The following is a 144,179-nucleotide window of genomic DNA, read 5'->3' on the forward strand; positions in this document are numbered from 1 at the left end:
CCCGCCGCAATGTCCTCTACCACCACCCCCCCCACCACTCTGGCCGCAGGATGGTCAGTGGCATGACCAACTAGGCTTGGGAGGCAGTGGCAACAGTGATCAGTGCCAACTCCCTTCAAAAAATCATCTCCGTTCCATCAGGATAAATCACTCTTCTCATCACTATCAACTCACACACTCGCAAACCCATCACACATCCAGAGGGCCCTCACTCGCTGCCAGTTCAAGGGACACCACTATTCACTCTCTGAGGAGATGCCTTCATTGTCCTCATCCCATCCATGGGACCACTCAGGCCCCACACATGCCAGGCATACTTATCATCTGGCCTGGCAGGCATCCTGTTTACACCCTCTCTATCTCTGTTCATGCAGGACAGGCTGGCACACAACAAGAGGGAGAGGGCGCAGACTGGTGGAGGAATGCCTGAAATCAAGGTACTCATCGACTTTGAAAATTGAGCCATCCAGCTGGCCGGCGACAATCTGGACCATTCCTGTGCTGACGGTGAGGTCAGCGGTGCTCTACCAAATAAGGATCCAGCAGTGCAACATCCATCAGGCACCATTCTGTGAGTGATGTGTCCTGTTTCACAGGACTAATTATCTCCCCTTACTTCCACAGGCACAACTAGGAAACAGCCAATGGAGTCCATGACCCAGGGCCTCCAATCAATCCCTGAGGAAACCTCAGAAGAGGAATTTGGAGGCACCTTCCATCACAGCGCTCACCCACACCCTCCACCAGCGCAGAGACTCACACCTCGGTGGGACCTAACTTTAGAGTAGCGCTGGAATCACAATCCAGTGAGCACATCACACTATCTGATCTAGACGGGCAGCAGCAGGGACTTCCCAGGTGTCCGGCACTCAGACTAGAAATCTGTTGAGTCCGAGTCAGATGGTGAACCCCTGGGGCAGAATTTTCTACCTGTCGCGAGGGCGGGCCCGACCCAATCGCCGGCGGGCACGGAGCCAATCGCTGCCAGCGAAGAGGGCCGTACCACCATTTTATGTGGGTGGGCCTTAATTGGCCCACCCAGTGTGACATCCAGAGGGAAGCGCTATGCACTCCCTGTGCGGATAGGGGGGGGAAATCGCTGAAATCAAGAGTGTGCTCTTTCGCGTATGCGCACAAAAGAGCACTCATCTCCCTGAGGCTAAGTGCAGCCTCAGGGAGATTGCCTCGACTTTTAAAAATATTAGAAATAGAGGAAAGAAATATCCCTTACATGTCCTCTCATGTGACAATGTCACATGAGTTGGGACGTGTTCATAATTTCAATAACAATTTTATTACAATTTTTAAAACCCTACATGAAACCTCATCCCGCCGCTAGATGAGGTTTCATGTTTTTTTCTATTTGCCGCCGGGGCTCCTGGCCGACCCGCCAACCTGAAGGTTGGACAGGCAGGCCCTTTAATTGGTTAATTGATCCTGTCAATGGCCTCAATTGGCTTTTGACAGGTCGGCGCCCCCGCCTTCCTGAAAATTTAAATGGGACGGGGTGATGTCGGGGATTCCGCCCGAAGTCATCCCGTGTCATTTTATGCGTCGGCAAGCGGGCCCTGCCCCCAGCTCACCGACGGCAAAATTCTGCCCCTGGGCTCGGTCATGTCACAGCTCCTGGAGCTGCAAAGGCAAGCTAGGGAACACCAGGAAGGGATGTCCACTGCACTCCTCAGATTGCAAGGCACAATGGAGGAGTCCATCTGCCTTCAGGCTGAGGTGATAGCGCCAGCATGTCAACGCTGGAAGTCAACACTGGAAGGATGGCAGCCGCCATGGAGTCCTTGGTCCAGGATGTCACTCCTGCACGGCTGAACAGTCTGAAACCCACTGCTTATGACATAGTTGGTCTCCAACACTGAAAGGGGTCTTGGGCAGCTTGATCTCACTCCAGCTACCCGTTCTCCTCATGGAGTCAGCCTGGGGCCCTTGGACACCCAGAGGGAGGAGGATCAGCAGCTGTAGTCCCCAGGGCCATCCATCCTGGTGACTCCTGGAGTGTCCGGCCCATCCGACTCCCCTCTTCCTCTGACCTTAGCACCTCCAGCTCCACAATCTGAGGTGGGTGCCACTGTCACACATCAGGACCCTGAAAGTAGGCCAGGGCCCTCCTGGTCTCGGCCCTCCAGAGGGCGCCTGCCAAATTCATCATGGACAGGGTGTCGCAGTCAGCAGGCTGCCTCCACCTCTGCTGTGGATGTCCGGGGAGCACCAAGACGCAGCAGCAGGGTTAGGAAAGTTAAGAAGAATTAGTTGCACATCCTGGGCACAGGTGTTAATCACTTGTACATACTGTTCACCGTTGTCAATAAACTCCCAAGAATTTCTCCCTGCCTATGGCTCCTTTTTCTGATGAACAGTGCTCTTGTCACTCAGATGTGAAACCTCCTGCACAAGATAAAGGCAGGTGTCTCAGTCCAGGGCCTCTTCCCTATGCTTTGTGCAGCCTTCAGACCAAAATGATGGTCCGGCCTCACCCTCCCTGGACACATTACTGATGCCTGCACCTTGACCTCTGCTGACAGAATGTAGTTGGCAGGCGTCATAGCGTACCATCATTCTCTCTGTGTGCACTCAACACCTTTAAGGTGGGGCTGGCCCCCATCTCTTCAGCATCTGTGACCAGTGATGCTGTGCTCCTGAAGGGCTCAGGCACTCAAGAAGGACAAAGGATCTGATGTTTTTAAAGTTTCGTGGCTGCGTTTCAATGATATGACCCTGATCACAGAGCGCTGGCGGGCTGCCCTCGGCCAGACAGGAGTCAGGCCTGTGAAGATTTAATGAGTGCCCTCATTGCATGTCATCATCATCCTTCTGAAATCGAGGGCCTATTAGGGCCTCCACTGCATCTCCATGACAGGAACATTCTCACAGAAGGTATTAACACTGCCATAAGCCAGACTGGAGACAAACGTTCCCAGATGGAACGTCAGGATCTATGGGGTCACCTCACTACATGTTGTCCTCATCCTCCACTAATCTAGCAGCTATGAGGGCCTCCCGATTGCACCTGCCCTGTCTGGTCAGTGCGCGTGCCTCATGCCAGTCATCATCACCTTTGAGGACCTCCTCACCCTCATCCCCATTGTTGTCCTCCTCATCGTAGGAGGCCTTCAGCTCCTCCATCTCCTCCTCAGCCAGCTCGTCTCCCCATTGCAGCACCAGGTTGTAAAGGGCACAGCAGGCGACAGCGATGAGTGACACCCTCTGTGGACTATATTGCAGAGCTCCACCAGACTGGTCCAGGCACCGGAACTTCATTTTCAACGTCCCGATGGACTGCTCCACCAAGTTGCAAGAGATGTTTGGGTTAGTATGGGTGCACTAAGAGCCTGTCTTGGTTAAGGGTGAAGGCCCCTTAATGCATCCCAGGGAGTGCTGGCCACCACTTGGATGGCCAGGGTTTGGTGCGCTGCATGGCTGCCCGAAACCCCACCTTCCTCGGCCCCGCTCCACTCGGCTGATTGGCAGCGGCTTTGCCCATTGCACTGCATGCCGTGCTCTCAGCTCAGGCACAGGCATTCTCCTAACCCATGCTGCAAGGCTGCCCTGTTAGCTTGAACCATGGGGGAGACTGGTCCAAACTGGGATGCTGACATTGCAAGGGGCTGTGACTGCCTCCAGCAGAGACTGCTCCATGGCTAGCTTTAGCAAGGAGATTGTGCAACGTGTGCAGTCGTCCAGCTGTTCTGCAGTTCACTAAAACGCTCATAACTTTGTAGTCTGTGCCGGGGAGGTGAAAGGCTTTGGAGCACTTGGTGGCACTTTGATGCCTCTGCACTGCTTGAGTTGGCAGATAATCGAGATCTGCTAAGTAAGTATTACAATGCCCAGATTACTCAGCCACTTCATTAAGCACCAGTCTGTAAAAGCAAAGCGGTAAATACATGTCATTGGTGAAACACGGTCATGCCCTGGCAGCAATATGGGTAATTTCCCCAGTCAACAGCAGCAACTTAATTTCCCTCCCTCCTTTAACCTAATAAGATGTCACTAGGCGCTTCACCAAGGTCTGCCTGAGCGAAAGGGGCAGACACTAGAACAACTTGGTGAGTCCGCAAACAGGCAGCAATAGGTGTTACTCACCCAGTTCCCCTGAGCTGTCACACGGAGCCTGCAGTCATTCACTATTCATTACTTTTATTCCTGAGCTCTTTCCGATCTCGGTGCTTAATGAGGAATCAGGCATATACACCGGAGTTTGCCCCGTGTGTGGAAAGCGGCAACGCTGGTCAGATCCGCCTTTAAACTTGAGTGTAGAAGTGACGGGTCCCTCAGGCTGGTACAGTGGTGGGTTCTCAGCAGGCAGGGGTACCAGCATCTCCGCTGCCGGGCAGAGTTTGAGAACTGGTCCTGTATGCGGAACTGCTCCTCTTGTGAACCTCGGGGACAGCTCAAGAACGGCTGCTCCTGTCACAGTCACTCGGGAGATTCCTCTCCAAACCCCGCCCATAAACACATATTTATATGTGGTTAAAATCTCGCAGCAGAGGGACTGGCTAAACCTTATCTGTGCAAAGTACAAAGCCACCCCCTGGAGCAGAAAGCGAGCGTCAATCCACGGGAACAAGTGGAGTTCCTCAGTCAACAAAATGTTACACATGACTTTCGTGAAGTCTGAGATCGATTTCACAATGCAACCCAGTCCCGGATTGGATAACAACATATCTGTTCTCCGAGGGGTGTGAGAGAGAATACCAAAGACCGTTAAAGAAATCAAAATACATGGATTGGGGGAATAAATAACAATGTGAGTCAACAGTTAGTTCTCTCAATTAAACACCGTTTCAGATGTACTGGAAAAAACAAGTATATTGATCTTCATACTAAAGTGAACATTTACATGTCACGGTTAACCACATACACCGTCATTTCCTAGAATGCACACACACTGGCAGAAACACATACAAAGAACAAAGAAAAGTACAGCACAGGAACAGGCCCTTCGGCCCTCCAAGCCTGCGCCGATCATATTGCCTATCAAGCTAAAACATTTTGCACTTCCGGGGTCCGTATTCCGCTATTCCCATCCTATTCACGTATTTGTCAAGCTGCTTCTAAAAAAACACTATCGTTCCTGCTTCCACCGCCTCCTCTGGCAGCGAATTCCAGACACTCACTACCCTCTGCGTAAAAAAACTTGCTCCGCACATCTCCTCTAAAGTTTTCTCCTCTCACCTTAAATCTATGTCCCCTAGTAATTAGCTCTTCCGCCCTGGTATACATATAAGCAACATATAAACCGCAGCATATATACGAATACAAACACAAGCACACTCACAAATATACATAATCACACAAGGTGGTCAAAGTACGGGTAAAGTCCTGTGTAGAATGCAGAAAAAGAGTTGATTAAAGAGCTGAGGTTATAATAACATGAAATGATAAATAAAAGCGCTATAGAAAAACGAAAGGGATTTTGGAGAGGTGAGAGGGTTGCAACGCTGGTCTGAAATGGACAGGAATGTTGGTAACGCCGATCACAATCCTGAACACGGGAAATAGCAAGTTCAGTTGTGAGTGAAGGGTTTCCTTTTATTAGTTGACGGTAGGCGGGTGTCGCTGACGAGGCCAGAATTGATCGCCCATCTCTAATAACCCTTGCACAGCTGGCGGTCAGCCGCTTTCTTGGTTCCTTCTCCGAATCCAAGATGTGTTGTGGCAGTCACCGTGTCCTCAAATTCCATATCGATTCCTAACCATAAAACTCTGCCCCTGAAGCCAGTCCAGGGGGAGAATCTTGTTTGGACCACCTTGATCAACCCCCTTCCGAATGTGGTCACTTTTCCAATCTGAAGTCACAATCTCCTACAGTTGACCAGACGCAGATCCCGGTAGCCACCATCCCGCTGTCCTCCCCCCATCCGCACAGAAAGGTCAGAATATCCTTTGCACATCAATTAGTTGATTTTCGCTTTTAAAAAAAAATCTACAATTGGCGCCTAAGTTTTTTTCTTCTCTAACCCACAGATAAATAATTCGGTGATGTGACACATTTATTCAATGATTTTTAAAGTGAGTGAAGCGTGTTCCCCTGACTGTGATGAAGCGCCTGTCAATCACACACATTTACATCCAGAAACGATAAATGTAATATCATTAAGGCCGGCCGGTTGCCGCAGTTCGAACCGGCGACATGGAGCTAAATAACGGGCCAGTCTTTGACAGAGCTTCGGGCTCCCAGGTCTTGTTAATGTTTGAAAGCAAAGTTACTCACCCCAGTAGGAAGAAACTCGCAACCGACCAGAACACTGTGTGCAACCTAAATAGACAGTAAATCTTGACACTACATATACATGGTTTATGACTCATCGCTCCTCCCAAATCAAGTTTCAAGTTACAGCCGATTGGATATTTTTTTCGAGATGTTTTTATCTAAGGTTCCTAAACCCTGCGAACGGAAGCGTTACTACTCTGTACTTGGTGTGGATGAGTCATTGCCGGAGGGCACTGGACACTTGCTTTTGTCAATTCACACCAGCCCTTCCACACTTTATAAAACATATTTTTCTCTAGTGATTCCCATTCCAAATCTTTGATCGAGGATTTGACTGTCGTGTGGTTCTCCTGGTGAACCTTACAGAACAGTACTCATCCGATCGCTTCAACCTTGTTAATTAATATCGCTCTCTATAGCAGGATCCCACACACAATTTGCATGCTCCAGGACTGGATAAAAATGGGTAAGCTGCAACTCTTGATTTTTATTCTCAGGATCTTAACGGCACTGAAGGATCAGTGGACCATTCGGCCCATCATGTGTACACTGGCTCCGCAAATAAGCATGATGACCTAGTGCCATTGCCCTGCCTTTTCCCTGTAACTTTTGTACATTGTTTCTATTCAAAGAATCATCCATTGCCCTCTTGAGTGCCTCAATTGAACCTGCCTCCACCACACTCCCAGGCAGTCCATTCACGCAAATACACGCATCCTGTTTTTTTTAAACTCACTGGGAAGGTAGTTTATGTATGTCAGTAAGAGTCCCAAAATAGTTCACTGTGGCACTTCTGGGAGGGAGTCTCTATGAGAGGGCGATTGGTACCAGATCGACGGCCTCTGCTCTCCACTATCCCCGCCCGCCGCCTTATCACAATTAAAGGTTTCATATGTCTCAGTGCACTGCCTCCACCCGGGCAGCCTGTAGCCCTGCTGTCAGTCCGTTTTTTCATACTTATGCTCCTCAATATCTAATACACGGTCTGTATTGCAAACATGTAAAAACGAGGTAGATGTTTGCAATACAATTTAAAAAGGCAAGAATTGAGTCATAGATTGGAAAAGGAGGGAGTCGAGGCACAGGTTGAAAAAGAAGGGAACTGAGGTATGGATTGAAGGAGGAGGGAACTGAGGCACATATTGAAAAAGGCGGGAACTGAGTCATAGATTGAAAAAAGGCGGGAAATGAGGCACAGATAGAAAAAGGTGGGAACTGAGGCACAGATTTAAGAAGGCGGGAACTGAGTCACGGTTTGAAGAAGGCGGGAGCTGAGAAAAATTATGTCATAGATTTTCGTATATGCCAATATAGAATTTGGGGATGTTTGCTGATGATTGCACAATGTTTACCATCGTTTACAACGCCTCAGATACTGAAGCTTTCCATGGGTTGAATTTTGCCATCGGCGAGCAGGGATCGGCTCCCCACCCGTCGGAGATTGGGTTGGGCTCACCCGCCCGGTAGGCAGAAAATTCTGCCCCATGTCTGTATGCAACATGCCCAGCATTCAGGCTGGAGTTGTTATGCCACAGAAGTGCCAAGCAATGACCTCCACCAACAAGAGAAATTTTAATCATCTTCCTTTGATGTTCAATAGTTTTACCATCGCTGAATACATAGACTACCAACATCTTCCCTTGATGTTCAGTAGTATTACCATCAACATCTTGTGGTTTACTATTGAACAAAACTGTAAATATTTTTTTTAATGCCACAACAACTGGTCAGAGGCCAGGATTTCTGTGGTGAGTAACAAATCCTCAAAGCCTGTTCATCATCTACAAGGCACAAGTCAGAAGTGTGATGGAATACTCTCCACTCGCCTAGGTGATTGCAGTTCCAAGAACACCCAAAGTGCCCAGCACCACTCAGGACAAAACAACACACTTGATCATCGCCCCATCCACTAGCTCAAGTATTGACTCCCCCCATCGACAACAGACAGTTGCTACACTGCAGCATCTCACCAAGGCTCCTTTGACAGCACATTCTAAACCCGTGGCCTCGACCACCTGGAATGACAAGGACAGCGTATATGGAAATAGTGCAAACTACAACTTCCTCTCTGAGTCACACATCATCCTAAACTGGAACTACATCACTGTTCCTTCACTGTTTTTGGGTCAAAAACCTGGAACTCCATTCCTAACAGCGCTGACAGTTTATCTTCACCACGTGGACTACAACCATTTAATAAAGAAGTTCACTACCACCTTCTCACAGGCAATTAAAAGTTGGCAACAAATATTCACCTTGGCAGCAATGCTCACACCCCATGAAAGAATTAAAAAAAACAATGAATAAGTCGCATTCATTTGTGGTGCAAAATCTCCTGGGCTTGTCAACCTACATCTTACGGTTTTAAAAGAGGGAGCATTAGAGATAGTGGATGCATTAGCATTAATCTTCCACAGTTTCATAGATTCTAGAACTGTTCCAATGAGTAGCTAGGATATATAACCCTGCTATTTAAGAAAGGAAGAGGAGAGAAAAGGAGAACTACAGACCAGTTAGCCTAACATCAGCTGTAGGCTAAATGCTACATACAACCTTTTATTAGTGATGTGGTGACAGGACACCTAGAAAGTTACAATTTGTGTGAGAAGGGTTGAAACAAATTTATGAAAGGGAAATCACGTTTGCCAAATCTGTTGGAGTTCTTCGGGGATGTAATTAGCAGGATGGATAAGGGAGAAACAGTGGATGCCGTGTATTTGGATTTCAAAAAGTATTCAGTAAGCTGTCACAAGAGGTTCTTACACAAAATTAATAATTGTGGGATTTGGGGGACTATTTTAGTATGGATTGAGGATTGGTGAATGAATAAAAAACAGTAGTAATAATCAGGGTGTTTTTAAATTAACAGGCTGTAACTGGGGGTACTGCAAAGATCAGTATTTGGGCCTTACAATCAATATTAATAGTTTAGATGAGGGGATGGAGTGTTACATACCCACATTTGCTAACAATACAAATTTAGTTGGGAAAGTAAACTCAGGAGATTGCAATGAGGCTGCAAAAGCATATAGACATGTTGGGTGATTGGGCAAGAACATGGTAAAAGCAAAATTATGTGGATAAACATTAAGCTATCAAACTCCTTCTGTATATTTCCAGCGTTTTCTGCTTTTATTACAGGTTTCCAGCATCCACAGTATTTTGCTTTTGTATCAGTACCTGGTTGGATCTGACTGTAACTCCTGGAAGTTTGTGGGTTAACTTTAATAATTTTATTTGACCGCACCTTTCATAACCTTAGGAACCACTAAAGTCATTTACAGCCTACAAATATTTTTTGAAATGTATCTCTGTTGTAATGTAGAATACATAGCAGCCAATTTGCGAACGTCAAGATCCCATGTCAATGTGACCCTGAACCGACATATCGGCTGCAGCACTTCCTACAAGTGACTACACTGTAAACATAGTCATTGGTTGTAAAGGGCGTTGGGACATTCTGCAGTTCTGAAAGGCATGACTACATGCAAGCTCTTCTGCTTTCCTTTCATTCCCAGGTCCTCATCTTAATAAATTCTGTTCTGTGCTTGAAGCTCAGCTCTTCTTTCACCACCTTCTTCTTCAACCAAGCACTTTCCTATATTGTAATAGACAATGCCCAAATATATCATCCTTATTATCTGGATCTGGGCATGTACACTTTCCCTCCACCCTCTCTCCACCCCAGTGATTGATTTCCCCATGTCAGAGCACTATACTCACGAATGCAGCCTGAATCTTGTAATAGGTTGCTTACTGGACAAGAAAACGATCATCAGTCAGAGTGTGGAAATTCTCTGCACCAATTCGGAGCTTCTTCCTGTATAAAGTGTAAATTGCAAGGCAAATATTCCTGCCCCGCTTGGAATCAACAGTTCCTGTTGATTAACTGGGATACTTCACCATCCGGTTTCTTCCTGAGATCAGCAGCAAATTTGAGCTTTTTCTGTATTTGTGTGTGAGAGAGAGAGAGATGAACTTGGATCAAGGGAGGGCAGAGTAAAACACAACTGAAAAGACCTCGATTTCTTGGCCATCTCTTGAACCTCATCACCTCCTTTTGAAACCCTACTCCAGCTTTCTCAGTCATTAACCAGAAGGTTTCTATCTCCTCTTCTTGTTTCATTCCAAAACACTTTTAACCCACTTCATCTGTATCTATCCCACACACCAGCGCTTTCCCCGGAACTGCCCAAACATTGGCCCTCCATTCACTATATCTCAATGTCTCAATAGTTGTTGGTTGGCTCACCCCTACTCTCACATTCTGCTTCAAAATATACGCCCCCATATGAACTTGCACTATCCCCTGTTCCTGTTGTCTTCCAAGTGTGACCCACATGTTTACTACCTGAGGTTCAAAAGGTTGCAAGCTCCCACATACTGGATGCATGATTAGCTTAGCCATTCACTGCCAGATTACTGGAATGTGTCACCTGAAAGGGCGGTGGAAGCAGATTCAATAGTAACTTTCCGAAGGGAATTGGATAAATACTCGAAAAAGGAAACATTTTGCAATTCTGGGGCCAAAGATCAAGGGAGTGAGGCTAATTGCGTAGTTCTATGCAAGAGCCAGCACAGGCATAATGGGCTGAATGGCCCCCTTCACTGCGATGTATGATTCTATCTGGCTGGACCGCGTCAAGCTCTAATGAGCTTCGGTCTTCTCGACTGACACTGTCCATTACTTGCAGATACTCCCTGTGGGTAGCCCAGATTTCACTTTTCTACCAACAACCTGCTTAAGTAAAAGCAAAATACTACAGATGCTGGAAATCTGAAATATAAGCAGAAAATGCTGGAAAAGCTGCTTAAGTGCTTTTGTCCCTCAGCCCCACCCCACACCTTCATTTCTCACACAAAGTGGACGCATTTCTTTGCTCCCAAGTTTGAATCCATCCATTCAGCTATTTCTTTTTTACCCCCCCTCTAACCCAACCTCCCCAATCTTCCTAAGCTGATGTTTTCCCATTTTCCCCCCATGCCCTGACCAAATTCCTCTTAGCCAGGAGACCTTGCTTCCAGGCCTACACATGAGTCTCATCCCACATTAATGGAAGCTAAAGGCTAATTGTCTTAGCCCAGGGCAGGAAGTTAGGACTTCCTGAGGACAGTGTCCTAAGTTCAAGTACATTCATAGGTGTCTAACCTCCATTGTAAAGTCAGAATTAGGTGTTTGCTGATTGCAGTGTTCAGCTCCAAACATAATGCTCACATCCAACAAGACTGAGAGAACATCCAGTCTTGGGCATGTTATTGTGAGATTCTCAATAAGGCTCCTGAACAATGAAATCATATGTTTACTAAGCATGCAGTACAGGCAGTAATACTTAAACATACAGTTAAAAGGTCTTTGACTGCATCTGATGACTTTGTTGGGGATTCAAATGTGTTACAGTCATGAGCTCAGGACGTTACGTCTTTGTGAATCCAAATATACCTTAAAACTGCCTCTATACGTTTCTCTGATGCTCTAATTTACAAGCCTGCCTTCCTTTCTTTTTCGTCTTTCCACATGTTAGAGTTCCTAAAATGCTGGTTGATCACTCTTCAAATACTGTGACTACAATAGCAGGTCAGAGGCTGGGAATCCTGCAGCGAGTAACTCACCTCCTGACTCCCCAAAGGCTGTCCACCATCTACAAGGTACAAGTCAGGAGTGTGATGGAATAATCTCCACTTGCGTGGTTGAGTGCAGCTCCAATTACACTCAAGAAGCTCAACACAATCCAGGACCAAGCAACCTGCTTGATTGGCACCCCATCCACCACCTTCACAGAGTGGCAGCAGTGTGTACCATCTACAATATGCGCTGCAGCAACTCACCAGTGATCCTTCAACAGCACTTTCCAAACCTGTGTCCTCTAACATCTAGAAGGAAAAGGGCAGCAGACACATGGGAACACCACCACCTGGAAGTTGCCCTCCAAGGCACACGCCACCCTGACTTGGAACTATATCACCATTCCTTCACTGTCACTGGGTAAAAACCCTCAAACTCTCTTCCTAACAGCACTGTGGGTGTACCTACACCACGTGGACTGCAGAAGTTCAAGGAGGAGGTTCACCATCGCCTTCTCAAGGGCAATTATGGATGGACGATAAATGTTGGCCTAGCCGGTGATGGCCACATCCCATGATAAAGTAAAACATTGGACAACTGGTTTTACAACCAGATGACCTCCCTGTCACAAGCACTCCCCTTTGATCAAGGCTGGGGACCAGCACCAATGGCTTGCCCGCACCAGTGGCTGGGTTCTTTTTTTGGGGTAAAATATACTTTATTCATAAAATATCTGAAAGAACATTACAAAACATTTCAAAATGTCCATCACAAAAAGTACAATCATATTCAACGTTTACACATGGAGCATGAGGTGCTTCAATACAATCAATGAATATTACAGGCATTTCAACATGGTCATTACAGAAAGTGTAATGGTATTTAAGTTATTGACATACATCATGTTGCACTGAGGTGCTTCAATACAATTATGATACATACAGTGGAAATTTATTGTGACATGTACAGCCCGAGGGTGGCTATACCTTTCCCAGCCCCTTGGTGCACTATGGCAGAAAGGTCTTAGACAGCGTCCTTTCCCCATTGCGCCTTTGCGGCAGCTGCCCCAAGCTTTAGTGCGTCCCTCAGGACCTAGTCCTGGACCTTGAAATGTGCCAGTCTGCAAAACTAGGTCGGGGACAAATCTTTGCACTGGAAGACCAAGAGGTTTTGGGCCGACCAAAGAACGTCTTTCACCGAGCTGATGATCCTCCAGCTGCAGTTGATGTTTGTCTCGGTGTGTGTCCCTGGGAACAGCCCGTAGAGCACCGAGTCCTGTGTCACAACACTGCTCGGGATGAACCTCGATAAAAACCAGTGCATCTCTCGCCAGACCTTCTTTGCAAAGGCACAATCCACAAGGAGGTGAACAACGGTCTCTTCCCCCCCACTCCCCCCACCCCACACCAACAGCCACCTCGAGGGCAACGTGCAGAGGGGGTGAGACTTCTGGCATGTAGAAAGGATCTGACGGGGAGGGCCTTTCTCACCACCAGCCACGCTACATCTTGGTGCCTGTTGGAAAGTTCTGGCGATGAGGCATTCTGCCAAATGACTTTGACAGTTTGGTCGGGGAACCATCTGACAGGATCCACTATCTCCTTTTCCCGCAGGGCCTCTAAGACGTTATGTACCGACCATTGCCTGATGACTTGTGGTCAAAGGTGTTTCTCTGCATAAACTTTTCCACGAGGGACAGGTGGTACGGCACCGTCCAACTACTTGGAGCGTTCCACAGCAGCGTGGCCAGACCCATCCTTTGCAACACCGGGGACAGGTAGAACATCAGCATGTAGTGACACTTGGTGTTTGCGTACTGACGATCTACGCTCAGCTTGATGCAGCCACACATAAAAGGTGGCCATCAGGATGAGGGTGATGTTGAGCACATTTTTTCCCCCTTTATCTAGAGACTTGTACATTGCATCCCTGTGGACATGTTCCATTTTCGACCTTCAGATAAAGCGAAAGATGGCTCGGGTGATCGCGATCGCTCAGGAGTCTGGAATGGGCCAGACCTGCGCCACGTACAGCAACAGTAAGAGTGCCTCACACCTGATGACCAGTTTCTTACCCACCATGGAGAGGGAGCGTCACTCCCACATCCCAGTTTTCTTTCCAACATAGCCACTCGCTCCTTCCAGTTTCTAATGCATGCCCCGGTCCATCCAAACCATATCTCCAGCACCCTCATGTGAAGGGGACAAAGGAACAGGCAGCCCAGTTCCCAAAGAACATGGCCTCGCTCTTGCCATAATTTATCTTGGCTCCCGAGGCCAGTTCGAACAGGTCGCAGATGTGGATCAGTCTGTGCACCGACAGCGGATCCGAGCAGAAGACGGCGACATCGTCCATGTACAGGGATGCTTTACCCTCAGTGCCTCCACTGCCTGGAAACGTCACTCCTCTTATGTCGATACTTCCTGATGGACTCAGCAAAGGGTTCTATGCAACACACAGACAGGACAGGGGAGAGAGGGCTGGGATATTTTGTGGCCAATAAGTCCTGAAGTGGGACTTGAACCTGGAGCCTTCTGGCTCAGAGGCAGGGAGCTACCTATTAAGCTCCACCTTTTTGTGACAATGCACATATACAAATTACACGAAAGTTAAAATATAACCCCATAGTAGAACTTAATTAACTTCTCTCTCACAAATAAATTTAGTCTCCCTTGCTTAATCATTGCCTTGCCTTGTGCGAAAACGCGATTGGTTAAACTTCTCCACATTAGCTTATCAACACTGTCCCTTCTGTTACACATAACTGCCGTTCTCCCAAAGGGAACTTTTAGTGATAAGTCTATGATTGCTTCTGTATCAGAGAATCACACAGTGCAGAAGAGGCCCATCGAGTCTGCGCCGACACGTGAGAAACACAAACAAATGTCATCCAAACAAATTCTAAATGACGTACGCCAAGATTTTATCCTTTGCAGGTCTAACTGATTTCCTGCACTTCAAATAATTACTATTTTCACATCGTTATGGAAGGCTACAGCAGTTCAATAGCTCTCAAGTGTACCTTGGGATAATCACTAAATCCTGGATTTGCCAGCAAATCCCACAGCTCGAGAAGGAACAATAATAAAAATAAATGGCTGAATCTTTATGACCCAGCAACGGAGCATAAATACTGCCTTGTTAACATTTCAGAAGGAAACATTTAAATAAATTTCAAAAAATGAAAAAACTGTTTCACTTAAATAATACTTCTTCATACTAAATAAAGAAAAGAGGGTCTTCATTAAGCAGACCAAACTTGCTACGAATCAACTCTTTTGGCAGAATTTTCTGAGATTTAGAGCTATCGCCAGTGGGTGGTTTGTTGAAAAATTGGCATCTTGTGTTTACCTCATAGCTTTAATGCACTTCAAGGTACAAAAAGAATAGACATTGAGCCAAAAGAGGATAGTGCTGGAGGGATCACCAAAAGCCGGTTCAGGTGTAGGTTATAAGGCAAGTCAGAATGGAGTTGTTAAAGGTGAAGCTGAGGGATTTTGGAAATTTTAGTGATTTGCCAGCTGAAGGCATTTCCATCAATGGTGAAATGGACGGGGGTGGAGGCCTGCAGGGAGGGGAGTAATGCTTGAGACCAAAATCAGAGAGAGAGAGGGCTGGGAAGAGTGACAAAAGCCTATATTGATGAAGGTTAGAGATGAAGGGAGAACCCCCATGGTCCCATGGATTTCGTAGGTTGAAATTTGCTTGGATGTGGTGTATAACAGGGGGTAGCGGTTCAGCTGCCCAGTACACACAGCTCTTGATATTTAATCCTATTGATTAATATTCTGTTCCACTGCAGATGCTGTGAAGAACATACTGTGGATCCAATACCTCCTGTTTTACACCACCATCCAAGGCAAATTTCTATGCCAAGGAAGTTAACATTGAAGATCATGGAAAAGGGGATTTGAAGGTGATCTTTTATTCTGGGGTGGGGGAGGGGTGGGGGGAGGAATGGGGAGCGGGGTGCAGTGATATTTGTTTTTTGGAAAAAAGACAAGAGTCAGAGCAGAGAGAATCATTTGCAAAGTCACTTGGGGTCAGGAAAGGAACCTGAATGGTCAAAAGCTTAGTTGAAATGAGTGAGACGAGACAAACTCCTGTGGAGAAGAGGCTCTTTGAGATGGCCTAGGGGAGGGGAAAATGGGAAAATAACAGGTTAGGAAGTTGTGGGGAATTGCTGGCTCAAAGGGGGATACAAAAGAAGCAGCTGAATGGATGGATTCAAACAATAGCAAAGAAATGCAGGAGCTGTTTCCACTTGCTGTGAGAAATGACGGTGCAGGGATGGGGCGGGTTGCCGCGGACGGGGGGAGTGGTAAAGCGCTTATGCAGGCTGTTCGTAGAAAACTGAAACCTGGAGTAAGCTTTACCAATCAGGATGATCCTCAAATAATGGATAGTGTGAGTAAAGAAGAGCGAAGCTCAGTAGAGCGTGAAGTGATCCAGCCAGATAGAATCATACATCATGGAGAATGAGGCCATTCAGCCCACTGTGCCTGTTCTGGCTCACGCTTAGAACTACCCAGTTAGCCCCACTCCTTTGCTCTTTGGCCACAGAATTGCCAAGTTTCCTTTTCAACTATTTATCCAACTCCCTTCAGAAAGTTACTATTGAATCTGCTTCCACCACCCTTTCAGGTGACACAATCCAGTACTCTGGCTGTGAATGGCTATGCGGAATGGCCATTTGGAAGCTTGCAATCTCTTGGACTTCAGGTGGTAAAAATGTAGTTTACACTGGGAGGACAACTGGAACAGGGGATAGTGGAAGTTTATATAGGGACATATGTTTAGAAGGGAGAGGTAAGAGCAGGGGTGAGTCAATCAACAATGATTGAGATATCATAGCGAATGGAGGGCCAAAAGTTGGACAGCTGTGAATTCACTGGGGGAAGCGCTTGTCTATGGGGTAGGTGCAGGAGGAATTGGTTTGAAAGAGGTTAGGAAAGGAATCAGAAATCTTCCAGTCAATGACTGGGAAGACGCGAGTAGGGATTCAACAGGAGGTGATGAGGTCGAGGGGATGGCCATGAAAATAGGGGGACAACATTTTTATTTGGAGAGTGAGGTTTAGGACAGGAGGGCAATGACATGAGAGGAGATAAAGAAAAAGAAATAAGATGAAAGTTCAAATCAAGAGGACGAGGATTTTCTCAGTGCAAAGTTTGAGGGAGTGTATGAACAGAAAGACTTGGAGTGGCACCGAAATGGTAAAAAAAATGAAAATGTTGGAAAGTGAGCTACTTGGAGATGAAATTGGTGTGATCTGGTGATGAGTATGCTCTTAAAATCTGGTCAGCTGGTCAAACATACAGCCAAGTGCAGTAAAGGAAAAGTTGTTGTCAACTGCTGTTAACTGGCTTTTGATATAAGAACACAAGAAATTGGATCAAGAGAAGACCATTCTTTCCTGTTGAGCTTCCTCCGCCATTCAATATGATCATAGCTGATCTCTGGCTTCAACTCCACTTTTCCATATCTTCCTACTCCGCTTATCCCTCGATTCCCTGAAAGACCAAAAATCTATCCCAGCCTTAAATATATTCAACAATGGAGCATCCTCTGAAATAGAGATATTTCCAAGATTCACAAACCTTTGAGTGAAGAAATTTCTCCTCATCTCAGTGCTGAGACTGCACCCCCTTGTTCTAGATTCTAGTTACGGATTCTCCAGTCAGGGCAAACAGCCTCTCAGTGTTTACCCTGTCAAGCCTTCCAAAATCTTAAATGTTTCAATGAGATCACCTCTCAATTTTCTAAATGTCAAAGAATATAAGCCTACCTCAGCCTTTCATCATAGGACAGCCCTCACATCCAGGACCAATCTGGTGAGGCTGTACTCCCGCCAGTGCAAGTATATCTTTCCTTAAATGTGGAGACCAAAACTACACACAATATCCCAGTTGTGGTCTCACCAAAGTCCTGGGAAACTAGCAACACTTCTTTAAACTTGCATTCCCCTTGATATAAAGGCCAAAATACCATTTGCTCTCCTAATTGCTTGCTGTACTTATATGCTAACCAGGTATCAATACAAATAATTGGCAATAAACTTTTGGATGGCAAAAGACCTGGTTTGTCAGTAAACCGACATTCTGAGGGAAACGCAGAAAGGATTGGTGATAGTTGATCCTTCATTAAAGTCCAGGCGTTTGGGGATGTTATGAACACCAGCACTGGAGAGGGCTGGCAGGAAAACTGAGCAGCTAAGCAGCCAAAGAAGGATAGGCCAGTTGGGGTTATAATTTGACAACAACACAGTGATAAGTGCCAGAATAGACCCAGACCTGGTATAATAGTAGGGAAAGACAGAGAAATAGTGGTATATTGAGTCGAGAGAGAGAGAGAGAAGCTGGAAGGGAAGACTAACCAGGATGGAAGAGGTTATTTAAAAGTAATGCTAATGGATACAAAAATTGTAGGGAAGGAACCTGCTAATTTCTGATGAGCCATCCTCTGTGAATCCCACAGCTTGCACAAAGTCTCAGAACATTCTGCCTTGCAGAGTTAAAGTGCTGTTTCTCATGTGTTCAAACTCTGAATTTAATACTGCCTTTAAATAGTAGCAGTGGCGTAATGTTTAAGGCAATTTTCCTGGGGAGCGGTGCTGCTGCAAATAAGGCAGTTCTTCAATGGTGACAGTGCCCCTCGGTTCAGGCTTTTCTTCGCTGCGAAGATTACTCACAGCATGAACACGCCCTTAAATAGATCTTGGAGATAATTGAAGGTAAAGAAAATAAAGACAAAATAGTGAATTAAAATGTCTGAAAACAGTTGATTTTTTCCCTCAAATTAATAAATGCAAAACAAATTAGTAAAACTTGGTAATATATATTTGATTTGTCTCTTTAAAATAGACTTTCAATAAAGTGTTTTCCTTTTAGACATAGGGATGAGCTTTACAGGGAGGCATATTGCTCGCCACACCCCCCCAAAAACCTTGCAAAAGTTGGTTTCAAAGCGAGCAACATAAGAATAAGGTTCCTCTGCAGCAATCCTGTGCTCCGGGCAGCCTCAGCTACCTGAGCTGCGACTTGCGCCCCTCGGTGGGAGGAAGTCCCGCCCTCAAGAACTACTGGCCAATCTGATTGGCTGGCGGCTCTAGCAGTCCCAGCAGCACAAGGAGAGCAATGAATCTCTGACTGAAATAAGACCTGGACTTTGGGACAGAAAGGAATCGGGCACCCTAGGGAGGAGGACGAGGACGGAGAGACGGGTTTTGGAGGCGAGGTCGGAAGGCAGAAAGGGACAAAAGGGGGATATCATCTTTTATGGGGGGGGGGGGGGAGGGAGGGAGGGAGGGGTGGGCAGGAGGGGGTGGTGGGAGGTGTTGTGCCACCTGATGCCCACTTATAAATAAAGTTATTTGAAAAACAGCATCTGAATCTTGCCCGCCTGCCCACACAGCCGTATTATGGGCTTGGGCAACGGAATATTTGGGTCGAAGCAAAATACTGCAGATGCTGGAAATCCGAAACAAGAACAGGGAATGCCTGGGAAAACTCAGCAGGACAAACAGCGTCAGTGGAGAGAAAGACAAGAGTTAACGATTCGAGTCTGTGTGACTCTTCTTCAGAGCTCTGAAGCTTCTTCAGCTCTGATGAAGAGTCATATGGACTTGAATCGTTGACTCTGTCTTTCTCTCCACGGATGCTGTTAGACCTGAGTTTTTCCAGCATTTTCTGTATTTGTTTAATATTTGGGTCAATTGGCTTGTTCACTACCTCAATTGTCCGTTATATTTTTTTAGGAATGGTGGGCGGGCTGCTCATTTTGGCGCCTGCCAGGTTATCACATTATGGGGACTGGGTCAGGGGGTGGGCGGATGGCTGCGGACTAGCTATATTTTATGTGCCCCTCTGCTGAAAACATGCCCAGCGGAGCGCAATAAAGTCCAGCTCAAAGTCATTTAAAGCACAAGAGGTGGCCATTCTATCCATCGAGTACATGTCAGCTCCCTGTGGAGCAATCCAGTCAGTCGCACGCCCCTGCTCAATCCCTGTAGTCCTGTGAGTTTATTTCCTTCAAGTTCCCATCCAGTTTCCCTTTGAAATCATTGATTGCTTCCATTCCCATCACTCTCATGGGCAGTGTGTTCCAGGTCATTACCACTCACTGTGTAAATAAGTTCTTCCTCACATCATCCCTGCATCTCTTGCCCAGAATCTTAAAAGCTGTGTCTCCCAGTCATGTACCATTAGCTGATGGGAAGAGTTTTTCCTTGTCTACATATCCAAGTCCGTCATAATCTTGTACACATCTATCAACTTTCCCCTGAATCTCCTCTGCTCCAAGGAGAACAACCTCAGCCTTGCCAATATACCTAGAAACTGAAACCCTTTTCTCCTTGGAACCATTCTGGTAAATCTCCTCTGCACCCTCTCAAGTAGCTTCACATCTTTCTTAAAGTGTGATGACCAGAACTGGATGCAATACTCGAGCTGGGAGCTAACCAGACCTTTATAAAGGTTCAGCATAGCTCCTCTGGTTTTGTATTCAATGGTTCTATTTAGGAAGCCCAAGATTCCATAAGATTTGAAGGTAGCAGGACATATTGGGAGAGTGGTTAGCAAAGATCGATAGACATGCACCCAGGTCTCCCTATTCTTGCACACCCTCTTTAGAATTGTGCCATTAAGTTTATATTCCTTCTCCCTACCCCTTCTGCAAAATGCATCACCTCAGACCTCTCTGTAATAAACTCTACCTGCCACTTGCCTGCCTATTCTGCCAGCCTATCTATGTCACTTTGCAGGCAATTTGTATCATCTTCACTTCTTGAACTCTCAAATTTGGTATCATCAGAACAACTTGAATTTCCACTCAATTTTGCAGGATCCAAGTCATTTATAAGTAGCAAATAAAGCAGCGTTCCTAGCATTGATCCTTCGAGAGCTCTACTGTCTGCCATCATCCAGCCCGAAAAACAAGCATCTACCATGAATCTTTGCTTTCTCACCTAAAGCTACTTTTTTTTTATCCAATTGGGCACTAATCCTTCTATTCCACAAGCCTCAACTTTGTTAACCAATCTTTTATGTGGTACTTTGTCAAAGGCTTTCTTAAAATCCATATAGACAACATCCACCTCATTACTTTCATCAACATTTGATAAGTTTTGTCAAATTTATTTTGTAAACCATAACATTTTGGTTTAACCATAAATATTATTATGGATAATGTAATAATACCAAAGCAGTCCAAGTGCAAATGCAGCAAGACCGGGACAATATCCAGGCTTGCCCCGACTAGTGGTAAGTTATATTTGTGCCACACAAGTGCCAGGCAATGACCATCTCCAACAAAAGAGAATCTACCCATCACCTCTTGACATTCAATGGCATTACCATCACTGAATCCCCCGCTATCAACATCTTGGGGTTACCATTGACCAGAAACTGAAGTGGGCTAGCCATATAAATACTGTGGCTACAGGAGCAGATCAGAGTCTAGCAATCCTGCGGCTAGGAATCCTTCCAAACCCATGACCAACTATATCTAGAGGGAGAACGACAGCAGACACATGTGAAGTTCCCCTCCAAGCCACTCACCATCCTGACTTGGAAGTATATAACCATTCCTTCACTGTCGCTGGGTCAAAATCCCAAATTTCACAGGGACTGCAACGGTTCAAATAGGCATCTCATCACAACCTTCTCAACGACAATTAGGGATGGGTAATAAATGCTAGCCTAGCCAGCGATGCCCACATCCCATGAACAAATAAAGAAACATGGTGTTTAATACAGTTAAATCCTCTCTATACATGCAAACCTACAGTATTTCTCCTATTTTCTAAAGCTGAGGCTCTTATCAAGAGGGCATTTATTGCAAATTCTGGCATTGATATCTTGAATATAATTCAGTCTTGTACATTTTGCCTAAAAGGAGGGATTTGATTTTGTTTCATTCCCCTCTCAGATATTGAATGAAGCTTAGCTTTGGATAAAAAATCTCCTTTATCTACACGTTACAAGGATCAAACACCTTTGCCTGCAGTCAGCACTGTTGCATGCATCCATTTTGCTCAACAGATATTAGGACATTTGCTCATTCTCCATAAAAATACTCTTTAACAGGAAAATGAAACGGTATCTCCCATTTCTGACTATAATACTATGAAAACTACAGGAGGGCTCATTAACAGAAGGGTTCAGAGAAACAGCTGTATTCTTAACTTACAATTGTACTTGATCCCAATATTTACTCCACATCCACTGTGACATGTAGGCTGGGTTTCTGATGTCCCTTTTTCTTCCTTTTATTACCTATTGATGTGAACATACAATGAGTTGTATTGATGAAAAAATTTACTGAGCAAAGCTTTTCAATAAATTGATGATCAAAATATCAGGCTGTCAATTCTTTTCCAAGCGCTTTATATTTTACCATATAATGTACCAAGGTTTAACAGCTCATATGAAGCATTCCTGCCAATTACATTGTTTATCTGCTTATTTTAATGCCTCTGCTGAAGTGACAAATAAAGCAATTTCACAGAAATGCATGTATCTCAAGTGTCAATTCAAAACCCGAGACATTATCCTGTTTCCTTCTTCTTAGGAAATCTCTCAGGATCAAGGATGACTTGCTTCCACTCCAATTCAGTAGCTTCTGGGATGGCTGATAAGTTCTTCCCTCTAACCAAATGGATTCTCTCCTTGCTCCCTCAAAGCAATCCTCTCTTTTCAACAGTATTACGTCTTCCCTGATCTCTACTGCCATGTACTGGAGTCGTACGAGTCATAGAGGAAAAGTGTTAAAAATACCCTACAGCAAATTCAAGTCCTATAATACGCAACGACGGTAGGTTCTGGGAGCAGCTGAGAAAAACAAAGGCCGCAATTGGCTAAAATGATTTCACTATTTCGCTTTATTCAGAAGAACACTAATTGAGTAGCTGCTAACAGGGAGATTGTGAATGCTTTTAGTTACCATGTTATGAGGAGCATTCGAAAATAGGTGAGAATGCTCTAGTCTACACCTTTTCCAAAATAAACCAATGCATTGGTTAGTAATTGGCTATAGTGCACAGGAGTGCTCTTCACTTGGCTTTTCAGAAGACTGGAGACAGGTGTGGTTGTCTGTGCAAAATTAAGCATCCATTTCACACAACAATTTCATTGTTACGACTCCCAAGTCAACTATCATATAACTGGATATTGTGCAGTCCGTAGCATAAAGGTCTGGCATGTAGAGGATTAATGCGGGACTGAGTACAGTACCCCCCCATACAGTGATGAAAGAAGGTACATGACCCAGACCCAGGGTCAGTGTGGTGTTGAGCAGAGCCATGTATAGGCCAAAGCATGGAGACAGTTCCTAGCTTGTACCCTTTACTGTACATGTGTAAATAGTTCTTGTAGTTAATAAAGACTTGCAGTTAACCCACAGAACACTATGGAGACTTCTTTACAACATAGCGATCCGAAACCAACATCTGCCCAACACGTTACAGGTCAACTCCCGATCATAAACTCACAGGAGCCTGGTGGCACTGGGTCAAAGGGCCTAATCTAGTACAAACCATAAAATAACATTCTCCAGCCAACCCACACCCAAGCAGACTATTATAAAGTATCTCAGAGCGCCAAGCTTTCAAACGGTCAGGGTAGTAAATGGAGTTCTTTCACACATATAACAAAATCCCAATAACAAATGATGGAATGAAGAACCTGGAGCAGGATTGCCCACTTCAGCACTCTTAACACAAACCAGGCATTAATATCAGTAAATTCCCAGACCGTAATGTTTTTTTACTTGGTAAAAATAAGAGGTTGGATAGCCATGGCTGGCGGTACAGAATTTGTTAATATGCTCACCCAGTGATCACCGGGAGTCATTAAAGTGGAAAATCACAGCCAGTCTCAGTCCCTGCCATAGCACTTTGTGTTCATTACAACAGTTTTGATACAACCCGTAACTGCATCCACAATACTTACGTATGCCGCAAAGTGTTAACACGATCAAAGGGAAAGTGAGTAGCATCGCCACGACGAGAATTAAAATTATTTGTGGATGGGTTGCTGGCTCACATCCTTTACCTGCAATAGATATCATCATATAAATACGCACATTGTATTTCTAATCATATTATTTCAAAGACTCAGTATAATAATGTAACATATTTTTTGACATGTATATCGGACATAGCTCATTAGCTGTACCCTCATTAAAGGCCTCTCAGTTATAACATTCCATTAGAAATCCTTGGCTTCCAACACTTGCAGTTTGTATTATTCTCACCAGTGCATTTGTTTGGATGTGCCTCAATCTCGTTTATTGTAATAAAGTGACTGGCCAGGGCAATCCGGACACAATTGGGCGCATGCATCACAAAATGATGCATTTCTCTTTCCGATTTCCAATCATCGATCTTAACTACCTGAAAACATGAGCCGTTGGGCAGAATTTTCATATGCTCCCTTTCAGGGTGGGGAGGAGCGCTGAAAACTTCAGTTAGCAGTAAACGTTCCTTGTTCGTCACATTTCAAATGTTTCTACTGGGCTTTTTTTAAAAAAGCATTAGAAAAAATAGCTGTTGGCATTTGGGGTGTATGGGAAAACTCTCCAGGGAATGAAAATGCCAGGGTCAGATCGTGTGCAGTTTCTTCATTGGCTCCTCATTCGAATGCACCAAGCATTTATTTGACAGCAATTAAGATGTTGGGGCCCCGTGAGCCGAGGGATGAGTTTTCCTGCCCTGACACGGGTAAACCCGTGTTGGGCGGGTGGCTATGGATTCCGGTCCCACCTGTGGAAGTCCAGCCCCCATTCCCATCACTAACCATTTTGATTAGCGTGGAAATGGGACGGATCACGAGTCCACAAGTAGCAATAGCGACATTGCCGGCTCCATTGCGGGAGTAGGAATTTTAGACCTCCTGCAATTTTGATAGATTCTGGCAGGATTCTGAAAGCAACATGATTTGTGCCAGCTCAGAGGCGTCATGAATCATGGGGGAAACACTAGTCTGGAGTCGGAAACCTTCCAACAGGTAGGTTCAAAAGGTGTTGACAATTTCACATGTCATAACGTAACGCTGTATATATAAGTTAAATACATTTTTAATACATGCTTTGTTCTTAAGAGGTAAGTGACCTTTAAATTAACCAATGTTTTCTTTAAAGTTGTTCATGGGATGTGGACTTCGCTGACTAGGCCAGCATTTATTGCCCATCCCTGACTGCCCTCATTCAGAGGGCATTTAAGAGTCAACCACGTTGCTGTGGGTCTGGAATCACATGTAGGCCAGACCAGGTAAGGACAGCAGATTTCCTTCCCGATGGTTTTTTACTGCAATAATTTTCTGGTCATCATCAGACTTTAATTCCAGATAATAATTGAATTCAAATTTGGGATTTGAACCCAGGTCCCCAGAGCGTTACCCTGGTTCTCTAGAATACTAGTCCAGTGGAAATACCACTATGCCACCACCTCTCCCCTTGCAGCTGCTGAAGTTGAAAAGTGTTCAGATGCATTAGAGCACATTATTGAATGGATAAAATGCTTTACTGCATTAAAAAGTACTGATAATCAGATTTGACATGTCAATTCTACCCTGTGATTAAATCTTTTCATTGATTTACAGCTCAGACATCCATTCTCTTGCTTTTAGGTCAGATGGCTGAGCTCTTTCAATGGCTTCAAAGGTTTTAATGTGTACAGCACTGGAGGCTTTGTTTATACAACTGTACAATGCAATCCCATTATGATTATATTGTTATGGTTATTGCTCGGCTGAAGTCCAAACCCCACTACTGAATTCAGTTCAGCAGGTGTTGTTGAAACAGCAGTCAAGGGAATGTGAGTTTGTTTACCTTGACAGTTTTGAGTATCTCTAAGACTTCCCAATGTTTGTTCATTGTGGATACTGGGTGAGTGAGTTTGGGGGTGTGAAGGTATATGGCGTGTAGGCGAGTGGGTGAGGAGGCATGGGTGAACATGGAGTGGGATACAAGAGTGCGTAGAAAAATATGAAGGGAAATGGGGGACATACTTGTAGACAGTGCAACAACTGACGTACTGTGAGCAATGCCACAGGAGATCTACTTTAATAAATATAACTTTGATACTTGGTGCCTGGGATATAATTAATCTTAAATCAGAATTATAGACAGGCACGAGAGTTCCATTCACTTGGAACAGCTATTATAAATCTGAGGACAGGCTATCACCAATTTCTGTCCATGAGTTTTATAGTTGATAGAAAGCCGTGGGCAGCACATGTTCGAATTTGCCCTTGGTGCTTTTGAATTAAGCTCTGTATGCTAAAGAGGAAAGCCTGACATTTGTACAGCATTCTCATATCTGCTATTTAATGGGGGAGTGGGTCAATCTGTTTAAAGCTTGCTTTAAAAAAAACATTGCTTTATTTAATCAGGTGATGGTGTCATGAACAACACAGTTAGCTTCTCACACACATTCCCTTGAACACTTACAAACTAGATACTACTGATCAGGACAGACAAGCGAAGGCACTCAATCTACATTATTGTAAGAATTGACAGTGTTATGCTACATATAATTGCTTGATAAAGTAAAAGTAATAGAAATGTAGATAATCATTACATTACATATGAACAAAGTACTTTGTCAAAAATTCACAGCACCAAAACATGCACCACTAATGTGGTGCAAAAATAAAGAGTAGTTTAATTCTGATTTGGAATTAATTTGCTTCAACTAAAGATTATATCCTAGCCTAGGAAACAAACAAATATTTATAAGGCCCAAGTGTTTTAGAATCATAGAACTGTTGCAGCACAAAAGGAGGCCAATTGGCCCATCATGTACGGCTGGCCTGGTTGGTCAAAAGGTAAAAAGTAGAATGAGTGTTAACTCGCCAGAAATATAAAAACAGGTTTTCCAAGAGCTTTTGTAAGTATATAAAGAGGAAGAGAGTAGCTCAAGTAAACATTGGCCTCTTGGAAGCAGAGACAGGAGAAATTACCATGGGGAATAAGGAAAGGGCAGCTACATAGACAAAAAATATATTTGTTCAGTCTTCATAGTAGAAGACACAAGTTTCATACCTGAAATAAAATAAACAGTAACCCAGGGACTAAAAAAGAGTGAAGAAATGAAGGAAATTAATATCAGCAAAGAAAAGTTATTGGCAAAACTTAAGGCACTAAAATCGGACAAATCCCCAGGGCCTGAAGGCCTACACCTTAGGGTTCCAAAAGAGATAGCTGCAGAGATAGTGGATGTGCTGGCTATGACTTTCCAAAATTCCTTTGATTCAGGAACAGTCGCATTAGATTGGAAGTTGGCAAATGTTACCCCACTCTTCAAGAAAGGAGGGAGAGAGAAAACATGAACCACAGGCCAATTAGCCTGGCATCAGGTTGTTGGGAAAATGCTAAAATCTATTATGAAGGCAATATTAACAATGCATTTAGAAAAGCATAGTATGATGTGAACAAGTCAACATGGTTTTACTAATGGGGAATCCTGTCTAACAAATTTATTAGAGATTTTTGAGAGTGTAGCTAGATAAAGGAGAACCAATAGATGCAGTATACCTGCATTTACAAAAGGCATGTAATAAAGTGCTACACAAAAGATTAATAGGCAACATAATGGCTCATGGATTGGGAGTAATATTTTAGCATGGATAGAGGATTGGTTAACAGACAGAAAGAAAAGTGGGCATAAACGGGGCTTTTTCAAGTTCCCAGGCAGTGAATAGTGAGTGCCACAAGGATCAGTGCTGGGGCCTCAGCTATTTACAATCCATAATGATTTAGGTGAAGAGATAGAGAGTAATGTATCTAAGTTTTCTGGTGATACCAAGCTAAATGGGAAGGTAAGTTGTGGGGTGGACAGAGAGAAGCTGCAAAGAGATATAGACAGGTCAAGTGTATGGGTAAAAAGGTGGCAGATGGAGTATAATACAGGAAAGTGTGAAGTTATTCACTTTGGTCATAAGACTAGAAAAGCAAAATATTTTTTTAAAGATGTGAAACCTACAAGTGTTGATATCCAAAGATACTTGGGGCTGTTTGTACAAGGGACACAAAGTGTCAGCATGCAGTTGCAGCAAACAATTGGGAAGGCAAATGACATGTTGGCCTTTATTGCAATGGGATTGGAGTACAAGAATAAAGAAGAGTTGCTGCGATTGTACAGAGTTTTGGTGAGACCGCAGCTTGAATACTGTGTGCAGTTTGGGTCTCCACATTTAAGGAAGGATACACCTACATGGGAAGCGGTACAGCAAGGGCTCATTAAATTGTCCTCTGGAATGAGGGGGTTGTCCTACAATAAGACACTGAGTAAATTGGGCCTATATTCTCTGGAGTTTAGAAGAATTAGTGACCATCTTATTGAAACTGTGGTAAAGTGGAGTACCATGTACCTTCAAGAGAATGCAAGTGGGCTAACCATGTGACAGTACTGAACAATCACTGTACAGTGTGGGCTACTGGTTAACTGTAAGTCTGGAGCTGGAGGTGGTTGTGGGACCATGCAAGGATTTGGTGCTCTGCCTTCTGTTGCAATAAACAATCAAAGTTTGATCTTATGTCAGTCTCTCTCCATTATAGATAGTGAGCATCAACTAACAAGTGTATATGAAAGCGTGCAATTCATGTTTACTTGGCTAGCGAACTGATAGACCCAAGACATAAAACTGGCAACGAAGATTAAAATAGCAAAACTGTAAGGCCCCTGAGTGAGAATCCACAAGATGTATGAGCAAATCATTAGAAAGAGAATCAGTACTTAAGTTATAAAATAGATGGTCAGAGCAGAAAGCAGTGCTGCAGTTTTAAAATTAAACAGAAAATAAAGAAAGGCCCCATTGGACCATGAGGCTGCTGGGTCTCCCGAAGTGAGGGACGTCCAACACCAGGAGAGTCTGCGGAGTAAAAAGGGAAAAACACTGCAGAATCGCCCAGAAAAGGGAGAAGGAATCGCTGTGATTCTTTTCCACAAACAGGAATAAAGTTTCACAAAGTTAAAAGAGAAGACGACTCACGATCATGGGGATCCCACCAAAACTCAAAGCACAGGAAACACAAATTCAGCACAGAAACGCCGACAGGTGCGGAGACAGCCCGAGTTTAAAATAAAGTTGACTGCCTTTAAAGCCGCAATCATTTAACGTGGTGCATGCAAGTCAAATGCTATGGACAGAAAATGATAAAAGACGCCAGAGGAAGGGTAACTCTGTGGAAGGCAAAACACCAATCAATTGATGTGCTGTCAAGAAAGCTGCGGTAAGCCAAACACCTGAATTCACCATTAACTGGGAAGCCCATCGGAAGCGCAGTCCCCTTGCAGTTGATCACAATGCTGCAGTTCGGGCGTGTCGATCCATTTGACCCCATTTCAGATGACTGGTCTCAGTAGGGGGAGGAAAAGGAGAGGGCGATTCTTTTGTTCTCATGCAGGAGCAAAACGTACGGGCTGATCCACAGACTCACGTCACCTAACCCCCGACGAGTTAATAAAAATTGTACAAATCCACCTGAGATCAAACCCTCAGTCACTATGCTGCACTTCAAGTTCAAATCAAGGAATAGGCTTCCAAGGGAGACAATAGCTGACTATGTTGCTGTTTTAAAGGCATTAACTGAACATTGCAAATTCAGAACATCTATTAGTGATGTTGAGAGACCGACTGATATGCGGGATTGGAGATGAGACTATTCAAAGGCGTTTGCTAGCCAAAGCTAATCTAGAATTCAATAAGGCATTACAATTAGCCACAGCAATGAAGAGTGCCTTTAGAAATTTGGAAATTATAAAAGATACACAACATGGTGCCGTCAATCTGGTAGGGCGGGGTAGATCAGCAACAGAAGGCGCAAAAACATGGGAGCCTACAGAAAGGCGGGAAACACCCCCTATGTACAGGTCATTAAAAAACAGCAGTACTACAGTGAAAACCCACAAAATGAATGGGAGAAAGGGATCCAGGCATCCAGTGGGCGATCGACAATTCAAACAAGTCAAATGCTTTATCTGCCACCGCTATGGTCACATAATGCGGCACTGCAGAGATCGGCTGAGACAGCATTTTAAAGACACAGGGAGAAATCGTGAAATATACCTCATGGAAGAACCAGAAGAAATAGAATCAGACATCTATTCCTTACATAGCCTGAAAGTAGAACTGAGCCAATCCATGTAGTCATTATAGTTAATGGACAGCCCATTAAGATGGAAGCTGATATTGGAACATTGATGTCTGTCATTGGAGAACATACATTCAGATACATGAATTAAGGAAGCCATCCTTTAAGATTGGAAGTTTCGGACACTAAACTGAGAACATACACGGTTGAAGAAATAAGACTGAAAGGGTTATGTCAAGTCTTGGTGATGTATGGAGATCAATCTGAAAGGCTGCCCATGATAATGGTAGCTGGAGAGGGCCCCAGCTTAATAGGCCACAACTGGCTTGAAAAGATTAAATTGATATGTGCCGAAATCTTTCACATTACAATGTGAGACTTACAGGAATTGTTGCAAAAGTATGCTTCAGTTTTCAATGTCGAGTTAGGAAGGATTCGAGGGCTACAGGTCCAAATCCATGTAGACCCAAACACAACCCCCAGATTAATAAGAGCCAGACCAGTCCCTTGTGCTCTATGGGACAAGGTTGAAACCGAACCGAATACACTGGAAAAAATGGGCACCCTACAACCAGTGTAATTTTCTCAGTGCGCTGCACCCACCGTACTGAAGCCGGGCCAAAGCGTGCGTTTATGTGGTGACTATAAGCTAACTGTCAATGAAGCGGACAAAGTTGAGAGACACCCAATACCCAAGATTGAGGAATTGTATTTGAAGTTGGCAGGGGGCACCACATATTCAAAATTAGACATGAACAATGCCTACCAGCCGGTAGAATTAGAAAAGGACACTAGGGAGTTTGTCACCGTTAATACATACCGAGGATTGAATCAATACACACGTCTGCCCTTTGGGGTCTCCTCGGCATGTGCTATTTTCCAAAGAAAGATGAAAATTCGCTTCAAGGATTGCTCCATGTTATCGTTTACTTTGGTGGCGTATTGGTCACAGGACTGACTGACAATGAACACTTAGCAAATCTAAACTATTGAAGTGCCTGTTCTAAGCTAAGGAGGCAGTTTACTTGGGCCACAAGGTTAATGCACAGGGCATGCATCCTGTGGAAGAAAAGGTCCAGGCCATTCGCGAGGCACCTGGCCCGAGGAATACCACCGACCTTAAGGCTTTCTTAGGCCTGGTAAACTACTATGGCCGATTCCTCCCAAATCTCTCGATCGTGCGGCCCCATTGTACGGCCTGCTTAAGAAGAACCAGAAATGGAGTTGGCAAGCCCCGCACCAGGATGCCTTCCTGAAAGTGAAGCGATTGTTAAGATCGTCAACCTTGTTGGTCCACTTTGACCCTGAGAAGGAATTAATTTTAACGTGTGATGCGTCCCCTTATGGAATAGGGGCTGCCCTTTCACATCGGATAGTGGGTGGCTCAGAGCGATCCATTGGTTATACATCTCGCACACTCAGTGTCACAGAGAGATGATATTCCCAAATTGAAAGAGGGTTTATCTATTGTGTTCGGCGTCCGGAAGTTTAATCAATATCTTCACAGTCGCCATTCCCATATTATATCCGACCACAAGTCTCTACGGGGATTATTTGAAGATAAAGCAATACCCCCTATCGCATCAGCTCACATCCAGAGATGGGCACTAATATTACCCAGCTACAAATACACTTTTGTTCACTGTTCAGGTAGTCAAATCGCACATGCCAACGCACTAAGCAGCCTTCCCCTGCCAGCTAATAATGGGGAAGCTCTGATTCCCCAGGGACTGGTCTTAGTGCTAAATTTTCTGGATTCCTCCCCCGTTCAGGTCAGACAAATCCATGGGCAGACAAGCCAGGACCCACTATTATCTAATATTCAGGAGCAGGTCTTGAATGGTTGGTCAGGTGGATCTAAATCCAAGGAGATGAAGCCCTAATCTGATCTCAAATATGAACTCTCCTGCCAGGATGGCATTTACTCTGTGGAGCAAGGGTTAGCGTGTCCCCGAGGGGGCAAAGGCCGTTATTAGCCAAGCTACATAGCACCCGGGCATTAGCAGAATGAAGGTGCTCATACGCAGCTATTTATGGCGACCAGGCATGGGCTTGCATACCAAAACCCTGGTCAAAAGCTGTCCTCAATGCCAGCAGGTGCAAAAGCTCCCCCCCGCCCCCCCGCCAATCTTAGCTCAATTGCACCCACGGGAATGGCCGGGGAGGCCATGGGTGCACCTCCACGTCGATTACGTGGGACCCTTCTTGGGCACAATGTTCCTTTTACTGATTGACTCCCACTCCTAATGGATGGACGTCTATGAAGACCACTTTCCCACGGCGGCTGTCACCATCGACTGTTTGCAGCAGAGTTTTGCAGTGCGTGGGTTGCCGGAGGTCCTCGTGTTTGATAATGGGACCGCTTTTACCAGCGGGGAGTTCCACAGGTTCACGACTCTTATCGGCATTACCCATACAAAACCTCACCCTACCAGCCAGCATCAAATGGCATGGCTGAGCGGGCAGTCCAAACCTTTCAATCTGGGATGAAAAAGATGGCAGGAAGGGGATTCCATCAGCACGAGATTGTCCCGGTTCATGTTCACATGCCGGACCACACCACACACAACGACTGGCATTGCCCCTGCAAAACTACTAATGAAGAGATGCTTCCACACTTGCCTGACCCTTATCCGGCCGAATTAAGAGAAATTTGGAGAAAAGCCAAGATCAGGCATGATGGTCATGGTCGCAAAAGAACTTTCACGGTGGGAAATGGGGTCCTTGCGAAAAACTTTGGAGATGGGCCCAATTGGCTGTTAGGCGAGGTGAGCGCAGTAACTGGATCACTCTCCTATAATGTATTGGTAAACGGCCAAAAAAATTAGATGACACGTGGATCATCTCGGCAAAAGAACGCCAGCCCCACAAGAAGAAATGCAGTCTTCAACTACGCTTGAGCCTGTTCCGCAGGTAGAGGACAATTCACATGATTTGGAAGTACTGGTGGAGCCTGTGGGACTCGAGGGTGTTGGGGAGACAAACCTGCCAATTTCCACCGAGGAACCTAGTGGACAACCAACCCCTGAAAAGGAAGTCTCGGAAATACCAGCCGAGGTTGTTGAACTGCGGCGCTCAATGCGTCCGAGAAAGCCTCCTAGGAGGCGCGATTTGTAGATAGTTATTATGTAAATAGTTCATGTTATTAAGTTTGTCAACTGTATTTTTTCATTACGGAGGAGGGATGTGGAGTATCGTGTACCTTTAAGAGAATGCAAGTGGACTAACCATGTGACAGCACTGACCAATCACTGTACAGTGCGGGCTACTGGTTAACTGTAAGTCTGAAGCTCGCGGTGGTTGCGGGAGCATGCAAGGATTTGGTGCTCTGCCTTCTGTTGCAATAAACAATCAGTTTGTTCTTAGGTCGGTGTCTCTCCATTATTGATAGCGAGCATCAACAAACACGTGTATATGAATGCATGCGGTTCGAGTTTACTTGACGAGTGAACTCAGACTCAAGACATAAAAGTACAGGTTTGTCTCCCCAACCCCCTTGGGTCCCATAGGCTCCACCAGTACTTCCAAAATTCTGAGTGAGTTTGACAAGGTAGATGCTGAGAGATTGCTTCCGCTGGTTGGGGAATCTATAACACAAGGGCACAGTCTGAGGATGAGGGGCTGATCATTTAGGACTGAGATGAGAACAAATTACTTCACTCAAAGAGTGGAATTCTCTGCCTCAGAGGGTTGTGGATGCTCCATCATTGAATACAGTTAAGGCTGGGATAGACAAATTTTTGATCTCTCTGCGAATTAAAGGATACGGGGAGTGGGCGTGAAAATAGAGTTGAACCGTAAGAGCAGCCATGATTGTATTGAATGGTGTTGGGGGCTCGACAGGCCTTCTGGTCTAATCCTGCTCCTATTTCTTGTGTTCTTATGGCCGTCACTGGAGCAGTTCACTTAGAGCTGCTCTCCTGCCTTTTCCCTGTAGCCCTGCACGTTTTTCCTTTTCGGATAGTGATCCAATTCTCCAATGGAACACGTTCTTTCTTATGTTGGTTGAAGGAGCGAGCTGCATTCAAACATATTCTCCTGCTTACTGTCCTCTCCCCCACACATGAGGCACGAACCAAATGGGCGAAACATCAATTTGATCGCAGCTGTCCACCAACTGAACTGAACACCAAGTGGCTCAGAGTCAACAGAACCTCATACCTTCCCTCTACCCTGTGCTAGACACCAGCTCCAGGGAGGCCTGCATACTCTATATTGTCTATATTGCTGCTCACAATTCTCCTGTATTCGCTGAACCCAGTCGTCTAAAATACAGCAAGATTAACCTTGAGCCCTTCTCAATTTCAATTGGGAAGTCAGTAGGTTGGTCTCTTTTCTCTTGAAGAGAAAATGCTGCTGTGTGGCCTGTTAGAGGCCTATGAAATTAGGACACATTTTAATTGAGTAAACACAGAGAGTGGCCGGGATTTTCCGGCCCAGTTGTGCCGGGACCCACAACGGAGGATGCGGCAAGCCAGCCAAAAGTCCATCGGCATTTGGCAGGACTGGAAGATCCTGGCAGTGGACGGGGTGGAAAACCCCGGGCATTGTTTCCACATGGGGAAGAATAAACCTCAAGGTCATTAATAATAAGACAAGGAAGCAAGTAGGGAATGTCGTAGAAAATTCTTTACACAAGGAATGGAGAAAATGTAGAACTCATGAAGCAAATATTATGGATGCCTTTTAAGAGGAAGGTGGTCAAGCTTGAGAGATAGATGCAATTAAAGGGTTAGGCCAAAAAGAGTTAGACAAGGAAGGATGGGGACGAGGTTTGTGAGATACATTAATGTTGGCAGAGACTGGTTGTGCCAAATGGCTTATTTCTACACTCTATTTCCTATAGAATTCCAGGTCATTGCTTTAAACCTGTCGCTCAACTGAAAATGCAGCTTAGAAGAAATTTCTTTTACACAGCAGTTTGTGAAGCATAGAATGCTTGACCACAGGGTTGAGATAGGAACTACTACCTCATTCAAGCAAAAAGTGGATAAATATTTGAAACAGAGGGAGATGCAAAGCTATGAGGAGAGAGTGGGGTTAGATTTGGACTGCTCTAGCAAAGAGCTGGCGCAGCCACAGCGGGCCAAATGGCCTCCTTTTGCACTGTAGGCTTCAATAAATTGACAGTTTCCAGTGAAAATTGTGGTAAAAATGACTGTGTAATTATCTCTCCTAATCACATTATTCCTGACAGGGTATTGCTTTCAGAATTGATTTGTTAGTTACAATTTCATCATTTGAAACTCACCAGCTCCTTTCAATGTTTCTGCAATCAGCATCACTGACATACATATGACAGTGGCTTCACGCACTAGAGTTGCTGCATCCAGAATTAGACAGCAAACTGGAACCAAAGAAAGCAGAATCACAGAGTGCACACGTGTCTCTCTCTCACACACAAAAACGCACGCATGCACACAGACAGACAAATACTAATCCCTGCCTCCTCTTCTGCCTCTGGAGAAATCAAATTGTCAGGGACAGTGCAGGGAAGGTTTTCCTGCTCCTGTGCTTGGATTATTGGATCACCTGGGCACAGCAAATACAGGAAAATCGGGAAGGGAACTGTATTTGCCAGGTGATTCAACAGTCTCAGGAGTAGGAACGTTTGCCCCACTACCTTCCTCTACCGAGGTTGTGGTCCCTATGCGAGCATGTAGGTGTTGGCCATGGCTCAGTTAATGCCACTCTCACCTCATAGTCAGCAGATTGTGGGATTGACTCCACTCCCGGAATTTCAGCCCACAATCTAGATGAGCACTTCATTGCAATACTGAGAAAACGTGGCACTGCCAGAGGTGCCATGTTTTGGTAGAGATGTTAAACTGAGGTCCCTCATTCCTTTTCAGGTAGGTGTAAAGGATCTCATTATTTTAAAAGAAGAAGCGGGGAATGTTCCTGGTGTCCTGTACAACATTCATGCTTCAAACATCACATAATACTACTTGGTCATTTATCTCATTAATGTTTCAGGGACCTTGCTGCTCAATTTAACCATGCTGTTTCCTATTTTATAACAGGGACAAGAGCTCAAAAAGTAATTTATTGGCTGGGAAGTGCTTGAGGTTGTGAACGGAGGTATAAAAATACAAGTTTGTCCATACAATTTGCAGTGCACTGCATTCTCAGCCTGTCTTCTATCCCTGTAGAATTAATCGCTGATACACCCCATGTCATTCACAAACCATACTCTAGAGCATTATAAAAAGTATGCTCAAATTACAAAAATAGGAAATGGCTTTACAAATCTCACGTTATTAACGTCAGTCCTTCTCCCAGTTTGCTCCTGGTCGCTTAGATAGTGAAATTAAGTGATAATTAACCTAGTTTGGGCCTTTCTCTTAATTACACATCAAACTTTCTTAACTATAAACATGTTTTACTCTCCATCAGTCCAGTCAGTATTTGTTTCACAACATTTACAGCATAGATGGAGGCCTTTTGGCCCATCATATTTCTGCTGGTTCTGGCTTCACCATTTAGAGCTGTCAACAGCAACATCTTTTAGACCCCAATGTTGGGCTGTGGAGGGGTCATTATTATACTGAGGACAGGCAGTAGAGATGTCCACCCAGCAATAAAATTTGAGAGCGGCAGCCTAATCCTCCAGACAGAGAACCACAGGCTGACCTAATGACTCAAAGCAGAAGTATCAAATCCATTTTTTTTGGTGAGCCTGATCTGACGGTCTAGCACATGGCATGGGCCACATTCAGCACAAGTTATTGGGAAACAGTGTGTTGGAAATAGGTAGAATGGCAGCATCTCTCACCTGGCTCCACAGTACAACTGCTGGACACTGCCAGTCCACATTCGGGACCATCCTGCATTTTTCTCTACCCACATCCCAAGATTTTACCAGAAATGCAGCAGGTTTGGATTTGAAATGCGACATTGAACAAGTTAACTCGCCACCCTCTCAACTCCCTCTTCTCTTCCCCTCACTGCCTCCATCTCCCACAATTGACCTTGAGCACTTCAATAGTGTGATATAAATATAAATATTCTGTAGATTCTGGAACAGTCCCGGCAGATTGGAGGGTGGCAAATGTAACCCCATGATTTTTTAAAAAGCAGGGAGTGAAAAAAACAGGGAATTACAGACCGGTAGGGAAAACGCTAATGTCCATTATCAAGTATGTGATAACAGGACAACAAAATATCAATGGGATTAGACAAAGTCAACATGGGTTTATGAAAGGGAAATCATATTTGAAAAACCTACTGGAGTTTTTTGAGGACATAACTAGCAGAAGAGATAAGGGAGAACCAGTGGATGTGTTGTATTTGGATTTTCAGAAAGCTTTTGATAAAGTCCCATATCAGAGGATTGTGCAAAATTAAAGCACATGGGATTGGGGTAATATATTGGCATGGACTGAGTGTTGGTTAGCAGACAGGAAATAGAGAGTAGGAATAAATGGGCCTTTTTCGGAATGGCAGGCGGTGACTAGTAGGGTACTGTAGATCAGTGCTTGGGCCCCAGTTATTGACAATATATATCAATGATTTGGATGAGGGAACCAAATGTAATATTTCCAAGTTTGCTGATGACACAAAACTAGGTGGGAATGTAAGTGGTGAGGAGGATGTTAAGGGGCTTCAAGGTGATTTAGATAAGTTGAGTGGGTGGGCAAAAACATAGCAGATGCAGTATAACATGGATAAGTGTGAAGTTATCCACTTTGGTAGGAAAAACAGAATGGCAGAGTATTATTTAAATGGTGATAGATTGGGAAATGGTGATGCACAAAGGGGCCTGGATGTCCTTGTACACCAATTATTGAAAGCAAGCATACAGTTTCAACAAGCAGTTAAGGTAGCAAATAGTATGCTTGCCTTCATTGCAAGAGGACTTGAGTGCAGGAACAAGGATGTCTTACTGCAGCTATACAGGGCCTTGGTGAGACCACACCTGGAGTATTGCGTACCATTTTGGTCTCCTTACCTAAGAAAGGATATACTTGCCATAGAGGGACTGCAGCAAAAGTTCACCAGACTGACTCCTGGGATGGCAGGATTGTCATATGATGAAAGATTGGGCCGACTAGGCCTGTATTCAGTGAAGTTTGGAAGAATGAGAGGGGATCTCATTGAAACGTCTAAAATTCTGACAAGGTTGGACAGACTGAATGCAGGGATGATATTTCCTCTGGCTGGGGATCTAGAACAGGAGGTCACAATCTCAGGTTACGAGGTAGACCATTTAGGACTGAGATGAGGAGAAACTTTTTTCACTAAGAGGATGGTGAACCTGTGGAATTTTCTACCACAGAAGGCTGTGGAGGTCAGGTCACTAAATATATTTAGGAAGGAAATAGATAGATTTCTGGACTGTTAAAGGCATCAAGGGGTATGGGTAGAGGGCAGGAGTATGGCATTAAGATACAGGATTAGCCATGATCATATTGAATGGTGGAGCAGGATCTAAGGGCCAAATGACCTACTCCTGCATCTATTTTCGATGTTTCTATGTCTGAACTTACTTTCGGTCTCCAAGATCTTATTTAACCATTTTATGGCACAGGCCTTCGTAAACATCAATAATGCGGGTAGTATTAGCAAGAGACTCAAAAGCACCAACAGGAACACTGTGAGTTCATCAGCTCCTATTAAAAGAACAAAAAACGAATACAATTACACATATTCATTAATTAGAGAAGAAAAAGTGTTGCCATTTAATTCACCCCCATGCCTCAATAATATGTAGCATGCAAACGACCGTACATGAGGCATTTATGACTCCATGAAGGAGGACTCAATGGCAATGTTGTGTCCTTTATTGATCAGGTGTACAGACGATATAGGGAAATGATCAGTAACTGCACGCCATGCCAGCATTCCCGATTTCAGACCACAGAGAGCTAACAGCCCCCAAGAGGTGGTAATGTACAGTAGAGGTGCCACAACTCTGCTAATGCTCACACACTGATGGCCGGATAAAGTACATCAAGTCTGTTGACTGGAGCAGACGGCCTGGACTCTTAGTAATCTTCTCTATGTTGGAGGACACTGCAGTGTTACTGAAATGTGCTAACTTTTCCAATTGCCACAAGTCAGTAACAACACACTCCTGCTTTGGCAGAATATCCAGGGCAGGCCTGAAATTTATTCCATGGCGGGCAGAACATTGACCTGCCATCTTGTGCACTCCAGGAGAGCTTCAACAGCTGATAGTATTATAGAGGCATGAGGCCAATACTTAGCAGCATTGCCTTCTGCTCCCTAGTCATTAATAAAGCATGAAATAAAAACAGGAAATGCTAGAAATACTCTGCTGGCCTGGCAGCATCTGCGGAGAGAAAAACAGAGTTAATGTTTCAAGTCAAATATGATTCTCCTTCAGAACTCAGTTGCTTTATCCATGGCAATGCCTTAACCAATCAGAGTTGGCTTATCAACCTATCAGCACCATTTTCTCCTGTAGTATAAATTGTGATTGTTTGAAATTTGGTATTCTTGTGTTTGTCCCGATGGGTGCAAGATGAAAAGCTTTAGCAACATGTCTCTCTTTTCAGCAATATGTCAAAGGAACGGTATTGAAGAAATACAATTGTCAAGTAGGAACAAAGAAATGGGAGCCATTTGCTGTACCTTGAACCCGCATCCAACACACAAATGAACCGATTAGAAGCACAAACGAAAGCACTGGGAGAAACCGCAAGACTTTGAGTACACCTTCAAATAACCGAGGACCTGGACAATAAACAAATTCATAAACATTATTTGAGCAAATAATACTCTCACATTCAAATTAATTGCTCCATACAAAAGGAGCAGAATTCAAAATGTCACATTTAATTGTTTCACAGGCTCTCTTTTATTAAATTGAAACGTTTTTAAACTAACAACAAAAATTGTGTTATTATCATGTTTCTCACTTTCTATTTGTTCTTGCATGAGTGAATGAATTCTACCGGCAAAGGCAGCAGAAGCGAGAGTCGTCAGTGCAGCAATAGAGAGTCCTATTGTGTAATAATGCAGCTCTGGAAGACCTGAAATAGAAAATGTATTTGAAGATGATGTTATTTTCAAACCAGATTACAGACAGGTTCCTCTTTCACCTAGAAATGTGATGATCAAAGGGCTGAATTTTCCTGTCGGTGAGAAGGGGGCGGGGCCCGCTCGGCGATGCGAAAGTGACGCAAGATGACGTTGGGGGGAACTCCCGACGTCATCCCGCCCCACTTAAATCTTCAGGAAGGCGGGGGCACAGCTGGATCAGCTGTCCGCCCGCAGACCTGTCAATGGCCAATTGAGGCCATTGACAGGATAATTAAAACCATTAATGGACCTGCCCATCCAACCTTCTGGCTGGCGAGCAGGCCAGGAGCCCCGGCTGGAACAAGAAAAAACATCAAGCCTCATTCACCGGTGAGATGAGGTTTCATGTCGGTTTTTAAAAAGTTTAATAAAGTTTTTGTGCACTTTATTAACATGTCCCATCTCGTGTGACATTGTCATATGGGGGGCCCATGTTAATGATATTTTTATTTTTCTATTTTTAAACTTTGAAAACCTTTCAGCGATCTCCCTGAGGCACCACTTAGCCAAAGGGCGATGTGCGCTCTTTCGCGCGCTTTCGGGAACGAGCACACTCTCGGATTTGGGGAATTCCCCCCCGGGCCCCCACCCACCTACACAGGGAGTGCATAGCGCTTCCCGTCGTGCGTCAAGCTGGGCGGACCTTAACTGGCCCGCCCAGTTAAAATGGCAGCGGGGCCCATTTTGGCGGCGGCAATCGGCTGCCCACCTGCCGCCGAGTCGGTTGGGCCCGTCCGCCCATCAAGGGCAAAATTCGGCTCAAAGTCTTATTTGTTGGCAAAAGGACACTTCCCACCAGGCACAGCTATTACGTTCAAGCACCCCTACATGCCATTCCTTCCAAGCAAGATATCACACACTGAGAGCAGAAGAATGGAAGTGAGGTGTGGGAAGGCTGCGCCCACTTCTCTGAATCTTCCATGGAGGTCCTGCCGAAGGCTGCAAGGGACCACAATCAAGTTTTGATCCACATAGATGGGGGGGAAAAGAGGCCAGCCTCCCAGGACGGGCAGCCAAGGCTAGAGGTGGTGGAAGCAGTGAGCAGGAATATGGGACAATCAAACCTGGACTCAATGCCACAAAAGGTTCATGACCTCCTAAGTGCAGTAAAGGTGAATGGCATCCCATTTTGAGATATCAATCCTCACACTCAGACTTTCTCAGGATTCTCCTGCACATAGTGAGGTGCACATCACAAGCATTGTAACTAATAACAGACAGGCTTGACTCACCGTAAATAGCCAGCGAATATGAATTGTTCTTCTTGCTAACAGTGTCCTCCACGGTGCAAATGTAGATCCCACAGTCTGATTTCATGGCTTTGGAAATAATCAACTTGCTGTTGTTTTGCACTAACTGATAACGTTGGCCATTCATTATCACTTTGTTATCTTTCCACCACTGAATGGACCTCACTCTCCTTGCAGACACTTGACAGATCAGTTCAATGGTGGTATCTATGTAGGTAGAATTACTGAAGATCAAAGGCTTTGACAGTGGTGCTGTGGGAGATAATGAATGATCAGGTAAACAGTTCTGAGCATGAGGTCATCACTCCTTCACATTATGCTGGTGCAGTTAACTAACAAGAGCTCTGACCATTGCAGGGTAAATCATAATATTTCAACAGGGAGCTGAACTTCAGATGTCAAAATCTTATCACAAAGACTTTCTACCTCCAACATCACTTGGTTTCATCCCTACTTCAACCCAGCTGCGGCTGAAATTATCATCCAATACCATTCCAGCCCCAGACCCCATGGCCAGGATTTTACAACCCAGCTACGACGTGTCTCCTCCCAGCGGATGCAGCCAGCCATTTAACTCTCCATTCAGTTCGGCAGGGCTGTAATATCCCGCCGGCCAGGAGGGGCCATCAAGTCCTGGCCCATGTTACAATTGTGAGGCTTATAAGATTAACATGTTTTAAGACTATATCTTTTGGTTTATAAGATTAATATAGTTTGGGTAAATGAAGGGGGTCATGCAACATATGTGCTGGAGACTGCCCAACTTAAAGTTGGGTGGTTTAATTGTCAAAGATCAAATGGAAAACTCACATTATTTATTGAGGGGAAGGTGCCAGGTATTTATACTTAAGGACAAATGACCGATGTTTCTAAATCGGCAATGAGATTTAATTCTCCTAAGACCAAGAAAGGTTAATGATATCGGGCTGTAAACAGTTTTGCTGGACCATGTCCCTTTGTTTCTAAGATGAAAGGCAGTTGTGATCAGAGATAAATGATTAAAAGCTCTACTTGGATACAAAACAAATGTGTTTCCATTGTCATGCGGAAGACAGTTATGGAAGGCATTTTTAGATCAGGTTACAGGCTTCCCTACAAACCCAGAAATATTGGACAAGGGCAGTTGCAGTTTTGTCTGGTGTGGTCTACAGCCAACTGAGAGGACCAATGCTGAAGGACTATACAGTTATCCAGGCCTGCACCTTAAGCTGAGAAAATGCTGACCCTATTGTTCACCACACGGAATGTAGGTGAGATTTCGCACTTAGTTTGAAGACTGAGTTCATGAGTAGTTAAAACAAAGCTGGAGGGTTTGCCTTGCTAGAGCTAGACTCAGAATTCCCTGGAAAACTCTCACTATGGGAGATAGCATTGGGAAAAGAACAGAATTTTGAGCTACGCAACACTTTGGATTGCTTCCAGGAGAATTGGATGTCTACTTAAGAGACGGAATAAAATAACAAAACTGGTGATTTTGGTTGTCAGTAAAAACAGAAAGGGGCAAATTCTGTTCAGTTGTTTAAAGTATACATTGCCTACGGAAAGAAAATAGTATTTAGTCAATAGTGTTTTTTCTTTTGCCATTTGATACAATAGAAGTTCTTTTAAAATGTGAAATCTTGGCATGTCAACCTTTTGGCTGGTAACTGGAAGTTCAAATTTTTCATTAAAATTTAACGGTCTCTAAGGAAATAGTAAGAGTCCACTTTTCCAATGCTGTCCTGGCTGGCTTCCCATCCTCTATATTTCAGCTCATCTAAAACTCTGCTGACCGTACCCTCTCTTGTACCATGTCCCAGTCACCCACCATCCCGGCCCTCGCTGACCTGAATTAATCTTAAGATTTAAATTTTCATCATCATGTTTAAATCCCATCACCTTTACCCTTCTCTATCTCAAACCACTTCCACCCCCACCCCCCAAAAATCTCCAATTCTCTCGCTCTGGTTTCTGATGCATGCTACCCTCAGCTACCATTGGCGGCTCTATGCTTTAAGCTACCTATTCCCAAACTCTGGAATTCTCTCCTTTAACCATGGTGTACTATTGAAGATTATAGGAGGACAGAGAGATTTAATTTAAGGTGGAAAAAAAGGCAAGATTGTCTATTTGAAGAGAGAGTATACGTTTAATGCAAAGCCATAAAATGTGTCAGTGAATAGAGACAATGAGATGCTAATACATTTCCTGGAAATGCAAGTGCAGGAATATAAAGTGATTACTAAAGAAGACCAAACATATTCTGGGTAACAGATATAAAGACACACAATAAAAGAGCGAGTAAAGCAACGAGGTCCTGAGAAGTCTGTACAAGACAATAAATATACTCTAGATTAATTGATCTTAGGCTTTGCATTACAGAAAATACATTAAAATCATAGAGTGGCTGCCTGGATACATGAGCATAATACCAGTAATAATTGGTCACACTCGTGTCATGGTTACATTACTAGAGGAGAAGCCCAGAGGCCACGAGCTCCAATCCCACCATGACACATCTTCACTAATTCGCTTCAGGGAAGGTAACAATCTGTCCTTACCCAGTCTAATTTACACATGACTCCAGTCCCACACCATTGCAGTTAACTAAATTGTCCTCTGAAGTGGCTAAGCAAGCCACTCACTCAACCAGGTCAACTCAGGATGGAGAATAAATGCTGGCCTTGCCATCAATGCCCACGTCCCAAACATGAATGGAGCAATGAGAATATATAATGCAAGAACAGGATAAGGAGCAATCCAGAGTCAAGGTAATTAATTGGGGGAACAGCCAAATTTTAGTGAAGTGAGAATGTATCTGGCCTTGGTGAATTAGAACCACATTTTGTCAGGCAAAACTCTAATGGAATGATGGGCTGCCTTTAAAGAAGAGATAAACTGGGTATAGTTAAGCTACATTCCCATGAGTAGAAAGGTAGGGCAAACAAATCCAGAACTCCCTGGATGATGAAAGCGGGAGGGAGTGGGGCATATGATAGCTGTCAGACAAATAATACAAGTAAGAATAAAGAGGGTTTAGAGGAGAGCATGAATAAAAAGAGAGAGAATCAGAGAGAAAGTATGAGAATAGATTGGCAGCAAATATAAAAGGGAATCCAAAAGTCTTCTTTTGGCATATAAATAGTAAAAAAGAGGTGATAAGAAGGGGAGTGGAGTGGGGCCTATTGGGACCAAAATAAAAGAAATTTATACATGGAAGCAGGGGGCATGCATGAAGTATTAAATTAATGCTTTGCAATGGTCTTTACAAAGGAAGAAGATGCTGATCAAGTCATAGTTAAAGAGGAGGTAGTCAAGACACCGGGTGGGCATATTAGGAATAAATAAAATTAAAGTTGAAAAGTCAGTAGTGACTGATGGAGGTGCTTCCAAGGATACTAAAGGAAGTAAGGCTGGAAATTGCAGGGGCACTGGCCATAATTGTCCAAAATTCCTTTGATACAGGGGTGATGCCAGAGGACTGGAGAATTGTAAATGTTATATTCTTGTTCAGAAAAAGGTATGAGGGTAAACTTAGCAACTAGAGGCCAATGAGTTTAACCTCAGTGGTGGGGAAGCTTTTAGAAATGATAATCCAGGGTAAAATTAACAGTCACCTGGATAAGGGTGGGTTAATTAAGGAAATACAGCACCGATTTGTTAAGGCAAAACCATGTTCCATTAACTTGGTTGAGAGTTCTAATGAGGGTTGACGTGGTTGGTACTTGGACTTCCAAAAAAGCCACAAACAGACTTATCAGCAACGTTAAAGCTTATACAATAAAAGGGTCAGTGACTGCTTGAATACAAAGTTTCCCCGAGTAACAGGAAACAGGGAGGAGTGGTGAATGGTTGCTTTTCAGAAGAGATGAAGTTATGCCGTGGGGTTTCCAGGGGTCACTACTAGGACCACTACGTTTGTTGAAATATATCAAAGACCCAGGTTTGGAATATGCAGGGCACAATTTGAAAAACTTGAAGATGACACAAAACTTGGAGGTATCGTGAGCTCTGAGGAGGAGAATGATAGACTACAAGCTGCTCTAGTTGCATTTATCCCATTTTATACAGTTCACCTTTAATTCCTACAATTGAAAATTATATAATAAAACACATAAACCACGAACTAGATATTCACAATGAAGGGCGTGATTTTCCAGCCCCGCCCTCCGTCGGGATCGTCCTGTCCCGTCAAGACTTTTGGCTGGGCCTCCAAATTTCCCACAACGGGTCCTGCCACAACAGGGTTGGGAAATTCCGGCCAAAGCCTATTACACTTAAGGTTGGGGCCATGTTGCTTTACGAGATTAACAGCTAGAAAGGCAAGATCATTTAAAAACAGCAGTTGGCCTACTTAGCTGCAGAGCTGGAGACGTGATGCCTACAATGCTTAAAAATACAGACCAGGGACATGTTTGGTTTTGTAAGTTCGAGCTAAATCAGTTTTAAAAACATCCACTGAACCCCGAAAGGCAGTAAAAGCCATTTCCTTCATCAGACCAAATAAGGAATTGTAAATGAGGGATAATTCACCTAACGGTCAGGCTGAGGATAGCCCAGAGCAGGTTATGTCATCATGAAGATGGATGGAGCTCAAGTAGGTCCTCTTGTTTCAATTTATCTGTGATTACTTGGGGGGTACTCTACAACAGGGCAGCAGGCTAGACCAAAAAGGGGATGCTGTTAGCAGGCTCTAGGCAATTAGGGCTCAAGGAAGCCCTGTTCGTTGTGCTTAGCACCTTGTGTGGTTTGCAGCTCACAGAGAAACCCTCAGAGCCATACAATGCAGTTAGGGCTCAGGAGAAGTCCTGGGGAGCTGAGATGGTGGTGCAAGGTCGCTGGTTCCATGCTGGAGACAGTTAGGGCTCAGAGAATCCCTGGGAGCCATTTATAGCTGGGTGTAGCGAGGAGGCTGGAGTTTGGAGAAACCCAGGGGCAGTGCCAGTTTAATGAAGCTAGTGTTCCGTGAGAGAGCAGGAATTGTGCTGGGAATTAGAGGTGGCGGAGCAGCTTTGTGAATCCTAGGGAACACAGTGTCAGGAGAAGAGATTGAACCATTCTTTTCTACTCGAACAGTGATCCAGTTTAATCTTGAATGAAGACAAAAACCATTAATTTGTCTAGCTGGAGAACCCAGAACAAGGGGACATAACTTTAAAAATTAGAGCAAGGCCATTAGACACGGAAATAAGTGAAACATTTTATCCCCACACAAGGAATAGTGGAATTCTACTGCAAGAACCTGTGACTGTCGTGCCAATTGAAATTTGCAATACTGAGATCATTACTCGTTTTGTTGTGTAATGGACATAAGAGATAAGGAATAAAGACAGGTAAATGAAGGTGAGATACAGATCAACCATGATTTAATAGAATGACAGAACAGGCTTGAGGGGCTGAATGGTTTATTTGCACTCTTATTCTGTGATAGATCATAAGTAGGAAATGGTTCATCAGCTGAAATGTTCACCACTTTCAATGTGGTGAAGTATTGAAAGCACTTACCGATGAGTTTCAAATCTGTACTCCATTTCCAATTTTCATCTGCAATGATGGTATAAAGCCCTTGGTCACTGGATTTTAAATTGTTTACCATCAGAGACCCATTGAATGTATTAAATTGCAAGCGTGATTTGAAGTGTTCATTTGGTTCCTCTTTCTGGTAATCTCGGTGACCTGGTGCATAATCCAGAATATTTACAGGGTTTCCATTGCTGCCATTGAATGTCCATATAACATTACTATTGCTGAGATTATCGCTGCATTCAGGATCCAGTAAAACTGATGAACCAATGACACCAAACACTTCATTCCTTCCAGCTGATTAAGATAAAAGAGCAAATGTAATCGGTTAGACTGTAGCACTACAACACTAACATGTAATTTCAAAATTTATGAAGGAAAGCAGCAACAAATGTGATAGAGAAACAACTCTCCCACCCCTCACTGCACTGAACAGGGCAAAGCAATGGCACATCTCTCTCTCTCTCACACACACTCCCTCCCTCCCTCTCACCCCCACAGTAAGGAGGCAGGGTAGCAGAGGGAAGGGTAAGGAAAGAGGCTGCATAGAGACAGCGGTCCCTAATGCCTCACCTGTGAACACATATGCTGTCCCTTCCAGAGGAGATCCAAGCCCAGGCAAAGAGGGTAAACCTATTGCTTTGGATAGGGAATGGTTTGGGAGGTAGGTAACAGAGTAAGAATAATGGGCATGTCCTTAAATTGGAAGGATATAACAGTGGTATCATCCACCAGGGATCTGTATAACTTGACAACCATTATTCCAAGTTCACTGATGGCAATAAGTTGGATGGCACAGCAAATAGTGTAGAGCAAAGCGGGAAGTTGTAACAGGATTTTGTTATTAAAGATTAAATAAGTGGCCAAAACTGTGGCAGGTGGAGTTCAGTGTGGGGAAGTGAGAGGTCATCTTCACTGGACCTCAGGAAGATTGGAGTACAGAGTATTTTCAAAATGGTGAGAAGCTACGAAGTATGGATGAGCTGAGAGACTTAGGCATCCAAGTACAGAAATCACTAAAAACCAGTGGACAGGTGCAAGAAGAATTAAAAAGGATTGTTAGTGCTTAGCTTAAGAGAACTGAAATACAAAGGCTGGAAGTTACATTACAGATGTTTACAGCTCCAGTTTGACCCTATCCACAGAACTGCAATCTATTCTGAGTCCTGCACCTAAGGAAGGATAAAACAGCCTTGGATGCAGCACAGATTCCGCAGAGTGATACCAGGTCTAAATTATGAGGGTAACTGATGGGTTGCATAGACTCGACCTGTATTTACCTGAACATAGAAGACTAAGGAATGATCTAATAGTTGTGTTTACAATGATTAAAAGAATTGATAGTTTCTCCCTATCTATCCTATTTCCTCTGGTAGGACAGTTCATAACCAGAGGGCAAACCATTGAATTGGATCCAGGCCGCTAAGGGGTGATGTCAGGAAACACCTCTTCACAAGAAGGCTAGTGGAAATCTAGTACTTTCCCCTCCCAAAAAAGGCTGTTAAAACTCAAGATCAATTGAAAACTTCAAAACTGCGATTGACAGATTTCATTAGGCAAGAGTATTAATGGTGAGGGAACCAAGGCAGGTAGATGGAGTTAAGGTTCGGATCAGTCATGGTCTAACTGAATAGTGGGAACAAGTGTTCTCATTTGGGAATGGTCTCCCCCTGTTACCTTGTGCTTCCTTGCGATCAAATACTTCCATGGCACCACCCTCCTCATCTCTAACCTCCTCTAACTCTAACTTCCTCCAAGTCTATCGCTTTGAAAACACCAACTTTCCTCTAATTCTAGCCTCTTGCATATGCTGAATTCTTCACTGTCAACATCCTAGGGGTTACCATTGACCGGAAACTGAACTGGAACAGTCATACAAATACCGTGGCTACAAGACAGGTTGAAAGCTGCGAATTCTGCAGCGAGTAACTCACCTCCTAACTCGGAAAAGACTGTCCACCATCTGCAAGGCACAAGGCAGGAGTGTGATGGAATAATCTGCCCTTGCCTAGATGAGTGCAGCTCCCACAACACTCAAGAAGCTCGACACCACCCAGGACAAAGCAGTCTGCTTAACTGACACCCATCCACCACATTAAACATTCACTCACTGCGTTACCGACACACAGTGGCAGCAGTGTGTACCATCTACAAGATACACTCCCGCAACTCCCCAGATAGCACCTTCCAAACTCGTGACCTCTACCACCTGGAAGGGCAAGAGCAGCAGATGCATGGGAACACCACCACCTGCAAGTTCCCTTCCAAGCCACACACCATCCTGACTTGGAATTATATCGCCATTCTTACACTGTTGCTGGGTCAAAATCCTGGAACTTCCTCCCTGACAGCATTGTTGGTGCTCCTACACCACATGGACTGCAGCGGTTCAAGAAGGTGGCTTACCACCACCTTCTCAAGGGCAATACGGGATGGGCAATAAATGCTGGCCTAGCTAGTGACACTCAAATCCCATAAATGAAAACAATTTTAAAAATCCTTCCCCTACCATTAGCAGCTGTAATTTCCTGGGTTCCAAGCTCTGAAATTCTCCATAAACCTCTCTACCTCCTGTACGAGAACACTTGAACACTACCTATTTCACCAAGTCTGTTTTAATATCTCCTTTTGTGGCTCAGTGTTAAATTCTGTTTGATAAGGATCACATGAAGCACCATGTGAGGTTTTAACATGATAAGGTGCTGTACGGATGCAAGTAGTTGTTGAGGGGAAGGTAGAAGTGAAATGTTCTAGCTCTGCAAACCTTTACATCCTGGAGGAGCCTGTCCGCATGCCCTCCCTATTTTCATGTCGGGGGGGCGGAAGTGGACTGGAGGTGGGCCTGCCACCTTCACAGACATGTTCAAGGTGGCTACAGAGGCAGGCGCATGGCAAGGTCAGCAGGTTAGAAGTCCCGCCTCTATTTACTGGGGCATTGGCCCAGTTTAATTTGTGGTTGTCAGGCCTTTAAACCCTTAAGCCAGCCCCCATGCCATGCCATATCTCCCATTCCCTCTCTGTGCCCCCTCATATTCCCATGCCCTTTCCATGCCCACTCACCCAGTATGCACTAAGTACACAACCAATGAGCTATATAACAACATTGGCAAGTCTTTGAGATCCTCATGAAATGAAAAAAAAAACAGCTACTCAAAAATCCCCTTGAAAAGCATTGCCCTTCCTACCTTCTCAATCAAACATGGGAAATTCCCATTGAGGAAACTATGAATCTTTTCCAAACGAATACACAAGACACTGAAATGCTTCAAGTTTTTACAATATATTAAAACTGTCCATCAAACAAAGCTAGCAATAGCGATGCAAACAGCCCCCTGCTGGGCTGAGTCCATTATTCATTTTGGAACTCAGCCAAGCATTCATAAGAAGGTCACCTGGCATCTTTATCAACAGAAGCAGACTGAACATCTGTTTTTTCCAGATGGACTCATTATAAATTCTTAGCTGAGCTCCAGGAACCACTACCCCATGAGGGGCTGTGGACACATTTGCAAAGGGGGCTGCTAGCTTTGGTTGATTGAAAGTTTTATTACCTTGTACTAACGTAATCTTTCTTTGAAGTAGGTTTTCAATGCCCGTGTGTATATTTGGACAAGGTTAAGTATTTCTTCAATGGGAATTTCACTGGCTGTGGTTGAATAAATGTTTTATGAGAAGGGGGCATTTTTTTTCCCCGCAAAAGGCATGTTGAATGCCTGATTATTTATTTGGGCCCTGACTCCAAGCTGGGGTTCCCACAAGGTTCATGGCTGCTCTGAGGAGCCGTGTGCCTCATCTCCTGGAAAAGCTAGCTCATCTCCGTCTAAATTGCAGGGAGGGTTTTAAATGCACACAGATAAAAAAACAAAAACACACACACACACACACACAAAGAGCCACATAAGGACATAAAAGGGCAGATGGCCAAAAGCTTAGGCAAAGAGGTAGGTTTAGGGAGTGTCTTAAAGGAGAAAAGTGAGAGGTGCAGGAAGGATCAGCCATCAGTGATTCAAATCAGGGATGTACAAGAGTCTGGAATCGGATCAGAGCAGATACCTCGGAGGGTTGCGGGGCTGGAGGAGATTATAGAGATAGGGAATGGTGGGGCCTTGGAGGGATTAGAAAACAAGGGTGAGAATTTTAAAATCAAGGTATTGCATGGCTGGCAGCCCACGTAAGTCAGAGAGTACAGGGGTGACAGGGGAACAGGACTTGGTACATCTAAGGACACGGACAGCAGAGCATTGGATGCCCTCGGTGCTGACAGTAGCTGGAATGAGAGAGACCAGGCAGGGGTCTTTTGAAATAGGCAAATCTGGAGGCTACAAAGACATGAATGAGGATTTCAGCAGCAGATGAACAAGAGGCGGAGACCGAGTCAGGCGATGTTACAGAGGCGGAAATCGGCGGTGTCAGTGATGGAGTGACTGAGAGGTCAGGAGTTCCTCTCAGGGTCAAGCATTACACCAAGGGCGCAAACAGCCTACTTCAGTCACAGGCTGTTGCCGGGGGGAGAGAGAGGAAATTTCTACTCATCCATTCTGGATAAGCAGTCTGACAATTTAGCAACAGTGGAGGAGTGAAGAGAGGCAGAGCTGGGTGTCCTGAGCATACGTGTAAAAACTAACTTTGTGCTTCGGATGGTGTTGCACGCCAAGGGGGCGGGGCAGTAAAATCCCCCAGCTGCTGGGGAATTTCCAACCCAAGTTAAAGAGAAAGTGGCGCAAACCTTACTTGATACACATGCCAGGCGGCTTATTAACTCTTGGTGTAACAGCCGCATCTAGAAAGCTAGAATATCCCAGCAAAAAATTCCTCTGCTCTGCTGTGTCTCTCTGCAGAGGGATGTGACCAACTCCCGGGACCCGGCTCACCTTCCCGACCCACCTTCCGCCCCCAGCCCCGCTTTCCCAGGCTCTGCCTCTGCCTCTTTCCCACCCCCAGTCAGTTCCTCACCAACTTCACCGAGGGACCAGATGCTGAGGTGGTCGAGAAGCTGCATGAGGAGGAGGGCGGCGAAGGGCAGAACGGAAAGAGGGAATCGGTACTTCATCCAGCCAAACGAATCCGCTAAAAAAAATCTTAAAAGGCAGGGTTCACCGGGGCACGGTGCCAGGCGCTTTAAAATCTTTCAATCCAACCACTTCTGTGCAGAGCGAGTCTCGAACCAACTCTTTAAATCCTCTTCAGCTCCCTTTGGCCTGGATCAGGAAACAACAGCTGCAACACAACATTCAGGAAACACTTCCGTGGTTTGACAGCGCCCTGTGTAATTTTCTAAGCCTTCCGAATAAATAATTCCAGAGCCCAGATGATCGGATTGGCAGCTGAATTGCTCCAGTGAGGTTGTTGGGTTGAAAGCTGCACACAATGGAGGAGTCAGGAAAAACAACAAACACACTCACACATCCCGGACTCCGGCTACGACAAAGCAAGGGGAGGAGCTTTTCTGATTCGTTCGTGAGATGTGGGCGTCAACTTTTTTTTTGAAAAATATACTTTATTCATAAATTATTTGGAAGAACATTACAACACATTTCAAAATGGCCAACACAAAAAGTGTAATCATGTTCAACTGTTACACATGGATCACGAGGTGCTTCAATACAATCACTGAATAATACAGACATTTCAATATGGTCATTACAGACAGTCAGACAATGCAATGGTATTGAAGTTATCAACATACATCATGTTGCACTCTGAGGTGCTTCAATACAATTATTGATGCAGTGGAAGACCAACAAGTTTTGGGCAGACCAAAGAGCGTCTTTCACCGAGTAGATGATCCACCAGCTGCAGTTGATATTTGTCTCGGTGTGTGTCCCTGGGAACAGCCCGTAGAGCATAGAGTACTTTGTCACAGCACTGCTCGGGATGAACCTCGACAAAAACCACTGTATCTCTGTCCAGATCTTCTTTGCAATGGCAAATTCCACAAGAAGGTGAACAACGGTCTCTTCCCCACCACAGCCATCTCGAAGGCAAGGTGCAGAGCAGGTGAGACTCCAGGCATGCTAGAAGGATCTGAGGGGGAGGGCCTTTCTCACCACCAGCCAAGCTACATCTTGGTGCTTGTTGGAAAGTTCTGGCGATGAGGCTTTCTGCCAAATGACTTTGACAGTCTGCTCGGGGAACCTTCCCACATGATCTACCATCTCCTTTTCCCGCAGTACCTCTAAGATGTTACATGCCGACCACTGCCTGATGGACTTGTGGTCAAAGGTGTTTCTCTGCATAAATTTTTCCATGAGGGACAGGTGGTACAGCATGGTTCAACTACTTGGAGCGTTCTGCGGCAGCGTGGCCAGACCTATCCTTCGCAAGACCGGGGATAGGTAGAACCTCAGCACATAGTGACACTTGGCGTTTGCATACTGAGGGTCTACGCACAGCTTAATGCACCCACACACAAAGGTTGGCATCAGGATGAGGGCGATGTTGGGCACCTTTTTTTCCCCCTTTATCTAGACGCTTGTACATCGCGTCCCTGCAGACATGATCCATTTTCAACCTCCAGGTAAAGCAAAAGATGGCTCGGGTGATCGCCATCGCGCAGGAGTGAGGAATGGGCCAGACCTGTGCCACATACATCAATAGCGAGAGTGCTTCACACCTGATGACCAGGTTCTTACCCGCAATGGAGAGGGAGCGTCGTTCACACATGTCCAGTTTTCTTTCCACCAGAGACACTCGCTCCTTCCAGTTTCTAACCCATGCCCCCCTGAAACAAATCCCCAGCACCTTCAGGCCGTCTAACCTGACGGTGAAGGGGACAAAGGATCAGTCAGCCCAGTTCCCAAAGAACATGGCCTCACTCTTCCCACAATTTACCTTGGCTCCCCAGGCCAGTTCAAACTGGTCGCAGATTTTTATCAGTCTGCGCACCGACAGCAGATCCGAGCAGAAGATGGCGACATCGTCCATGTACAGGGAGGCTTTGACCTGAGTGCCTCCACTGCCTGGGATTATCACTCCTCTTATACCCGGATCCTTCCTGATGGACTCAGCAAAGGGGTCTATGCAACGCACAAACAGAACAGGAGAGAGAGGGCACCCCTGCCTGACTCCAGATTTAATTGGAAAGCTATCTGATTCCCACCCATGGATCAAGAGTGCACTACTGATATTAGTGTAGAGAAGTTTGATCCAGTTGCAGATCTAAACCCCAATTTGGACAGCACATCCACCATGTAGGTGTGCGATATTCTTTCAAAGGCCTTCTCCTGATCCAGGCTGATGAGGCAGGTGTCCACATCCCTGTCCTGCACATAGGCAAACGTATCCCTGAGTAGCGCAAGGCTGTCAGAGATCTTCCTGCTGGGCACAGCGCAAGACTGGTCAGGATGGGTCACCAACTCCAGAGCAGACGTGACCCGATTGGCGATGACCTTGGACAGAATCTTATAGTCCACATTCAACAGTGAATTGGGTCACCAATTTCTAATTTCCTCCCTTTCCCCCTTCTGCTTGTAAATGTGGGATTTGATGCCTTTTCTCATGGATTCTGACATGCTGCCGGCCAGGAGCATACTCTCGTACACTTCTAGCAGGTCTGGGCCGATCCAGTCCCACAGAGCCGAATACAACTCAGCCAGCAAGCCGCCGCTTCCAGGAGTCTTACTCCTCTTGAAGGACTTGAGGGCCTTAGTCAGTTCATCAGAAGTTAGCGGTTTGTCCAGGCTCTCCTGTGTACTGTCGTCTAAGACCTCCATGATAGAGGACAGAAAGGACTGGGAGGCCGTTCTGTCTGTGGGCTTCACGTCATACAATCTGGCATAAAAGGATTTGCTGATCCTCAAAATGTCAGACTGTGATGACTTTACTGGGCTGTCTTCTTCCTTCAGGCTGCTGATCACAGAGCTCTCTTCTTGTACCTTTTGGAAGAAGAAATATGAGCATGTCTCATCCTGCTCCACGGAGCGGACTCTGGAATGGAAGAGGATCTTGGAGGCCTTCGATGCAAAGAGCGAGGCTTGCTGGCTCTTTACCTCTTGGAGTTTCTCCTTGATATCGACCCCCATCGACCACAGCCAGAGCAGGGTTCTGCATGTTTTTCTGGAGTCGGGACATTTCCCTCTGTTCCTTTCTAGCTTTCTGGACATCTTTGAAGATGAAAAACCTCTTGATGTTTTCCTTTATCGCTTCCCACCAGTGTGTCAGGGACTCAAAGAGGGGTTTCATGGTTCTCCAACCTTTGTAATCCCTCTTGAGTTCCTCAAAGTTCTCTGGGGTCAGTGATTGCACATCAGCTTCCATGTCCTCCTGCCAACCCTCTGGTCTTCCTGCAAATGACAGTCAGCCAGTAGGAGGCAGTGGTCAGAGAAGAACACCGGCTTGACATCGGTGGATCTGACTGCGAATGCACGGGACACAAACAGGAAGTCTATCCTGGAACGGATGGACCCGTCTGGCCTCAACCAAGTGTATCTACGCTGCGCTCTGTCTGCAGGGTTGCTGAAGGCGTTGTGCAGCTTGGCATCCTTAACTGTTTTCATCAGGGATCTGGACGTAGCGCCCAATTTGCTGTCGGTTCTGCCAGATCGTCCAGCCGCGTCGATGATGCAGTTGAAGTCACCGCCCAGAATGACCGTCCTGGAGGTTGCCAGCAGCAGTGGGAGCTGCTGAAAGAACGCCAACTGCTCGCCCTTTTGTGCTGGGGCGAACACGTTAATTAACAGGAGCGGAGCATTCTTGTACATTACATCTGCTACAAGGAGGTGCCCGCCCACCACCTCCTTAACCTCAGAGACGGTGAAGTTGCCTCCCCGCAGCAGAATACCTAGGCCAGAGGAACGAGAGTCATTTCCTCCCGACTAGATCGATGGCCCATGGGACCACCATCGTGACCATTGCCTGTAGGAGCTGAGGTGCGGTATCGCACACTCCTGTAGAAACAGCAGGTCAGGTTTGACCTTGGCAAGGTAATCCAAGGTTGCAACACATCGTGTAATAGATTTAATGCTATGCACATTTATTGGTACAATCTTTATCCCCATTTTAAAGCATTTAGTCGCTTAACAAACCTGTTGTCTTTGAGAGTTCCAGACCTTTGGCCTGCTCCTGCATACCCATAGTGTTCACAAATTGCCTCACTTTGGATGGGCTGAGGAAACTGTCCTGAACCACCCCATTGGAGATGTTCCGCTCAGGTGGCATCTGAGGGTTCATGCAAGGAGCGAGGTTTGAATTGTTCTCTGTTGGAGAAGCCTCTCCGATCCTCTCCCCCTCTGGGACGTTGCCACTCCCGGCTTCCCAGAGCTGGGGTGCACTGAGCGCTTCACTGCTCCCAGATTTCTGAGGCTGGGGTGTGAAGGCCTCTTCAATTTGTGGGCAAAGTTGGGGTGTGCTGGTCTCCTCATTGTGTCCAATGTTCTGGAGCTAGGGTGTTTCGTCCTCCAACTCCTTAGAGCTTTGCCGTTTCTTTTGTATGTACCACCCTTACCCTTCTTCGTCCAAAGAGCAGCTGCCCTTGTCATCCGTGTCGGATGGGAGACGCCTCTTGCCATTTGTCTGGGAAGTGGCTTGGTCCCTTCTTAGCCCCTTCTTCTTTTTGGCTCTCTTCACCAGCTGCCACTCCCCCTGCTGATTTTCCCCTGCATCCTCCTCCATTGATTCGCTCTGCTGAGGAGTGGGAGGTTCAGGGGGCAGTGCAGTCATTTGGCTGTCTGCTGCCTCAATCTTTTCCTTCATCTTGTCTCGCTGTGTCCTCCTTTGTCCCACTGTTCTCATTGAAGGCCTTGGTCGTTGGAGGGTTGCAAGTGTCCTTGGTAGTAGTGACACTAAGCATTTCATCTGCTTCCCCTCGTTGGTTTTGGCTGCCTGTGCATAAGTGAGGCAGCATTTGGGGCAGGTCCTGTAGAGGTGGCCTGCCTCGCCACACGGGTTGCAGCACTTAGTCTGTTTTGAGTCCTTTGTCTGATGCCCTCCCTTCTTGCAATTCTTGCAAATGATGGCGCTGCAATTCGTCGCCGCACGAGTGACAAAGTTTGGGCTGCCCAACGTAGATAAAGTAGCCATGGCTACCCCCGATAGCGAAGCTGGAAGGAGGGTGGAGGATGGCTCCTTTACCATCCGGCTTGAGCATGACCTTGACCTGGCGCTTGCAGGTCCAAATTCTGAAGGTATCTTTAACCTTGATGCAGCTCCCAACCTTGTCGACGTACCTGGCAACTTCCTCGGCAGGGACGTGGGGATTGTAGAGGTGCACAGTCTTCACCCGGTCCCGTTGCAACAGCAGAGCAAAGAGTGGCTCCACCGTCAGCATCCTCATCAGCGGCTGGTCTCTCTTCTCCTTGAAGTCCTTCAGGAACTGTACGGAGGTAGCAACATTCTTGAAGGTCACATCAAAGTACCCAACGCTGGGGAAATCCTGCAGGCAGTAGATCTCCACGGCTTCAAATCTACATGACGTCAAAAGGATTCTCTTAATGAAGAAGGCACGATCCATGGGTGTTCCTCCTTCACTGTCCTTCACCGCCGCCCTAATGGTGTTACGTACCCCTTGGTTTGGGGCTCGACTGGTTATAGCCATCGCTTGACTCCACTTGATCTTAGCCAAAAGGCTAGACCAACATTCATTACCCACCTGCCTATCATGGTCAGAGAGCAGGGTCAACCACATTACTGTGGGTCTGGAGTTACAGCACAGTGGTTTTCCTGAACCAGACGGGTTTTTAACAACAATCAATAATGGTTTCATGGTCACCATTGGACTTATAATTCCAGATATTTATTGAATTACCTGACATGGTGGAAGTCAAACCTAGGTCCCCCTGAGTATTACTCTGGGTGTCAGGATTACCAATCCAGTGACAATACCACTATACCATCACCGCGCTCCCCACCAACCCCCCCACCACCCCCCACTCCGCCCGACCCATGACTAACAATTGTTTACCACAGATTCATAACTGGACCTAAACATTGAGTTGAGTGTTCTGCATCTGCTTTAGTAATGACAGCATCACCAATTAATATCCATATTCTGCCAACATTTATATGGGTAGTGCCAGTTAAACCTAATGCTTTCGGTTTATGTCAACCCAGTTGTTAAAACATAAAAAGACAATGGTTTTCATGAAATTTTGAAAGTTAGATGTAGGCATGTGCAAGTCCCTGCCTCTTTCGTTATGACAGCTTTCCCATCACTAAGACATCTAGTTCCACCTCTGTCACATTACTAACTCAACTATGCCTCAATCTGTAAATGGCAAAAGAAGCAATAGCGATATGAGATAAAAAAAAACCTTTTTTAATGCAGTGATTGGTAAGGATAAGAATGCACTGCCTGAGAGTTTGGCGGAGGCAGGTTCAATCGAGGCATTCACAAGGGAAATAAGTAATTATCTGAAAAGGAAGAATGTGAAGGGTCACGGGGAGGAGGCAGGAGAATGGCACCAAGGGAGTTGCCCATTCGGAGAGCCTCCACAGACACAATGAGCGAACTGACCCCCTTCGACGCTCCAACAATCCCATGATTCTGCGGCCGGGATTTTCCGGCCCCATCGTGACAGGACACGCTGCGGGAGATTCGCGGGAGAGACCATCAACTTTCGGCAGGACCGGATGATCCCGACTGCAGGCAGGGCCAGAAATTCCTGCCCTGTCAATTTATCAGCTGAAATCCTCATCGGTGTCTTTTCTGATGCTGCTGGACTTCACTATTTCAACATGTTCCTGACTGGCCTCCCATATTCTATCCTCCTTAAGCTGAACCTTATCCAAAACTCTGCTGCCCAGTTCTAATTTGCACCAAATCCCATTCCGCTCCGCATTCTCTCAACCTTCTCTGCTCTAGTGAAAACAGCCCTGCACTCTCCATTCTATACATGCAACTGAAATCCTTTATCCCTGGAACCATTCTTGTAAATCTTTTCTTGGACCCTCTCTTAAAAAAAGTGCCCAGAAAGGGACATAATTCTCCAGTTGAGACTAAATGTTAAGGACTAAAACCTCACACTGTATATTTTGTGAATAAAATATCATATAGAGATATGCTTATTGCTATCTCTAAAAATTTATAACTGGACAAAGTGAATCTATGCCTGCCTGTGACCTCCGAACAAAAGGACGTAACTGGCAGTATCAGGGAAACTCACACATTGTTATCTCTAAAGATCCATTTATGACACCCTGTGGGCTGCACAGCCCAAATTCAAAGAGAGCCGTTCAAAGGCCATCTGCATTTCATAATCCAGGCTGGCCAGCAGGAGTCTGCCTCCCTGCTGCAAGTCAAGTGAAACAATATCTATTTTCTCCGTAGTCACTCTACCATAAAATCTTTTCTCTATCCCAGTCTTTACTGTCTGAGTGTGGAGTAACATTGCAACCCTGCTTTCACGTTTTGTGTGTGCAAACTAAACTAACCCTTTGTGTTCATCCTATCTTGAGTTTGCCGTGGAACGTTAGTGGAAAATCAGTTCGCACCAAAATCGAGGGGGTTGGGAAATATGCCACCGCTTTTCAAGAGGGAAACAAATCAAAGCACTTTACTGTTTATGGACAGGTGGTGAGAGGAGAAACTAGTGCTGTTTAGATTAAGCCCCCTTCCTGTACGTAACACTGAAGCAGACAAATATGCATCATGGCTTCTTTCCTTTTGTACACTATGGGCAGGATTTTTCGCTTGGTGTGTGGACGGGCCCGACACGCCCAAGGATGAAATAGCACGCGATGATGTCAGGCGAGCATCCCGACATCATCATGCACTCGCGCGATATTTCGGTCAGCAGGCGAGCGCGCCCGCCGACAATTAAGGTGCCTATTAAAGCCATTAATGTATGAATTAACTTAGATTTTTCGCTGGCCGGCCGAAGGTACAGTTGGCGGGCGGGCGAATCGGCCAGGCGGCCTTTGCATTTTTCCAAAAACCTCATCCACAAGCGGGCTGAGATTTCCGATATTAATTTAAAATAAAATAAAAACGTTTGGACAGAATTTTGGTAATCCATATGTTCATGTGAGGGAGTTTGAAGTGTGGACATTTTTTTCTGGATTTCCAAATCTTTATTTCAGGGTTTAAAATTCTTCAGCTCCCTGAGGCAGCTCTTTGCCTTCAAGGGAGCTTTCACTCCGCGCTCCCCTGTGCCCACGCAGACTTCAGCGCTCGCCCTCCTCCCGTGCCTGCCCACCCCACCCTGGCAAATCTGAGCCTTTCAGCGCGCCTTTTACGCTGGCTTCGCGCTAATTGGCCAGCCAGCGTGAAATTGCGTTTGGGGGCCGATGGCTGGCAGCGGGAGGTTTCCCAGCCGGTGGACCTGCCCACCGCATCCCCCCGGCAACCTCAACATTCTGCCCTATGTCTCACATGTCCTTTTAAGCCACTTTGTGAACCCGCCTGCCAGATTCAATGATTCATGTGCATATACTGGAATTGAGATGCCTCACCCAGTTGAAGAGCCACAGGGCAGGGCAGAAGAAGCTAGCCAGCCACCTGTGGGAATTGGTGTCTCAAAGGACATAAGATCCGACCCAGAAATTAACAGCAATCCTGCAAAAGAATAAAGAATATCAATGAATGAGGTGATTTGAAGGGGCGGGGGAGGGGGAGAGTACCAGCCATGAAACAGCCAGAGAGGAGAGGTGTTTGTGTGTTTGTGTGTGTGTTGGATACATTTCAGCATGGGCGCTTCTTCTGATTCAAAAATTTTAATTTCACCTCTTTCCACATTCTACTCACAACTATTTCTGTTGCCAAGTTCTTTGTGGTCAATTAATGCACTCAGTTAATTGTCTCAAATGGCTGGATTATCAGTAGTGGAATTTCAATTGCTGCAACTGTGGCCTGAATAACATGGTGGCGCATCGAGGGCGGCTTCAAAACTGGGAAGTCAGTGGCATCCCAACATCCCGGAGCACCATTGGAATGTGCCCAATAATATGCAACTTGCCACTCATTAACAGCAGGGGCGTGTTAAAGGCTTTAATCCTGCCCAAATAGTACTGGAAGGTGGGATGTCTGCTGTCATGTGACCCGGAGCAAGGTCACAGCCAGCACTTTACAGGGCCCCCTGGCATGGGACAGTGTCAGAGGGCCCAGCAGGTGAATAATCTTGAGGGATCTTTGTGCTAACCCAGGACTTGTGCAGTTTCCAGTCTTGCAAGGTAAGAGCATTTAAATTTTAGTTATTGTCTCCAAACCTTGTCACTCTTCATAGGTGGCATTCTTTTTAAACATCAGCAAGTCCCCCACTTCTTGGCATGGAGGAGTTGTCCATTTGTTACATGATTCCATACACAGATATCTGCACCATCAGGGGGGCTGGGGGGGGGAAAGGGCAGAGCAGAAGGGGCAAACCAGCCCCCATGTTCGGGGCGATCTCACTCAGAGCCCTGTTAAGAACAGTATCAGAATGACATGGGAATCGTTCCCGCTCTTAGAATGTATTATTCTGCCTTATATCCGAGATCGTGAATGATGGGGATGTGAATACTCCGAGTCCAGAGTTAAAGCCTTTCTCTGCTCATCAATGTTACAGTTCTGACCCAGTCTAGCCCCAAAGTCCGGGTCCAAACTGGCACTCAAGCAAAAAGGAATAAATCTCTCTAGCGTGATCTAAATTTGCCCTTTCATTGGTTGAAAAACAAGCACAATTTCTGGGCATGAGGTTCTGCATGAAGAAGACCATCACAATGTATCATTGCTCACTGTTTTAACACTGTCTGTTGCATCGATTTAGACACATTAAGAAGGATCGTGCTCACAGTTCAGGAATAGTTTTGCCAGCCCTACAGGATTGACCTGGAGTCTCCGGGAAATTGTTTTTTCGTTTAATTCCTTCATGGGATTTGGGAGCCGCTGGCTAGGCCAGCATTACTGCCCATGCATTTTAAAGGAGTCAAACACATTTCTGTGGGTGTGGAGTTACATGTTGGCCAGACCAGCTTTCCTTCCCTGAAGGGAATTAATGAACCAGATGGGTTTTTATAACAATGGTTTCGTGGTCATCATTAGACTTTTTAATTCCAGATTTTTATTGAATTCAAGCTATTCCACTATCTGCCATCCTGGGATTTGAACCTGGGTCCCCAGAGCATTAACTCTGGGTCTCTGGATTACTAGTCAAGCGAATATACCACTACGCCATCGCCAAAATTGACAATCAATCTCCAGGACACTGCTGTGTGAGACCTGGAGCAAAATCATTGGGGCTTTAAAAAAAATTCCTATTTTCTTTGAACATTTCTCTTTACCAGATATAAAAAATTGAAAATTTGGGAGAAAAGGTCTGTTTGGGTGACAGTGAAGCATCAGCTGATTGGGTAACTTTTCCAATTGGCGTAATGAGCCTTTTTGCTTTCCAGTTGGCGTGGGAAGGCAGTGCGTTACAAGGGTGGATGTGTTGGCCAACAAATGGCTGAAATAAAAGCAAAAAACTGTGGATGCTGGAAATCCAAAACAAAAATAAAAATACCTGGAAAAACTCAGCAGGTCTGACAGCATCTGCAGAGAGGAACACAGTTAACGTTTCAAGTCTGTATGTATGCCACACCTTTTATTTGGAGGAAGAGAGAGGAGTTTAAGGAAGTTCAGAACTCTCTCCTCCATCCCCACCCCCTTTCCGATCCCCCATTTTTCCAATAATTTATATAGATTTTTCTTTTCCCACCTATTTCCATTATTTTTAAATGTATTTCCATCCATTGTTTTATCTCTACCTTTTAGCCTATTTCGATCCCTTTCCCCCACCCCACCCCACTAGGGCTATCTGTACCCTGCTCGTCCTGCTTTCTACCCTTAATTAGCACATTCCTTTAGATAATATCACCACCTTCAACACCTCTTTGTCCTTTTGTCTGTGACATCTTTTGGTTATCTCCACCTTTCACTGGCCCTCTATCCAGCTCTTCTTGTCCCACCCACCCCCCCTCCCAAACCAGATTATATTTCACCTCTCTTCTATTTTTACTTAGTTCTGTTGAAGGGTCATTCGGACTTGAAACGTTAACTGTGCTCCTATCCGCAGATGTTGCCAGACCTGCTGAGTTTTTCCAAGTATTTTTGTTTTTGTTTCCCATTTTATAATGTTGCTCAGTTATTTTTGGAGGCCGTATTACATCTTTGCTCCTCAGACATACTCTCCTAAAGAGAAAACACAAGCGTTGACACACCACAGCCTGACGACAGCACACACAGACTAAACAAGGCACAAACTACAGCATGAAAGAGCATGGGAGTTAATAATAAAACGCTGAGCAAATCGTTGATCTCAGCTGCAAAAATATGAACAAAAAGGTTTGGGCCTCGGAGTGGAGCAGACATGAACTTATGGAAGGAAATGCGTGTAAAGAAAATTACAAAAGACAAGTGAATAATACTGGATTAATTCAAAGTTTAGTGAAGTGGATGAGTTGGTACTCAATATTGAGCATGGATCACTGTGGAGTTGTGGCAGGGATTTTTACCAACAGCTTCAGGTTCAGTAGGGAACAGAAGCAAGTTCTGGTGGAAACCAAATATTTAAGATAATAGAGGATGAACTTACAACAGGGAAAACATGAATAAGGAGGTAGAAAAAAACTGCAACAACGCTCAGACATAAAAACACACGTAGTCCATTCAACCCCTTGAGCCTGTCCTATGATTCCATTTGTCAAGAAAACAATAAATTATAATATATTTCACCCGGCAACATCACTGTCATATTTCTTATGTACTGGAAGACAGGCTGTTGGGGGCTGTAAGTATGGTAATTGGAGTAAGAGTCAGAGTGACCTCAAGAGTCTGAAACAAACAGTAAGAAGTGGTTTTGATATGTTACGGAATCAAGAGGAACGCTAATCAGAATTTTACATAAAGCAATAACAGGAGTAGTTTTGAATTGAGTTGTTTTCCATTAAAGGAGGATGTATGCAGGCTGAAAAAGGCTGTAAGAAAATTAGTTAAAGATAGGCTAAGTTTATTTGTTTAAAAATGCTACAGCAAAGAAGAGTCTAATCAAGTCTGTAAAAAAGGTATTTCTAAACAGGCTGGTTGAGACGAGAGAGAGCTCAAATGGAAGAAACATATTTAAGAAAATACTGAATCCTATGTGAGGCGGTAGCTGTTTAGGTCTCCCAGAAGACAGCAGGATAGCTGGTCCGATCTCCCAGAGACAGAATGAACAAGGCCAGGCCTGGAGACCCAGTTACCTCAGAAGACAACCCAAAATAAAAAGGCACTGTGTGGTAAAGAAATTACTGAAAAATTCTATGGAATTTAAAATATATAAGGATAGATGCTGAACAGGAAAGGGGACAGTTAGCGCTGAGGCTCGTTAAAATCTTTTTGAATTGTAGTAAATTACTAATCACCGTATGAGGCTATTCTTGTCTTTAAGTGTAATTGTGTTTCTTTTGTTTTTTATAAATAAATGTTTACTATAAAATCACTACAAGTTGTCAGGGACATCATTTCACCTAAACCCTCTGAAACCTCCTCTGCAAGAATGATTTTGTTTTTTGCAAGTTTTATGTGTGTAGTCTGGAGGATGTAAAGAGACTTCAAGATGATTTAGGCAAGTTGAGTGAATGGGAAAATACATGACAGGTGAAGTATACTGTGGATAAATGTGAAGGTTTCACTTCGGTAGGAAAAATAGAATGACAGAGTATTATTTAAATAGTGATAGATTGGGAAACTTCGATGTAGAAAGGGACCTAGGTGTCCTGGTATGCTAATCATTGAAAGCAAGCATGCAAGTGCGTAAAGCAGTTAGGAAGGCAAATGGTATGTTGGCCTTCATTGCAAGAGGATTTGAGTACAGGAGCAAGGATGTCTTACTGCAGCTGTACATGGCATTGGTGAGACCACACCTTGAGTAGTGTGTGCAGTTTTGGTCTCCTTACCGAAGAAAAGATTTACTTGCCACAGAGGGAGTGTCGTGAAGGTTCACCAGACTGATTCCTGGGATGGCAGGATTGTGGGACGAGGAGAGATTGAATACAGACATAGTTGACCCACTGGAGTTTAGAAGAATGAGAGGGGATCTCATTGAAGCATATAACATTCTGACAGGGCTGGACAGGGGTCCGATTTTATTTGTTTCTATATTTTCCACAACCATACAATCGGTACAGCACAAAAGAGGCCATTTTTACCGGTAATATCCAAGCTGATTCTCGAGCAAGGAAACCATTCCCCTACATACAATGATGACTTAGAGAAGCATGACAATTTCTTTTGTAATATATCGTGTTCTGTTCAAAGTGGAATTTCCGTAAAGAAAATTGATTATATGGAATAACATTTGTGAAAATAACGGCACTTTGAAAAATATATCTGCTCTTATAATTCATTTATTCATGGGATGCGAGTGGTGCTGACAAGGCCAGTTTTTATTGCTCATCCCTTATTGCCCTTGAGGAGGTGATGGTGAACCACCTTCTTGAATATAACTCAGTGGCATGCTAATAGATTTGAGAGGGCAGCCAAGAGTCAATCACAATTCTGTGGGTCTGAAGTCACAAATATGGTAGAGCAGGTAAAGACAGCAGATTTCCTTCCATCAGAAAAATTGGTGACCCTGATGTGTTTTACGACAATCCCGTTGTTTCCTGGTCACTGCTTTTGATCCTAGCTTTTTATTTCAGATTTGTTTTCAGTTAATTGAATTTAAATTCTGCAGCTGCCGTCATGAAGATTTGAACTCATGTCTCCCGATCATTATTTCAGGTCTCTGGATTACTAGTCCAGCAACATAACCATTCTGATGTTGTTCTTGTGACAAAAGGAGAGATGACCAAATAAAAGCAATGGAATTGGTCAGGGATGTTGAAGTAGCTACAAGAAGAATTTACGCTGGAAAGAAGAAAGAAGGCCAGGAGAAAATGTGATCCCATATGACACTGACTAAAGAATGAAATCCACAGAGCAGCTGAGTGATTTACAAGGACCAGGTAACATTAACAAGGGTAAACTACGGACCAAGATATGGTATTAGCTACACTCAGCTGTATAAACATGAATGCTAAATACATTCAGAATTAACAATTCTCAAACACAAGACCACTGTCTAGGGAACTCGAGCATTGTAGGGATATTATAAACATGATTGAATGCAGCCATGGACATTCAGCCCTTCGAGCCAGTTCCACCATTCGGTTAGATCATGGCTGATGTATACCTGAACTGCATTTACCTGCCTTTGCTCCGTATCCCATGTTGCCCTCAATCAACATAAACCCATCCATTCCAGTCTTTAACATTTGGAAATTTGTGATTCCAGCACCTAGTATTTTGAAGGGACAAGTTCCATATTTCCAGTGCCCTTTCTGCAAAAGCATAAAATATACAAAAACGAATTCAGAGATAATTGAATAGACAGGAGGATGGTGTGATATGCCCCAGGATCTCAAAGACACATAGGAGATTAAAGATGGTCATCCTGAAGGCAATGCAAAGTTACACCATTAAATGCGCACAGTCAGATCAGAATATGAAGGTGGGCTTTACTCCATAAAGAGATGAGGAGGGAATGGGAAAGCAGGAAGCGTTATGTTAATGTCTCATTCAAGCAAACAAGTGGATACCAAAACGGTTCCAAATCTAGTTTGATAAATCTAATGCATGGCTGCTTCGTGACTCAGTGCATGAGGGAAGTCACGGAAGGCAATGCACATTTTGACCTGATGATGGTAAGTGGTTTATGAGGCCAGGAATGAACGCAGCAGAAGCCCTTGGAGCAGTAACCATAGGTGCTGTGGTGTAAGTATCAATGTGATAATGGACACAATGCCAGGTCCGGTTTATCCTGACAGGAACAGGCGAAATCTGTTGGTATTCCTTCTGGATTCTAGATTGGATTGAGGTAGGATTCAGTGAACTGGAGCTAAGGTGAGTTAATGGAGTTCAGGTACATGACTGAAACAAAATCAGGAAAATCACAGAATTATCAACTGGTTACAGCTGAGAAAGAGGGCATTCGGCCCGTCGTGTCCGTGCTGGCTCTCTCCAAAATCAATTCACCGAGCGTCACAACCCTGCCTTCACCCCATAGTCCTGAAAATTATTCCTCTTCAGACAATGATCCAATTCCATTTTGAAAGTCCTGATTGAACCTGTCTCCACCAAACTCTCAGACAGTTCATTTCAGATCAGAAACACTCACTGTTTAATAAGTTTTTCCTCATGTCCCTTTTGTCTGTCACCTCTGGTTATGGACAGTTTTTCACTCTCTGTGCTTTTTCATGATTTTGAAGACCTCCAACAAAGCAACTCTCCACTTTCTCTTTCCAAAGGAGAATAGCCCTACCTTCTCCAAACTATCCTTGTAACTGAAATCCCTCATTCCCGGAACCAATCTCTTCAAAGCCTTCACATGATTCCTAAAGTGCCGTCCCCAGAATTGGATAAACGACTCTAATATCGGTTAAACCAGTGTTTTATAAATGTTCACAGCCTTCTGTGATAGAGAATTCACCACCCTATGAGTGAAGAGGATTCTCCTCATTTCATTACTGGATGGCCTACCCTGTATACCAAGATTGAGACCCCTTGTTCTAGACCCCACAGCCAGAGGAAACATCATCCCTGTATCCAGTCTGTCCAGCCCTGTCAGAATTTTACATGTTTCAATGAGATCCCCTCTCATTCTTCTAAACTCGTGTGAATACAGGCCCAGTCGACCCAATGTCTTTTCATAACCACAATTCCAGGAATCAGTCTGGTGAACCTTCGCTGCACTGCCTGTATGGCAAGTTTTCTTTCTCCGCTCAGGAGATCAAATCTGCACACAATACACCAGGTGTGGTCTCACCAAGGCCCTGTATCAATGCAGGAAGACATACTTACCCCTGTACTCAATTCCTCCTGCAACTGCTTGTTGCACGTACATGTTTGCTTTCAGTGATTGGTATGCAAGGACACCGAGGTCCCTTCGTACATCAACATTTCCCAATCTGACACTATTTAAATAATATTCTGTCATTCTGTTTTTCGTAGGGAAGAGGATAACTTCACACTTATCCACATTATACTACATCTGACATGTATTTTCCTACTCACTCAACTCGTCTAAATTGCCTTGAGGACTCCTAACATCCTACTCACCGCTCACATTCCTGTCTTCAAGAAGCCCCCAGCCATTTGTGCATAAGTCTGCTAAGTAAAGTGACTGAAGTTGGGTAGGCTATTTGGAATTCTACTGTCAAGTGGGTACCGTGTTAACTTGCTGCTTTTAAAAAAATTCTAAAATCTATTTTGTTCTGTCGCCTTAAAGGGTTTTCTGTAGCTGGAAATCAGGTTAATGTTAGGAATGTTAGGAGTTGGTATAGGAGTAAGTAATTTGTAGTCTGATTTATGTGTTTGAAATCTTTTATTTTGTTAATAAATACTCTAATTTAGTTGTTAAGATCTCTAAAGTCTTAGTGGACACATTATTTCTGAATTTAGTGCACACAACTTCTCGTAATAAATACAAATTGTAAAACCATTGTGATAGATCGACCAAATTTCCCGTGTGGATGTGGTCCGCCTGGCACACATCATCTGCCTTGTCATAACACCGACCCCTTGGGAACAACACTGTAAAACTACTCCAGTCTGAAAAATAACCATTCACCATACCTGTTTCTGCTGCTGAGGCAAATTCATATTCATACTGTCACTGTCCATTTTATCCCATGGGCTTCAAAGTTTCGTGTTAGCCTATGATGTGACTTTTGTCAAATGCCTTTTTGGAATTCTAGAAATACCACATTAGCCATGTTACCCTATCAATCCTACCTGTTACCCCATTAGAAAACTTAATCAAGTTGGTTGGACACATTTCTTTTGAAATGGCTTTCCTTAAGTACTCCACACAATTGTCTACCTGTTTTTTAACTGTGTCCAAGGTTATCAATTCTAAAAGCTTTCCCAGCACAGAGGTTAAACTGTCTTACCTGGAGCTGCTGGATTTATTCTTACACCACTTCTGAACAAGGATGAAACATTTACATAACTCCAGTCCTCTGGCTCCTCTCCTGTACCTAAGGGGATTGGAAGATTATGGCCAGTGCCTCTGCAGGGAAGTTTAATAGAAAATTTAATAGAGAAGTTCAAAATCATGAAAGGTTTTAAGTAAATATGGAGAAACTGTTTCCAGTGGCAGAGGGTTCAGCAACCAAAGGATACAGATGTAAGGTATTGTTTCAAAAAATTCCAGCGTGAGATGACAGATTTTCCCGCATCCAGATATTATCTGGAATGCAAGGCCTGCCAGTGTGGTGGAAACAATATCCTAAAGTAACTCTCAAAAAGGGATTGGCTGTGGGGGAAAAAGAACTGGACTGGGACCAGTTGAATAGCTCTATCAAGGTGGCTCTCCAGACAGAGGGGGCTGATTGACCACAGTCTGTGCATTGTGATTTTATGATTTTGCGTTGCTTCCCACCTGAAGCAGGCTGGCATTCCCACTGCCCATCTCAGGTCCCTATCCACGGTAGCGATGGCTGAAGTACCAGAGTAAACTTCAGGACCATTTACAGGCAACTGTGACTCCATTTACTCCAGCAAGAAGCTCTTCAAATCATCCAGGTAAATTTTGAATGGGCGCTGTAAGGCCCCAGACTCTGGAGCAATTTGTAAATAAAACAACAGCATATTTTGTTTCTGTTTCTTAGATTTAATGATGAACTGTGTCCTTTTTGAGAAAAGTGCTTCTATTCCACTCGTTTTCAGATTCTTTTGGTTGAAGAACCAATTTACAAATGTAATTATGGACTCCCAATGTAAATTATAATTCAATATAAAAATGATAATATGAACAGGTTACATGTACAGAGAGACTTAATAATGCTTTTAATAAAATAGGTAACTACATACTAGTTATTTAAGGACTATTTCACTGACAGGGAAAGTGATGAGACAGAGCAGACAAACCAGAGATAAATGATAACTGTGACTCCACATTTTTTTTGCAAAATATACTTTATTCCTAAAATATCTAAAAGAACATTTCAAAATGATCATCACGGAAATTGCAATGATATTCAAATGATCATGTTGCACTCGGAGGAGCTTCAGTACAAGAGAAAGACCATGACAAACATTCTAATGCAGCAACTGAACTACTTTTCACGTGGTTAACACTGCCTGTTAATGGCATACATACCCGATCAGTTCACACATCACGTTCAACACAGACAGATTATCAAATCAGTATTCACAACAGTGTCACATCATTTACATGCTCAAACAGTCTCGAAGCACGTTCACATTTTAACGTAAACCAAACCGGAAACACCCCTCCAATTTTATTACAGAGTACCCACTTGGATATGACAGTCTGGGAAATATTTACAGGCCTGTACCAACCCAGTCCAGTTACTCAGTGTTATTGAAACATGGTGAGAGTTTGAAGAAAGTTAAGATGACAGTTTTATCGCGATTACAAGAAACAAACCAATTAGAGATTAATATAAACAGAAAATGATGGAAGTACTCAGCAGGCCAGACAGCATGATAACGGCACTTGCTCACTGTCTGAGCCCAAATTGAAGACGGACGAGTATCACAGCAGCAGCTGGACTTCCACCTCCCCTCCTACCGAAAGGAAATGTCAGACTCACCGCTGAAAACCATGACAGCCGAAATGTCCATCACCTTGAAGAAGGGAGAGAATTCGGGAGGTTTGTGGGTGGAAATCTTGACAGCTGCTCATGCAGGAATAACACTAACTCCAGGGAATTTATACAAAGCGGGGAGCTTGTTATTTCCCCCACTTTACTTCCTCACCCTCTTGTGCTTTTCTCTCTCTCTCCCACCCTCTGGAGAAATTATTTCCTGGACCCCCCGGGAAAGACTCCCCGGACCCCAGTTTGAGAATCACTGAACTGATTCATCTCAAACAAGCTGATGTCCCACCACCTTCCGCCTGTGGAGCAACATTACAGGCAGGAAGGTCACCGGGTTCCTGCAGTTCACAGCTCATTCTACCCAGTAAGTTCCTCTCTACAATTGAGCTTCTATTTGTTTCTTCTCTCCCCCTCCTTCTTTCCCCCAGCCCTACAGAGGTCCTCGCTGATCTTTCAGTTCCCAGTTCCCATACAGGGTTTATACCCGGAATGTTAACCTGGCTTCTCTCTCCACCTGTGACTGAGACCCACACCCATCAGTTTACAGCTGGCAGGAGGCAGGGAGCCGGTGTGAAATTATGGGATGGATCTGTTAGTGACCTCGAATCCCGCAGATTCTCAGCGGGGCCGAGTTTTTCCCGCCGTCATTCCATCCCGGGTAGAAGAAGGGAAAGATTCTCCCAGTGAAGGTGTGGGTGAAAGTGTGGAGATGGGACATGTTGTCCGCATTGTAAAATGACACCTGTCCACCCTCATAGTCCAGGAAAACCCCGATCTTCCGGGGATTCACACTCGGGGTGAGGGGGGTCCGTGAGGGGGAGGTGGCGGCTAAATAACCTCTTCCGGGAACCAGCCCCACAACCCACAATCCGGACTCGGGGATCAGGGAGATTCCCCCTTTCCTCTTCACAGACTCTCGGGCCACTCCGAGCCACCACCGAGTCTCCTCCCCCACCCCCACCTCCCAGTAATGTCTCCCTGATGTGAATCCCTCTGATCCCAGGACACATTCCCAATAATCAAACCTCTCCGGGGTGTCAGGGAGCCGCTGCCGTTTGTCTCCGAGTCTCACACTGGTCCGGTCCTCAGACAGGATGAGCCGGGGATTCGCTGTGTTCAGATCCAGAGTCAGAGAGGCTGGAGCTGGGGGAAAGTTAAAATAACACAGTCAGTGATTTAGAGAGAGGGGCTGGGGAGGGGGAGAGAGTGTGAGGAAGGAGCCCGGAGAGGGAGAGGGGGAGAGGAAGTGGGAGAGAGAGAGAGACAGGGAGGCGGGGAGAGAGAGAGAGGGAGGGAGAGGGAGCTGGAAAGAAATGGAGGGGGGGGTGGAGGTGAAGTTGAGGGAGACCAGCATGACAGAGATTGAGAGAGTGGGTAAGAAAGAGAGGGTGGAGTACAGAGAGCAGGGGGTTGGCAGGAAGTGTGTGGGGATGTGAGAGTGAGATGGAGAGGTAGAGAGTGCAGGGGGCAGGGAGAGTGTGATGGTGTGAGAGGGAGAACGAGATGGAGAGGTAGAGAGTGCAGGGGGCAGGGAGAGTGTGATGGTGTGAGAGGGAGAACGAGATGGAGGGGTAGAGAGTGCAGGGGAGCAGGGAGAGTTTAAAGGCGTGACAGAGAGAGTGAGCAAGAACTGGAGGGTGAACACAAATCGGGCAGAGTGAAAAAGAGAGAAGGGGAGGGCTTACAAGGGTGGGAGAGAGAATGTGAAGGTCTCAGAGAGAGTGGGAGACTGCTGAGAATGTGAACGAAAGCAGAACGGGGAGGGGCGAAAGTGCAGAAGAGGAAAGGGAGAGCGTGGGAGGAGGGGAGGGCGTGGGAGCGGTATAGCGGAATGGTGAGGAAAGGGGGAAGGAGAGTGTCTGGGTCGGTGGAAGAGAGGGCGAAATGGGCCTGACAGGGACAATGGGTGGGGAATGGAGGTAGAGGGCGGGAGGGACTGATATTAGATCGAGCAGGAGCATTGTTGAGAGGGTGAGTGCATGGCAGGAAGAGGGAGAGTGTGTGTGGAAGGGGAAAGAGAAAGATTGTGGGAAGGGCAGAGGTAATAATGAGAGCAGAAGTTAAAGAGGCAAAGAGAAAGGGAGAGTGGGAGGTGAGTGAGAGAGTGTGGGGACAAGGGGAGTGAGAAACTGTGGGTGGAGAGAAGGATGGGGGAGAAGAGGGAGAGCATAAGGACGGGAGAGCATGAGTGACAGGGTGTGGAAAGAGATAGTGACGCAGGGAGAGAGAGAGTATGAGAGAGGGAAGAGAGATTGTGAGAAGGAGAGCGGGAAGGGGAAAGATAAGGTTTGGAGAAAGGGGGAGGAAACAGCAGGCTGGAGAGAAAGAAAGCTGGAGAGAGTAGGTGGGGAGTGATACTTCTGCGAAACAGGTATGAAAATGTCACCACACAGATTGTATACAATCTGATCCTGTAAGGTACCAAAGAAAATTAAATTACAAGAACGCTATGATTAGGAGCAGGGGTAGGCCATTCGGTCCCTCAAGCCTGCTCGACCATTCGACGAGATAATGGCTGATCTGATTGGATATATTCAATGACCCAGCCTCCGCTGCTTGCCGGGGAAGAGAATTCCAAACACTAACCACCCTCTGACAGAAAACAAATTCTCCTCATCTCAGTCTTAAATGGGAGACTCCTAATTTTAAAACTGCCCCCTAGTTCCAGATGCCTCTCCAAGGTAAATGTCCTCTTGGCATCCACCTTGTCAAATCCCCTCAGCGTCTTACACGTTTCAGTAAGATCACCTCTCATCCTTCTAAACTCCAATGAGTAAAGGCCAAACCTGTTCAACCTTTTATCATAAGATAATCCATTCATCCCAAGAATCAGTCGAGCGAATCTTCTCTGAACTGCGTCTTATGTAACTATCTCATTTCTTAAGTAAGGAGATCAAAATGGTACACAGACTTCAGATGCAGTCTCACTAAGACCCTGTACAGCTGTAGCAACAATTGCATAATTTAATACTCGATTCCTCTTGCAATAAACATGAACATTCCATTTACCTTCCTAATCACTTGCTGTACCTGCAAAGTAATTTTTGTGATTCATGTACCAGATTGTCCAGATCTCTCTCTACTGTAGAGTTCTGCTGTCTCCCTTGGTACATTGTGAGGCCAGACCCCAAAATATGTTACAGTCCCAGGCAAGACCCTCAAACTTGGTTATCATCTGCTTAGTGACCATTAACTTTTTTTATGTTAGTCGACCAAATTTGAAATCCCAGTTGCTTGCTAAGAGGATAAATCCATAAGGTTCCATGTTTTGAAACAAATAGAAGAATGTTACTAACCAAGAGTCAACAATGCAAACAGATAATATTATCTCTTATATTCTAACATAAAGAATTAACATGAGGTAAACATTAATTAACAGGAAAACTGCGGTCGAACACACCACAAACCACATGTTTAATGACAGACACGAGCAAGGCAAATCACATGAACTTGCTCATAATCTGCCCAAATGTCAATTCTCACCATTAAAACCCCCCCGGAATAATGGAGGATCAAAGGACAAATAACAAGAAGGAATTACAACAAATATTATTAGTTAAAAAGAAAGTATGAGAAAAATTAATGGGACTTAAAGTAGATAAATCCCCTGGACCTGATTTTCTACATCCCAGAATGTTGAATGAGGTGGCTGTAGAGAAAGTCGGTGCATTGGTGGTCATCTTTCAAAATTTGAGACACTTTTGAATTGTTCCTGCAGATTGGAAGGTGGCAAATGTAACCCCACTATTTAAGAAACGAGGAAGAGAAAAAACAGGGAATTACAGACCTGTTAGCCTAACATCAGTCGTAGGGGCAATGCAAGAGCCTAAAATAAAGGATGTGATAACGGGACGCTTAGAAATAATGGGAAGCTTGGGCAAAATCAACATGGACTTGATGAAAGGGAAATCACGTTTAACAAATCCCTGTTGGAGTTTTTGGAGGATATAACTAGGAGAATAGGGAAGGGGTAACTGGAGGATGTCATTTATTCAGATTTTCAGAAAGCTTTTGATAAGGTCCCACAACAGAGGTGTGCAAACAAAATCAGAGCAAATGCAATTTGGCGGAATGTACTGGCATGGATTGAGAACTGGTTTATGGGCAGAAAATAAAGAGTAGGAATAAATGGGTCATTTCCAGGTGAACAGGCTGTGACTAGTGGGGTATCGCAAGGAAAGGTGCTTGGGCCCCAGATATTCACAATCCATATCAATGATTTGGATGTTGGGATTAAATATAATATTTCCAAGTTTGCAGATGGAAGTGTCAGTTGTGAGCAGGATGCAGAGATGATTGAAGGAGATTTGGAGAGGCTCATTGAGTGGACAAAAATATGGCAGATGGAATTCAAGGTGGAGAAATGTGAGGATATCCACTTTTGTGGGAAAAACCGAAATGTAGGGTATTTCTTAAATGGAGAGAGGCAGGGAAATGTTAAGCATAAAAGGGAATTATGTGTCCATGTTCATGAGTCACTGAAAGCCGGTACAGCAAGGAATTTAGAAGGCAAATGCTATGTTGGCCTTTATTGCAAGATGATTTGGTTACAGGAGTAAAGGTGTCTTACTACAATTATATATAGCCTTGGTGAGACTGCATCTGGACTAATATGTGCAGCTTTGGTCTCCGAACTTGAGGAAAGGTATATTTGCCATAGACTGAGTGTAATGAAGGTTCACAAATAAATTCCTGGAATGGAGGGATTGTCCTGAAGATGCAGAAAATATGTTTTTTTTTCAAGTGCCAGCTAGGACCAGCATCTAGGTTGCCAAAGCATACACAGACAATCACAGCCTTACATGAAAGCTAAAAACTTGTACAAAGGGCTCAGCTGTAAATTTGCAATTAGGAAATGGGAGACACACATGGGCAGGGACTCAGGATGACTCGATCAAGACATGGGGAAGGCCATTTAACACCGTCTGATAGCCTCGAACCACACCCAGTCAGCCCCCGTAAACCTTTTGTCTAGAACAAACGCACATTCTTTGTTGTCTCCCAAAAGGACAATGCCCAGTCTCTGCACTGCAATTACTGTACAAGAACACAATGATCAGATTATTGTGCTGTGGCCTTTGTCTAACTAGCACCATTAAGTTGTAACTGGTAGTAAAAAATATATAAACTGTGCTCATTTGAACCTCGGTGGAGAAGTGCCTGGATTGCCCAGCGTTAGCTGCCCACATGTGTAATAAAGGAACCACTTGAATATTGCATCTGGACTCCGAGTGTTGAAATTTTGTACCAGAGTATTCCTCGGACCTTTCAGTCCTGTGAGCAAAGATTAAATAGACGGGTCCTTTGCTCTCTGGAGTTTAGAAAAATGAAAGGTGATCTCATTCAAACATACAAAATTCTGACATGACTTGACAGGATAAATGCAGCAAGGATGTTTCCCTGATTGCGGTGGTGGGGCGGTCGAGAACTAGGGGACGCAGTTTCAGATTAAGGGGCAGGACATTTAAGACCAAGATGAGGAGGAATTTCTTCACTCAGAGGGTGATGAATCTTTGTAACTTTCTGTCCCAGACGGCTTTGGAGGCTCAGTCATTGAGTATGCGCAAGACTGAGATGGATAGTTTTCTACATATTAAAAACATCAATGGATACGGGGATAGTGCAGGAAAATGGTGTTGAAATAGAGAATCAGCCATGATTTCATTGAATGCCAGAGTGGGCTGGAAGGGCTGCACGATCTACTCCTGCCAAGAGTTAATCTATTCCAGTATCTTGAAAGGGTTAAACAATTTTAGTTAGAATTGCCTGTTAGTAACAATAAAATATAAGCAGAAAAGCAGAACGGGAGAACAGCAGATGTGTTTCAGACAGAATAAGAAAGGAGACGGGCAAGGCAGGAGAACAAAGAACAAGGCCAGGGAGTGAGTGGCTGTTGAAGTCAGGAGGCACAGACTCCTGCACAGTCAGCAGGAGATGGTGGTCTTGCGAGGATGAGAACAATGTCGAGTGTCTGTATACACGGAAAATAAGTGACAAAAGCCGAAGGCCTCTTTAAGCATGTGATTGTGAATTGACAAGATTAGATTACGAGTCTGTGACTAATTGTGTATAAAAAGATTTCGCTGTAATCTGCACAGCTCGGTCTCGGACTGCCCAACGCTTGCTCTCCCTACATACGCTTGAATCACTAATGAAAGATCGTGGCCTGTACCTGAGTCTCCTGGTAGTTTGTAGGGCAAACTACAACCTGCTCACAGCAGTTCCACTCCAGCATCTCAACACAGGCACGGTCCCAGCTCCTCAGCTGAGCTGCTGCACCAACTGCTGCTCCCAACTCTTTAAACTCAATACAAATGAACACAAATGGTTGTTCACTGACCTTTGGATTCACCTGTTAACCTGTGATCTCCCAGCAGGGTTCAGCCCCCTTGCCCTGAGACAGGATCTGAATGTATCAACCCTTGGGACATTCTGAACCTTAAATGTTACTATCGCCAGACAACACAAAGGTTATTCCCACAGGTGTGAACTTACAATCGCTCCACACCGAAAATACACAGTCAGAACTCCAACAATATAGTTTTAATCATCCTCTCTATTAAAATAATACATTGCCTTGATATTCTTCCTGCCAAGTGGACAAGTTCATGAATTTGGACATTATAATCCACCCACTAAGTTAACTATCAATTAATCTATCTAAATCCTTTTGTAGACTCTTCCTGTGCTCTTAACAAGTTAAATTCCTAATATCTTTGTGTCATGAACAAATTTAACTACCAGACGTTCGGTCCCTTCATCCAAGTCATTGATATAGATTGTAAATAGTTGAGTTCCCAGCGATCATCCCTGTGTCACTCCACTAGTTACAACTCAGCAACCCAAACACAGGAGCAGGATTGGGAGAGAGAGAGAAAAAAAAACGTGTGAATAGAGAGAGGGGAGAGGGAGGGGGAGGGGAGGGAGAAAGGGTGATGAAGGAGTGAGAGATTGAGAGGGGTGGGGGTGTGGTCAGTGAGTGGACAGAGTGGAGCCAGAGTTAGCTGGAGGGAACAGTGACAATGCTGGAAGGGGAGGGCTGAGATGGTGGAAGGGGGAGGGGAGAGAGGTTGGTAGGTGGAGCGGAGAGAGAGCAAGGGAAAGGAAGGGGAGAAAGAAAGCTGGAGGGAAAGGAGGGGGCATTGTGAGGGACAGTGTGCGGGACAGGGAGGACAGGGAAAGTATGGGACCGAGATGAGGGAGGCAGTGAGGAATGGGGAGGGAAGACAAACTGGAGGGAAGTGAGTGAGAGAGGGGATGGACTTGGAGTGGAGCATGTGTAGGAATGGGCAGAGGGAGAGAACAGAGGGCACGAGAAGCAAGGTGGAGGGGAGCAGGGGACCAGGAAAATGAGATGAGAGAGAGAAGGAAGGTGAGGAAGGAGGGTTGTGAGGAAAATGTGCAGGGGTGGGGAGGCAGAGGGTGCATGGGAGCAAGAAAGCGAGGAAGAGAGGACTGGGGGGGAAGAGGGAGTGGGTGGCGAGTATAGAGGGTGGGGGAGGGGAGAGAGCAGAGATGCGGGAGGAGCAAGTGCAGATTTGGGTGGGTGATATTGGGGAGACACTGGGTAGGTGAGCGTAGAGTGTGAAGGGGCCAGGCAGCAGTGGGAGGGGTGTGGGCATTGTGTCATACAGTGTGGACAGGAGCATTGAGGAGCTGAGAAAAACACTGCTTCCTCCCCCATCTCCATATTGTAAACAGGAAAATAAATGTGCTCAGCTTTTCACTGCCGCACACATCCATGTCCAGGAAACCCAAGGCTCAGGGCTCGAGTCTCAGGACATCCCAATTTTTGGACAGTGTCCTAAAACAGCACCAACATTAGCAGATGGATGTTGCCTAACACCTGTTTTTAGGACTGCCCTAGTCCCTTAAAAACATCCCAGCCCAATTATGAGTTGGACTAGATAACGGAATCTTATAGCGCAGAAGGAGACCATTCAGCCCATCGTACTTGTGGAGGCTGTCCAATTTAATCTTCTAGTCCAGCTTTTTTTTCCGGATCCCTGCATATTAGTCCATTTGAGAACATCTTCAATTCATTTTTGAAAGTTCCTGTGGAATCCACATTTTCAGACAATGAATTGCAGATCATGAACATAGTCTGTGAGATTTCATTTTTGCTCATTACCCCTCTAATTCTTTTGGTGATTATTTTAAATCATAGCCTTTAGTTACAGACACACTTACCAGAGTAAACAGATTCTCCTGACCTGCTCAATAAAACCCTCATAATTCAAATTCCTGCATTAAATCTCCCTTTAAACTTCTCTGGTATAGGGAGAGCATTGCCAGCTTATCCAACTACCCTGTAAACTGAAGTCCCTCATCAGTGCTATTGTGCTGTTAAGTCTCCCCTATACCCTCTCCAATGACTTGACATCCTTCCTAAAGTGTGGTGTCCAGAAATGCAGAAATTACTCCTCCAGAGGCCTATTTGAAGTGCTCATTGGTGTAAACGCTGCAGCTGAAACTGCTCCTTTCTATACCTGTGCACTTGCACATGAGGGACAAGTTCACTATCCTGATTTCCTAATCCAGAAGGCGATCAAGAGTCACCAACAGATGCTCCAAGATTACAAGGAGACACAGGGGGAGGGGGTGAAATTTGTCATGGAAGGCTGTGTGACACGGACAACACTGAAGTAGCAGCTCGGAACACATTCCACTCAATACCTGTTTCCATTAACTCCGATGGAGATTGATATTGAGCACGATGTAAACTGAGTTACTGATTTACTGTCTGATTTTCACATATTGCGTTACCATCCAAACAAGGTTTACTCTTTCTGAAACTCTTATTGAACTGTTTAAAAATAAAGACAGTTTTAACTAAACAGGGGCACACACAGACATTTCAGGACATGTCATTGAGGTGGTGGCTCACCAACAGACACTCCGTCTACAGCAACTTTCATAGACAATGGCCTCTCTGGATATGTGTGAATAGCTTTCTTCATGCCTTATCAAGATACAGATATTACATCCATAGCTGGCATACACCTGGAGATATCCCCTGATGAGAGCAGGAAATGGCCACATGCAGGTGGAGGGACTGATAAGGCATGAAAAACAATTGGATGACTCAAATCAAGGTATTAACTTATATATCAAGGGACCAGGGTCATAAAGGGATATAAAGCCACAGCCACAAGGACAGTGTTGCTGCAGCCAGGAAAGCGTGAAGTGGTCAGTCACAGGAAGTCATTCAGCAGACTGACCACGTGGGAATGGGCTCCGACAAGCGGATCTCACTGAACAACTGGGGTTGGAAGTGTATATTATTGCATGGTGGGTTAATAAAGGTTTTGAGGGGTTGTTTAGGTTGGGCCTGTACTCATCAGATCTCAGGGTTGGGAGGGCATGTGGAGGTGGATCAGAATAATGCCCAGTGGAACGAAGGGAGGTTCAAGGGTGACAGAGGGGAGTGGAAGGTTGATATTGGGAGGCTCAATGTGATGGGGGTAGTTGGTGGGTGGCAGGGGGAGGGTAGAAGTTGGCGGATGAAGTTTGGAAGGTGACGCACACCATTTTTTCAAATCTGACGTTGACCACACAGTTAGTCAGTAAGTAAGATGCCTCGAAGTGGGAGGAAGGGGGGTGGTGGTGGAGGGTATTAAAGGAACTATCTCGGCGATTGCCGGGCAGGATCCTCAGGGATAAGGGATACCCCCAGCAAAAATGGCTAATGATGCCAGTTCACCACCCGCAGAGTACTGCTGAGGAGTTACAATGATGGCTATACCCACACAGGTCCCTGACTGAGTAGGTGATTGAGCTCCTAAAGATGAGGTTCAGATGTTTGGATGGCTCAGGCAGTGCTTTCCCATACTGAGAATGTCTCAGATCATCATTGTCTGCTGCACCCTGCACAGCCTCGTGTTACAAAAGGGGGACATGTTCCTGAGCGAGACACGGGGAAGCAAGATGTCTGCTCCAATGAGAAGGACAATGAAGGGATGGGAGGGCCAGGATGTGGCCGAACCACATGCAGAGGCTATAGCTGGAATATGATGCGGTAGACAGGCTCATACCAATCTGATAGTTACCAGAATCAATTTGTTGAACTTTTTGGTTTACTATCCTTTGCAGAGTGGAAGGCCCCAGCACCTTCTTGCTTACTGACCTTTGGTTTCTCAAATGTACCTTTATTTTTGACAGCAGAATTAAATTGCAGTAGTGAAATCTTCCCTGCTGTTGGTTTGATCCCTGCATGTGCCCAACTATAATAAAGTGCAGAACCCTGGCGCCAAATGCGCTTATTAGGATCTGCACCATCTCCTGCAACCTCAGGCACCTGTTAGTAGAATTGTGATTTCAGCAATGCACTGACAAAGTCCTGAACACAACAGATTGGAAGGAATGTCAAATCTAAACTTTCCAGAGATGCACTATCCTGATTGGGCATTCTGAATACACTTGTGTGTCACTGACTGAGAGCTGATGCATTGATCCCAAGTGAAGCCCTAGAAGGGTCCATTATTAAAGAAGTTCAAGGCGGGGGTGACCTTCAACGCCATCAGCACTGGATTCCCTCCAAGCCCTTGTGGCCGCAGCTCATTGTGGAGAAGCTTGCAAATAGATCCTGGGATCTACAAAGCCGCCTACGGCATTGCCTTTCACCCATTTGTAGATAAGAGCACCGCCTGTGATACACCTGTGGCCAGGCCAATGGCCGCCATCTTGACTTCCGTGAGGCCGGCTCTTGCTAACCCTGACACCTGCTCTCAAAGGGGAGCCGACCTAGCACAGAGCTCTTTCAAGCTGAACCAGCTGTGGATCATCAACATGAGAACATTTGGCCCCTATAAATCGCTGCTCCATGCACATTGATGAGAGATTATCATGTTCCTGCACCCCCTGGTCACCACTCACACATCATAATCGCATATCCCTTGACATCGTTATCACACCAATAAGATTAGAGGTTACTCTGTAGTCCACTCACTGAGTGCCTCACCTGCACTATGCTTTGCTGAGGTGCAAGGCCCCTGACCCTCCAGTCACAGAGAACCCTACAAGTCTCAGTCTCAGATGGGCCTTAGCTTTAGTGGAAGACCGTGATCAGTCATTGTGGCACCCAAAACCAAGGTAAACTTCTTTCCTGCATGGACCCTGCATAAGACAGTTAGAGCTGCTGATCCTTCTCATGGATCTCCTCACTGCCCTCAGCACAGGTCCAATCTACACTCCCTCTCCTCATGCTCTAAACAAGCAACGATCCTTCAATGATGTCCATTGCACTTTGCTTAGACACATGGCAGCATGATATCATCGCTATAACAGAAACTTGGCTTATGGAGGGGCAAAAATTGCGGATTACCATCCCTGGATATAGTGTTTTCAGGCACGGTAGAGAGTGGAATAAAAAAGGTGTGGGTGCAGCATTATCGGTTCAAGAATCAATGACAGCTGAAAGGAGGGATGACATCCAAAATGAAGCATCAAATGAGGCCCGATGGGTGGAGTTCAGAAATAAAAAAGGGGCAGGCACACTACTAGGAGTGTACTCAGGTCCCCAAATAGTGGAAGGGGGCAAATATGTAGGCAAATTTCTGAGTGCAAAAACAATAGGACGGCAATATTTGGAGACTTTAGCTACCCTAATATGAATTGGGATGTGAACAGTGTGAAGGGCACAGAGGGCACAAAATTCTGGAACTGCAGTCAAGAGAACTTTCTTAGCCAGCACATAACTAGCCCAACGAGAGCGGGCGCAATTCTAGATTTAGTCTTTGGAAAAGAACCTGGGCAAGTGGATGAAGTAGCAGTGGGTGACCATTTTGGAGATACTGACCATAAGACAGTTAGATTTAACACTATTATGGAAAAGGACAAATAGAAAGCAGGAATTAAAGTTCTAAATTGGGGGAGACAAATTTTACAAAGTTGAGAGGTTAATTGGCGAAAGTGGACTGGATAGAGTTATTAGAGGGGAAAATGTTGTCAAATCAGTGGGAATTATTCATAGGCAAGGTTCTACGGGCACAGTGTAGACATGTCCACATCAAAAAAAGGGTGATACTGACAAATCAAAGCCCCCTGGTTTCGCAGAAGCAGAAAGGTCAAGATAAACAAAAAAAGAAGGCTCATGGCAGTCACAAAAAGTCTAATAGTGTAGCAAGTCTAGAGGAGTATAGAAAGTACAGGGGTGAAGTAAATATGTAAATTACGAAAGCAAAGTGAGGATTTGCAAAAATATTGGCAGGTAAAATCATATAAAACCCTAAGGTGTTTTGCCAGTACATTAAGAGCAAAATAATAACTAAAGGAAGGGTAGGGCCTATCAGAGATGTACATGGTAACCTGTGCATTGATACTGAGGATGTGGGCAGGGTTCTCAATGCGTATTTTGTCTCAGTCTTCACTAAAGAGAGGGATGATGCAGACATTCTAGTTCAAGAGGAGGAGTGTGAAATATTAGCTAAAATAAGTATAGTGAGAGAGGAAGCAATGGAAAAAATGACATCCTTGAAAGTGGATATATAACCAGGACCACGTGGATTGTATCCCGGGTTGTTAAAAGAAGCCAGGGAGGAAATAACGGATACCCTGAGGATTATTCTCCAATCCTCACTAGAGACAGGTGAGGTACCAGATGATTGGAGGGCTGCAAACATTGTACCATTATTTAAAAAGGTTGTGAGGGATTGGCCAGAAAATGATAGGCTGGTCAGCCTGACTTCAGTTGTGAGCAAATTATTAGAATCAATTCTGAGAGGCAGGATAAAGTGTCACTTAGAAAGGCATTGATTGATCAGGAATAGCCAGCATGGTTTTGGAGAGGAAGATCATGTCTTACTAACGTAATCGAAATTTTTGAGGAACCAACAAGAAGGATGGATGAGGATAGTGGAGCAAATGTTGTCTACATGGATTTTAGTGAGGCATTTGACAAGGTCCCACATGACAGACTGGTCAGGAAGGTGAGATCACATGGGTCACAGGGAAGGTGGCGAGTTGGATCCAAAATTGGCTCAGCAACAGGAAACAAAATGCCATGGTCGATAGACATTTTTGCAAATGGATAATGGTTTCCAGTGGTGTTTAACAGGGCTCAGTGTTGGAGCCCTTGCTGCTTGTTGCATATATTAATGATTTGGATGTAAATGTGGGAGATATGATTAAGAAATTTGCCGATGACACGAACATTTTCCGTGCAGTTGGAAGTGTAGAGGGTAGGTGTTATCTCCAGAATGATATCAATGGTTTTGTTGAGAGGGAAAATTGAATTCAATCCGGATAAGTGTGAGTAATGCATTTGGGGTGGGGTTGAGGAAGTGAGAGACGTTGGTGTGCATGCGCATGTCCTGGAAGGTGGCAGTACAGGTGGGTACAGTGGTCAAGAAAGCATATGGAATGCTTTTCTTTAATGGACGAGGTAATGAAGTCCAAGGCAGGGACGTTGTGATGGAACTGTATCAGACGCTGGTTACCACAGAGCACAGAAGTAAGGTGATTGGTAAAAGGATTAGAGGGGAAATGAGGAAAATATTTTTCACCCAGAGGGTGATGGGCATCTGGAAGTCTTGGCCTTGTTGGTGATTTAAGCTGAAATGCTCAACTCATTTGAAAGATACCTGCATCTGCACCTGAACTGCTGTAACCTGCACAGCTACGTATCAGGAGCTGGAAATTGGGATTAAAATGAGCGGCTAGATTCTTTGTTCTTTGGCTGGCGCAGGCACAATGGGCTGAATGGCCTCTTATTGCACCGTAACTTTTCTATCATTCTATGATTGCAAACCTTTTATGTGAGGCCTACTGCCACCCTTCATAATGGAGATAAAGTAGACGAGCAGGCCACCAAAATCTCCATGTGCGATCTGACAAAGGATTTAGACAAATGCACAAACATCTCTTTAATCTTACACCCAAATCCCTCTTCCAGTGCAGCCTCTGGTTTACTACTGTTATGAAGGGAGCATAGAGCTTCAGTCTCTTAGCCTTGAAACGGCATCCGTGCCACACACGTAGCAGATTTAACTCTGATTGAGTACTTGCGGTAACCACCACATCTCACATCAGGGCAACAGCTGCAGGAGAAACAATGACATGGATGTTCCATCTTGGTCTCCTTCCAACGTCACCAATGTCACAGATGCCAGTCTTCATCTGATGCAACTGACTCCACATGATCACAAGTAAGGGATGAACTCACTGGAAACAGCAAAGGCAATGGGCACTAACAACATCCCAGCTGTAGAACTGAAGATTTTATTTCCAAAATTAGAGACACCCATAGCCAAGTTGTTCCAGTCGAGTTACAACACAGGCATCTGACCGACAATGTGGGAAATTGCCCAAGTATATCCTGTCCACAAAAAGCAGGACAAATACAATGCGGACAATCACAGATCCAACAGTCTACTCTCAATCTTCAGGCAAGTGGTAGAATGTGATGTTGACAATGACATCAAGTGACACTTACACAGCAATAAAATGCTTGTACTCCTCTGTTTGTGTTCTACCAGAGCCACTTGAAATCGAATCAGTTCGATAAAAATGAAATAAAGATGGGAAGGTGATGTGTTGCAGTTGCAGCAGGTGGGGACCGGACGCTACCCGTCTGATTCACGGCAACCACATCTGCAGTAAGTGTCTGCAGCTTGAGGAACCTCTGCTCTGAGCTGATCCACTGGAATCCGTGATTTGGACAGTGCAATGCATTGGAAAGGAGTAAAGTTACCAACACATTTTGTTCCAGGAGGCAGTGACACACTTAGGTATGTCCAATTTGTTTAGTGGTCAGGGAAAGGGAAGAAAGTCAGGTAAGAAAGCCCAGCCCTTACAATTGTCCAACAGATTCAAATGTGTTTCAATTCATGAGGCCCTGGCAGCAACGCTGGGGAAAAAGGGAGCGAAACTATTAGAATGGCCTTCACTTGAACCACGCTGGAACCAGTATCCTGGCAAATTGTAAAATTCGGCTGTGGAGAGGACTTTAACCTAAAGAGTGGGGGAGGGGAGGAAGTGTTCATGTGCGGTGAGATTTTGAACACTGAAGAAAAAGGACAAGTCAATAGTGCACCTTACGTGGACGAGAGCATGAATGCAGGGAGGATGAGCAAACTGACTATGGCACAGTGGTGCAGGAAGCTATCCAAATGCAAAAAGGAATGTCATTGTAGTAGAGGACAGGTTAGTTAGGGGGATAGAAACTCTTCACTTCAGGCAAGTGCATGCATTCCAAGTGTTGCCTGTCCTGTGCCAGAGTCAAAGTAATCCTCTCAGGGCTGGTGAGGATCTTGGAGTGGGAGGAAAAGCATCCAGTTCTTATAGTCCCCGTGGATATCCATATTGATAGGACTAAGAAAGAGGTTCTACTGAGAGAGTATGTGCAGTTAGGCACTAAATTCAAAGGTAATAATCTCTGCCTGAGGCATCAGCTGATTGGCATGGAGTGAATACGATCAGAGAATTGGATGTGTGGCTCAAAGATTGGTGTTGGAAAAATGTGTTTCAATTCATGGGGCCCTGGCAGCAACGCAGGGGAAAAACGGAGCGAAACTATTAGAATGGCCTTCACTTGAACCACGCTGGAACCAGTGTCCTGGCAAATTGTAAAATACGGCTGTGGAGAGGACTTTAACCTAAAGAGTGGGGGAGGGGGAGGAAGTGTTCATGTGCGGTGAGATTTTGAACATTGAAAAAAAAGGACAAGTCAATAGTGTAGGGTAGCATTGCAGGTGATGATAACCAGAGTGTAACAGGAAGTGATAGAGCTTACAAACATAAGAGTATACCAGCCAATAAGGTCAGGGTAGGGAAAAATTACCCAAAGACCAAAATAACAGCTCCTTATCAGAATGCACACAGAATTTGTATCAAGATGGATGAATTGATAGCACAAATGGAATTAAATTATTTTATGATGGCCTTTACAGAGATATGGTTGCAGAGTGTCCACAGCTGGGACCTGAATATTCAAGGGTATGTGACATTTTGGAAGGACAGGAGGAAAGCAAAAAAAGAGATCGGGTAGCTCTGTTAATCAGGAACGTGATCAGTACAGTTGTGAGAAATTATTTTGTTTCCGAGGATCAAAAGGTTGTAACAATTTGGGTGGAGATAAGAAACACCAAGGGAAAGAAATCATTAATGGGAGTGGTTTATATGCCTCCTGAAAGTAGCTGTAGGACAGAGTGTAAATCAAAAAATAATGGGAGCTTGTAAGAAGGATACTGCAATAACTGTAGGCGGTTGTAATCTTCATACCATTTGGCTGAATCAAAATGGAAAAGGTGACTGAGGATGAGTTCGTAGATTGTATTTGGGACAGATTCTTTGAACAATATGCTCCTGAACCATCCAGGGAACAGGCTATTTCACACCTGGTAATGTCTACCAAGAAAGGATTAATAAATGACCTCATGCTGAAACATCCTCTAGTTAAGAGAGATCACATTAAGATAGAATTTCACATTCAGTTTTAGGATGGGCAATTTATGTCTGAAACTCATGCCTTAAACTTAAATGCAGGCAATTACAAGGGTTTGAAGACCGTGTTGGCTAAAATGGGCAGGGCAAATAGATTAAAGGCAAATTGGTAGAGAAGCAGTGGCAGACATTTAAGGGGATATTTCATAAACTCTCAACAAAAATACATTTCATTGAGAAAGAAAGGCTCAACGAACAGAGTGTGCCATCTGTGGCTGACTTAGCAAGGTAATGGTGGCATCAAATTGAGATTAAGATGTACAATGCCGCAATGATTAGTGGTAGGCCAGAAAATTTGGAAAATTTTAGAAACCAGGAAAGATTGACTAAAAAATTGAGGGAGAAATTGGAGTATGAGAGGAAACTTGCAAGAAACCTAAAGACAGACAGTAAAAGCTTCTACACATACATAAAAATAGAGTTGCGATAGTAAGTGTGGGCCCCTTAGAGGGTGAGACTGGGGAATCGATAGTGGGAAAACAGGAAATGGCAGAGACATTGAACAAGTATTCTTCATAGTAGAAGGCACAAGAAGCATACCAAGAATAATAGAGGAGCAAAGGCAAAAAGGAGAGAGGAATTTGAAACAATCAAGATCACCAGAGAAAAAGTAGGAGGAAAATAATGGGACTAAAGGCTGACAAGAAACTTGCACCTGATGACTTACATAGTTGGGTCTGTGAGGAAGTGACTGCAGAGATAATGGATTCACTGTTTGCTATCTTCCAAAATTCTCTAGGCTCTCGGAAGGTCACGATGGTCTGGCAGGCCATGAATTTAACACCACTGTTCAAGAAAGGAGGGAGACAGAAATCACTGAACTATAGGCTAGTTAGTCTAATATCTGTCATTGGGAACATGCAGGAAACCATTCTTTAAAGGTAGTAGCAGGACATTTAGAAATCATGACATTATCAGGCAGAGTCAATATAGTTTTGTGAAAGGGAAATCATGTTTGACAAATTTATTAGCGCTCTTTGAGTAACAAGCAGGATGGATAATGGGGAACCAGTAGATGTAGTGTATTTTGATTTCCAAATGGCATTAGATAAAGTGTCAATAAAAGTTTACTGCAGAAGATAATTGTTAGGGGTGATACAATGGCATTGATAGAGGATTGGCTAATGAGCAGGAATAGAGATTCAGGATAAATGGGTCATTTTCAGTTTGGCAAACTGTAACTGGTGGAGTGCACCTAGGATCAGTGCTTGGGCCTCAACTAATTACAGTTTATAGACAGGACATATTAAAAGGACTGACTATATTGCAGCCAAATTTGCTGATGATGCAATAGGATGCTAGTTGTGAGGAGGGATTAAAATTGTCTGCAAAGGAATATGGAAAGGTGAAGTAAGTGGGAAAAATTGGCAGCTGGAGTATAATGTGGGAAATTATTAGGTAGTCCACTTTGTCAGTAAGAATTAAAAAATAGAATATTATTTAAATGAAGAGAAGTTGCAGAATGCTGGAGTATAGGGGTATCTTATATATTAATTACAAAGGTGAGCACAAGAACAGAAGTATTAGGAGCAGGAGTAGGCCATTTGGGCCCGCGGGCCTGCTCCACCATTCAATAAGATTGTGGTTGATCTGATTGTGGCATCAGCTCCGCTTCCTTCTACCTCCCCATGCAGGTACAGAAAGTAATTAGGAAGCAGATGGAATGTTGGCTTTAATTGAAAGGGAGATGGAGTATAATAGTGGGGAACTCTGGATATAGCTGTACAGGTCATTGCTGAGAGTAACAGTACAGTTTGGGTGTCGGTTAACTCAGCTGGCTGGACGGCTGGTTTGTGCAGAGTGATGCAACAGTACAATACCTGTACTGGCTGAGGTCATCCATGAAAGCCCTGCCTTCTCAACGTCACCCCACACCTGAGGTGTGGTGACCCTCAGGTTAAACTCACCACCAGTCGTCTCTCTCTAATGAGAGTGCAACCGATGATCCTCTGGGACTATGGCGGCTTTAACTTCACAGTTTTCGTTTCCTTACTAAAGGGAGTTCTTTTATGTCTGAGAAGCGGTTCAGGGAATGTTCGCTAGGCTGATTCCTGGGATGAAGGGGTTGTCTGATGAAGAAAGATTGAACAGTTTAGGCATTTATTCTTGAATTTAGAAAAATTAGAGGTGATCTTATTGAAACATAGGTGATTCTGAGGGAGCTTGATAGGTTAGATAGTGGGAGGATGGTTCCTCTTGTGGGGGTATCTAGAAGCAGTGGATATAGTTTATAAATTAGGGCTCTGTCTCCCTTTTAAGACAGAGATGAGAAGGAATTTCTTCTCTTTGAGGGATCTTAGCCTTTGGAATTCTGTTCCACAGAGAGCAATGGAGAAGAGGCTGTTGTTTATACTCAGGGCAGAATTAGGCAGATTTTTGATCAACAGTGGAGGTAAGGGCTATAGGGAACAGGAAAAAAGGGCAGTTAAAGCCACAGTTAGATGAGCCATGATCTTATCGAATGGCGGGACAGGTTTAATGGGCCAAATGGCCTCCTGCTGCTCCTATTTCTTATGATCTTAAGATGATCATACTACCACAACCCCTCACTGGAGGGACGTTGGATTTCCTGTTTCCCCCACATCCCTGGAGCTTTGGAGCCCATTTATTTCCTTCACAACTGGAATTATAGTTAGGAAAATTAACATAAAATTTTTACCAGGGTTAATGGAATTGATCATTTCCCTCCAAGCTGTGTACTGTAAAGGTCCTTTGAACTTTCCGATAGACAGGGCCGCAGCATCTGCTACTGAGAGTGTATGAATCTCATCACTAATCCTGTAAATATTAAAGAATTGATGGTGTAAATTCATCCCAATTGAATATTTTCGACATGATTTAAATGGTGAAGCTACCCCAGCATTCATATATTTCAGCATTTTTCATATTAGTACAAATGTGATAGAAAGTGAAATTTCTCTCTATAACTGAGCAAAAGGTAACTTGGAATTGCTAGGGGAGAGTATGGAAACACTCATGTCCTGCAAAAGGCCCACAGCATGATAACAAATTAGTTACCAGTATATCACAGATCACAGGAGAAGATAAACATTTAGCCTGTTCACTTGCTGTATTCCAAACAAAGCTTGCAGAATGAAAGCAAAGACTGAAAACATCAACCCAGCTCTCCGAGACACCTGCGGTCCTCTACTTCTGGCCAATTGAATATCCCTGATTTTAATCGCTTCACCATTGGCAGCAGGACCGTCAGCTGCCGAGGCCCCTGAGCTCTGAAATTCCTTCCCTAAACTTTCCTGCCTCTCTGTTTCTCTTTCTTCCTTTAAAACGTTTTAAAATGCGGTTTGGTGCCAATATTGCTTAATAGCTTAAAACACGTTTCTGCTGTTGCGTTGATTTTTTTTCAATCATTCACGAGGTGTGTGCTTCACTGGCTAGCCCAGCATTTATTGCCCATCCCTAACTGCCCCTGCAGAAGGTCGTCGTGAATTGCCTTCTTGAACCCCCGCAGTCCAAGTGGTCCAGGTACACCCACAGTGCTGTAAGGGAGGAATTTGACCCAGCGACAGTGAAGGAACGATGATAGAGTTCCAAGTCAGGATGGTGAGTGGCTTGGAGGGGAGCTTCCAAGTAGTGGTGCTCCCACACATCTTCTGCCCGTGTCCTTCTAGGTGGTAGCAGTCATGGATTCGGAAGGTGTTGTCTAATGAGGAATGGTGAGTTTCTGCACTGCATCGTGTAGATGGTACACACTGCTGCCACTGTTCGTTGGTGGTGGAGAGAGTTAATGATTGTGGATGGGGTGTCAGTCAAGTGGGCTGCATTGTCCTGGATGATGTCAAACTTTTTGAATGTTATTGGAGCCGCAGTCATCCAGGCAAGTGGAAAGTATTCATCATGCTCCTGACATGTGGCTTGTAGGTGATGGGCAGGCTGAGTTACTCATCACAGGATTCCTAGCCCCTGACTTGTGCTTGTAGCCATTGCATTTATATAGCTAGTCCAGTTCAGTTTGTACTTAATGGTTCAATGGTAACCCTCAGGATGTTGACAGTGAGGGATTCAGAAATGGTAATAGCAAGGGATGGAATATCAAGGGGCGATGGCTAGATTCTCTCATGTTGACGATGGTCATTGCCTGGCACTTGTGTGGGGAAAATGTTACTTGCCAGTTGTCAGCCCAAGCCTGGATATTGTTTAGGACTTGCTGCATTTGGACATGGAGTGCTTCAGTATCTGCGGAGTCACAAATGGCGCTGAACATCGTTCATTCATCAGAGAACATCCCCACTTCTGACTTTATGATGGAAGGAAGGTCAATAATGAAGCTGTTGAAGATGGTTGGGCATAAGACAATGCCCTGAGGAACTCCTGCAGTGATGTCCTGGAACTGAGATAATTGACCTCCAACAACCACAACCATCTTCTTTCGTAACAGTTATGACTCCAACCAGTGGAGAGTTTTCCTCCGATTACTATTGACTCCAGTTTTGCTAGGGTTTCTTGATGCCACACTCGGTCAAGTAATGTAATGTTCAGTCATTCTCACCTCACCTCTGGAGTTCAGCTCTACTGTCCATGCTTGAACCAAGATTGTAATGAGGTCAGGAGCTGAGCAACCCTGGCAGAACCCAAACTGAGCGTCAGTGAGAAGGTTATTGCTAAGTTAGTGCCTCTGGTTAGCACTTTTGAAAACCCTTCGTCACTTCACTGATGATCGAGAGTAGACTGACAGGGCAGTACATGGCCAGGTTAGATTTGTCCCTCTTTTTGTTTACATGATATACCTGGGCAATTTTCCGTTGGTGGTAGATGCCAGTGTTGTAGTTGTACTGGAACAGCTTGGCTAGGGGTGCGATAAGTCCTGGAGCACAAGTCTTTAGTACTATTGCCAGAATATTGTCAAGCCCCATAGCCTTTGCAGTATCCAGTGCCTTCAGCCATTTCTTGATATCACGTGGAGTGAATCAAATTGGCTGAAGACAGGCATCTGTGATGCTGCGGACTTCTGGAGAAGGGCGAGATGGGGCATCCACTGGGTACATCTGGCTGAAATACTTCAGCCTTAATCTTTTGCACTGATGTGCTGGGCTCCCCAGCATTGAGGGTGGGGGTATTTGTGGACCCTTCTCTTTACATTAGTTGATTAATTGGCCACCACCATGCAACGCTGGATGCGGCAGTACTGCACAGCTTTGATCTATCCGTTAGTTGTGGGACCGCTTATCTCTGTCTATCCATTGCTGCTTACGCTGTTTGACATGCAAGTAGCCCTGAGTTGTAGCTTCACCAGGTTGACACCTCCTTTTTAGGCATGCTTGGTGCTGCTCCTGGCATGCCCTCCTGCACTCTTCATTGAACCAGGGTTAATTCCCTGGCTTGGTGATAATAGTCGAGTGCAGGATATGCCAAACCATGAGGTCACAGAGTGTGGCTGAGTACAAATCTTCTGCTGCTAATGGCCAACAGCACCTCATGGACACCCAGTTTTGAATGAGGGTATGCTCAATGTGAAGGCAGGAGTTCATCTCCACAAGGACTGTGCAGTGGTCACTCATACTGCTGCAGTCATAAACAGATGCATGTGCGGTAGGCAGATTGATGAGGAAGAGATCAAGTATGTTTTTACCCTCTTGTTGGTTCCCTCACCACCTGCCACATACCCAGTCTAGCAGCTATGTCCTTTGGGACAGAACCAGCTCAGCCAGTAGTGGCGCTTTTTAAAAATTCATTCATGAGATGTGGGCATCGCTGGCTAGGCCAGCATTTACTGCCCATCCCTAATTACCCTTAGAATGTTGGTGGTGAGCTGCCTTCTTGTACTGTTGCAGCACATGTGGTGTAGGTACACCCACAGTGCTGTTAGGGAGGGAAAATATTGAGATAGTTACACTGGACAGCAACTACCACCTCTGTAGCTGCTGTTGCAGAACAAGTAGACTTTGGATATGTACAATTGTTGGAGGTAGGAAAAAAACATGTCTGACCCTCCAGACTGAACAATTTGTAGAAATTATAATGGAGAAGGGAAAGAGCCTGCTAAGAATCCAAGTCCAATGGGGCTGTCCTGAACTGCATTATTTTCACAGCATCTATAGGTTTCAAGATCCAAACAGCACAGTCATACAGAACATCATGAAGATATTCCACAGGGCGATGAAGATTCGGAAGTAGCGCAGACTCAGCAGGAACTCTTTGGTGTTATCACCTGTCGTCAGTTCATGGCCATCTTCTCCAAAACCCTGCAGTTCTTTTCTCTTTAGTTTGAAGTTCAGCACAGCTCCTGCATTCATCAGCAAGGTGCCAAACAGCAGGAAGTCGCGTTGCATTAACGAGTCACTCTTGGTGATGGTCATTGAAGTGCCCCATCCAATCTATATTCTGCACCCTTGCAACTCTCAGTGCTTCCTCCAAGTGGCGTTCAACATGGACGAGTACTGATTCATCAGCTGAGGAGTGGGTGAGAGGTGGGGGGTGGCTGTGGTTAGCAAATGGTAGTAACGTGGTCATCATCAGTATGTTTCCTTGCCCATATTTTACCCTATGCCATGAAACTCCAACGGGTCCTGAGTCGATGTTAAGTAGTCCCAGGGCAACTCCCTCCAAACTTTATACCACAGTGCCGCCACCTCTGCTGGGTCTGTCTTGTCTGTGTTAAGGATGCAGGTCAAGGTTCTATACTGGAATCAAAACAAAACCCGTTCCCACTTTAACATGTGACTGTCTCGGTTTAGTCAGGAGCCTTGCAGGGACATGGATGGTCGACACCATGGAAACATGGACGGTGTGGCTCTCTCAGGGTCAGGCGGAAGGTCACAGCCGCACGAACAGCAGTCTGCAGCCTGCAAGTGAGTACTTCAGGACTGCATGGCATCTTGTAATTTAATACAATCATGTAGACCAGTTATATGAAATCTAATTTAATATCTGCAATAAAACATGTCATCACAATAAAAGACTAGTACTTAAACCATAAGCAGAGTTATTGTCGCCCGATGAACGACCCTTTAATGTTGCGATGGTAACTAGAAAAGAAATTCATAACAAAACCTTTCTGACTTATTTTACCAACTTGTGCAGAGTTTCAGCAGAAAACATGTCCTACCTTCTCTTCCGACAAGCTTCCTCCTGAAATAAATGAATAACGAACAGTGAGGAGCACAGTAACAGATTTAGAAACATAGAAAGTTTACGGCACAGAAAGAGGCCACTCGGCCCATCGTGTCTGCGCCAGATGAAAAACAAGTCACCCAGCCTCATCGCACTTTGCATCCATTGGTCCACAGGCCTGCAGGTTACAGCACTTGATGTTACTATCCAGACAGCTTTTAAATGAGTTGAGGGTTTCTGCCTCTACTACCCTTACAGGCAGCGAGTTCCAGATCCCACAACCATCTGAGTGTAAACGTTTTTTCCATAAGACCATAAGTCCATAAGACATAGGAGCAGAAATTAGGTCATTTGGCCCATCGAGTCAGCTCCGCCATTCAATCATGGGAGATAAGTTTCTCAACCCCATTCTCCCGCCTTCTCCCCGTAACCTTTGAGCCCCTTACCAATCAAGAACCTATCTATCTATGTCTTAAATACACTCAATGACCTGGACTCCACAGCCTTCTGTGAATGAATTCCATAGATTCACCACTCTCTGGCTAAAGAAGTTTCTCCTCATCTCTGTTCTAAAAGGTCTTCCCTTTACTCTGAGGCTGTGCCCTCGGGTGCTAGTCTCTCCTACTAATGGAAACATCTTCCCCACGTCCACTCCATCCAGGCCTTTCAGTATTCTGTAAGTTTCAATTAAATCCCCCCTCATCCTTCTAAACTCCATCGAGTATAGACCCAGAGTCATCAAACGTTCCTCATATGTTAAGCCTTTCATTCCTGGGATCGTTCTCGTGAACCTCCTCTGGACCCTCTCCAGGGAAAGAACATCCTTCCTGAGGTATGGGGCCCAAAATTGCACACAATATTCTAAATGTGTTCTGACCAGAGCCTTATAAAGCCTCAGCAGCAAATCCCTGCTTTTACATTTAGTTCTCTCGAAATAAATGCCAACATTGCATTTGCCTTCCTAAATACCGACTCAACCTGCAAGTTAACCTTAAGAGAATCCTGGACACGGACTCCCAAGTCCCTTGCACTCCAGATTTCTGAATTCTCTCCCCATTTGGAAAATAGTCTATGCCTCTATTTTGCCTACCAAAGTGCATGACCTCACATTTGCCCACATTGTATTCCATCTGCCACTGCTTTGCCCATTCCCCTAACCTGTCCAAATCCTTCTGCAGCTTACCCGCCTCCTCAATACTACCTGTCCCTCCACCTATCTTTGTATCATCTGCAAACTTAGCCAGAATGCCCTCAGTTCCTTCATCTAGATCATTAATGTATAAAGTGAAAAGTTGTGACCCCAACACTGACCCCTGCGGAACTCCACTAGTCACCGGCCACCATCCAGAGAAGGACCTCCTTATCCCCACTCTCTGCCTCCTGCCAGACAGCCAATCTTCAATCCATGCTAGTGCCTTGTCTCTCACACCATGGGCTCTTATCTTACTGAGCAGCCTCCTGTGCAGCACCTTGTCAAAGGCCTTCTGGAAGTCCAAGTAGATAACATCCATTGGCTCTCCTTTGACTATCCTACTTGTTACCTCCTCAAAGAATTCTAACAGATTTGTCAGGCATGACCTCCCTTGATGAAACCATGCTGACTTTGCCCTATTTTACCATGCACTTCCAAGTATTCTGAAATCTCATCCTTAATAATGGACTCTAAAATCTTACCAATGACCGAGATCAGGCTAATCGGCCTGTAATTTCCTGTCTTTTGCCTCACTCCCTTCTTAAACAGGGGGGTTATATTAGCGATTTTCCTGTCCTCTGGGACCCTCCCTGACTCGAGACATTCCTGAAAGATCACCACTAACGCCTCCACTATCTCTTCAGCTATCTCCTTCAGAACTCTGGGGTGTAATCCATCTGGTCCAGGTGATTTATTCACCTTCAGACCTTTCAGTTTTTCCTCATCTTCCCTCTCATCTTTCTATGCACTTTAAATCTGTGCCCCTTGTCACTGACGTCTCTGGTAAGTAAATAGGCCCTTCCCCACCCTCTCTATCAGGCCCCTCACAATTCTGTGTATCTCAAATCTCCCCTCAGCCTCCTCTGTCACAGGCAGAACAGCCCCAGCCTTTCCAATCTTTCCTCATAGCTGCAATTTTCTACTCCTGGTAACATCCTTGTAAATCTCCTCTGTACTCTCTCTAATTCAATTACACCCTTTCTGTAATGAGGTAACCAGAACTGCACACATTTCAGGAGTACATAAGCAGGGCGGCTGGTGAAATGATCAGACCCAGAGCATATTAGATTTAAGACAGAAGTGTAAAGTGATGCATTTTGGTAGGAAGGTTCTGGAGAGTAAAGTAAACTGGAACTCAACATCAGTCCCGCTCACAGCCACAGTGACTCTCACACACCGTACCAGACACACCCACACACTCACAACATGAACTGAAACTGGGTTACAATGGGCGGTCCAGGAGAAAATTAAACTCGGCAACACGGAAATAATCACAAAGCAAGTGTGAAGATCAAGAAAACTCATTCTCTGGAGGTTACAGGTATTCCCGGGAATCTGCAGACAATGTGGAAGTCGATTATTTCGGGGAGACCGCAGAACTGCCACGAAACAGACAGAAATATGTTCAACTCAGTTTTTATTTATTCGGTAAGTTCTATATTTATTCCACAGTTATCAGTTATTTTGTGACTGTGTGAAGTTTCACGGAACTGACCCGCAATATATTCCCTCACCTTTAAAAATATCAACTCGTCCTTTTGCTTCATCTGTTTCTGCAACTTTGAGAGCTTCTCCTCAATAGAATTTAAATTCTCCTCAATCTCTCGAAGGTTTTTCTCCATTCTTTCTCGAATCCTCTCCTCTTCTTCCCTGAGATCTCTGAGTAGTCGCTGCTCTTTCTCAGTGAGAATCTGGTGCATTTTAGTGAACTCGGATGTGATGTGGGTCTGCAGACTGCTCGACTGTTCCTACCAAATGAAATGTGAAACATAATTAATGTCCCGCGATAAAGGGAGCAAAACTGACCGAGATCCCAGAAAACCAGAACAGGGAGACCTTACCCTGACTTCGGAAATCTTCCGCTTCTGTTTCTGTTCCGTTTCTCGAACCGCCGATTTCTTCTGTGTGAGAGAATCTAAGGAAGATTTCAGCTGATCCTGGGATTGGGAGAGAAAATCACAGAATTGAAGTGTTAGACTATGAAAATGTGATAAAACTATCAGCTTAGAAAATATTTCCCCTTTTACCTTGTAGATTTCAACAGCTTCTTTAATCGGTAGGAAGTTGTGAGATTTGTGTTCCCGCGAAACTACACAAGTGACACAGATCAATTTCTTGTCAGTTTCACAAAACAGCTTCAGTTCTTCCTGATGTTCCTCACAGTGAAGTTTACTTTCCTTCTCTTTCAGATCCAGCTTTAATTTTCGAGTTTTCTCGGCCAGATTCGCTAAGGCCCGATTTACCCTGAGGTTTCTTTCCGGAAACTCCTCTCTACATTCCGGGCAGGAGTTTATCTCCTTCTTTTCCCAACACTGGGTGATACAGGAGCGGCAGAAGTTGTGTCCACAGCCCAGTATTACGGGATCAGTGAAGAATTCAAGACAAATGGGACAAATTGCCTCCTCGGTCAAACTCTGGACCTGTTCTCTGGAAGCCATGTTCACACTCAGCACTTCCTGATTCAAACCACTTTCAGTTTCGAGGTTGCTGCCGCACACCCTCAGTTCAGCTTTTTCCCTATAAAGTTCACTGCGATCCTCAGGGAATTATTATTCCATCGTGGTCTATGTCCTCGCGACTTTCACACAGGACAGTAAACATAACACGCCCAGTCTAAAGGGGGAAAATCAGAATTAAAGCACGGAGGGAAATAATTGAAACCTGTCGAAGGCGGGTTGGGCTCCAGGGAATGTTGACAGTGGAGAGAGAAAGAGAGAAGGGTTGGTTGGGTGGGGGGAGGGGGCGGGGTGGGGCGGGGGAGGGAGAGAGGAGGAGGAGATCGGCGGGATCGAGATTCCATTGCACTTTTCTCCAGTGTGAACTCGCTGCCGATTACAAACCCTCTGGTGAAACAAGGTGTGAGATCCAGATCCTTAAAATGCGTTCCTGATTGCAGTCACTCACACTAAGACAAAAAGTACCATAACTTCAAGAAAGCATTTCGAGTGATAGATACAGAGAATTTAGAGAGTTCGACCTGTCAAGTTACTTTATATTTAATAAAAGAAAATCTTGCGTTTTAAAAGCGCCTTTCGCAGCCGCTGGACGTCCCAACGCGCTTTGAAACAGAGGAAGTACTTTAGAAGGGGACTCACTGGTGTCACGTTGGAAAATACATCAGTCAACATGAGAACAAGTCTGAGTTCTGTACCGAAGCATCTGGAGTGAGACTCGATTCCACCACTTTCTGATTCAGAGGTAAATAAGCTACCAACGAGCCACAGCTGACAGATGGCACTAAAACAAGACATTTGTTCACCTGTTTCTGGAATGTTTCTGGAATGTGGAGAGATGAGGCCCCGGATTTACTGGCGAGGGCGTCTTCTCCCAGGTAACTCTGTAGCACAGACCCCTGTGCTTCATGGATCCTTCCCAGGGACACCTCAACTGATGCAGGAAAGCTATGGGGTGACATGTTAGGAATATTATTAGGAATATTAGGAAGCATTTCTCCATCTGGCGATTGGTCACAATGTGGAATTCGCTGCCACATGATGTGGCTGAGGTCGAGGGCATTAATACATTGAAAAGGAGGCTTGAAATCCAAGATGTTTTTATGCAGAATGTATTTGGAGTTTCTTTGTAAGTGCTTGAGAAAATAAGATTTAGTTTCAGAAATAGAAAAAAAATCCATAGATATTCAAACTCCGCCTCGGGGATTTTGAGCTCTGTGCATTCATGTTTCAGGCAGTGCTGCCCTCCCAGTCCCTGATAAAGAGGGAGAACATCACAGGGTGTGGGGGGCAGGGTTGTGGGACAGGCCAATGGAAAATGGGAGGGGGTCAAACGGCATCCTATTGGGATTAAACTTGAAGAGCTTCCCCCGGCACTCGTGCTACGGCAGCAAGGAAAACCACAGGCTATTGAAGTTTTGAGATACATCAGAATTATTAACAGACAATTCAGTAAAGTTAGAAAAATATAGGTCAGAATTTAACCCTCGATGGGCGAGCGGGCCCCGCCCCCAACTCGCCGACGGAAAAATTATGGCCAAAGGTTTAAGGCGGCAGGGGGGGGGAAGTGGAGAGATCAATGTCGATTGGAAAAAAATGCCTTTTTTTATTGCTGAGATATTGTCTGATATTCTAGTGCAAAATGTTCCATATATTTGACAGTATTGAACATTGGATTTTAATGTCACTGTCTGGGTGTTAAACAGCTCCTGTGTGGGGCGCAGAAAGGACAATCTGGCCTGGGGGACATGAACACCCCTTACACAGCCCACCGGAATTTACTGACATTCATTTCAACGGAGGGAAAATCTGGGACGTTCCTGTCATTCCTCCCCGCCGGCCGGAATTCTACTCGATTTGTCCTATGACATGTTTTGGCAATCTCCACCTATCACTGGCCCCCTATCCAGTTCTCCCTGTTGCACCTCCTCCTTCAACTAGCTTACATTTCACCTCTTTTCCATTTTTCCTTAGTTCTGGTAAAGAGTCAAACGGACTTGAAACGTTAACTGTATTCCCCTCCGCAGATGCTCAGGCCTGCTGAGTTTTTCCAGGTATTCTTGTTTTTGAATAAACAATAGTTGCAGTTCACCCATGCGCTCTTTGAACGTTTGCCATTACCTATCCACCGTCATCCTTTTCAATAAGTTTTCCCAATCCATCATAGCCAACTCGCGTCTCATACCATTGTAGTTTCCTTTATTGAGATTCAGGACCCTAGTCTCAGAATCAAATAGGTCACTCTCCATCATGATGAGGAATTCTATCATATTATGATCACTCATCCCCAACGGGCCTCGCACAATTAGATTGCCAATTATTCCTTTCTCATTACACAATACCCTGTCTTGGATGGTCTGTTCTCTAGTTGCTTCCTCAATGTATTGATCCAGAAAACAATCCCGTATACACTCCAGGAATTCCTCCTCTACGTTAATGTTACTAATTTGGTTTACCCAATCTATATACAGATTAAAGTCACCCATAATTACAGATGTTCCTTTATTGCATGCCACTCTAATTTCCTGTTTAATGCTATTCCCAACATCAACGCTACAGTTTGGGGATCTATATATAAGCCCTACTAATGTTTTTTGCCCCTTAGTGTTTCTCAGCTCTGCCCATACAGATTCCACAACGTTGGAGCTAATGTCTTTCATCACTAGTTAATTTCCTCTTTAACCAGCAATGCAACTCCACCACCTTTTTCTTTTTGTCTGTCCTTCCTAAATACTGAATACCCCTGGATGTTCAGTTCCTATCCCTGGTCACCCTGCAGCCATGTTTCCGTAATCCTGACTAAATCATATCTGTTTACATCAATTAATTAATTCATCCACTTTATTGCAAATGCTTCTTGTGTTAAGGCACAAAACCTTAAGGCTTGTTTTTTAACATTACTTGTCCCGTTCCCACTATTTTTCACTGAGGCCCTGCTTGATTCTTGCCCTTGATTTCTCTGCCTATCTCTTTTCTTATTCCCCTTTCTGTCTTTTGTTCTTGTCCATGATTCCACCCCCCCTCCTCTGACTCCTTGCATAGGTTCCCATCCCCCTGCTATTTTAGTTTAAACCCTGCCCAACCACTCTAGCAAATATTCCCCCCAGGGCATCAGTCCTGGTCCTGCCCAGGTGTTACCTGTCCAGTTTGTACTGGTCCCACCTGCCCCAGAACTGGACCCAATGTCCCAAGAATCTGAAACACTCCCCCTCACACCATCTCTTCAGCCACGTATTCATCCGATACATCCTGCTATTTCTACTCTGACTAGCATGTGGCACTGGTAGTAATCCTGAGATCACAACCTTTGAGGTCAGACTTTTCAACTTACTTCTGAACTACCTATATTCTGCTTTTAGGACCTCATTCTTTTTTTAAATCTATGTCGTTAGTACCAATGTGTATCACGGCCACTGGCTGTTCACCCTCCCCTTTCAGAATGGCCTGTAGCCGCGCTGAGTCATCCTTGACCTTAGCACCTGGGAGGCAACATATTGTGCGGGAGTCTCGTTTGCGGCCACAGAAACGCCTGTCCATTCCCCTTACAATTGAATCGCCTAAAATTATTGCATGCCCACACTTTTTCCTCCTCCCCTGTGCAGCAGAGCCAACTGTGGTGCAAAGAATTTGGCTGTTGCTGCTTTCCCATGAGAGGCCATTCCCCCAACAGTATCCAAAGCAGTATATTAGTTTTGCAGAAGAATAGCCACAGGAGATTCCTGCACTGCCTGCCTAGTCCTCTTGCTCCGCCTGGTGGTCACCTTCCTGCCTGTGGACTCTTAGCCTGTGGTGTGACCACCTCTCTATACATGCTATCCGCAATACTCTGCACCTCGTGGATGCTCCAAAGTGTCCCCAGCCGCCGCTCCAGCTCCGAAACCCGGGCTTCCAGGAGCTGCAGCTGGAGACACTTCCCACACACATGCTGGCCCCGGGCCTGGAAATATTCCCGGCTTCCCACATGGAGCAGGAGGAGCAACCATGGCTTTGAGCTCAACTGCCATGACTTACCCCTTTAAATTAAATTGAACCTTATACTTAATACCAATAATATCAATTCCTCTCGGGTCCTTCTTCTTTGCTCCTCGTTGTTACAAAATATAGCCCTTACAATCGATGAACTACTCGCGGTACTCAAAGGATCACCTCGTTCCCTTGCTCACCGCTCTCCCTCAGTTACCAAACCTCTACTTAAGCACTCTACTGCAGCCCAAAGCAGCACCCAAGTGCAAACTCGAAAAGTTAACTCTCCTTCTATCTCCACAAATGCTACCAGACCTGCTGAGTTTTTCCAGGAACTTTCTGTTTTTATTTTCTGTCAGGATTTCAGCACTGAATTAAATAATTGAGCATTTAAAGCGGCCCAAGAAGTGCTGACTAAGGTTTTTGAAGGTTCATAACTTCGAAATGCTGAGCGGTCTCCTTCTGTGTTATATGAGACTGCGATTGTCAAGTATTCTTAGACTTGGATCTGATCAAATCCAGATTCACAAAGTCGATTCAATCAATCCCATTATTTCGTGACATGTTCCCAGGGCTGTTAGTGGGAAAGATTAGCTGGAGAATGTCACATTAATATCCACAATTATTCGGGAAATATTTATGAATTGAGATTCTGCACTAATGTGATATATGCTGCAGTATTTAGCTGGTTTTGAAATCCGCTAAATAAACCAACATGATTGTCAACCCGGCATTGCTGTGCTAATAGACGGATTTAAAAACACTAATGGTAGGAAACAAGTGACTGGAGATCTCAGGAACTGAACAGGATCGGAGTCAGTCTTGATATCAAGACTCTGGTTTGTGCAGATCAATTCCAATCTACTGCACTCCTGGTTTGTCCGTTCAACTGGTGAATATCGCAATGGGATTCATTCTGTGGATGAATTGTTGGACATTAAACTCTCTCTACGGAACTTGTTAGACTCCACAGAGGACCATAGGGTCACTTAACCAGTAAAATTGACTATAAACCTAGTATTTTCCTTCTAAAGTGTGTTCTTATGTAATTATTACTCCTCTTTTACTGACTCCACTGTTAACTGTTGTCTTTGTTTCTGAAATGACACCTACACGTCTCCCTTTCAAACAGCTGCAGGGAATCTAGTGAATCCTTTCAAGTGAAGCAGCATTTCACTTGCACTTCCTTCAACTTAGTCTACTGCATTCGTTGCTCCCAATGCGGTTTCTTCTACATTGGAGAGACCAAACTCAGACTGGGTGTCCGCTTTGCAGAACATCTTCGGTCTGTCCGCAAGCATCACCCAGACCTCCCTGTCACTTGCCATTTTAACACTCCACCCTGCTCTCTTGCCCACATGTCTGTCCTTGGCTTGCTGCATTGTTCCAGTGAAGCTCAACAAAAACTGGAGGAACAGCACCTCATCTTCCGACTTAGCACTTTACCGCCTTCCGGACTGAATATTGAGTTCAACAATTTTAGATCATGAACTCTCTCCTCCATCCCCACCCCCTTTCCATTTCTTCCCCCTCCTTTTTGTTTTTTCCAATAATTTATATAGATTTTTCTTTTCCCACCTATTTCCATTATTTTAAAATGTATTTCCACCCATCATTTATCTATACCTTTTATGCCCTTTTAATCTTATTTCACCCCACCCCCACTAGAGCTATCTGTACCTTGCTTGTCCTGCTCTCCACTCTTAATTAGCACATTCGTTTAGATAATATCACCACCTTCAATATCTCTTTGTTCTTTTGTCTGTGACATCTTTTGGTTATCTCCTCCTATCACTGCTTGCTTGTCCCAACAACCACCCCACCGCTCCCCCCCCCACTCCTTCTCTTCCCCCCCCCCCCACCCCCTTAAACCAGTTTATATTTCACCCCTCTCCTAGTTTTACTTAGTTCTGTTGAAGGGTCCTGAGGACTCGAAACGTCAACCGTACTCTTCTCCGCCGATGCTGCCAGACCTGCTGAGTTTTTCCAGGTATTTCTGTTTCTGTTTCTGTGTTGAAGAGATTCACTCACATGTTTTAAGAAACACTTTCATTCTGTGATTGTCTTTCTCAATCCAAGGATCGGTTGAAGTCTTCATTAGAATCTCACACAAAAAATACATCGGCCGTTCTGTAAGCTGCAACAAAACAGAAAGAGAAGATTTCCGAAGTTAAGATGAGGTCTCCTTGTAATAAAAACAGAAAGTGCTGGAAAAACCCAGCAATTCTCGCAGCATCTGTGGAGAGAGAAACAGAGTTAAAGTTTCGAGCCCAATATCACTCTTCTTCGGAAGTAAGGTGACCCGATTGTCTGAAGTGATTAATTAATTAAAGCACAGTGAAAAATGAGAAATAAAGGTTTAAAGTGAGAGATCCAGCATTCCTCTAACACTTGTGAATATAACGGAACATGATTGTTAGTTTCTTGACTTTCAGTTACTCAGTCGCCGGTTCCGCTGTTTTCAATGATTCACGACTAACCAATGAGCAGGGTTTCGGGTAGCTTCATTCCCCAAAAAAGAAAAATATTGCGGATGATGGAAAGCTGAAATTAAAAAAAGAAAAGGAAATGCTGCAAATTTCCCTCGGGCCCGAAAGCGTCTGTGGAGAGAGAAACGGAGTTAACGTTTCAGGTTCGGAACCAGAACACCAGCCACCACCACCCTCCTCCACCTGGCTGAACTTGTTCTCACTTTGAACAACTTCTCCTGGAACTCAAATCACTTCTTCCAAACAAAAGGTCTCGCTCTGAATACCCGCATTGGGTCCTATTTATGCCTTTTTTTGTTTCGCGCAATAGGCGCAACATTCCTTGTTCCAGTCCTACCCAGTGGCCTTCTCTCACCTCTTTTTCTGCTCCCCTTCTTTCTTGCTGCCTTACCCGAGACTCTGCGACAACTCTCTGAGATCTCTGCGCTTTCCAAATTCTGACATCTTCTTCAAACCCGGTTTCCTTTGCCTCACCATTGGCGGAGGGAGGTCATGTTGGAGTTGTATAGAACCTTGGTAAGGCCACAGCTGGAGAACTGTGTGCAGTTCTGGACGCCACAAAATAGGAAGGATGTGATTGCATTGGAGGGGGTGCAGAGGAGATTCACCAGGATGTTGCCTGGGATGAAACATTTAAGTTATGAAGAGAGGTTGGATTGACTTGGGTTGTTTTCGTTGGAGCAGAGAAGACTGAGGGGCGATCTGATCGAGGTGTACAAGATTATGAGGGGCATGGACAACGTGGATAGGGTGCAGTTGTTCCCTTACTTGAAGGGTCAATCACAGAGGGGGCATAAGTTCAAGGTGAGGGGCAAGAGGTTTAGGGGGATGTGGGGGGAAACTTTTTTACGCAGAGGGTGGTGATGGTCTGGAATGCACTGCCTGGGAGGGTGGTGGAGGCGGGTTGCCTCACATCCTTTAAAACGTAACTGGATGAGAACGTGGCACGTCATAACATTCAAGACTATGGGCCAAGTGCTGGTAAATGGGATTAGGTAGGTAGATCAGGTGTTTCTCACCTGTCGGTGTGTACTCGATGGGCCGAAAGGCCTCTTCTGCACTGTGATTTTGTGATTTTCACCACACAAAAGGTCGAGGTGACCTTTCACCAGTGTTCTGAAACATTCATTCCATTTCTCTCCTAAATGCTGCCTGACCTGCTGAATATTTCCAGCATTTTTGTTTTTATTTCAGATTTCCAGGTTCCGCAGTATTTTGCTCGTGTTATGAGGTTGTCTGGGAGGAACCGGCCACAACAGAAAACCCCCTTCACCATCTCCCCAGACATGCTCGGCAAAGAAACATCCAGAAACAGGTAGGAAACGGCCTCGGCTCCAGGGGTAGGTGTCAGTTGTAGTTCAGTGGTAGCGCCCTTACCTCTGAATGAGAAGAGCGCGGGATTGAATCCCACTCCACATACTTCAGCACACAACCTATATAGGAGGAATCTCGCTAATCTCAAATTAGTTTAGGGGACGCGATGGTGTGGTGAAAGAAACAATATAATTGCAAGTCTTTCATTCTTTCTAGCATATAAAATAGAATGTTCCAGTTCCCTTCCCGCTAAAGACCTTCTCTGAATGATGATTTCCCTGTACCAAATCAGTGACTACACCTCAAACCTACTTAGTGGCCCTTTAAGCGCTTTGGGATGCCACAGAGTCGTGAAAGGCGCTATATAAATGCCCAGTGTTTCTGTCATGTAAATAAGATCGAATCTCACAGGTTCAACCCCTGGAAAAATCTCTGTACCTGTCATCTAAAATCTCTCCTTGACATTTGTAGTACTTATGTGTTAGTGTAAGCGGCTGCTAACATTAACACAATTCATTTTTTTGGGCCTGAATCTGACGCTGTGTTTCACCAGAGGGCTTGTAATCGGCATTGAGTTCAGACTGGAGAGAAGTGCAATGGAATCTTATCCCCTCCCTCCCTTTCTCTCTCCCCCTCCACTGTCAACATCTCCTGCAGCTCACACCTCCCAGACTGGGTTCACTTATTCTTCCAGCGCTAACACTGTTTCCCCTTCATACTGTGCTAGGTTTTATGTTCCCATGTGAGACAACCAAATTGTTTAACTAGATTAGTTTATACTAATAATTCCCTGCGTATTGCAATGGACTCCATCAGGAAATCACGGAACTGAAGATGCCGATTAGAGAAAAGTTTAAACCTGCTCTCGGATCCAGATGATATTATCACTGATGACCGTGACTTGTGTTGAATTCAGGAGTCTTTACACTGGACAAGGGAGAGAGAATGATCTTATTGAATTACTCAAGATTCCAAACATGAAGAGAGAAGTGGATCTGGAGTGTTGAGAATGTGCTCGATGATCCATGATGAGGGAGGTGAGAGAAAGGAAATGAGGGATTGTCCCTGGGTGAAAGCGAGTAGGAGGTATTTAAAGCGTGAGTGTAGGGTGGGAGTGGGGTTGGTTGGGGAGGTGGTGAATGCCGTGTGTCGGGGCTGTGGAAAGGTGAGGAGCAGCCAGCAGCAGGCAGGATAATTCATGCAGCCTCCTGGGCACAAATTGTCAGTAAAGAGTACAGAAAGAAATAGCTTTGCATTTCGATAGCGCCTTTCGCGACCACATGACGTCCCAGATCAGTTTACAGCCAGTGAATTGTTTACAAAGTCTGTTAACTGTTGTAAAATAGGAAACACAACAGGCAATCTATAATCTACAGATGTGATAATGACCAGATAATCTGTTTCTGTGATGTTGTTTGAGAGATAAATATTGATTGACTCAGGACACTCACTTCAACCTAGACTGTCACCCACTTTCACTGATCTGGTTTCCGTTATTTACAGTTCTTATTTCGTCAATTAAGTACACATCTATCTCTGTTCTGATATTTTATACCAATATTCCTATTGGGAAAAAGCGGCAGAATTCGGATCAATCTTTTGATATTTTTATTTTATTCTCATTCCATTATTCTCTTTGCCACACATATTGTCACCAGTTGATATCCAATCAGAATCCAGGCTGCAGAATGGAGCCCCAGTCTCCTCTCCTGCACTGTTTAAGATTCGTGCCCAGACTGGTTGGTATAGTTTAGCTCAGGGTACAAAGCCTAAACCACAAGGTAAATCTAGGTACAGAACACATTGCCCATCCTCTCCTCTGTCTGTTCTGCGTTTGAACCTCTGCTCTTTTTAATGAACTCCATAATCCCTGAGCTATTAGGACTGTGCTGCCCTGCTGAGAAATGCTCCAGCCATATAAATGGACATTGCCGGTGGTCAATACAGACCGTACCCAATTGGTTAGCTGTTCTGCTCTCCGCCCGATATTCACTTTCATTGACTTGAATAGAACAGAATATCCACCCTCTCAGTGGAAGGGGGAGGGAAGGGGAGAAGGCATTTAGGAAGGGAGTGAAAGGTGGCATCGTGGTACTGTCACTGGACTAGTATTGCAGAGACCCAGGGTTATGCTCTGGGGACAAAAACAAAAATACCTGGATAAACTCAGCAGGTCTGGCAGCATCTGTGGAGAGGAAAACAGTTAACGTGTTGAGTCCGTATGACTCTTCAACAGAACTAAGTAAAAATAGAAAAGGGGTGAAATATAAACTGGATTAAGAGGGAGGTGGGCGGGGGGGGGGGGGGGGGGGTAGTGGGGGGGGGGGGCGGGGGCGGTGGGGAGCGGTGGGACAAGAAGAGCTGGATAGAGGGCCAGTAATAGGTGGAGATAACCAAAAGATGTCACAGACAAAAGGACAAAGAGGTGTTGAAGGTGGTGATATTATCTAAAGAAATGTGCTAATTAAGGGTAGAAAACAGGACAAGCAAGGTACAGATAGCCCCAATTCTTTTGCCTGTGACATCTTTTGGTTATCTCCACCTATCACTGGCCCTCTATCCAGCTCTTCTTGTCCCACCTCCACCCACCCCCCCAATCCCCTTCAACCAGCTTATGTTTCACCCGTTTTCTATTTTTCCTTAGTTCTGTTGAAGAGTCATGCGGACTCAAAATGTTAACTGTGCTCCTTTCTGCAGATGCTGCCAGACCTGCTGAGTTTTTCCAGGTATTTTTGTTTTTGTTTTGGATTTTCAGCATCTGCAGTATTTTGATTTTATGCTCTGGGGACCCAGTTTCGAATCCCACCACGACAGATAGTGAAATTTAAATACAATAAAAATCTTGAATTAAAAGTCAGATGATCATGAATCCATTGCCCCATTGCCGATTGTTGTAAAAACTCACCTGATTCACTAATGCCCCCTCAGGGACAGAAATCTGCCGTCCTTACCTGGTCTGGCCTACATGTGACTCCAGAGCCACATCCCATGAACAATTGGAAAAAAAATGTGATTTCACTGTTTTGCATCCTCAGCGATTTCCAATATCACCCCCAGTGTTCACTGGCTGCCGTGACTCTGCTCTTCAACTCAATCACTTCCAGTTTAACGTCATTTGTTATAAATTCCTGGTCAGAACAATATTTCACTGCACAGCTGGTCTCTGAGCTTCACTCTGCTACTTTGCTGGGTTCTGGTCAGAAATTGGCTTTCGTCTGAGCTGAATTCCAGTTGTACTGTGATCTCTGTATTTGCTGCAGCTTTTTACTGAGATTGTATCCTCTTCTGGACCCTCCTCCGAGCTCCATTAAGCACATTCCCACTGAACTGCTGCTATCCAACTTCCCGTCCTGTTCCCATGTTAGCTCACATTGTAAATGGGGGCATCTCCTCACTTCCTGTCCAGCTAATTTTCAAATTCCCCCACTTTCCTAAGGCCCATTTCAAAAATACCGACCATCAATCGCTGTTCATGCACTTGATCTCCAACCTTACCTTAACAAAGTCCTTGAATGTGTGCTCACTTCTGAAATCCATGTCCATTTTCCAGCAGTTACATGTTTAAACCAACAACAGGATTTTCATCCATCAGAGCGTCAGTGGGTCTAATAATTGTCACAAATGACATGTTCTATGACAGCGAGTATAGCGCATTAACCCTCATCATCCTTTTGGACCATCCTGTAACCATTAACGTGGCCATCAGCGCCATTCTCCTCCAATGTCTCTCCTCAATTGTCAGTGTGACTGTATTGATTTGGTTCCACATTTGTCAATTTGATCAACAGAAGAGTTTCTGCAGCAATAGTTTCTCTTCCCCCCTCAGCACTACATCCGGAATCTCCCCAGGATTTATTCTTTTCTTCTCTCTATTACTGATCCACATGTTGCACAGGTCAACCTCATCCACAGAAACAGGGTCAGTTTTCAGATGTACACCAATGACAACCAACTCTACCTCTCCACGACCTGTCTTGGACCTTCCACCACCAGTTTGTTTTCAAGCAGCTTATTTGGAATCCAGTTATGTAGGAACTGGAATTTCTTTCAAATGAGTATTGAGAAGATTTAAGTTATTACCTTACAAAATTGTTACCGATTCTCCATCCCCTCCTTGTCCACGGTGTCTGACTCTGACTCTGTTTCTGACTGAACCAGACCCTTGCTGTCCTATTCAATCTGGAATCGCGCTGCTGGTTGTGATCAACTAAGAGTGTCTGGGACATTCTCTGAAGTACATAGTGTATCGCGTCTTTCCAATCTCCTCTGCTGAGTGTTTTTTTTTTAAATTTAGTTTCCTCGGTTGATTGTTGGATCTCTTCATTTCTACATTCGTTCACCACCTCCCTTTTTCCTTTTTTTCTTCCCTTCGCTCTGATGTTGTGAATTTCTACCTCTCCTCACCTCAAAATCGTTAATGAGAGACACGCTAGTCAAGCCTCCAGAGATTGCAGGTTATATTCGCCGAAGTGGTAAAGCAACATGTGCGATAGCAAATCAGTAGCTCATTTCAGATTGCACACTCCCGGGCTCATACATTCTTTCACCCTTCTCTATCTCAGCTGTTCCCTCTCCTCTCCTCCGTTGCACTCTCCCACTCCCAGTGCACTGCCAAACATCGACCCCCGCACTCAACCATTCTCAACTCTGCTCCCTCTGCAAAGTCTCCACCACCACCTTACACCAACTCCAGCTGTGCAATCTCTCCAACCTCCCGCGCCCTGGGCACTCTACACCCCCACCTTACATGTTCTACCCTGCCCCCAATGGACTTTTCCCTGCACCATCCTCCTTACCCCTGCTCACTCTCCCCTTGCCGCAATGTACTTTCCCCTTACCCCACCATCATTCAGTTTGCCTTCCCCACTGAGCACTCTTGCTCTCCAACCACACTCTCCCACACTCCGCAGCCCGCCCCTCCACCCAATGTTTCCAGTGAATTTCAGGTCTTTATCTCCAGACACCCAGGGTGTAAACTCTCAGGTAACAGCAAATTCCAAGAATTTAAACTACAACCTGAGTGAGATCTTTAAAAGGAAAGCATTCAAATTAAACAGAGCAGAATATTAAATCACTGACTGTGTTATTTTAACTTTCCCCCAGATCCAGCCTCTCTGACGCTGGATCTGAACACAGCGAATCCCCAGCTCATCCTGTCTGAGGACCGGACCAGTGTGAGGCTCGGAGACAAACGGCAGCCCGGAGAGGTTTGACATCTGGGGCTGCGTCCTGCGATTTGGGCAATTTACATAAGGGAGACATTGCTGGGAGGTGAAGGTGGGAAACAAGACTTGTTGGGTCTGACAATGGTCCAAGGGTCTGCCAGCAGTAAAAAGATGATCAACCAGAGACCTGAAACTGGATACTGGATAGTGTGGCTCGAACCAGGAACAGGTTATTCTGGCAGAACCACCCCCTCATCGACCCCCCGAGTGTGAATCCCTGGAAGGTCGGGTTTTTCCTGGGCTATGAGGGTGGACAGGTGTCGTTTTCCAATGTGGACAACATGTACCATCTCCACACTTCCACCCACACTTTCAATGAGAGAATCTTTCCCTTCTACAATCCGGGATGGAATAAGAACAGGAAAATTCTGCACCGCTGGCATTCCGTGGTATTTAAGGTCACTAACAGACCCATCCCATAATTTCACACCGTTTCCCTGTCTCCTGCCAGCTGTAAACTGATGGGTGTGGGTCTCAGTCACAGGTGGAGAGAGAAGCCAGGTTAACATTCCGGGTATAAACCCTGTATGGGAACTGGGAACTGAAAGATCAGCGAGGACCTCTGTAGGGCTGGGGGAAAGAAGGAGGGGGAGAGAAGAAACAAATAGAAGCTTAATTGTAGAGAAGAACTTACTGGGTAGAATGAGCTGTGAACTGCAGGAACCCGGTGACCTTCCTGCCTGTAATGTTGCTCCACAGGCGGAAGGTGGTGGGACATCAGCTTGTTTGAGATGAATCAGTGCAAAACCTTTGCTGCCAAGCACTGTTATTAAAATATACAGTAGAAGCAGCACTTCATCTAAAAAGAGGACTTGATGTTTAATTACATTCCAGAAGCATCTCCAAGGCTCCACAGTGATAAAGGACAGGCGTTGGGAAACTCCACCATTGAGCACTTGACCGTAATCCCTCCTTTTGTGAAAATGTATCAGTCAACCTCTTACATCACATTGATGGGAAAATTATAGTTTAACATCTCTGATCTCTCTCTCCTATAGGTTTTAAAAACGCATTCCACACATGAACCATTACTTTCTGATTTTCCTCATTTTGTTGTCAAATGTATTCAACTTTCCTCACATTCCACACCCTTCATTTCCGTTTCTTACTCTTTAATAATATAAGTGCAAATATTTCATGTTATAAGTTTTTTCTCTATTATCACTCAAATGTTATTTGACAAATCAGTTGTGAACATCCGTCTCTTTTAATTTTCCAGTCTTAAGCCATTTAAGAACCCACTGCGACAAGCTTACTGATTGAGATCAGTGTTTCTTATTAATGAATTGATTTGATTAGACCAGAAGAACACAAGAACCATGAGCAGGGGTAGACGATAGGGCCCAAACACTGCTCCATCATTCAATATGATCATCGCTGATATTCTGCATCATCTCCACTTTCCTGCCCACTCCCCATATGCCGTGATTCCTGGAGAGATCAAAAATCTGTTGACGTTTCGAAAGTAGCGTCACCATGGATGTCCAATCCCTCTACACCTCCATCCCCCACCAGGATGGTCTGAGGGCCCTTAGCTTCTTCCTTGAACAGAGGCCCCAACAATCCCCATCCACCACTACTCTCCTCCGTCTGGCTGAACTTGTTCTCACACTGAACAATTTCTCCTTTAACTCCTCTCACTTCCTCCAAATAAAAGCTGTGGCTATGGGTACCCGCATGGGCCCCAGCTATGCCTGTCTCTTTATGGGGTATGTGGAACATTCCTTGTTCCAGTCCTACTCCGGCCCCCTCCCACAACTCTTTCTCCGCTACATCGATGATTACTTCAGTGCTGCTTCATGCTCTCATCGGGACCTGGAAAAATTTATTAATTTTGCTTCCAATCTCCACCCCTCCATCATTTTCACATGGTCCATCTCTGACACTTCTCTTCCCTTCCTTGACCTCTCTGTCTCAATTTCTGATGATAGACTGTCCACCAATATCCATTACAAGCCTACCGACTCCCACAGCTACCTCGACTACAGCTCCTCACACCCCGCTTCCTGTAAAGACTCCATCCCATTCTCTCAGTTTCTTCGCCTCCGTCGCATCTGTTCTGATGATGCTACCTTCAAAAACAGCTCCTCTGACATGTCCTCCTTCTTCCTTAACCGAGGTTTTCCACACACGGTCGTTGACAGGGCCCTCAACCGTGTCCGGTGCATATCCCGCGCATCCGCCCTCACGCCTTCTCCTCCCTCCCAGAAACATGATAGGGTCCCCCTTGTCCTCACTTATCACCCCACCAGCTTCCGCATTCAAAGGATTATCCTCCACCATTTCCGCCAACTCCAGCATGAAGCCACCACCAAACACATCTTCCCTTCACACCCCCGGCGGCATTCCGTAGGTATCGTTCCCTCCGGGACACCCTGGTCCACTCCTCCATCACCCCCTACTCCTCAACCCCCACCTATGGCACCTCCCCATGCCCACGCAGAAGATGCAACACCTGCCCCTTCACTTCCTCTCTCCTCACCGTCCAAGGGCCCAAACACTCCTTTCAAGTGAAGCAGCATTTCACTTGCATTTCCCCTTACTTAGCCTACTGCATTCGTTGCTCCCAATGCGGTCTCCTCTACATTGGAGAGACCAAACGCAAACTGGGCGACCGCTTTGCAGAACACCTGCGGTCTGTCCGCAAGAAAGACCCAAACCTCCCTGTTGCTTGCCATTTTAACACTCCACCCTGTTCTCTTGCCCACATGTCTGTCCTTGGCTTGCTGCATTGTTCCAGTGATGCCCAACGCAAACTGAAGGAACAGCACCTCATCTTCCGACTAGGCACTTTACAGCCTTCCAGGCTGAATATTGAATTCAACAACTTTAGATCTTAAACTCCCCCTCCCCCCATCCCCACCCCGTTTCTTCCCCCTCCCCATTTTTTTCAATAATTTATATAGATTCTTCTTTTCCCACCTATTTCCATTATTTTTAAATCTAAAACTAAAACTTTGTTAGTCTTTCCCCCGCACCCCCACTAGAGCTGTACCTTGAGTATCCTGCCATCCATTCTTAATTAGCACTTTTCTTAGATAATATCACCACCTTCAACAGCTCTTTGATCCTTTTGTCTGTGACATCTATTGATTATCTGCTCCTATCACTGCTTGCTTATCCCAACAACCACCCCACCCTCAACTTCTCTCTCCCCCCGCACCCCCACCTTAGACCAGCTTATATTTCACTTCTCTCCTAACTATACTTCAGTTCTGCCGAAGGGTCATGTGGACTCGAAACGTCAACTGTTTTCTTCTACACCGATGCTGCCAGACCTGCTGAGTTTTTCCAGGTAATTCTGTTTTTGTTTTGGATTTCCAGCATCCGCAGTAGCTTTTAGCTTTTTGTTTATATCTCAAAAATCTGTCCTTAGTATTAAATACATTCACTGTTTCCACAACCTTCTGGTGTAGAGAATTGCAAATCATCACAATCCTATGAGCGAAGAAATTTCTCTTGGTGTCGGGCGTAACATATTAGCAAGGGTAGAAGATTAGATAGCTAACACGAAGCAGAAGGCAGGCATAGTGGGTCATTTTTGAGTTGGCAATATGTGGCGAGCGGAGTGTCATAGGGATCAGTGCTGGGGCATCCACTGTTTACAATTTATATCAATGACTTGGATGAAAGGACTGAAAGTGTGATTGCTAAATTTGCTGATAACACAAAGATGGGAAAGTGAGTTGTGAAGATGACATAGGAAGCCAGCAAAGACACATAGAAGGGGAAAGTGTTTGAGCTGTTTTCTTGAACCGCTGCTGTCCATTTGGTGCAAGTACAGCCACAGTGTTTTTAGGGAGGGTGCTCTAGGATTTTGACCCACCGAGAGTTAAAGAATGGCTATATATTTCCAAGACATGATGGTGAGTGAAATGGAGGGGAACTTCCAGGTGGTGATGTTCCAAACTATCTGCTGCCCTTGCCCTTGTGGATGGTAGTGTTCATGGGTTTGGATGGTGCAGTCTAAGGAGCCTTGGTGAATTCCTGCAGTACATCTTGTAGTTGGTACTCACTGCTGCTGATGTGCATCAGTGGTGGAAAGAGTGAATGTTTATGGATGCGGGGCCAATCAAGCGGGCCACTTTGTCCTGGATGGTGTCTTGAGTGTTGTGAGAGCTGCACTCATCCAGGCAAGTGGGTCGCACTCCATCAAACTCCTGACTTGTGCCGTGAAGATGGTGGAAAGGCTTTGGGGAGTCAGGAGGTGAGTTACTCATCACAGGATTCTTAGTCTTTTAACGGCTCTTCTAGCCACAGTATTTATATGGCTGGTCCAATTAAGTTTCAGGTTAATGGTAAACCCCAGGGGGTTGATAGTGGGGAATTCAGTGATGGTAATGCCATTGAACGTCAAGGGGTGAGGGTTCAATTCTCTCTTGTTAGAAATGGTCATTGCCTGACATTTGTGTGGTGCAAATGTTACTAGCCAGTTGTCAGCCCAAGCCTGGATATTATCCAGGCCTTGCTGCATTTGGACATGGGCTTCTCCAGTGTCTGAGAAGTCACGAATGGTGCTGAATATTGTGCAATCATCAGCAAACAACCCCACTTCTGACCTTATGATGGAAGGAAGTAGATTGATGAAGCTGAAGATGGTTTGGCCTAGGACACTATCCGAAGGAACTCCTGCAATGATGCCCTGGAGCTGAGATGTCAAGGGCAGTCACCCTCACCTCACCTATACCTGCTATTTGGTAGATGTGGACACTTGAGTAGTTTGTGGGTTAAATAAGTAAACAGCAAAATATCTCCACACCAGTTTTGAGAAGGTCTATTACATCACTCCATTCTCCATCCTGGGTGCATCCATTAAATGCTCCCAGTGACAGACGGCTTTCTGCTTTGATTGGCTGATAAACATTTTAACTAATTATGCAAATGCGATATATTTAATAGGAGAAACTGAAACAAACACTTCATAATGTTACTCAGTAATTTTTCGAGAACATGTCATCAGATGTACTGTCCTGGAATATACAAAATTCAAATGTTAACACATTGTAGACTGATGAAAGTCCAAAAATAGACTCAAAAAGCTTTGATTTTCCAGCATGAAAGAGCACAAGAGTCAATAGTAAAATGATGAGCAAATTGCTGATCTCAGCTGCAAAGAACTTGAAGGGAGAGCCTTTGGGTCTTGGACAGGAGTGGACGTGAACTAATGGAAGGAAGCGATTGAAAAGCTAATTAGAAAAGCAGAGTGAATAATACAGGACTAATTGGTTAAACGGTCAGTGGATGTCAGTATTCAATATTGAGGGGGGAATCACTGGAGAACTGTGTCAGGGATTTTTACCAACAGACAGAGTCAGCAGGAAACAGAAATAAGTGCAGGGGGAAACCAAACACATAAAATAATAGAGGATGCACTGACAACAGGGAGAACACTTGTAAAGACACTGATAAAGCCACAACAATGGGAAGCTACAGGAACAGGAGTAGGCCTTTAAGCCTCTTGAACCTCCCCACCATTTCATTAAATCACACACTAATGCCTAATACAGAAGATCCAGTCACGGAAGAGGTAGCAGTTCAGAAGCCAGAGAACGTGGTTAGGACAAACATGCTGTTGGGAAGGTGCAGGGAGATTCTGGCTATGACTAGTGATGAGTGTGGGAATGATGATGAGTTGAGTATCTAGAGAAAGATATGTGTACGTTGAGGATGAATAAGAAAAGGTACTAGAGGAGCGGGAAGGACTAAATAACAAAGTAAGTAATGATGGAAGTTATTCTGGGAAATAGAGCCAGGCCTTACAGGATTGAAATTAGGAAATATTTCAAGATAAAATGAGTGGTACAAGTCTGCAACTCTCTTCCCCAAATGTCAATCGATGCTAGATCAATTTTGAATTTCAAGTCAGAGATAGATAGATATTTGTCAGCCAAGGGATAAGGGAAAAGGCAGGTATATGGAGTTAGATCGAAGCTCAGCTATGATCTCACTGAATGACTGAACAGCTTCAAGGGGCTAAATACCCCCTCTGCTGTTCCTATGTTCCTTTAGGAAAATGATGGCCTGGACAAACGTGTATTTTGATGCCCTTTGAATTGTATGTAGTGTTATTTAGTGAAAGTTTCAGAAAGAAAACTGCAATCTTGGAAGTTTTTCTTTGATTGTCTATTATTTAAATTATAAGAATAACATTGCATTTAAGTGGCAAATAATCTACACATTAAACACTGAACTAATAAATAATAATACCGATTTTTAAAAAACCTTATTCACCAAGACATTTTGAATCACATCATTTTCGATAGACAGGGTCACAAGTGAAGATAGTCTGTCCTCTCCCATATTCAATCACTAATATGATTTTCTAAGCTACAACTGTTGACTGCTCACCACTGATGTGAGTTAACAGGGTCTTGAGTGTTATCCATGTGTTCAGAAACCAGAAATTTGTTCTATTTAACTAGCACTAGTGTTAGTTGGAAGCAGATTTTGGAGTTCGCCAAATTCTTTGCAGAGGTTGATTTCAGTATTATCAGGCTCTCCCCAGGCAGTCAACCAACATTAAGACCGGCCCTGTCTAAATAAGTCCATTTAAGTTATGATGTCTCTACATCTTTCCACTATGGATATGCATCACTTCCCACTTATCCACATTAAATCTCATTTGCCTTGAGCCTGTCCATTTCACCAGTCCATATGCTCCTGAAGTCAGCTACTCTTCTCTTCACTATTCAGCTCGCTGCCAAGTTTAGTAGCATCTGCAAATTTTAAAAGTGTAATTTTTATAACCAAGTCTAACTTATTATATACAAAATAGTTTCTTGTCAATTGCCTTGTATTTCTCAAAACAAAAGCAGAATTACCTGGAAAAACTCAGCAGGTCTGGCAGCATTGGCGGAGAAAAAAAAAGTTGACGTTTCGAGTCCTCATGACCCTTTTTTGTTTTTATCTTTGTTTTTGCCTTGTATTTCACGCTGATTTTCCTGAATTTGTCTCCTCAACACCCCAACTCACCTCCTCCTCAGCCCCATACCCCTCCTCCTAAGCCACCATTAGCCTCTCCTCCTTTCCCCATCCTCTTTCCACTTCAACCCATCCCCCTTTTCGCCATCCCCCTCCTCCCTCCTCCTCACCACATCCCCCTTTTCCCCATCTCCCCCTCCTCAGCCTCCAGATTCCCCCTCCCCCTCAGCTCCCCATCGCACCCTCCTCCTTACCCTCACCATGCCCCTTCCTCTTCATCTCCCATTCCCTTCCTTCTTACCCCATATGCCTCCTTCTCACCCACCCATCCCCATCCTCCTCACCTGCCCATTCCCCCTCCTCCTCAAACACCCATTCCCCCTCCTCCTCATCCACCCATTCCCCTACCCCTCATTCACCCTCATCCTTAACCCCATCTCCCACCTTCTCAAACTCATCCCACTCTTCCTCACCACCACTCCCCCGTCTCCCCACCCTCATACCTCCTCCTCCTCACCCCATCCCCCTCCTAACACAGATGCCCTTTGAAAAATCCAGGTAAATTGCGTCTACTACATTACCATTGTCTACTGTCTCTGTTACCTCCTCCAAAAAAATCATGACTTTGGTCAAGAAAGATTTTCCCTTTTTAAATCCTTGCTAATGATTCATTTTTTTTGTTAGAAGTTCTTCCTCTCTCTAGTAGGGATTGCATTATTTCTTCTAGCACCAACATTAAGTTGACTGATCTACTATTTCCTGGGTACATTCTGTCCTGCCTTTTTAAGCATAGGAATTACATTCGCTATCCACCAGTCCTCTAGCACTACACCTTTTCCTAAACAAAATATTTTAAATCTGCAGTGATACCTCTGCTATCTATTCCCTAGCTTTATTTTAAATGTGTGGGTGTGAAACTTCTGGGACAGGGTTTTATCCTCTTTGTGTTTGATTAGATCCCTTTTCTCTTATTTTAATTGCACTTACCTGAAGACTTAGATCATCAATCAATATCATATCTACCTGTTCAAGCTCCCTGTTAAACACTGAAATTAAGTAATCATTTAATTTTTTTCAGAAAAATATACTTTATTCATAAAATATCTGAAAGGACATTACAAAACATTTCTAAATCGCCATCACAAAAAGTACAATTAGATTCAACTTTTACACATGGATCACGAGGTGTTTCAAAACAATCAATGAATATTACAGTCATTTCAATATGGTCATTACAGACAGTCAGACAGTGTAATGGTATTGGAGTTATCGACATATATCCTGTTGCACTCTGAGGTGCTTCAATACAATAATGATACATTTAGTATTCACTACATGCATTCATTATGAGCTATAAAGCCCGGGGTGTCGAGTAATCATTTAATATTTCTGCTCTGTCTCTGTCTTTATCTGTGGCATTATCCTATCTATCCCTTAATGGTCCTATTTCCATTCCAGCCTTCCTATTTTTATTTATGTGCCTGTAAAATATTTTATTTTTTACCTTCCTTGATAATTTACTTTTATAGGGCTCCTCTTTGCTTTTCTAATTTTTTTTTGATTTCTCTCCTAATCACTTGATATTTCCTTCTGTCATGCACCCTCTGCTGCCCATGTACTTAACATATGCCTCTTTCCTAACGCACATTTGCCCCCTTATGTCTTCATGGATCCATGGAGTCTCTCTAGTGCTGATTTAGTACTTTCGTGTCGAGCAGAATGTATTTTTCCTGTATTCTGTTGAACACTGTTCGAAATGTTTTCCATTGTTGTTTGCCAATTCTGTTGCCCATTTTATTATCCCCAAGTTCAATTCTCAGCCCCTCAAAATCAGCTTTTTTCAAATTGATTAATCTGGCTTTCGTCATAATTGTGATACAAAATTGGCTGAAAAATAGGAAACAGAGAGTAATGGTCCATGGATGTAGCAGATAAAGTTCAGTGTTGAGAAGTATGAGGTGATGCACTTTGTTAGTAAGGACATGGACAGACAATATAAAATAAGGGGTGAAGCTTTGAAGGGCATGCAGGAGCAGAAAGACCTGGGTGTATATGTGCAGAGATCATTGAAGGAGGCAGGATAGGTGGAGAGAGTTAATAAAGTATATAGTATACTGGGTTTTATTAATAGGGGCATATTGTAAACGAGAAAGGAGTTTGTGCTGAATTTATATGAGACACTCATTAAACCTCACCTGGGATATTGTGCACAGTTCTGGGTGCCACACTATAGGAACGATGTGATCGCATTGGAGAGAGTGCAGAAGAGGTTCACAGGAATATTTCCAGGGATGAAAACTTCAGCTATGAGGATAGATTTGAGAGGTTGGCACTATTCTCCTTGGAGAAAAGAAGGCTGAGAGGAGATTTGATGGAGATGTTCAAAATCACGAGGGGGCTGGACAAAGTAGATAGGGAGAAGCTGTTCTCACTCGTAAAAGGATCAAGAATGAAGGGGCACAGATTAAAAGTGATTTGCAAAAGAAGCAAATCTGACTTGAGAAAAGCTTTTTCACACAGCAAGTGGTTTGGGTTTGGAATGCACTGCCTGGAAGTGTGGTGGATGCAGGTTCAAATGAAGCATTGGAGAGGGCGTTCGATGATTGTTTCTATTCAAATAATATGCAAGGGTACAGGGAAAAGGCAGAGCAATGGCACTAGGTCATAATGCTCATTTGGAGAGCCAGTGCAGACATGATGGGGGCCTCCTTCTGTGCCGTTTAAATTCTGAGTCTGTGATTATGTCCTTCTCTATCATCATCTTATGGTCACTATTGCCTTGGTGTGTTCCCTTTCTTTTCCTTCTCTTATCTGCACTGGTTCATTCCCATTACTCGGTCCAATAGAGAATCTTCCCTGTCCCAGATCTGGTGCCAATATGCCATGAAAAGGAACCCCTCTTTCTCTTTCTAGCCCTTTAATTGTGGAGGGTGATGGAATATGGTGGAGCCACTACATAAATATTTGGCACCTTTTTCATACAAGTGGCGTGGAAATAAATGTTTAGGCATGGTTGAGAAGAATATGGAAACATAAATAATGGTGACAACTGTGGAAAAATACAGATTTTATAAGAAAATCATAGCAGAGCTCAAGGTGACTAAGTCACCAGATCCGATGTCATGTAACCTGGACTATGAAAGGAAGTCAGAGAGGAGCTAACAGAGGCTCTGCCTCCAATTTTCCAAATGTCCTTATATATGAAAATTGTTCCAGGGCTCTTTGGGATTGAGAGAAGAATTACTTGGGTGATTATGAACCACCCGGACGAATGTGGTGTGAGCGAATTCATAATTTTAGATAATATGTGTAAATGTCTGGAATTGCACAAGTTGACGAAGAAACACAGATTTAATGGGCGTTATTAAATCAACCCTTTGTTCTACGTCAGTCTGATATTCCATTTCATTCTCTTCACTGGGGGCTGAATTTTCTGTTCGTGGAGCGGGCGGGCCCGACCCAATCGGCAGCGGGCACGGAGACGATCGCCACAGGGGAAACGGGCAGCGCTGCCATTTTGCACGGGCGGGCCAATTAAGGCCCACCCAACACGTTTCAGACTCCCGTGTCCAGCGGGAAATTCTAATCTGCAGCGGGCGTGTTCAGACCGCCGGTTCCAATGGGGAATCGACAGACTATATAAAGAAAGGCCAGGCAGCCTCTTTTAGGCTGTTCACCATGGCCAGCGACCGGGCACCAGAAGAGGTGAGGGCAGAGGAGCAGGGGGGCAGGCTGCAGGGTAGGCCAGCAGGGGTCCAATGTGCCACTCGGTTCTCCGATGCCTGCCTTGCTGCCCTCCTGGAAGAGGTGTCAAACTGTTGGGAGGTTTTGTTTCCCGAGGATGGGAGGAGGAGAGCCCCCCACGTGACCAGGCAGGCATGGCAGGAGGTGGCAGAGGCTGTTAGCTCTCAAGATGCTGTGTGGCACACAGGAACACAGTGCCGCAAGTGCTTCAATGATTTGTTGTGCTCTGGAAGGGTGAGTACCATGTCGGCCGTGGCCATTTTACCCAGCAGATACCCTTAGCCCTTTGAGGCCCTCCCAACCCTTGTGGTTCCCAGTGTTATCTGTCTGTTGGCCTCGGCGCCACACCTAGTTGCGCCTCCTTGCCATGGGCGCTAAGACCCGTGTGTTATTCAAAATGATGGACGCAGAATGTGTCCAAGGTGGCCGTTAGGGGAGGGGGTTGGGAGCAGCCGTACTATCTACTGGTGACTGATCACCAGTAGTATGGACAGGAGCCGCTGGAGACCTCAGATGGGCCACTGTGTTTGGGGTGCATGGTGCACGTGCAAAGTACATGAGCGATCAGCCCCAATAAATGCTCTTCTCTGCCCTGCAGGCAAAAACCGAGAACAATAGCCGGGAGCATCAGTGGACTGGTGGTGGGCACGCCGTGCTGCAGCACATCACCACTTGTGAGGAGCAGGCCATGGAGCTGGGGAGGAGGCAGGTGGCCAGGTCGGCAGGTGTCGGTGACACTGGGGTTCAGCGGCCTGGTATTTGAAGGCCACAGTCCCATCCACTCTGTCTCCCCACCATCCAAAGCACTGATGGTTGCTGCAATCGTTAATGCAGCAACACTGCTCATTCACAGACTGATGCAGTCAGACATGTGGGTCATACACAAAGGTGCCTCGGCCCCTTGAGGATGCGCGTCTCTAGCACCTTCCAATGTCGCCTTAGCCCACTTGTGACCACTATCGCATCGCTGCTGCACATCCAAAGACTTATTGCATCTTAGGAGGGTTTGTACCTCCACCACCCTTTCAGCCAGTGCGTCCCACATTACTCTGTCCAAAAGATCCTCAGCACCTCACCTGTCAACCTCATGGCACTCAACTTAAATAAATACCACCACATTAGTCATCCCTGCGCCAAAGTGAAATGTTACCTTCTGTCCACCTGGTCTATGCCCCTCATAACAGTATGAAGGTCAATAATGTGACCTGTCAATCTCCTGTGCTCCACAGCAAATGTCGCAAGTGTATGAAATGTTTCCTCATAACTCCAACTCTCCAGGCCAGCATGCATCCAGGTCAGGAACCTCTGCACTCTCCCCACTCAACTACCATCCCTCCCATGAAGCGCAGATCACAAGTGAATGCAGAAGTGTAGATGTGGCCTCGACAGCATTTTCTGCACCTGCAACATGACCTCTAATTTCCTACATTCTATTCCTCGGCTAATAAAGGCAAGTTTGGCTTTGACCTTGTTAAACGCCTTATGTTCTTCTTCTGCTAACGGAACGGTTCTGCCCAACAAGGTCCCTGTAATCGTCGTGACTTCCCACGGTCCTACCATTACTCATGTATTCCTGTACATTGTTTGTCTTGCCCAAGTGCTTAACTGCACACTTATCCACATCACATTCCACGTGGCATTCCTTAGGCCATCTGACTAGCCTGTCTGTATGTGCGTGTAATGTTTGGGCCTCCTCTTGACTATTTACCACCCCACCAATGTTCATCTCCATAGGTTCTTGAAGGTTGAGCGCATTATGAGGCTGGAGGGGAAAGGGATGAAAGGTGTTACTGACTGAACGCTAATTGATGCACTGTGCTTGTTGTTAATTTCAGCATCATCACCAACAAGTCCAGAACCCCCCACCCCCTCCACACCTGAGGGCCAAGACTTGCAACTTGTGTCACATCATTTCAGCGAGCCAGGCACCAGCGCAGCGACAAACACATCGGTAGGGATTACGACATCGGCTAGTGTCCCGGGGCACAGTGGAGAGGGCACTTCACAATCGCTGGAGGAGATGGCATGGACAGAGAGTGCCTATGGCGCCAGCAGCTGGGGGACTGCAGGGGACAAGGCACATGCTGAGTCAGGCAGTGATGATTTGCCTCTGGAGATGTCAGCCATGCAGCAGCTGCAAGAAAAGCGGCAGGGTGCGTGGGAGCATCTGGCAGGGTGCGTGGGAGCATCTGGCAGGGTGCGTGGGAGCATCTGGCAGGGTTGTACAGGGGTGTGCTTCACTTGGTCTGTGTGGTGGAGGAATCCAGGCAGAGTGTCAGCGATGGCATGAACCTCAGGACAGAGCTGCAGGCTTCCTCCATTGAGAGATTGACGACTATCATGGAGAGGGGCTTCCAGCAGACTGAGAATCTTCTGATTGGGTTACGCTCTGACCTACAAGCCCTCTCATCGCTAATGGCCACAGGTGGTCACTGGCAATGTGGGAGATGTTCTGGGCCCCAAGTGTCGCAGCTCAGTGCCCGTTCATTTACGGTGAGCAGGGAGGTCCAATGTGGCCTCATATCAGTGCAGCAGCTGCCTGTCATTGCTGCGAGCTCCTCTCAGGGCGCTCCGGATGAGGGCAGCAGCTCCTCCGCCCTTCTGCCAGTGACCGTTGCATCCGTTGAGGCTGAGACAACTGGGGAGTTCTGGAATTGGCCACTCCCTCCCAGGCAGGGCCAGCACAAGCTCCACGGGCCAGAGGATGCCCGCCAAGGTCATCGAGGCCAACAGGACAGCAGAGTCAGCAGGCTGTCTCACAAGCCACTCGGAGCAATGGGGCGGCACCAAGACGTAGCAACCCGCAAATGTAAGCATAAAGAACGTTAGGCACTCCACAGGTTTATCACTGGTGATTTTGTGTTGGCCCTAGATTAGGGAATATGTCATTATCTGCATCAGAGCGACGTTTGTAATTCATTTTGGTGGCAATAAAGTCCACTTTTCTGAGCATGGCTGAGGGTGTTTCCTTTGTGCTGCATTTGTATGTTTCACAGACATATCATGACTGTTTGAGTGGACACTGATGTTTCTGTACTAAGCCCTTAGTTGCAGCTGATGAGGTAGAAGATGTAGCACCCAAGTGCTTCGTGTGGAAGCGCCAGGCAATGCTGGTCCTGCAGACCCACGTGTGTGGCGCTAGCTGAAGGTTCGTTGGATTAAAGCGTCCCGGGTGTTCCTGCCTCCTTGGTGTAGTAGCGTGTTGGTGTCCTGCCCCTCATTGTCCCGTGCTTCCTCATCCTCTGAGCCACTGCTGGATTCAGCATGTGCAGCCTCATCCACTGCGTCAAGGTCTTCATCGTCAATTGCATCCCCCCCTTTCCAGCGCAAGATTGTGCAGAGCGCAGCATGCTACCACATTCACAGAGACCCGATCTGGGGGGTACTGGAATGCACCCCCTGAGCGGTCCAGGCAAGGGAAGCACCTCTTGGGAAAACTGATGGCTCTCTCCACCAAGCAGAGATAAACATCAGCTTGTTATTCCTCATGAGGCAGTTGCTGAAGAAATATTGTAACCATATTTAAGGGCAAGTTGTCAGGTACAGCATGCATCACAAATTAACTCTTACGCTTTGAAATATAATATTTTGTGATGATTAAAACAACTGCAATTGCACTACATTTATACATTAAAACAGAACAAACAAAAACTGTATTTCTTGCAGAGCAGGTGTAATTTTAAAAACAAAAAGCTAAAAGCTACTGCGGATGCTGGAAATCCAAAACAAAAACAGAATTACCTGGAAAAACTCAGCAGGTCTGGCAGCATCGGTGGAGAAGAAATCAGTTGACGTTTCGAGTCCTCACGACCCTTCGGCAGAACTGAGTATAGTTAGGAGAGAGGTGAAATAAGATTTTACTTTTAACTTTGGCTCAGTGTAAACGAGCGATATTGAATTAGCTGCCGGTTGATCGCCGCACCCGATTTTCCTTCGTCTCAAAGTCAAGAGTTCGAATTACTTTCCCACCGCCCAACCTGCCCCGTATAAATCTCCATCTCGGTCACCCAGAGTCACGGTGATGAAGTACCGAAAAAAAATTTAAGGCCACCTTGGAACAGGGATACGGAGCTTTACGGTAAGAGGGGGAGGGGGGGATGCGAACCCGAAAGAGGGAAGAGCGGGATTGCGGACCGAAAAGAGGAGAGGGGCGTATGCGGGCCCAAAAGAGGAGAGGGGCGCATGCGGGCCCGAAGGAGGGAGATATGTGGACCCAAGAGAGGGAAGAGGTGGGTGCTGTTCCGAAAGAGGAGGGGCGGATGCGGATCCAAATGAGCAGAGTGGGGAATGCGGACCCGAAAGAGGAGAGGGGGTGCGGACCTGAAAGAAGAGAGGGGAAGGGGGTGCGGACCCGAAAGAGGAGCGGGGGTGCGGACCCGAAAGAGGAGATGGGGTGCGGACCCGAAAGAGTGGGGAGTGAGGGATTATCGCTTCCAGTTCATCAATTCAGCCGGAGTGCGTTCCAGGATCAAAACTACTTACATGCAGGGCAGACACACGGAAGCGAAGGAAGTTCATGCCGGGAACAGCAAAAGAAGAAATCGGGGGCAAAACAAGTGCAGACAAAGCAGCGCTGAGGAAGGCCTCTTTTTATGCTCCCTGATTACTGATTCAAGCTTCTGATAACCAGTTTAGGCCAGCTATCTAATTAACTAGCTGCAACTGCTCTCAGAGAGCTTCTATATCACAGTTTTAAGGATGGAATAAAGCTTAACTTCTCTTAACTTAAAGAGTAATTCTTAGTTCATTGCTAAATTAAAGAAATAACTAGACTTTAGTTAGAAATTAACCCTTAAAACTCTCTCACCCACCAACTCTCAGTGCAGACAACTTTTTCAGGACAGCCCTGGAAAAGGTGGCATGGTTGGTCACCTTGCCCAGAGTGCACCAGGGTTATCCATCCAAAAAATCTGAAACTAGATCATTTAAAAAAATCCTTCAAAGCAAAAGTATAAAAGTGACCATACCTGAAAACACAGGCCCTGTGGAAACTGGGGTTGCTTGCGAATGTGGAGATCATGGGCAGAATTAAGCTCAAGGGCCACAGAATCCACCACCACAGGTTGGAGAACCAATGGGAGCCTCACACCACATCAAAAGTTTACCATACAAGAGGTCATGGTGTACAGGGTAATGCATTAGCATGGATAGAGGACTGGTTGTTTACAGGATGCAGAGAGCAGGCATAAATTGGTCATCTTTGGGTTGGCAAGATGTAACTAGTGGAATGTCACAGGGATCAGTGCTGGGGCCTCAACCATTTGCAATCTACATCAATGTCTTTAATGGAGGGACCAATTGTACGGTTGCTAAATTTGCTGATGACACAAAGATAGATCGGAAAGTAAGTTGCGAAGAGAACATAATGATTCTGAAAAGGGATATAGATAGGTTAAGTGAGTGGGAAAAAAAAATGGCAGATAGAGTATAGTGTGGGAAAATGTGAACTTGACAACTTTGGCAGGAAGAATACAAAAGCAGCAAATTAATGAAATAGAGAGAGATTACAGAGCTGTGATGTACAAAGGAAGCGGGGTGTCTGGTATATGAATCACAAAAGGTTGTTGTGGAAGTACAGCAAATGAATAGGAAGGCAAATGGAATGTTGGTGTTTATTGCAAGGGAAATAGACGAATGTTTTGCTACAGTTGTACAGAGTGTCAGTGAGAGCACACCTAGAGTACTGTGTAGTTTTGGTCTCTTTATTTAAGCAAGGGCATAATTGCATTAGCAGTTCGGAGAAGGTTCACTCGACTGATTTATGGGATCAAGGGGTTATCTTATGAGGAAAGGTTGGACAGGTTGGGTCTATATTTACTGGAATTTAGAAGAATGAGATGTGATCTTGTTGATCACCTGATATAAGGTCCTGAGGGGCCTTCACAGAGTGGATGCTGAGAGGATTTTTCCCCTTTTGAGGGAGACGAGAACTCGAGGACACAGTTTAATACTAAAGGGGTTTCCCATTTAAGATGGAGATGAGAAGTTTGTTTCTCTCAAGAGGGTCCTGAGTCTGTGGAATTCCCTTCCCCAGAGAGCAGTAGGGACAGGGGCATTGAATATTTTTAAGGCAGAAGGAGATTGACTCCCTTGTTACTCAAGAATCTAAGGTTATCAGGAGTAGCTGGAATGTGAAGTTGAGGTCACAATCAGATCAGCCATGATCGTATCGAATGAAAGAGCAGGCTCAAGGGGTCGAATGACCTTCTTCTAATCTGAATGTTTAAATCATTAGCAGTTCAAGTACACTCAGGCAATTATAAGCATAGGGCCTCCAATGGGATCAAGGACCTCGGAGGGTGAAAATCCGGCCCTCGAGTTGGACTGATGCTGGATCCCTGGACACAGGCGAGTAGGGCGGGATGTCAGGTGTGGTGAAGGGTTTGTCGTCGAGGGGGAGCAGGGAGTTTGAAAGCAAGGCCAGGGGAGTAGCTTTCGGTGTCCCTTCCCCTCCTGATGTCAGGTCCCCTGATCAGGCAACGCATGCCTGTCACAGGGGGCCCCCTCCTGTTCGGCCACTGACAAACATGACAGGGTTTGCCGGGCAGCCTTTGGGAGCCAGTCTTCAGCCAATTTGATTCCACATGATATCAAGTAGCACATACCCAGCAATAGCCTGCTCACTGATGCCAACTTTGGGTTCTGCCAGGACCATTTAGATCCTGACCTTGTTACAGCCTTGGTTCAAACATGGACAAAAGAGCTGAACTCATGAGGTGAGGTGAGAGTGGCTGCCCTTGATATCAAGGCATCATTTGACCGATTGTGGCATCAAGGAGCCCGAGAAAAACTGGGGTCATTGAGAATCGGGGGAAAACTCTCCGCTGAATGGAGTCATACCTAGGACATAGGAAGATGGTCGTGGTTGTTGGTGGTCAGTCACCTCAGCTCCAGGACATCACTGCAGAAGTTATTCAGGGTAGTGTCCTCAGCCCAACCATCTTCAGCTACTTCATCAATGACTTTCCTTCCATCATAAGGTCAGAAGTGGGGTTGTTCACTGATGATTGTACAATGTTCAGCACCATTTGTGATTTCTCAGATACTGAAGTAGTTCATGTCCACTTTCAGCAAGACTGGACAACATTCAGGCTTGGCCTGATAAGTGGCAGGTAATACTCATGCCACACAAGTATCAGGCAATGACAATCTCCAACGAGACACAATCTAAACATCTCCTCTTGACATTCAATGGCATTACCATTACTTTATCCCTCACTGTCAACATCCTGTGGATTAGCATTGGCCAGAAACTGAACTGGACTAGCAGCTACAAGAACAGGACAGAGGCTGGGTATCCTGCAGCGAGTAACTCAATTCCTGACTCCACAAAGCCTGTCCACCATCTACAAGTCACAAGTCAGGAGTGTGATGGAATACACTGCATTTGCCTGGATAAGCTCCAACAACACTCACTAAACTCAACACCATCAAGGACAATTTGATTGGCACCCCATCCACCACCGACACACTAGTGCAGTAGTGTGTACCATCTACAAGATGCACTTCAGCAACTCAACAAGGCTCCTTCGAAAGCACCTTCCAAACCCATGACCTCTACCACCCAGAAGGATAAGGGCAGCAGATGCATGGGAACCTGCAAATTCCCTTCCAACTCACGCACCAACCTGTCTTGGAACGATATCGCTGTTCCTTAACCATTGATGGTTCAAATTCCTGGAACTCCTTCCCGAAGAGCACTGTGGGTGTACCTACACCACATGGACTGCAGTGGTTCAAAAAGTTGACTCACCGCCACCTTCTGAAGTGCAATTAGGAATGGGCAATAAGCATTGCCCGAACCAGTGATGTCCAGATCCAATGAATAAATGAAAAGAAGCTTATCTAGATGGTAGATGGTCAGAATTTGGCTTAGCTTAGAGTCTTTGTAAGGTGATTAGAGGTTTTTAGGCCAAATATGAAAGATGATGAGTGAGATTTATTGGCCCTAACCACCACTGGGATAGTCCGTCCCTGCCGAAAGTCAACGGGTTATTGGCTGGGCCGCTGAATCTCCCACGGCCGGTCCCACCACGACGGCGCTGCAAAATCCCGGCCTATGGGGTTGATTTTTAATTTTCCACCCGGATGTAAAATTACTGTTGCAGATTGGCTGCCTCTTGTAGAACCTCATTGGCTGGATTTTATTCTCCCCCATAAATTATTTTAAAGGCTGGGGTAATATCCAGCGGGGCTGGCTTCACTCCACTTACCCGCCCACACCCAACCTGTCTGAAATTTTACAGAGCGGGTGGGGAAGGTGTGGGATGGCCCAGGCACCTTCAGGCTTATTGAGCTCCGTAAGTGGCCAATTAGTGGATGTGGTTGGAGACAAAGAATATGATGAAACAAAAATAGGAGAGTTTATGATGCATGTCAGGTGAACTCTTCAAGTCAATCCTTCATGTCAAATACAATCGCTTCCCTAGTGTGGCTGGTGATGGTTAAGCTAAATTCGCAGGGGATAGGCACCAGCACAAGGGAAAAAAAAGGAACGAGGTGAACGAGGTGCGTAAAGTTAGACACTAGGCGAGTTCTGGAGAAGGGAATAGTTCGATATTTGTTATGAGTGGACTAAGGGTAAATAGTGGAAGATTAAGAGGGTTCAGAGTATGGGACAAATTAATGAAGTCTAAATTAGGGTTGCTGTGCATGTACGTAAATGCACGGCCTGTGGTAAATAAGATTGGTGAGCTATAGTCACAGATTGCCATGTGATATGATATTGTGACTATAACAGAGACCTGGCTCAAAGAAAGGCCTGGGGATTAAATATTCCTGGATACGAAATGTTCAGAAAAGATAGAAAAGGAAGAGGGGTGGCAATATTAAAGATAACCTAATGAGATCTTACACCCAGAAAAATGAGCTTGTATTTTGCTGACAAATGGCAGGACATCACCACATAAACCATTTCTTTAACCATATGGTTAACCATTAAAAAAAAGCCAAAATACAGCAGATTCTGGAGGTCTGAAGTGAAAAAAAAATGCTGAAAAAACTCAGGTCAGGCTGAGTTAATGTTTCAGGTAGAGATGAGTTTTCATCAGAACTTTAGAAAGATAGAAATGTAGGAATTTTTAAGCCAGTGAAAACTGAGAAGGGGTAGGAAGAACAAAAAGGAAGGTCTGTGATTGGGTGGAGGGCAGGAAAGATTAAATATCAGAAGATTTCATGAAGCAACAGCCAGAGAGTGTTACCATTGAGAAACAAATATAATACTTATTATTTTATAGTAATGAAACAGATATATAATAAGGCATGAATGGCTACATAGCAACCATCTGAGTGCAACATGAAGGGATAAAGAGACAAGACCAACCCAGCAAAGCAAAACAGAACATGATGATCTAAAGGTGCTGAAGTCAATGTTGAGTCAAGATGCTGAAGAGTGCCAAGTTGAAAGATGAGGTGCTGTTCCTCAAGTTACCACATAAAACATGCTGTAAATGATGCAAACAAAATCCTAGGATCTTTAAGGAGAAATCTAACCAAATGTAACATAAGTCAAGGCTTTTGGTACAATATCAAATTGGAGTATGCAGCAACAGTATGGGACTCCTACCAAACCCACCTTGGAAACAAACTGGAAATAGTTTGACAGAACGGTTTGTCTTCAATTACTATGCTTGGACATCCAGTGTTATGTCTATGATGAACTCTCTGGAGAGGCCTACATGACAATGAAGACAACGGAGTAGGCTTACACTGTTCAACAGAGCAGCTCACCATGAAGTTGCTATTCATATTCCACCATGTGTTAAACAAGTAATCCACTGCAAGAGTAAAAACACCAACACCAGCCTCTCCAATGTTACACACAATCATATCTGAACAGCTTCATTTCAAATACCATAAAACACTGGAATAACTTGCCCAGGAAAATAACTAACCAAACCACTTCACAGGTATGTAAAGCATACCTCGACATGGAAAGGGGGAAAGAAGAACAGAAGGTATGGTGGAAGCATGCAGCACAGATGTCACACCACCCCTGAACAATGTGCTGCACAGCAATCCTCAAATATTATTCTGAGTTTCTGAGAACTGGTGTGAACAGAATGAGGAAAGAGTCAGAAATAGAAGTTGAAAAGAAGGAAGATTAATGAAGATAGAGAAATTTATTGGCTTAGAAACCACACACACTCGTGTCCCTTCTAGCTGTTTCCTGGCTCTAACTGTCTTTAGTCTTCTCTCTGCACTCGTTTACAATGAGGTAATAGCAATTATAGTCTCCACTTACAGCTCTCAATTTACACGCTCAAATATATTTTACTTCTATCCTCACCAAAGTTACATCTGTGTTCTCACCAATGGTCATTGGCCTGAACTGCTCGTTTCCCCACAGATGCTAACCTGATGAAAGTGTCCAAGATTTTCCTGTTTTTAATTACAGACTCCCAGCATTTTGCTACATTTCATATGTTGCACACTGCAGGTTAGTTATACAGCATCATTTGTGGACCAGTGTGCGCTACCATGATGAGTGGCCACAGTGGCTTGGTAACAAGTCCCAACACCAAAAACAATAACCCACAATGAGCACTTCATGTGGAACACTTGTGGCAGAATCTGCCTCTCACGGAGTGGTCTGTTCAGCCATCAGCAAAAGTGCACTATCCCATCTCCAACTGATCTGCTGCATGCCCATCATCTTACACTGATGGAAGGATGCCAATGATGACAAATGCGTTAAGAGAAGATTCAGAAAAGAATCATGAGAATGGTTCCAGGGCTGAGGAACTTCAGTTACATGGATAGATTAAAGAAGCTGGGGCTGTTAAACTAAGTGAGATGAGTCCTACAGTTCTGTGCAATGGGATCATCACCTGACTGAAATTCACATTTCATGCCATTCTCTGCATACATCTGAGTGGGTTTACATTGGTTCCAGACCCTCAGCAGACTGTGGTAGAAAGCCTTAGACAGTGCCTTTCCACCATTGAGGCTTTGTGGCAGCTGCCTCAAGCTTTAGTGCATCCCTCAAGATGTCGTCCAGGATCTTGTAATGTGCCAGTCGCAACACTCGGTCACAGGTAGCTCTTCGTACATGAAGCGCAGCCAGTTTTGGGAAGACCAAAGTATGTCTTTCCTCAAGTTGATGTCCTCCAGCAGCAGCTGATATTTATCTCAATCTGAGTCCATAGGAACTGCTTTTAGAACACTGAATCCTGCGTTACAGAGCTGCTTGAGATGAACCTAAAACCACTGCATCTCTTCCCAGACATTCATCGTAAAGGCACATTAAGGTGGAAGTGGGCAATGGTCTCTGCTCCACTGCAGCTACATGGAAGGCAGCATGCTGAGGCAATCAGACTCCTGGCTGTACCTCAACTCTAATTTACCCACCTTTGCTCCACATCCAGCAGGATACAAGCAGCACTGATCTGCCACTGCACTGTATGTGCACAGGGTTGATGAGCTAACTCTGAGACAATACTTTTATATTTTCCAATTGGCTCCTTCCACAGAAAGAAAGCTAACCAGACAGAAGGATGACTCACCAAATGTTGTGGTCACTTTGACAAACGGACCATGGAAATCTCAGGTACAGGTCACGATCGTTTATTCAAGCAATTGCAAGGAGAGAACCATCTCAATGCAGCTTGAGATAGCACTCTGCTAAATAACATATTTATCCATTACTGGTCACGTAGAAGAACGTTTCCAGTTTCCGATCTCATCAACATACAAGTTTACATTAAACAGACATCTCTAGTAACAGGCCCTATTTTTCACCCAGGCAGAGACCTTCCCTCCTCCCTAAACGAGGACCATTTGCTCTTCCCCTATCTGTTGAAGAGCACACTTAACCTTAGTTGTCATTGTCATCCTCTGACTCCAGTCCAGCTCCCAAAGCCTTTCTGTTGTTTGCAGGCCCTAAGGCTGTGCAAGGTTCATCTGGTAACCTTTAACTGTTAATGTGCTTGGTAGCACTGGCTACCTGGAGATTTTAAGTAATTCATTCCCTTTCAATAAATTCTCCCTTACCATAAATTCTTAATTACTTTCTTCCCCCTAACAGTCCCCCCTTTTGGCCCTTGGCCTAGCCCAAGGTAGCCAACTATAGTGGTACTGTCCGCCCTCTTCACACACCGCCATCCATTGATGCTGGCCAGTCATCCAGCTTTGGGTTGTAAAAGGTACCGTCAGACCACCTGTATCATCTGACCCTTCAATTCAGGCCTCTGGCTCACTAAATTTCTTCTCCTCCTTCTAAAACTCCCCCAGCACCACCTCTTTTGCCACCTTCGGGTACGCTGAATCAAGTATGTTAAATATATAGATAAAAGAAAAATATATAATTAGTATCAGCTGAATCACAACCAGAGCATGGGAGATAATCCATGGGTGTGTGTACATTTATGCCCCAATTCCACAGATCGGGCCACCATGTGGAAAAATCTATTCGATCAACACCTTTTAAGGCTCTAACCTGTTGCTGCAGTGTATAGCAAGTCCTTTTCATTTGTTGAGTCTGTCTCCGATTCGCAGTTAAGTGCTCTGGAAGTAAAGGAATTTCATAGGAGAACTGGTTCAAATACTGCGTCAGGTTCTCCCTAAGACTTTCCATCTCTTGTATATTTCGGTCAGTTCCACCTTTCCTACCCTTGCCGGCACCTGCGGGTGTAGGCACACTGAATGTGTGTGGATGGGGCATATCCGGTTGCTCCCATGCTGGATCTTTTGCTGCCACGTGGTGATACAATAGTTTCCATTGTACAAGTTATTGCTGCTTTAAATCGGCACTTAGCTTCATCTGTCTCATATATTGAGTGTGCTATCGTACACTCTTCTAATGTGGTGCTAACGATGTCTACTGCATATTGTGGAATGTCATGGTACCTCATATAATTATACCCCCGTATCACCCCAATATTTTCTACTCTATGTAATGTCCTGCCAGGTGTTGACATAGGTATAACAGGTATCACTAAGACAATGCCTATTAGCATATTATTATTTACTATACATTAAACATTCCTTCTATATATGTAATCCTTGTGCCGTGCAAGATTACATAAATGTTTATTACTTACCCATAAAGGAACTACCCCTTCATTAATCTGTCTTAAAGAGACATTTTACTTCTCTCCTCACCTAACCTTTAACTGTAAGTGTGCTTGGAGCAGAGTTGTCTTCCAAACCCGAATTCTGCCTCAGCGGCACAGAACCAGCAAACACCACCACCACCACCCCTTCGCCACATTAGGGCTTACTCTTAGCCCCAACTGCACGGGCTGCCAAATAGCTCCCAGGGCTTCACTCGTTCCCGACTCAGCTCCTCAGAGCTAACAGCAGTACTGTGGCTGCGTGCTGCTTCTTGGATCTTCTGCGATTCTCTCAAAGTCTGCTAACTGGCAGCCCTTTTCATGCTTTTTTAAACTTAACTGGGACCTGCTCCTGTCCTGTCTCTGACCCTTGTAGGCTGACTCCCCGAAACTAACTTCCTCCGAAAACTGGCCACTGACCCGGTGACCTATCACAACACTCCCAAGAGGTTAAAATATTTAATTAACAAATATCATAATATACAAATATAATATACACTATAAATGCAATATCTCTGCTCTTATTTAGCAAAAGAAGGAAGCTAAAAAAGTCTACACAAATACAGAAGACAACATTAAGTGACACAATCACATAGTAAACAAGTTAGTGAGGTTGAAAACGTGGCCGCTGAAAATCAAAAATAGCCTTAAAAACTGATTTTGATCCATGTTCTGCACTCATTGAGAACGAGGGAAAATTGTATTGGAAGCTCATTGTTCACCCGTATTCAAAGTCAAATATAAGATGGCTCCTCAATGGCAGTCATACTCCCAGATTTAAGGCATTCAATGGAACAGTGCTCCTGGATTTAAAGGATGGGACATTCAGCTCCTACAGAAAAAAAAAAGACAAAATGGAGTCAAAATGTTTGCAAACAGCTGAAGAAAAATTTGATTTTTTTTTTGACAAAAATTAAAAACAATTTAACACATGGTGATATTTTTTGAGTTTTCTCTTCACATTATGCTTCACAAGTTTTCTTTCAGACAAGAAAAAGCTTATGGCCAAGTTTACTTTTTGTGAACCATGTTATCACCCTGTTGAATATGTATTTTGTCAGAAACACTAAATATATGGTATTTAATACACTTTAAATTATCTCTATACCTTTGAATATTTAATCCTCTCTGTTTGAGAGAGATGGTTTTATTTCATTTCCCTTTTAGATATTGAACAGAACTTATGAGAAATAATCCCTTTCATTCATCTATCTCTAAGAACAAACACGCCGTGACATGCATGCATTTTGCTCAGTACAGCAGATACTGGAGTAGTCCCCATTCTTACACTAATTACTCTCGAACAGCAAAATGAAACAGAATTCCAATTTCTTACTACAATATGCAAAAACTAAAGGGACATTTATTTACAGAGAGGTTCAGAGCAAAACAGCTGCATATCTAACTTGCTACTTATATTTGATCACAATACTTACAGCACATTAAAGTTCATGACAATGTGCACTGGAATGTACTGCCTGGGATCCAGTTGTTCAATTATGCTTGCATTTTCTACCTGTTGATGTGAACATGCAATGAATTATATTGATGCAAAAAAAATGAATTGACAAAAGTTTTCGTTCAATAGATGGTTAGAATATGAGTCTGCAATTCTTCCCCCCTCCCAAAACATTTTCTCTATCAAATTTTACCATGCAGCATGCCAAAGTTGAACAGCTCCTGTGAATCCTTGTCCATATTACTAATCTGCTTATTTTACTGTCCCCACTAAAGAAAGGAATGTTACATTCGAGTGCCCCTTCCAAACATTAGACAGTGTCCTGTAGTCTCAGGTCCGTTTTATAAAACAGCAAAAGGGTTGAGCCAGTCAAAAGAAGGTGAGTGTAGGAAGGAGAAAAAGCACGGCAGATCAACCAGTCACACAAAAAAATATAAACAAAAACTGACTTTACAATCTAAAGTCAATGCTGCAATCAACAAGGCAAAGCAGGTCCCAGGAACAACTAAACACCAAGCAGGAAACTTTACATTTAACTAGCTTCAGAGAAGTTACCGGTAAGAAAAGTGTATTTAGCTTGATAACAGGGAGAGTGCAAATACTTTATTTTCTAAGTTATAAGGAGCATTTGAAAACAGTTTAGAATTCTCTGGCCTACCTTTACATTGGAAGACAAGCCAGCCCATTGGTTTATAATTGGCTTCATCGCAAATGAGTGTTCATCATTTGGTCTTTCAGAAGTATGAAGAAACAGATGTGGGTGGCATGTGTAAAATTAAATACATAAATCCATTTATTGAATGAACTCATTGTTATGATTCCCAGGCCACACTATAATGTGACTAGATATTTTCCAGTAAAGGTAGACTCCCAACCATAAGGAGTGTGGAGCCTACTTACACATGAGCCAGGTGGCACTGGATCAAAATGAGAATATATACTGCAGACCTTAAACGCTCATCCAGCCAACCCATAACCAAGCATATTATATCAGAGTTCCAATGTGTCAAACTGCCAGGTTACTAAATGGAGTCCTTTCATCATTTAACAAAATTCCAAAGACAAATGTTAGAAGGAAGAACTTTGCCAGGATTTCCCATTTCAGCAGCCCTGACACAAACCAGGCAATAATATCAGTATATTCCACACTCACAGCTCATAATGTTTCTCGAATCAGTAAAATTGAGTGGATAAATAGTTATGTGCTAGCCGCTAGAGGTACAGAATTCCCAATGTGTACTCCTGGTGGGCTCAAGGAGTGAGTGAAGTGAAAAATCCCAGTCACAATTCCTTCCCACAGCACCTGGTATCCATTACAACACTTTTGAAGCAACCTGTAACTGCATCAATACTTACATTTACTGTAACGTGTATAGACCAAGAAAACTATCAGCACCACTACACCAACACCACCACAGGAATTACAATCTTCTGTACACTGGCTGCTGGCTCTGATGGATCACATTCTTTACCTGCAATGGATATCATAGAAGTACATGAGCTGCAGACTAATGGGCACATTAGTTGAAAGGCTCACTTTTATATATTCAAGACAGCTACATTAAATAAATGATATAATATATTCTTTGACTCAAATTACAACACACAAACCATTAGAAAAATTAGCTTGACCCTCATTAAGTGCAGCTCTATTACGTCACATCCACTAGAAATCTTTGGTTCCCAACTTGTACTGTCTGCTCCATCCCCAGTATATTTGTTATGAAGATCCTGTGGTTTAAAAACTTAATCTCACCAGCAGAATACACATTGTCCTTGTAAAACAGCACATCATCTGATGCACTGTGAGCAACATTGTGACAGATCCGCTTTAAAGAATACATTTTGACTCCTGATGACTGTAATGTAATTTCTGAAACTACAGCTGCTTATACAAAACAGAGTCAGTCAGAATTGCAGCCAACTAAGAGAGCTTCATTCACTGGGAGCATCTGTTATACATCTGGGCACCATTTTCTGTCCGTGAATTAGAATTGAGTCACGTGCAACAGGCACTTGAATTTGCCCTGGGTTCTTTGTGAGCCAAGCTCCGATAGTCTGGCGCTGAAAAGGAAAATCGGCGTCATGGTTGTAGGGCATTCCATTGTCCGCTGACTTAATGCAGCGAGGGTTGGCAGGGCGGGGGGGATATCAAAATAAACACTGCTTTTCCACAAAGGAGACTGTGGAGTGAATAATATAATTCATACAATCCAGGCACTACTGATCAAATTGTCTAAATTGCTCAATTTACATTCATGTAGGGTTCTTAGATAATTAAATAATTGAAGTAACCATAATGGAAAGGTTGATAGTTATAATCTATTCATTTAGAGGGTAATATTGTCCAAAGCTCACAGCAAAAAAATATACACTTTTAATCTGGTGCCAAAGCAGAAAAGTTAATTCTGGTGCAACTGAATTTTCTTGAACCATTGATAGCATCCTAGCTTTCCAGAGCTTTGATCGGTACCTATGGCAGAGCCAGGATTCTGTGCCATACAGCAGGCTGCTGAGGATAAAGGTGAGGTAGAGTTTGATTTTAGTCTTCAGCTTAATGCCATTCTGCTTCCAGACATGATCCTGGAGCCAGCTGTAGGCAGAACTTGCTTTCTGGATGCGTCCACTTATATTTTCAATATAATCATCCCTAAAGAGCTCACTAAGGTGTGAGAATTTTTCTACAACCTCAAGACTGATGCCATCAATGTTTAGGTCTGGTGCTTCATAACAGTGTGCTTGGGGCTTCCACCAGACACCCGAGGTCCAGCATGAAAACGTTACAGCAGGACAAAAAAAAAAAATCACAAAGTGAGGTCCTGCATTATGCTGATCTCAACAGCACGGAGACCACCCCCTGCAGAAAATTCAGCTTCGATGGATCTGCCATGTCTCCCACATGGGTGACTATGGAATCCCCCAAACAATACAAGGAACCCAAGGAATACAAGCATTATAGGACTGGCAATTTGTGTATTTAATCTCCTGCCCCTTCTGAAATCTTCCTTCCATTGTTAAAATTCTGTCCTTAGAGGCTATAGACCCCCAAATAGTGGAAGTGGGTTAGAAAAGCAAATATGTAGACAGATTTATGGGTGCAAAAACAATAGGGCAGTAATCGTTGGCGACGTCAACTACCCTAAAATCAATTGGCATACGAATATTGTGAAGGGCAGAGAGGGTGCAAAATTTTGAGCTACATTCAAGAGAATATTTTTAGCCATCACTTAAGATGCCCAGCGAGAGGGAGCACAATTTTAGATTCAAGAAATGAAGCTGGACAAGTGGATGAAGCAGCAGTGTGGGACCATTTTGGAGATAGTGACCATAAAATACAGTTAGATTTAGCATTATGGAAAAAGGACAAAGATAGAACAGGAGTTAAAAGTTCTTAAATTGGGACAAGACAAATTTTACAAAGCTGAGAGGTGAGCTGGCGAGAGTGGACTGGATACAGCTTTTAGAAAGAAGATCTGCGTGAAATCAGTGGGAGGCAAAGGTGAGATTCTATGGGCACAGTGTAGGCATGTCCCCACAAAGAAAAAAGGTTAGTACTGCCAAATCTGTGCCCCCTGGTTATCCAGAAGCATACAGGCCAAGATAAAGCAGAAACTGAAAGCTTATGACAGACACAAAAGACTTCCTACAGTAGAAAGTCTAAAGGAGTACACAAATGACAGGGGTGAAGTTAAAATGGAAATTAGGAAAGCAAAAAAAGAGAGGATACAAAAAATATATTGGCAGGTAAAATCAAAGAAAATCCTAAGACGTTTCACAAGTACATTAAGAGTAACAGAATAACTAAGGAAAAGGTAGGGCCTATCAGATTTACATGGTAACTTGTGGGTGTATGCAGCATATGTGGGTAGTGTCCTCAATGAGTTCTTTGTCTCCGTCTTCCCTAAGGAGAGGGGTGATGCAGACATTCTAGTTAAAGAGGAGGAGCGCGAAACATTAGATACAATAAGCATAGTGAAAGAGGAAGTACGAGAGGGGCTTGCATCCTTGAAGGTGGATAAATCACCAGGGCCGGATGGATTGTATACCAGGCTGTTGAAGCCACGGGGAGGGAATAGCGGATGCTCCGAGGATAATTTTCCAATCCTCACTAGATACAGGTGAGGTCCCAGAGAATTGGAGGCCTGAGAACGTTGTACCATTATTTAAAAAGGGCGTGAGGGATAAACCAGAAAATTGGGAGGCCAGTCAGCCTGACTTCATTGGTGGGCAAGTTATTGGAAACAATTCGGAGAGAGAGAGAGAGAGACAGGATAAACTGTCACTTAGAGAGGCACAGATTGATCAAAGATAGTCAGGAGAATTGATGACAGTATAGCAGTGGATGTTGTCCATTTCAGTAAGGCATTTCACAAGGTCCTACTGAGCAGACCAGCCAGGAAAGTAAGATCTCAGGGTAGAAATGGGAAGGTGGCAGTTGGATTCAAATTTGACTCTGTGACAGGAAACAAAGGGTAATGGTCAATGGATGTTTTTGCGAATGGAAAATGATTTCCAGAGGTGTTCCACAGGGGCCAGTATTGGGCCTTTGTTGTTTGCCATATATATTAATGATTTGGACTTTAATGTGGGAGGCATGATTGGGAAGTTTGCAGAGGACACAAAAATCGGCCATGTAGTTGATAGTGAAGAGCATAGATGTCAACTCCAGAATGAATCAATGGTTTGGTTGAGTGGGAAGAGAAATGGCAAATGTAATAGTTAGGAAAAGTGCGATGTGATGACCTTGGGGAGGGCAAACAAAGCAAGGGAATACTATTAAACAGGAAGTTATTGAGGAGAGTTGAGGGAGTGAGAGACCTTGCAGTGCATGTCCACAGGTCCTTGAAGGTGGCAGGACAGTTGGGCATGGTGGTCAAGAAAGCATATAGAATGCTTTCCTTTATTGGACGAGGTATTGAATACAAAAGCAGGGATGTAATGATGGAACCGTGCAAAATGCTAGTTAGGCCATAGCTAGAATTGTGTACACGGCTCTGGTCACAATATTACAGGAAGGACATAATTGCTCTAGAAAGAGTGCAGAGAGGGAGACTTACAAAAACATTGCCAGGGCTTCAAAATTGCAGCTGAGTGATTGGATAGGGTAGAGTTGTTTTCCTTTGAACAGGAGGCTAAGGGGTGACCAGATTGAGGCATATAACATTATGAAGGGCCTAGATAGGGTAGACTGGAAAGACTTCTTTCCCCTAGCTGGGGGGTGATTTACCAGGAGCATAGACTTTAGGTGATTGGTACAAGGATTAGAAAGAGCATGAGAAAAAACTCCACCCAGAGGGTGGTGGGCATTTGGAATTCACTGCCTATGTTGGTGGTTGAGGCTGAATTGCTCAACTCATTTGAAAGGTACCTAGATCTGCATTTGAAATGCTGTAACCTGCAAGGCTACAGACCAGGTACTGGAAAGTGGGCTTAAAATGAGTGGCTAGTTTTCTTATTTCACTTTTTTGACTGGCGAAGACGCAATAGGCTGAATTGCCTCTTTCGGCACCATAACTTTTCTATGGTTCCAAGTCCTTTCCATTCTGCCCAACAATCTATCAGGGCTCCTTTAGTCAGAAGGGTGTGCAACACTGCAGCAATATTCCATTTCCTGCTTTGGGAGCCTGTTTACTCTGAAGAAAACTGCGAGATTTTTAAATCTGGTGCTGGGTGTGCGCAACAGGACATTTTACACTACCAATCTGTGATTTCCCATCCTACTCCTTTCCCTTGTCATGGAAAGATACAATATTCTTACATTAACACATCTTTAGCAAGACAGAGTTCAATGCACATCAGTGGAATATTGATTTTAACTATTAAATGGAATTGACTGACTGGCTTGACTCACCATTCACAGAAAGAGAGTGTGAACTCTTGCTAACAGGGTTCTCCACGCTGCAAGTGTAGTTTCCACAGGCTGATTTGTTGGCTTCAGAAATAATCAATGTGCTGTTGTTTTGCACCAACTGATAATGTTGGCCATTCACTATCATTTCACCATCCTTCCACCACTGAATGGAACCCACTTTCCCCGAAGGAAAGTGACAAGTCAGTTCAATGGTGGTATTCACATGGAAATCATTGATCGGAGGTTCAGACAGTGGTTCTGCCGGAGACAATGAATGAACAGCTAAATAGGACTGAGCTTAAGGACATCACCGCTTCACATTAAGGTAGTTAACTAAAAAGAGCTCTGCCCTTCACACGTGCCTCACTACATCAATCCAGAACTGAACTTCCAATGTCATAACCCTATCACAAAAACTGTCAGCATCGTCTAGGTGCTGCGCGATGGCACTGCTGCCGATTCCCACTATCACTCCACTTCATTAAAACACAAAATCCTGCACATGCTGGATACAAAATGCTCAAAATCCTCAATTAATCAGGCAGCATTTAAGGAGAGAGAAACAGTTAACATTTTCCACATTCCAAAAGATCATCAGCCTGAAATGTTTTCTCTGCTTCTTTCTTCACAGATGCGGCTCAACTTGCTGAGCTTGTCCAGCATTTTCTGCTTTGGTCGAAAGGTGGACTGTGCATGGCCACATTAGGATTATTTTTTTTTTCCTGCGTAAATGCCAGTCATCACGACACTGGAGCAGCTTGGCTCTGGGAGCAACAAGCTCGAGTGGGTCTTCTGCACTTCCTCCGGTATGTTTGCTGTGCCTCATATACTGAGCCACTTCCCATTGCATGTAGAGTGAACCATTCAATTATTTCTTTAAAAAGGAGAGAGGGATAAACTCAGCAACTACAGGTCAGGCAGCCTAATGGCAGTGGTGGGAAAGCTTTTAGAAACAATAATCCAGGACAAAAATTGGTTGGCACTTGAAAAATAATTGAAAGTAAGCACAGATTGGTTCAAGGTAAACTGAGTTGAATAACTCAGTTCATTGATGTAGTAACAGAGGTGGATATGTGCAGTATGGCTGCGTTCCTTTATTCATTCGTTCTTGAGATCTGATCGAGTTAGGTACTGCAATGGAAGCAATTAGATGCAGACCTGAGAATTGGTTGGGTGTATAATTAAAATGGTCATTTAAGCTTTCATATCTTTGCTCCATCTCGGGTTCTGTTCTACAGGAATCCATGTGAGCTTTTAGGCTGGGGTCATAGGGCTTTGATGCCTCAGTCTTTTAAATGTATCTCTGCTCATGTTATTGCGGAGATCACCCTGAGCCTCACCAGTGATTATGTTAGAAGTTTCAAAATGTAAGGAGTTTCAAAATGTTTGGTAGCACCTGAAGTGTTGCCCATAAAAGAGGTGAATGGGATCAGATGAGAGCAGGGAAGTTACAACAGGCAGAATACCGATGAGAGCTGTGTGGACAAAAGTTCTCAAAAGTCCACGTTTTGATGTTAAAGATCAGGGGAAGGATTCAAGAATTGAGTTTACTCAGCTGTCAGAGGCTGCGGATTCCAAAAAAAAAAGTATAAGTACCAGTTGCACCACATTCTCCTCAGTTGCCTCCCCGGTTTCCAGCTGCCTGTCAGCACTGAGCAACCAAGAGAAAAAAGTTAATGCTTAAAACAAGGCAATGCAAGCAGCACAAAAAAATGATCATGTCAAATACAAATGCTTTGGGGGCAATTTGGCAGTTGTGGATTGAACTGAAGATTTTATTCCATACCCACCCCCTGACCCTGCCAGCCTCTTTCTGCTCCATCCTCACACCAACTTTATCACGTCCATGCTACTCTCCCCTTCATCTTCCATCCTCTCTCCCCTTCCCACCTTACCCTCAATCCTTTCTTCATCTATTCCCCCTACTCCACGGGATAAGAGACATATCGCAGCAATGGACAGGGTCTGAAGGGCTACAATCAATTTTTTCACATTTCATTTGTCTTCCTTTAAAGATAAGGAATCTAGTTTTGTCTTCAACAAAAACAACAACCACAAATCCTATGTCATGTTTCTTAAGTTTGGTAGTCAATAATTCACAAGCTGCATCACTTTCAAAGTAATGGAATTACTTGCCAATGAGTTTCAAAACTCGACTTCCTTTCAGTTTTCTATCTAGTGATTTTATAAACTCCTTGGTCTCTTGATGTTGCATTAATTATTCTCAGAGAGCCAGTGGACACATTAAAACGTAAATGTAATTTGAACTGTTCATTTGGCTCCAGTTTAGAGTAATTAGCAACATAATCCAAAATAGTAAGAAGCCTTTTTTACGACCAGTGAACTCCCATACAACATCACTTCTGCTCAGATCAGCTCCAATTTTAGGATCCAGTAAAGGTGATGAACCATCGACACCAAATACTTCTTCCTGTCCAACTGATAGACAAAAAATTATAAGTTAAACTCTGGCAATGAAACAGTGAAATGCCAAGAAAAACTACAGTAAATGACAGCACATGTTATATCAGTAAATATTCAGTTATTGATTGGGAGTTCAGGACCTGGATTTCTGGGTGTAGAGTTTCGACTCATTTCCGTTAGCAATACCAGTGTAATCTGGGAAAAATCAACCAAATCAGATCAAAGTATCAGGAAAATTTGAACAGGGGCGTTACACGTAAAGTGAACCTTCAGAAGAGGAACTTCATGAGGACACAGACAGGATAGTAAAATGGGCAGACATATGCATTAAATTTCAACAGTCACAAGTGTGAACTGTTACTGTTGCT

The 144,179-nt window shown here is 44.6% G+C and overlaps 2 protein-coding genes and 1 pseudogene across 5 annotated transcripts; all 3 read right to left on the minus strand.

The window, feature by feature from the left end:
- Positions 1 to 17,827: 17,827 nt before the first annotated feature.
- Positions 17,828 to 51,964, minus strand: LOC144695715 (hepatic and glial cell adhesion molecule-like). 4 transcript variants are annotated; one of them, XM_078566674.1, is made up of 10 exons: positions 51,635 to 51,964; positions 46,664 to 46,978; positions 41,162 to 41,431; positions 39,803 to 39,880; positions 39,480 to 39,581; positions 38,372 to 38,494; positions 35,134 to 35,229; positions 23,738 to 23,839; positions 22,003 to 22,063; positions 17,828 to 18,505 (listed from the first exon to the last, which is right to left on the minus strand). In XM_078566674.1, exons 1-10 carry the CDS (start codon positions 51,729 to 51,731, stop codon positions 18,496 to 18,498), a joined length of 1,254 nt encoding a protein of 417 aa, XP_078422800.1. In that variant the 5' UTR covers positions 51,732 to 51,964; the 3' UTR covers positions 17,828 to 18,495. The 4 variants fall into 4 exon arrangements, with proteins under 4 accessions (XP_078422800.1, XP_078422798.1, XP_078422799.1 ...); XM_078566672.1 differs by having other exon boundaries at positions 39,767 to 39,880; XM_078566673.1 differs by having other exon boundaries at positions 21,978 to 22,063; positions 39,767 to 39,880.
- An 18,844-nt stretch (positions 51,965 to 70,808) lies between these two features.
- LOC144695719 (zinc-binding protein A33-like) lies at positions 70,809 to 97,402 on the minus strand. Its single transcript, XM_078566677.1, has 6 exons — positions 96,944 to 97,402; positions 96,758 to 96,853; positions 96,431 to 96,664; positions 93,720 to 93,742; positions 89,316 to 89,434; positions 70,809 to 71,359 (listed from the first exon to the last, which is right to left on the minus strand). Exons 1-6 carry the CDS (start codon positions 97,352 to 97,354, stop codon positions 70,809 to 70,811), a joined length of 1,434 nt encoding a protein of 477 aa, XP_078422803.1. The 5' UTR covers positions 97,355 to 97,402.
- Positions 92,492 to 92,943, minus strand: LOC144695718 (small integral membrane protein 7-B pseudogene; annotated as a pseudogene).
- Positions 97,403 to 144,179: the final 46,777 nt, after the last annotated feature.

The sequence above is a fragment of the Cetorhinus maximus genome, chromosome 21, assembly GCF_964194155.1.
Source record: "Cetorhinus maximus chromosome 21, sCetMax3.hap1.1, whole genome shotgun sequence".
In the NCBI taxonomy this organism is placed as follows: domain Eukaryota; kingdom Metazoa; phylum Chordata; class Chondrichthyes; order Lamniformes; family Cetorhinidae; genus Cetorhinus; species Cetorhinus maximus.

What these genes read in the sequence shown, in the direction of transcription:
- LOC144695719 (XM_078566677.1), bottom strand. Translation starts at nt 97,354, where the DNA reads ATGGCTTCCAGAGAACAGGTCCAGAGTTTGACCGAGGAGGCAATTTGT. An exon ending in GGAAGATTTCCGAAGTCAGG is followed by an intron (nt 96,665 to 96,757) that starts GTAAGGTCTCCC and finishes TTCATTTGGTAG; the next exon opens with GAACAGTCGAGCAGTCTGCA. An exon ending in ACGAGTTGATATTTTTAAAG is followed by an intron (nt 93,743 to 96,430) that starts GTGAGGGAATAT and finishes CATTTATTTCAG; the next exon opens with GAGGAAGCTTGTCGGAAGAG.
- LOC144695715 (XM_078566672.1), bottom strand. Translation starts at nt 51,731, where the DNA reads ATGAAGTACCGATTCCCTCTTTCCGTTCTGCCCTTCGCCGCCCTCCTC. An exon ending in TACAGATTTGAAACTCATCG is followed by an intron (nt 41,432 to 46,663) that starts GTAAGTGCTTTC and finishes TATCTCCCACAG; the next exon opens with CACCACTGTCAAAGCCTTTG. An exon ending in CATGCAAGAACAAATAGAAA is followed by an intron (nt 39,582 to 39,766) that starts GTGAGAAACATG and finishes TTTATTGTCCAG; the next exon opens with GTCCTCGGTTATTTGAAGGT.